The sequence below is a fragment of the Salvelinus sp. IW2-2015 genome, linkage group LG5, assembly GCF_002910315.2.
Source record: "Salvelinus sp. IW2-2015 linkage group LG5, ASM291031v2, whole genome shotgun sequence".
Lineage (NCBI taxonomy): Eukaryota > Metazoa > Chordata > Actinopteri > Salmoniformes > Salmonidae > Salvelinus > Salvelinus sp. IW2-2015.
The window spans coordinates 1,243,302-1,387,480 of NC_036844.1; the positions used below are offsets into that span (position 1 = coordinate 1,243,302).

Consider the following 144,179-nt stretch of genomic DNA (forward strand, 5'->3'; position numbering starts at 1 on the left):
GAAGTTCGCTTTGCACTGAACTCTGCCGTGCAGGAGACTTCTGGTGTCACTCCCGCTGAACTCCACTGGGAAGGACCACTAAAAGGTCCGATGGACAGAGTCTTGCAAAGTCTAAAGTTTCACCTGACTGCCCAGCGTTTGATGCCGTACAGCACACACCACACCTTGCCTAGCCAAGTGAGAGGCCAGCAAAACCAAAGCAAACAACGACAGCTAGAAAACTATGATAAACATAGACGAGACGTATGTTTCCCACCCCAGTCTCGTGTCTGAGTACGTTCCCATCATCTGCGAAGGCATTAAAGAGTTCACTGCCAAGCTAAGCTTTTCGAGATGAAAGGCCCATCCGTGTAGTGCAAGCATTGGGACCAGTGAACTACTTGTCTGTTTGGAGGACACTGGGAAGATGTCAGTACGGTGCATGTTGTTGACCTAAAGCTGCTACCCTACGGCAGAAGAGCTGGATCGCAGGCAAAAGCACACCGCAGAACTCTTCGTGGAGGACCTGATGAGAGGACTTCCCTGGTTTGGATAGCAGGAACATTAACACTTGTCAAAGGCCCGCATTCTCTCTGTTTCTACAGGCTTTGTTTTTTCATGGGGGGAAGGAGTGTGGCGAAATCTGCCACTAAGTGCGCTGCCACTTAAAGGCGCATGAGCAGTAGGAAGGAGGAGATAAAAGAGCTCGTTAAGCTCTATTGGGAAGGAGCTATTGATTGGTGCGACAGTTTTGGTGTTTGTGTTATGCTGCAGAGTTTGTTTGTTTATCTCAGCGTATTGGTTGTACAGTGTTTGGAACGGTGTGATCGCTCGACCGACGTTGGTTGTTCTATGTGGGACCGCGACGGTTATGGATCAAAGGGATTAGTAGCAACATTGTTGCGACCGTTCAACTACAACCCAACACTCCATTCAGACAGTCAGACCGACACCTGCAACCTCAAGACCACAGCTAAGACCTCTCTTGTTCCCTTCCTCTTTTCTTCCCGCTATGGTCCAGTGCACTTACACTGCAACCGACTCTATTTCATAAATGCATTGAAGTTTCATTGAGCTGGACTGTGTGTATATGAACACCACACATTCATACCCTCTGCAACTCCTTCCCTGGAAGAGAATACAAACTCTTGCAAATCCTCTGTGTGATGACTGGTTTCATTTGTTATTGTATGAAGTTGCTGTTTATTTGCTCTGCCATTATTGTTATATGAGGTATGCTTGGTGGGGTTACCAAGAATTGTGGAAGGACTGTGATGTGATGTGGGATCTATAGGGTGTGTATTCTTTTTTCTATCCGCTGGCTATCTGGTCAACAGGCTACACTCTAGGCAGTCTCTTCTGTTGATGTGTGTGGGTCTGGTAGTGGTACTCACTGTTCTACTATTTTCCTTTCGGCAGGGTTAATACCTGCCTGGCGCCCGAACAAAATCTTCTTTACCTTTCTCTAATTAATACCGCTACAATAGTATCAGGGAACATTAACTGTTTCCCTGTCACCCTATTGATTCATTAGTGCAACAGTTGCAAACGAGAGTTTCCATTGGTCAAATTCAGGTATGTTTATCACCGTTTCTCAGTGTTGTAAAATACTTTAAAGAACTACTGAAGTAGTTTTTGGGGGTATCTGTACTTTACTATTTATATTTTTGGACTACTTTTACTTTTACTTCACTACATTCCTAAAGAAAATTATGTATTTTTTTACTTTTTACTTTCCCTGACACCAAAAAGTACTAGTTACAATTTGAATGCTTAGCAGTACAGGAAGAAGGTTAAATTCACACAAATCTGGTCATCCCTACTGCCTCTGATCTGGTGGACTCACTAAACAGAAATGCTTCCTTTGTAAATTATGTCTGAGTGTTGGAGTGTTCCCCTTGCTGTCAAAAAAAGTAATAAAAAAGGAAATTGTTGCCGTCTGGTTTGTTAAATATAAGGAATTTGATATTTAGCATTTGCTTTTACTCAAGTATGACAATTGAGTACTTTTTACACCACTGTACTTAAGTACGTTTAAAACCAGATACTTTTACTCAAGTAGTATTTTACTGGGTTACTTTCACTTGAGTCATTTTATTTATGTTTTTATTTAACCTTTCAGATAAGAACAAATTCAATGATGATTTACAATGATGGCCTATCCCAGCCAAACCCTAACCTGGACGACTTTGGGCCAATTGTGTGCCGCCCTATGGGACTCCCAATCATAGCTGGTTGTGGCCTTAGACCACTGCACCACTCGGGAGCCCAAGTATCTTTACAAGTATGCCAATTGAGTACTTTTCCCAACTCTGCCGTTTCGTTGGCTTCCGTTTAAGGAAAGTTGTTCAACAGAATTGGCCGAATGAATACACCCCCTGACCACACTCAAACACAGAACTAGCAGCCACATATAAACCGCATGATCGCTTTTCTCGTTGTATATATCATTTGTGTTGGAAATTATATTCAAGTGAGAGAGAATTTGTCATTTCTTCRAACAATCATCTTTATTCAATATCGATTAATTATCGCAATAATGAAACCATCGACTCAACAGCCTTGACTGTTGAGCCGAGAGTCTAAAATTATACCACCCTGGGTTCATCCTGTCGTTTATCTGCACGGGGGGTGTTATTTTACTCCTCCATGCTAAGTTTCCCAGATGCAAGAATGAGAACAAAAACACTGAAATGTTAGTTCTATTCCTTCAGGCTATCTCATCTATAGAATGCAGGCCCAGTTAGACCGGAGACATTTGTTTCACATGCACCACTAATGATAGACTGGAATGTGGCTGTTTGAATTTTTTATCACCGAGACATCAATCAATTGTCAGCTTCAAGCTATCTCTAGTAAAACCTATGTCCTCGACACCCAGACTAGCTGCAGGAAGCTAGAGTGAGACCATAAAAAACACATTAATATTCAAGTATATATTGTTAACTATTAATCTCAAACAAATAAGGTGAATACATAATTTTTCCCTCACAAATTCCTTCTCGCATCTACGCTCTCTCCACTTCTCACCTTTTTTCTTCGCTTGTGGACTTCAGTGCACAATAAAACAGCTGTCAGTGACCATGCGAAAAAATCTTTCCAAGCCAAACTTTCAAACCAACCGCTACACACAGCCTACATCTTTGTCACCATATTAACTTTGTAGTCAACATGCAGTGAATTCAGGAAGTATTCAGACCCCTTGACTTTTCCCAAATTATGTTAAGATACAGCCTTTTTCTGAAATGGATTAAATCGTTTTTTCCCTCATCAATCTACAAACAATACCCCATAATGACAAAGCAAAAAAAGGTCCAAATAAAAAACTGAAATATCACATTTACATAAGTATTCAGACTCTTTACTCAGTACTTTGTTGAAGCACCTTTGGCAGCAAGTGCAGCCTCGAGTCTTCTTGGGTATGACGCTACAAGCTTGGCACACCTGTATTTGGGGAGTTCCTCTCATTCTTCTCTGCAGATCCTCTCAAGCTCTGTCAGTTTATATGGGGAGCGACACTGCACAGCTATTTTCAGGTCTCTCCAGAGATGTTTGATTGGTTTCAAGTCTGGGCTCTGTCTGGGCCACTCAAGGACATTCAGAGACTTGTCCCGAAGCCACTCCTGCATTGTCTAGGCTGTGTGCTTAAGGTCGTTGTCCTGTTGGAAAGCGAACCTTCGCCCCAGTCTGAGGTCCTGAGCGCTCTGGAGCAGGTTTCATGAAGGATCTCTCTGTACTTTGCTCTGATCATATTTCTCTCGATCCTGTCTACTCTCCCACTGAAAAACATACCCACAGCATGATGCTGCCATCACCATGCTTAACTGTAGGGATGATGCAATGTTTCCTCCAGAAGTGACACTGGAGGAAACCTGGCATTCAGGCGATAGAGTTCAATCTTGGTTTCATCAGACCAGAGAATCTTGTTTCTTATGGTCTGAGAGTCCTTCAGGTTCCATTTGGCAAACTCCAAGCGGGTTATCATGTGCCTTTTACTGAGGAGTGGCTTCCGTCTGGCCACTCTACCATGAAGGCCTGATTGGTGGAGCGCTGCAGAGATGTGTGTCCTTCTGGAAGGTTCTCCCATCTCCACAGAGGAACTCTGGAGCTCTGTCAGAGTGATCATTGGGTTCTTGGTCATCTCCCTGACCAAGGCCCTTCTCCCCCGATTGCTCAGTTTGGCCGGGCAGCCGCCTCTAGGAAGAGTCACAATCCTGTCTCTGAGCTCTACAGACAATTCCTTCAACCTCGTGGCTTGGTTTTTGCTCTGACATGCACTGTCAACTGTGGGACCTTATATAGACAGGTGTGTGCTTTTTCAAATCATGTCCAATCATTTGAATTTACCACAGGTGGACTCCAATCAAGTTGTAGAAACATCTCAAGGTTGAGCAAAGGAAACAGGATGCACCTGAGCTCAATTTCGAGTCTCATAGCAAAGGGTCTGAACTTATGTAAATAAAGGTATTTCTGTTTTTTATTTTTAATACATTTGCAAAAATGTCTAAAAACCTGTTTTCGCTTTGTCGTAATGGGGTATTGTGTGTAGATTGACACATTTTTTTATTTATCCATTTTAGAATAAGTTTGTAACGTAACAAAATTAGGAAAAAGGGAAGGGGTCTGAATACATTCCCGAATGCACCGTATCTACTAGAACTAACACGTTAGTAAACCCACTACAATCATGCAGTACCCAGGTAGCAATGAGGAACTGGCCCAAAAGCAGCCCTCTTCCGGGGGACTGGAACTGATTAAATCGGCCCGGAATCGGGTATCGGACTCGGCCCAGAATCAAAATKAATGACTGCCCAGAATTGGACCAAGTTCATCGGGCCATTTCCGTTACACCGGTGGGCCCCGTGCCAATAAATGTATAAAACCAAAAGCTTACCTTGACTTGGAAGACTTCCAATCAGAAATACAGTGTAGACATTCTTAATGTTGTAAATGACTATTGTAGCTGGAAACGGCAGATTTTTTATGGAATATCTACATAGGCATACAGAGGCCCATTATCAGCAACATTCACTCCTGTGTTCCAATGGCACATTGTGTTAGCTAATCCAAGTTTATCATTTTAAAAGGCTAATTGATCATTAGAAAACACTTTTGTAATTATGTTTGCACAGCTGAAAACTGTTGTTCTGCTCCGGAAGCAGCACTGCTCCAATGACATCTTTGGAGGCGTCCGTGGACACCTTAGTAGGCCTGTCAGGTTCGAAAAAAGTTAGCACTGGATCTTCAGCCAAAATGTTCTTTACATCGTTCCACTCTTTTTCATGTTCTCTGTTCCATGAGAACTCTGGCTTGTACTGAATAAGTGCCCTTAAGTTCACTGGGCTGATAGGCTTGGTACAAACTTCCCTAAATAATTGACCATGCCCAAAACACGCTGAATGCCTTTCCTATGTGTGGGATTAGCCATCTCCCTCACTGCTTTGACCTTGGCATGATCAGGCTGCACACCATCCGAGGACAGCTTATCCCCAAGAAATGTGATTTCCTTCACACAGAACTGTCATTTAACTCAATTTAGCTTTAAACCATGCTTCTGAACCCTCTGCAGATTCTTTTCCAGTCGCTCATTGTGTTCCTGAATGGTGGACCCCAGACCACGGACCATGGATGGCCTTGTGAAAGAGCTCAGGGTCAGAACTTATGCCAAAAGGTAGCGTCTTATAGGAATATCTTGACTGTGCACAGTATTCACAGTTTGGTGCTGGCTGCATCCAACTTCACCTGCCTGAATCCATTTAAAGCATCCAACTTGGAGAAATAGTGTGCGCCAGCCATTTCACCAACTATCTCCTCCCTCTTAGGAATCTGAAAATGCTCCCTTTTGATAAATGTATTAAGGCCCTTGGGGTCCATACAGACTCTCAGATCTCCATTTCTTTTCCGAACACACCCCATGGAATTGACCCAGTCTGTTGGCTCCTCTGTTTCACAAGCACATTGAGTTTTACCATTCTTCCCAACTCATTCTTTAGATCCTTCCGTAGTGGCACCGGAACTCTGCGTGGTGCATGAATCACTGGCTTGGTGTTCTCTGTGAGAGTAATAGAGTAAATGAGAGGCATTGCTCCAAATCCTGTGAACACATCAGAATATCTTTGAGCAAATCACCTCACCATTTTGATTACTTGTCACCCGTTGAACACTGTGCAGCCAGTCAAAGTCATTAATGGTGTACACTCGCTTAACCAGTCCCAACGACTCACATGCTTTATCCCCCAAAAGAGAATCATGACGCTCTGGTACAATCACAAATGTAAGTGTGTGGCTTCTTGTTTTCCCCTTTAGAGTTAGCCGACACAAACCTTTAGTCTCAATTGCTTGGCCATTGTACGCTTTCAGAGCCACATGCTTTTGCATGACGGCTGGTTAGTGCTTTAGTTCATGAAAATCCCTCTCATTGGCCACGAGTACTAAAACCCAGTAGTCACTAGCTACAGTATGGACCTGTGAGGGTTCTCGTCCGTCCTCCATGCAATCCACAGTGCCCACAAACAAATCACTTTGTTCATTCTCCTCCATTTCAATGGTGTGAACATTTTGTCTCCCATACTTGTCCTTTGCAAAACAAATTTTTCCAGAAAGATTTTTCCCCTTGCACTTGTTGCAACATTTTCCTACGGCTGGGCACTTCCTGGCCTGGTGCCACACCTATTACAGTCATATTGCTTGTGACTCCTTTGGTCAAAGTCATATTGCTTGTGGCTCCTTTGATCAAAGTCATACTGCGTGTGGCTCCTTTGGTCAAAGCGCCCCCTTGTGTCCTTGTCCACAAAATCCACTGCTGTGCTTTCCACCTCCACTGCAGTGTTTGCTGCTGTGGAGCTAAAGGTTTTAATATACAATTGTGCCAGCTCATTCGCCTGACATATTTTTACTGCAGTCCAAATGTAACTCACTTTCCCGCAGCAATCTTTCTCTAACTCTGGAGATATTTATCCCAAAGACAATCTGATCTCTAAGCATAGGTTAGGTCTACAAAATTACACGTCTGTGCTTTCAATTTCAAGTCCGTAAGAAAGACGTCAAACTTTTCACCTTGCTGTTGTACACGAAAGCGACACACATAACGTTCATATATCATGTTCATCTCAGGTGAACAATATGCATCAAACTGATTCAGTACCTCTGTAAACTCGTCTTTATCCTCCTCATTTGCAGACATGAAGGTATTGAATATATCGATTGTCTGTGGTCCCGCTATAGTAAGAAAGAGAGCAACTTTACGTTTATCCGGCTCCTTTGTAACTCCAATGGCAGACATACAGTGCCTTCGGAAAGTATTCAGACCCCTTAACCTTTTCCATGTTTTATTACGTTACAGCCTTATTATAAAATATATTATTTTTTTTATCCTCAGCAATCTACACACAATACCCCATAATGACAAAGCGAAAACAGGTTTTTAGAAATTCTTGCAAATGTATTCAAAATAAAAAACAGTAATACCTTATTTACGTAAGTATTCAGACCGAGCAAAAATCAAGCCATGAGGTCAAAGGAATTGTCCGTAGAGCATGACCGTAGAGCTCTGAGACAGGATTGTGTCGAGGCAGATATCTGAGGAAGTGTAGCAAAATATTTCTGCAGCATTGAAGGTCCAAGAACACAGTGGCCTCCATCATTCTTAAATGGAAGAAGTTTGCAACCACCAAGACCTTCTTTCTGAAGCTGGCCGCCCAGCCAAACTGAGCAATTGGGGGAGAAGGGCCTTGGTCAGGGAGATGACCAAGAACCCGATGGTCACTCTGACAGAGCTCTAGAGTTCCTCTGTGGAGATGGGAGTACCTTCCAGAATGACAACCATCTCTGCAGCACTCCCCCAATCAGGCCTTCATGGTAGAGTGGCCAGACGGAAGCCACTCCTCAGTAAAAGGCGCATGATAACCCGCTTGGAGTTTGCCAAAAGGCACCTAAATACTCTCAGACCATGAGAAACAAGATTCTCTGGTCTGATAAAACAAAGATTGAACTCTTTGGCCTGAATGCCAAGTGTCACGTCTGAAGGAAACCTGACACCATCCCTACAGTGAAGCATGGTGGTGGCAGAATCATGCTGTGGGGATGTTTTCAGCGGCAGGGACTGGGAGACTAGTCAGGAAAATATTAAATTCACTGAGGAAGATGGTCCTTCCCTTCCTCCTCTGAGGAGCCTCCACTGTTGGGGACTGGGCAGAGGCTAGGTGATCTATAAAGACTCAGGTGTTTGAACTATAAGGTGTGTGTAGATGGCGGGAGAGCTCACGGTTCTTATCGCAGTCAAACAAATGCAAGAAAACACCTAATCAAGATAGAAAGGATTAATACAGCCAACTCAACAGATCAACATTCATTCAAGTAACCACTTCTGCTAAGTTTGAGGTGCGTAATGAAAAAGTACTTGTGCTACCATCCACTCACCTGGCGACATTGGCTACTTAGAATTGTTACATTTTTTCTAAGCAAATTGTCAAAACAATATACATTCCGGCTGTACACAAGTACACTGATATTCTTCTACCTTCCCTTTTATTTTAATTTTTTTATTTAACCTTTATTTAACCAGGTAGGCTAGTTGAGAACAAGTTCTCATTTACAACTGCGACCTGGCCAAGATAAAGCAAAGCAGTTCGACACATACAACAACACAGAGTTACACATGGAATAAACAAACATACAGTTAATAAAACAGTAGAAAAAGTATATATACAGTGTGTGCAAATGAGGTAAGATAAGGGAGGTAAGGCAATAAATAGGCCATGGTGGCGAAGTAATTACAATATACCAATTAAACTTTGGAATGGTAGATGTGCAGAAGATGAATGTGCAAGTAGAGATATTGGGGTACAAAGGAGCAAGATAAATAAATAAATAAATACAGTATTGAGATGAGGTAGCTGGATGGGCTATTTATAGATGGGCTATGTACAGGTGCAGTGATCTGTGAGCTGCTCAGACAGCTGGTGCTTAAAGCTAGTGAGTCTCCAGCTTAAAGGATTTTTGCAGTTTGTTCCAGTCATTGGCACTGGAAGGAAGGAAAGGGGGCCAAAGTAGGAATTGGCTTTGGGGGTAACCATTGAGATATACGTGCTGGAGCGCGTGCTATGGGTGGATGCTGCTATGGTGACCAGTGATCTGAGATACGGCAGGGCTTTACCTAGCCAAGACTTGTAGATGACCTGGAGCCAGTGGGTTTGGCGACAAGTATGAAGCAAGGGCCAGCCAACGAGAGTGTACAGGTCACAGTGGTGGGTAGTATATGGGGCTTTGGTGACATTTACATTACATTTACATTTAAGTCATTTAGCAGACGCTCTTATCCAGAGCGACCTTACAAGTTGGTGCATTCACCTTATGATGTCCAGTGGAACAACCACTTTACAAGTGCATCTAACTCTAAGGGGGGGGGGGGGTCAGAAGGATTACTTTATCCTATCCTAGGTATTCCTTAAAGAGGTGGGGTTTCAGGTGTCTCCGCGGAAGGTGGTGATTGATTCCGCTGACCTGGCGGTCGTGGGGGAGTTTGTTCCACCATTGGGGTGCCAGAGCAGCGAACAGTTTTGACTGGGCTGAGCGGGAGCTGTACTTCCTCAGAGGTAGGGAGGCGAGCAGGCCAGAGGTGGATGAACGCAGTGCCCTTGTTTGGGTGTAGGGCCTGATCAGAGCCTGAAGGTACGGAGGTGCCGTTCCCCTCACAGCTCCGTAGGCAAGCACCATGGTCTTGTAGCGGATGCGAGCTTCAACTGGAAGCCAGTGGAGAGAGCGGAGGAGCGGGGTGACGTGAGAGAACTTGGGAAGGTTGAACACCAGACGGGCTGCGGCGTTTGGATGAGTTGTAGGGGTTTAATCGCACAGGCAGGGAGCCCAGCCAACAGCGAGTTGCAGTAATCCAGACGGGAGATGACAAGTGCCTGGATTAGGACCTGCGCCGCTTCCTGTGTGAGGCAGGGTCGTACTCTGCGAATGTTGTAGAGCATGAACCTACAGGAACGGGTCACCGCCTTGATGTTGGTTGAGAACGACAGGGTGTTGTCCAGGATCACGCCAAGGTTCTTAGCGCTCTGGGAGGAGGACACAATGGAGTTGTCAAGCGTGATGGCAAGATCAATGGAACGGGCAGTCCTTCCCCGGGAGGAAGAGCAGCTCCGTCTTGCCGAGGTTCAGCTTGAGGTGGTGATCCGTCATCCACACTGATATGTCTGCCAGACATGCAGAGATGCGATTCGCCACCTGGTTATCAGAAGGGGGAAAGGAGAAGATTAATTGTGTTCGTCTGCATAGCAATGATAGGAGAGACCATGTGAGGATATGACAGAGCCAAGTGACTTGGTGTATAGCGAGAATAGGAGAGGGCTAGAACAGAGCCCTGGGGCACCAGTGGTGAGAGCACGTGGTGCGGAGACAGATTCTCGCCACGCCACCTGGTAGGAGCGACACCTGTCAGGTAGGACGCAATCCAAGCGTGGGCCGCGCCGGAGATGCCCAACTCGGAGAGGGTGGAGAGGAGGATCTGATGGTTCACATTATCAAAGGCAGCCGATAGGTCTAGAAGGATGAGAGCAGAGAGGAGAGAGAGTTAGCTTTAGCAGTGCGGAGCGCCTCCGTGACACAGAGAAGAGCAGTCTCAGTTGAATGACTAGTCTTGAAACCTGACTGATTTGGATCAAGAAGGTCATTCTGAGAGAGATAGCAGGAGAGCTGGCCAAGGACGGCACGTTCAAGAGTTTTGGAGAGAAAGAAAGAAGGGATACTGGTCTGTAGTTGTTGACATCAGAGGGATCGAGTGTAGGTTTTTCAGAAGGGGTGCAACTCTCGCTCTCTGGAAGGCGGAAGGGACGTAGCCAGCGGTCAAGGATGAGTTGATGAGCGAGGTGAGAAGGTCTCCGGAAATGGTCTGGAGAAGAGAGGAGGGGATAGGGTCAAGCGGCAGGTTGTTGGGCGGCCGGCCGTCACAAGACGCGAGATTTCGTCTGGAGAGAGAGGGGAGAAAGAGGTCAAAGCACAGGGTAGGGCAGTGTGAGCAGAACCAGCGGTGTCGTTTGACTTAGCAAACGAGGATCGGATGTCGTCGACCTTCTTTTCAAAATGGTTGACGAAGTCATCCGCAGAAAGGGAGGAGGGGGGGGGGGGGGGGAGGATTCAGGAGGGAGGAGAAGGTGGCAAAGAGCTTCCTAGGGTTAGTGGCAGATGCTTGGAATTTAGAGTGGTAGAAAGTGGCTTTAGCAGCAGAGACAGAAGAGGAGAATGTAGAGAGGAGGGAGTGAAAGGATGCCAGGTCCGCAGGGAGGCGAGTTTTCTCCATTTCCGCTCGGCTGCCCGGAGCCCTGTTCTGTGAGCTCGCAATGAGTCGTCGAGCCACGGAGCAGGAGGGGAGGACCGAGCCGGCTGGAGGATAGGGGACATAGAGAGTCAAAGGATGCAGAAAGGGAGGAGAGGAGGGTTGAGGAGGCAGAATCAGAAGATAGGTTGGAGAAGGTTTGAGCAGAGGGAAGAGATGATAGGATGGAAGAGGGAGAGTAGCGGGGGAGAGAGAGCGAAGGTTGGGACGGCGCGATACCATCCGAGTAGGGCAGTGTGGGAAGTGTTAGATGAGGCGAGAGGGAAAAGGATACAAGTAGTGGTCAGAGACTTGGAGGGGAGTTGCAATGAGATTAGTGGAAGAACAGCATCTAGTAAAGATGAGGTCAAGCGTATTGCCTGCCTTGTGAGTAGGGGGGAAGGTGAGAGGTGAGGTCAAAAGAGGAGAGGAGTGGAAGAAGGAGGCAGTGAGGAATGAGTCAAAGGTAGACGTGGGGAGGTTAAAGTCACCCAGAACTGTGAGAGGTGAGCCATCCTCAGGAAAGGAGCTTATCAAGGCGTCAAGCTCATTGATGAACTCTCCAAGGGAACCTGGGGGGCGATAAATGATAAGGATGTTAAGCTTGAAAGGGCTGGTAACTGTGACAGCATGGAATTCAAAGGAGGCGATAGACAGATGGGTCAGGGGAGAAAGAGAGAATGTCCACTTGGGGAGATGAGGATCCCAGTGCCACCACCCCGCTGACCAGAAGCTCTCGGGTGTGCGAGAACACGTGGGCAGACGAGGAGAGAGCGGTAGGAGTAGCAGTGTTATCTGTGGTAATCCATGTTTCCGTCAGTGCCAAGAAGTCGAGGGACTGGAGGGAGCATAGGCTGAGATGAACTCTGCCTTGTTGGCCGCAGATCGGCAGTTCCAGAGGCTGCCGGAGACCTGGAACTCCACATGGGTCGTGCGCGCTGGACCACCAGGAAGCGGCCACGCGGTGTGAAGCGTTTGTGTGGTCTGTGCAGAGAGGAGAGAAGAGGGATAGACAGACACATAGTTGACAGGCTACAGAAGAGGCTAACCGCTAATGCAAAGGAGATTGGAATGGCAAGTGGACTACACGTCTCGAATGTTCAGAAAGTTAAACTTACGTTGCAAGAAATCTTATTGACTAAAATGATACAGTGCTGCTGAAGTAGGCTAGCTAGCAGTGGCTGCGTTGTTGACTTAGTTTTAAAGTGTAGCTGGCTAGGTAGCCTCGGTAACTGGCTAGGTAACCTAGACAATTACTCAAAACTACACAATTATCTTGACAGCAAAGACAACTATGTAGCTAGCTAACACTACACTAACCAAGTCGTTCCGTTGTAATGTAATGTAAATGTAATAGTCTCTACAGTGCTGCTATTCGGTAGACGGTAGACGTTGGCTAGCTGGCTAGCTGCTGGCTAGCTAGCAGTGTTTCCTACGTTAAGAGGGACGACAAATAGCTGGCTAGCTAACTTCGGTAAATTACGATAATTACTCTAAACTAAACTACACACTCTAAACTAGTCATAAATCTACTTGAAAATCTATGGCTGATTTAGATGCACTATTGTAAAGTGGCTGTTCCACTGGATGTCATAAGGTGAATGCACCAATTTGTAAGTCGCTCTGGATAAGAGCGTCTGCTAAATGACTTAAATGTAAATGTAAATGTATGGCAAGACCTGAGTTGATCAGCGATGATCAACATTTGACAAAGCTTGAAGAATTTTTAAAAGAATGGGAAAATGCACAATCCAGGTGTGAAAAGCTCTTAGAGACTTGTCCAGAAAGACACACAGCTGTAATCACTGCCAAAGCTGCTTCTACAAAGTATTGAGTCTGGGTGTGAATACTTATGTAAATTAGATATTTCTGTATTTCATTTTCAATAAATTAGCAAAGAAATGGTAACAAATGTTTTAACTTTGTCATTATGGGGTATTGTGTGTAGATTGGTGAGAACAAAAATATATTTAATCCATTTTACATTCAGGCTGTTAAAAAACAGAATGTGGAATAAGTCAAAGGGTATGAATACTTTCCGAAGGCACTGTACCTCATCTTTTATATGTCTGGGTGATACCTGTGGTGGGATGACACTCTGCCACATCCCAGATGCGCAGGCCCAGGTCGGATGTGTTGGTCAGGGCCATACCCTTCACCTTGGTCGTAACAGAGCTGAGAACTGCATCTGTGTCCTTGTAGCCTTTGTTCAGCACGCATACCTGCATAGGTGTGCAAGAGAGGGATGCAATGATGTGGTCAAGGTATTACGTGCTTACATTCATACCCAGGTTCATGGGCATTTGAAAGACAAATAATTGTATATTTTAAACACCAAAAATGTATGAAAATAGTTGCAGTAATCCCAAAGAATCTATATTGTGACAGCTGTGGCTATACTTGTGATGGAAATGCCAGTTTTGGTGACGGGGCACTGAGCAAACATTTAGTTTGATAAGTAAACAAAAGTCCATATGTTAAGTGGTATTTAAAGCTAGAGTCCTTAGTTGCTACATCCATTTTTGGACTTATATATTGATGATATATAACCCTTTATTCTGAAAGAATATATTTTGTAAATGTCTCATGGGCTTAGTTCAATGGTCGTACGCCATCAGAACCTGAAATGTAAGCTTGTTTTGCTCCAATGTTTGTAAACAAAGTAAATAAACAAACACTGTATAGCCTGAAAACATGGTTAAAACTATAATTTTGATATAATGGAATCGTCGGTCACTCCTTGCATTCATAGCTCTGTCTATGCATTTGAGTGATTACATTTCTCTAAGCCCATTCCTCAGCTTTTTACCAAAACAGAGGGGGTTGACAGCTTTATTTTTCAATTAAGGGTTCTAGCTTTAAGAAATTATTTTAAAATCTGGTATTATTAGTCCTTATGCGACACTTACCTGATCACATATGTAATCCCTAAAGCCTGTGTGATTCTGTTGAGGGTTCCAACCTTGAAGCTCCTTATGACAATAATTCTCAGCGTTATTTATAAAAAATAAAAAACATTGACAGAGGGACGCACAACATCCCCTATCTTCATCATGTTTGCTGCCTCATATGATTCAAAACGCTACTTTGTATTGTGGTAAACCGTGGGGTGTTGGGTTGAGCATGCAGAGATTGACACAGACAGGGAGGCTTTAGTCAGAAAAACAACTTTACTTAAGACAGAAAATAAATATTTCAAGGAAATAACTTAGGTTTTGCTCGGTCTTCCTTCTCTCTCTTAACTGGTGTCCGTCTCTCTCCCTTCTCTCCCGCGGTGTGCCATCGTGCTCCTTTTAAGTCTCATTTTTAGCCTCCACGGCTGGTTGGCCCTTTCCCCTAATTACCTCCACTTAGTTGTCCGTGTCGGGGTGCCCAGCTCCCGTATTCCCAGCAGAGGGAGCCAACGTCACCTCACGTACCTCCCCTCTATTACCATCCGCCAGGGTAGACCTCCTGGGATACCACAGTATCCTTAGACAGAACCAGATAGCCCGCCCATTTTTTGTATATCTTTCCTGCATGTCAGACATTTGGAACAAATTAACATTCAGCTGAACTTTCACTCCCACTGGAAGTACCCAATGCCTTTTGTCTTCCACATTCATTTGGATTGCAGCGGTTTAGTTTTATTTCCCAATAATGAAACTGGCTACTTTGAGCAGACACAATGTTTCATATGGCCTACCATCTAGCATGGCAAATGTCAAATGAGTTCACAGCGCTGTAAAAGTCTGACTCAAAGAATGATTTGGTATAGGCAAAAAACAATTTGCTTTGGACAAACTGTGGGTGGTGGTAGGTGAGTAGGCTGACTGCATACCAATCTGTTACATACAAATGACAATTTACTGAATTACATCTGTCTAGTTAGTAGACATACAATGTGCATGGTTGCTACATCCCATTACGCCAGGCTCTTAGAATCAAATAATATTGGTCTCTTGACGACCAAATCAGAATGGACACAAGGCGCTTTTCAGATATAAGGGTAAAGTGTACCACCTCTACCAAGATATCTGAACCTTATGGTACATGTGGTAGAGTGATGATCACCCATAATTGCAATTTGCAAGGTCAAGCCCCACTCAAGTTACTCCACCTCAACTGCAACACTGGTGGTAGTGGTGGGATAATCCCCCAGTTTCTAAGGCTGGCTTTTGCATGAGGAATTTATTGAGAGAAAGGGAATAGCTTTGGGTTCATGTCCCGGGTCAGAAGTATAGTGTCAGTGACAAAACTCATGTGCTATACCTCAACCAAGACATATTGATCTTTTTGGCACAGATAGGGCAATCCCCACTCTGGAATACTAAACAATCAGAAGCACATTTCACAACATAGCAAGGAAACAATAACACTGTTTAATTATTAAAGACCAACCACTGTGGCCTTCTGGTGTTAAAGTTAGTGGAGTGTCAACACACTGAACATTGTTTAGAAGACACATAAGACACACTATTTAACTCTTCCCCTAACACAAATGCATGTGCTATAGGGCTATGGGTACGACTTCATGAGGTCAGAAGTTAAATACCAGATGTGGATTCCTTCCCTCTCTCCCATGAGATAAGGAAGTATCCCTGCCAACATTTTACAGAACGGCCCACGCACCATAACTTGCAGGAATCCACTAACTGCGATTACATTCCACAAAGGGAGTGAGAGGAAAAGGTGTCTCATATTTCAGCTCCCCATCGGGGTGCATGATAGTTCTACGCAATAGCCAACGATGCACTATTGCGTGCCAGACTTCTCTAGTCTGTGGTCGATTGTTGTGAAAGAAGAGCCAGTAGGAGTAAGTCGCAGACAGATTCATAAGAATGTAGACAGCAAAAAAATGGACACCCACCCAGTCAACTTTGAAACAGATAATATATTGTTTGCAAACGTTAAACCTGGTTGTCTGAATTCGATACGGTATTCAGTCAATCAAAAACAGTGAAAGGTAAAAACAGCTTTTTAGAACATTAGTGACAATTACATACATTAATTTTTTTATTCTAACAGGAACTGTTTTCCATAGAGGAAATGTAGATGTTTTTGTTATTATGTTACACTGTTATGTTACATGCTGCATAGTGGCTAACTAACAGTTTGATTATTTCTCTGAGGACCAGCTTCATTTCAATTCCTCTGCACTGTCATTGGAGCATTCAGAGGAAGAATCTCAAGATCTTGGGTTTGAAGACCTGCATCTTGCTGCTGTCCATATTCTTGACCATTTCCTGGGACGCAAGAATCCCCCGGTGAGCCTCATCGAACAGCTCCTTCCCGATCTCCGCCTGAACCCTGTCTCGCCAGGCACTTAGCTTAAGTCTTCCCTCAAACACATCCAAGCCGGAACCGACAGGCTGTGGGATACCAAAACCCAGAAATAGACTCAGAAGGCCCACAATATAACAATATATTTCAACAAAATTGATTGTTGTTAGGTTTGTGATGATTCGTATATCAATAATTGTTTTAGTTAACACTTGTGGAAACAAGCAGCTCCAAACCAAAGACCTAAGACACAGGTTTAGTAATTGATTTGGACATTTCACTGCAGGTAGCTAAGGGGTTTTAAGAGAGTTTTTCCAGGAACCGAAAGGTCACTGGTTCGAATCCCCGAGACAACTAGGTGAAAAATCTGTCAATGTTCCCCTGAGCAAGGCACTAAACCCTAATTTCGCCTGTAAGTTGCTCTGGATAAGAGTGTCTGGTAAATGACAAAAAATGTCAATGTAAAACGATCTTGGTCTAATCTACTACAGTGAAGCAAGAAACTGAGAAAAGAGACAAGATCTGCAAAACATTCACCTGCATGATCTCAACAATGGCCACCAGGTCGGCCAAGGAGATCTGGTCTCCTGCGATAAAGGGCTTGTCCCCAATGAACTTTTCTTCAATGAGTTTCAGAGAGCCTTCCAGGTCCTCCAGGGCTCCATCCATCTTGTCCTTGGGGACCTCCACACCCATGATCTTTGGAATCAAGAGCTACAACACAGGCAGCCTTTTGATAATGTAAAACACAAACGTGTTGAATTCCCGAAACTTGATATTATGCCATGAAAAACGAGAAGGCATGAGATCAACCTCATCTCTCAAAATCTAACATAACAGGTATTTGGACACAGAGGTACAAAACAGCTCTGCATCAAATTCTTATAACAATGCTTGTAGTAGGATTTATTTTTTCCGCCAGTGAAACTCAAAGGGCCACAGTCACATGCTTTGGCAATGTGTACGCTGTAGTCTATTTCTTCACAAACTACTGCCCGCACACACACATCTAACATGGAAAACTGGAAACATTTACCAGTTTATAATACCATTATTATTACCTAAATCTTCTTGGTGTGTGACTTTATTTGACCACAGGAAAAAAGGATGTTAATATGCTACTGAGTAAACATTGCTATCTGGGTTGGACTGAACAAAGTCCAAAGAACAATTTGAAAACAATTCTAAATCCAAGCATGTAGTAGCATCACTTACCCTGAGCCAAAACATCTTTGAGCCATGCATACGTATGCCCATGTGCTGCCAGGACAGGTATTCATTGACACGGGCACGCTTTTGCAGATCGGCTGGATACCAGTGGTCTGAGGTCTGGTACTTCTCTGCCAGATACTTCATGATGGCAATGCTGCAGGGATGATTGGCCCGTTTAGTCATTGAAACGCTTTACCTCGCCACTGTATTAGAATCATTACTAAAATCAGAATGAGGATATGTTTAGCTACTCCAGGGATCACAAAGGATTTGTTAAGTAGTCGTATTACATTGCCTCATCAGATAAGGTAGAGATGGTTGATCTCAACTTAATGTTGTCATTCCAACCTTTCAGCCAAGCAGAAGTCTCCATCTCGGATTGCAGGAGCTTTCCTGATCATGTTGATCTTCCCAAACTCTTCTCCATACTGCTCTCCTGAAATGTAGTGAATGACAGAGATACATGACAGACTTACTCCTGTAATAAGCCACCTACACTGAATGTACTGTACATTAGGAACACCTTTCTAATATTAAGTGTCACCCCCTTTTACCCTCAGAACAGCCTCAATTTGTAGGGGCATGGACTCTACAAGGTGTCGAAAGCATTCCATTGGGATCCTGGCCCATGCTGACTCCAATGCTTCCAACAGTTGTGTCCAGTTGGCTGGATGTCCTTTGGGGGTTGGACCATTCATAATACACACGGGAAACTGTTGAGCATGAAAAACCTAGAAGCGTGTCACGTTGTTCGAAATAATGGTCGGACCAAGGCTCTGCGTACGTAGAGTTCCACATATTTTATTAGAAAGTGAAACTTAAAAAAACAAAAAAAATAAAGAATAAACTAACCGTGACGACAGTGCTAACAGGCAACTAAACATTAACAATATCCCATAACCCACAGGTGGAAAAAATGCTAGTTAAGTATGATCCCCAATTAGAGACAACGATAACCAGCTGCCTCTAATTGGGAATCATACAAATCACCAACATAGAAAATAAACCTAGAACCCCACATAGAAAATATAAACTAGAACAACCCCCTAGTCACGCCCTGACCTACTCTACCATAGAAAATAAAAGCTTTCTATGGTCAGGCAGTGACACAGCGTTGCAGTTCTTGACACAAACCGGTGCACCTGCCACCTACTGCCATACCATGTTCAAAGGCACTTCAATATTTTGTCTTGCCCATTCACCCTCTGAATGGTACACATACACAATCCATGTCTCAGTTGTCTCAAGGCTTAAAAATCCTTCTTTAACCTGTCTCCTCCCCTTAAACAAATCAAATCAAATTGTATTTCTCACATGCGCCAAATACAACAGGTGTAGGTAGACCTTACCGTGAAATGATTACTTACAAGCACTTAACCAACAACAAAGTTAAGAAAATATTGACTAAATAAACTAAAGTAAAAAAATAAAAAATACAATAAAATAACAATAACGAGGCTATATATAGGGGGTACCAGCTTTGCACACTGTTGGCATCCTCTCAACCAGCTTATTTCATGGATGCATTTCAATTAACAGGTGTACCTTGTTAAAAGTTAATTTGTGGAATTTCTTTCTTTCTTAATGTGATTGATCCAATCAGTTGTGTTGTGACAAGGTAGGGGTGCTATACAGAAGATAGCCCTATTTGGTAAAAGACCAAGTCCATATTATGGAAAGAACAGCTCAAATAAGCAAAGAGAAACAACAGTCCATCATTACTTTAAATTTCTTCAAGTGCAGTCGCAAAAACATCAAGCGCTATGATGAAACTGGCTCTCATGAGGACCACCACAGGAAAGGAAGACCCAGTTACCTCTGCTGCAGAGGATACGTTCCTTAGAGTTACTAAATGCTTCACAGAGTTCAAGTAACAGACACATCTCAACATCAACTGTTCAGAGGAGACTGCGTGAATGAGGCATTCATGGTCGAATTGCTGCAATGAAACCACTACTAAAGGACACCAATAAGAGGAGACTTGCTTGGTCCAAGAAACACGAACAATGGACATTAGACCGGTGGAAATCTGACCTTTGGTCTGATGAATTTGAGATTTCTGGTTCTAACCGCTGTATCTTAGTGAGACGCAGAGTAGATGAACGGATGATCTCTGCATGTGTGATTCCCATGGTGAAGCATGGAGGAGCAGGTGTGATGGTGCTTTGCTGGTGACACTGTCAGTGATTTATTTAGAATTCAAGGCACACTTAACCAGCATGGCTACAACAGCATTTTGCAGCGATACGCCATCTCATCTGTTTTGTGCTTAGTGGGACTATCATTTTTTTTCCAAAAGGACAATGACCTAAAACACCTCCTGGCTGTGTAAGGGTCATTTGACCAAGGAGAGTGATAGAATGCTGCATCAGGTGACCTGACCTCCACAATCAACCGACTTCAACCCAATTGAGATGGTTTGGGATGAGTTGGACCGCAGAGTGAAGGAAAAGCAGCCAACAAGTGCTCAAGCATATGTGGGAACTCCTTCAAGACTGTTGGAAAAGCATTCCTGGTGAAGCTGGTTGAGAGAATGCCAATAGTGTGCAAAGCTGTCATCAAGGCAAAGGATGGCTGCTTTGAAGAATCTCAAATATATTTTGATTTGTTTAACACTTTTTTGGTTACTACATGATCCCATATGTGTTATTTCATAGTGTTGATGTCTTCACTATTATTCTACAATGTAGGAAATAATAAAAAAAAATAAAGAAAAATCCTTGAAGGAGTAGGTGTGTCCAAACTTTTGACTGGTACTGTATAGGTAGGAGTAAAGTGACTATGCATAGATAATAAACAGCAAGTAGCAGCAGTGCAAAAACAAAAGGGGATAGGGGGGTCAATGTAAATAGTGCGGGTAGCCATTTGATTAATTGTTCAGCAGTCTTATGGCTTGGGAGTAGAAGCTGTATCTTGGAGTTGTGAAACCCAGGACAGGGTTAGGGTAGACTAGGCCTACAACACACCAGGCTACTTGCGTGCAAGTAAGAATAGATGCCTACCTGACTTAAACTTCCACCTTCAGAAAAATACCTTTTCAGGCTACTTCTGTAAATGACTTTTTACTGAACTTTAGACAACCTTCTATTAACAGTGAGAGACTGTGCTACTCTAAAAGCACAGTCTCTAAAATAAAAACAATAACCTACCTTCCAAAAGCGAAACCTTCATAAAATCAAAAGAAATGTTGTTTTTCTTGGCAAAGATATACACCGAGCGACATGGCTGTGAGAAAAGGTCTAAATACATTTCTAAAGCCATCTTTAATACGAATAAAATTTCAAAAATGGTCTTCACGGTCACGTTTTCTAAACCCCGACTGACTTCTAGAATTTCTGGAAGCGTTCTACTTCTCTTCAGGAACTATTTACCACACCCCTGGAGCGTGAGGACTCACTGGAACTCGCGTGCAAGCCCACTTTCCAGAACGCATAGAAAATGATAATGCGTGACTGAGTGGTTAAAAATGCACACGTAACACGAAACAAGATTTTTATCAATTGAAATGATTGCATAATTGTAATGTTGCGTGGACTTCCGTATAACTTAAGTAGGCTACATGCAGACAGTTAGCTCATGATCTATGTAACATTGATAAAATCAAACTTTATTTCTATAGAACATTTCAAGGTGATGTGTAATTTATTGTGACCTACTATGAATAACGTTACAAGAATTAAACTAAAATACAATTGTTCGGTTACCCTTTTTAGTTGGGGTTGCCCTAAAATAGTGTGGCTGCTTGTTGACTACATTTGCTTGCCAACTAGGGGAGCAACAGCCTGACTTCTCTGCAGGCTCTTCTCTGCACATCAGGCTATGTATGGTTGATTTCGCAAATACGGGCATTTTTGGATATTGAATGTCATAATAAATGCTATTTAAGCTATAAGATTTGTATCGGTTTCCACAAATACCCGAGGGGAAATGTCATTACCTCCAAGTCATAAAATGTGCTATTTTAGTTGAAAAGGAAATTACAGATTGTGTCTAAGGTATTTTATATAACATTTCACATTGTTTTTTAAAAATCAATAAAAAAAAATATATATTAAAACTATTTTGAAGTTTTCTTAATTATATGTATTTGTCCTGTCTAAATGTCCATATATGCCTCGGTGAGACTCAAACATTTCAATATGTTAAATTTTAGGAATTATCTTAATAACAAGCATATCAAAAGGTTCACATATGGGAAATCATCAATATAAAAACGATGTACCGTGATGGTAATGACTTAGCGTTGTGGTAACGACAGTGTGGTGGAAATATCATTCAATATTTTAATGTGACAGTTGTACATGTTTAATTTTATTGAAGTCATAGAACACACCATTCAAAACCTCAAAAAAACAAAGATACATGCCTCAATAACTTAAGTGTCTTTTAGAACAATTTTGGGCTTCAATTCATTAGGCAGAAATACAAGTACACGGTTGGAAATACTGGTTGACATTAAACAAATTATTGTTCACTGGCTGCAGTCTATTGAGTCAGACTCATGAGCGACTGGAACGAGCTGCAGCAAACACTCAAACTGGACAGTTTTATCTCAATCTCTTCATTCAAAGACTCAATCATGGACACTCTTACTGACCGTTGTGGCTGCTTTGCGTGATGTATTGTTGTCTCTACCTTCTTTCCCTCTGTGCTGTTGTCTGTGCCCAACAATGTTTGTACCATGTTTTGTGCTTCTAACATGTTGTGCTGCTGCCATGTTGTCATGTGTTGCTGCCATGCTATGTTGTCTTAGGTCTCTCTTTATGTAGTGTTGTCTCTTCTGTCATGATGTGTGTTTTGTCCTATATTTTTGGTATGCTGTCATTGTAAATAAGAATTTGTTCTTAATTGACTTGCCAAGTGAAATAGATAATAAAGGTTACATCAAATAAAATGTAATAAATGAGACGGGTGTGTGTGCTCACTCAAGATGAGGTTTTGCCCTTAATGCACTCTATTGCTTAACGAGAGCGTAAATTTCCACCCAGACTGCACCATCTAGCATCATATGCCATTTTGTCGCTGGATGAGGCTCAGGGACAAACCCAAGCACATTCTCTCATTGGCCAAAATAATCAGTTGGCTCCCACACAACTCATCGTCTTGACTAGAGCGCAGCTCTCTGCATCAACATCTTGTATAATACCAGGGTAAGGGTCTTCATTATATTACACAACACTTTCCAATCAGTCCCTCATGTCTACAATGGGCTGTATTGCGCTAGGAGATGGCTGTACAGGTGGAAGGTTGGGGTTTGTCTGCCTCTGAATTATCACGGTTTGTGCATGGGCCAAAACATTAACATAGATGTGGAGTCATGTGAGGGGCAGTTAGGTCATCATTCTGTAGCTGTAAGACTTTAGGTGAGTGTGGTGGTGTGTTCCTTTACAGGTATGACTCCATAACTACATATTTCTGGACAGCTGACCTGTTTTCTTTGGTTTATTTTCTATTGCCTCTTTTCATTTTTTTCTCACTGGGAAAGTTGTGAGATGGATTTCAGTTCACCACTGTATTTTCTCTTGTTAACTTTCTTTTTGTTTCTTAAGATACTCCTGGTATTTTATAGGATCTTGTTGGATTTTGTTGATATACACTACATGACCAAAAGTATGTGGACACCTTCCGTGGACACCAGAGGGCACCATTTTCTTGCTTTTTTTATTTACAGATAGCCAGGGGCACACTCCAACCTTCAGACAAAATGTACAAACAAAGCATTTGTGTTTAGTGAGTCCGCCAGATCAGATCAGAGGCAGTAGGGATGACCAGGGATGTTCTCTTGATAAGTGCGTGAATTTGACAATTTTCCTGTCCTGCTAAGCATTCAAAATGTAACAAGTACTTTTTGGGTGTCAGGGAAAATGTATGGAATAAAAAGCACATTTTCTTTAGGAATGTAAATGTATAAATAGTAAAATACAGATACCCCGAAAAACTACTTAAGTAAAAAATACTTTAAAGTACTTAACACCACTGAGGATGACACTAAAGGCCCATACTTATTTCTTCTCAGTCTTAAAATGTGCCAATTAAAATTGTTGATGTCGTAGCACATGATGAAATGCTACACGTTAGCTGTTTTCATTACATAACCTGGCACATTATGCCCTGTTAACCTGAGCAGGTGACAGGGATTATTTCCTGTAACAAATTCTGCATCAGCCTATCAAATATCTTAAACTTTAAAACCACCAATGAATGTAATTTCTTAAAATATGTAAACCTGGCCACCAGAAGGATATTTCAAACCTCCAAATTCAAGGTTTACTTTTGTTCCGCTTGGTCTGTCAAGTGTAGAGTTCCAATATTGCATCGTGCATCCTTGACTACGCTACTAGCTACTAACGTTAGACAAAGTTCAAAAAGGCAAGTTTTCGCATATATGATAAAATCCCACGTTTTTTGCTCATCCGTTTCTCACACATTCATGTACTTTTACCGAACAAAAGATAAAGGTCTATACAACATTTCAGTTTATTATACATCATACAAAAAAATTCTTGAAGAGGCTTTTGGACTTGTCAAATAGCTGTCATGTACCATCTTCATCATTGCTTTCAGCCACCTCGGTAGCTTGCTAGACAAGATAGACTTGCTAGATAAAATAGCTGAACCCATAATGCTCTTTAGACGCTTTAGTGTATATTAGCCACTGTGTTTTAAACCCTCGTCTGTCGTCTAGTTAGTTATACTATTTCATTTCATATTTACGGTGTTGTTGTTATTATTCAGCTGGCGGGCTGGTTAAGTTAGCATTAGCCTAGCTAGCTAACATCTCCGACCATGAGTTCACKAARYTACTCACCTCCTGCTAAAGAAGATGTCTGCTGGACGGAGAAAGAGGGTCTCATCAAAGAGGAGGAGGAAGAGAAGGATGTTACAATACAAAAACAAGTAGAGGGTGAGGCTGTTACAGGGAAAGAAGAAGAGGAAGACGTTACAGTGAAAGAAGAGGCGTTCAGAGTGAAAGAGGAGGAGGGTGTTACAGTAAAAGATGAGGATTCAGTTTTTGAAGTGAAAGCGGAGGAGGGGGAGATTACGGTCTCATCGGAAGAAGAGGAGGAGGAAACTGGATATCTGGGCCCGATTTCCCAAACGCAATTTAAGGCATCCAGTGGTTCTAAAGATGAACTTAGCCATAAGANTCCACTGGATATCATAAGGTGAATGCACCAACTTGTAAGTCGCTCTGGATAAGAGCATCTGCTAAATGACTTAAATGTTAAATTGCTTCTGGGTGGCACAATATCGGGGATGTAGGTCGGGGTGCCTTGTAAGGATCTGACAGCGAGTGGGTAATCTGCCTCTACCATCAGTCCTATTAGCCAACGTGCAATCATTGGATAACAAAAAATAGACGAGCTACAATCTCGAATATCCTACCAACGGGACGTTAAACTGTAATATCTTATGTTTCACCGAGTCGTGGCTGAACAACGACATGGATAAAATACAGCTGGCGTGGTTTACGCTTCAGCAGCAAGATAGAACAGCTGCCTCCAGTAAGGCAAGGGATGGCGGTCTGTATTTGTAAACAACAGCTGGTGTACGAAATCTAATTTTAAGGAAGTCTTGAGGTTTTGCGCATCTGAGGTAGAGTATCTCATGATAAGCTGTAGACCACACTATTTACCAAGAGAGTTTTATCTATATTTTTCGTAGCTGTTTAGTTAAAACCATAAACCGATGCTGACACTAAGTCTGCTGACACTAAGTCCGCACTCAATGAGCTGTATAAGGCCATAAACAAACAGGAAAACGCTCATCCAGAGGCACTCCTAGTGGCCGGGGACTTTAATGCAGTCAAACTTAAATCCGTTTTACCTCATTTCTACCAGCATGTTAAATGTGCAACCAGAGTGGGAAGAAAAAAAAAAACTCTAGACCACCTTTACTACACACACAGAGACACTTATAAAGCCCTCCCTCACCCTCCATTTGGCAAATCTGACCATAACTCTATCCTCCTGATTCCTGCTTACAAGCAAAAACCATAGCACGAAGCACAAGTGACTCGGTCAATAAAGATGTGGTCAAATGACGCAGATGCTAAGCTGCAGAAATGTTTTGCTAGCAGAGACTGGAATTTGTTCTGGGATTCTTCCAATGACATTAAGGAGTACACCACATCAGTCACTGGCTTCAGCAATAAGTGCATCGACAACATCGTCCCCACAGTGACCGTACGTACATAACCCAACCAGAAGCCATGGATTACAGACAAAATCAGTACTGAGCTAAAGGGTAGAGCTGCCGCTTTCAAGGAGTGGGACTCTAATCCGGACGCTTATAAGAAATCAGACGAACCATCAAACAGGCAAAGCATCAATACAGGACTAAGATTGAATCGTACTACACCGGCTCCGACGCTCGTCGGATTTGGCAGGGCTTGCAAACTATTACAGACTACAAAGGGAAGCACAGCCGCGAGCTGCCCAGTGTCTGCCCGAGCCTACCAGACGAGCTAAATTGTAAGCAACAGTGAAGCATGCATGAGCATCAGCTGTTCCGGACGACTGTATGATCACGCACTCCGTAGCCGATGTGAGTAAGGGCGCGGGGCCAGACAGATTACCAGGAAGTGTACAGATGATGCAATCCACACTGCCCTTTCCCACCTGGACAAAATGAAAACCTATGTGACAATGCTATTCATTGACTACAGCTCACCATTCAACACCATAGTGCCCTCACAGCTCATCACTAAGTTAAGGACCCAGGGACTAAACACTTCCCTCTGCAACTGGATCCGGAACTTCCTGACGGGCCCCCAGGTGGTAAGGGTAGGTAACAACATCTGCCACTCTGATCCTGAACACTGGGGCCCCTCAGCGGTGCGTGCTCAGTCCCCTTCTGTACTTTCTATTCACACATGACTGCATGGCCAGGCACGACTCCAACATCATCATTAAGTTTTCCGACGACACAACAGTGGTAGGCCTGATCACCAACAATGATGAGATTGCCTATAGGGAGGAGGTTAGAGACCTGGCCGTGTAATGCCAGGATAAAAACCTCTCCCTCAACGTGATCAAGACAAAGGAGATGATTGTGGACTACAGGAAAAGGAAGACTGAGTTCTCCCCCATTCTCATCAATGGGGCTGGAGCAGAGCAGGTTGAGAGCACCAAGTTCCTTGGTGTCCACATAACCAACAAACAATCATGGTCCAAACACACCAAGACAGTCGTGAAGCCTATTCCCCCTCAGGAGACTGAAAAGATTTGGCATGGGTCCTCAGACCCTCAAAAAGTTCTACAGCTGCACCATCGAGAACATTCTGACTGGCTGCATCACTGCCTGGTATGGCAACTGCTCGGCCATCGACCGCAAAGCACTACAGAGGGTAGTGCGTACCGCCCAGTACATCACTGGGGCTAAGATTCCTGCCATCCAGGAGCTCTATACCAGGCGGTGTCAGAGGAAGGCCCTAAAAATTGTCAAAGACTCCAGCCACCCTGGTGGTAGACTGTTCTCTCTACTACCGCATGGCAAGCGTTACCGGAGTGCAAAGTCTAGTCAAAAATAATTCTTAACAGCTTCTACCCCCAAGTTATAAGACTCCTGAATAGCTAATAAAATGGATACCCAGACTATTTTCATTGCCCCCCCCACCCCCTCTTTTACGCTGCTGCTACTCTCTGGTTATTATCTACGCATAATAGTCACTTTAACTCTACCTACATGTACATATTACCTCAATTACCTTGACTAACCTGTGCCCCTGCACATTGACTCTGTACCGGTACGCCCTGTGTATAGCCTCGCTACTGTTATTTTACTGCTGCTCTTTAACTATGTTATTTCTAACTTACCTATTTTTTACCTAACACTTATTTTTCTTAAAACTGAATTGTTGCTTAAGGGCTTGTAAGTAATCATTTCACCTGTTGTATTTGGCGCAAGTGACAAATAAAGTTTGATCTATGGATTATATTTCTATGGTCGGTTGCGGCTGCCACTTTGCCTTTTACAAATTTCAAAATACAATCATGAGAAAAACGTAGGCCTACCGTTTAGAAAGAGGAGGGGAAAGACCTTGGGTTGGTTGTAGATAGTTTAACAGGTGGCAGACAGTAATGAGAACTCGAACTGTATTGCCATTGTATCCGAGAGGAGGTTGGACATTAAAACCTATGACATCTTCTTTATTATATAACCTGATGTAAAATGTATTATGATCAGTACTCTCGAGAATAAACGCTATTGATTGATTTTAAGACTGGTTTCTGTCCATTTAATGCTGATAATTATCTTACAAATTCTTATTTATGGGCAGAGTGTTTTAATTGAATTGGTTGATAAACACAGGAATGAAATTCCTTTAACAATACAGTATATATATATATATATATATATATTATATATATATATATATATATATATATATATATATATATATATATATATATATATATATATATAGTTGAAGTCGGAAGTTTACATACACCTTAGCCAAATACATTTAAACTCAGTTTTTCACAATTCTTGACATTTAATCCTAGTAAAAATTCCCTGTCTTAGGTCAGTTAGAATCACAACATGCATTTAAAAATAACCTTACAAATAGCAGTGTTGGGCGATTTGGAAAGCCATAGTCAGGCAATAAATGATATAATAATACTCGTAGGAAAGGTTATCATCTTTAGGTCACAATCTGTGGATACTATACGATTAGAAAGGTAAAATTATATAAAACAACACAGCACAATTGAAAAATGTATGGCACATGGAAACAAAACGAGGGTGGTGTATGGTGATAGGTGGGACGGGCTGAGGGTTGGGATTAAAGAGCTGATGTTGGGTAATGTATTATTGTTATGTGACTGCTAAATATAAAAGTACCATGTATTTAAAATGTGTATGTAAAATGTACGTACAGTTGAAGTCGGAAGTTTACATACATCTTAGGCAAATACATTTAAACTCAGTTTTTCACAATTCCTGACATTTAATCCTAGTAAAATTACCTGTCCTAGGTCAGTTAGGGTCACCAATCTATTTTAAGAATGTGAAATGTCAGAATAATAGTAGAGAGAATGATTTATTTCAGCTTGTATTTCTTTCATCACATTCCCAGTCAGTCAGAAGTTTACATACACTCAATTAATATTTGGTAGCATTGCCTTTAAATTGTTTAACTTGGGTCAAACGTTTTGGGTAGCCTTCCACAAGCTTCCCACAATACGTTGGATGAATTTTGGTCCATTTCTCCTGACAGAGCTGGTGTAACTGAATCAGGTTTGTAGGCCTCCTTGATCGCACACGCTTTTTCAGTTCTGCCCACAAATGTTCTATAGTATTGAAGTCAGGGCTTTGTGATGGCCACTCCAATAGCTTGACTTTGTTGTCCTTAAGCGATTTTGCCACAACTTTGGGAGTACAGTCGTGGCCAAAAGTTTTGAGAATGACACAAATGTGAATTTTCACAAAGTCTGCTGCCTCAGTTTGTATGATGGCAATTTGCATATACTCCAGAATGTTATGAAGAGTGATCAGATGAATTGCAATTAATTGCAAAGTCGCTCTTTGCCATGCAAATGAACTGAATCCCCCAAAAACATTTCCACTGCATTTCAGCCCAGCCACAAAAGGACCAGTTGACATCATGTCAGTGATTCTCTCGTTAACACAGGTGTGAGTGTTGATGAGGACAAGGCTGGAGATCACTCTGTCATGCTGATTGAGTTCGAATAACAGACTGGAAGCTTCAAATGGAGGGTGGTGCTTGGAATCATTGTTCTTCCTCTGTCAATCATGGTTACCTGCAAGGAAACACGTGCCGTCATCATTGCTTTGCATAAAAAGGGCTTCAGCGGCAAGGATATTGCTGCCAGTAAGATTGCACCTAAATCAACCATTTATCGGATCATCAAGAACTTCAAGGAGAGTGGTTCAATTGTTGTGAAGAAGGCTTCAGGGTGCCCAAGAAAGTCCAGCAAGCGCCAGGACCGTCTCCTAAAGTTGAATTCAGCTGTGGGATCGGGGAACCAACCAGTACAGAGCTTGCTCAGGAATGACAGCGGGCAGGTGTGAGTGCATCTGCACGCACAGTGAGGCGAAGACTTTTGGAGGATGGCCTGGTGTCAAGAAGGGCAGCAAAGAAACCACTTCTCTACAGGAAAAACATCAGGGACAGACTGATATTCTGCAAAAGGTACAGGGATTGGACTGCTGAGCACTGGGTGAAAGTCATTTTCTCTGACGATCCCCTTTCCGATTGTTTGGGGCATAAGAAAAAGCTTGTACGGAAAACAAGTGAGAGCTACCATCAGTCCTGTGTCATGCCAACAGTAAAGAATCCTGAGACCATTCATGTGTGGGGTTGCTTCTCAGCCAAGGGAGTGGGCTCACTCACAATTTTTCCTAAGAACACAGTCATGAATAAAGAATGGTACCACACATCCTCCGAGAGCAACTTCTCCCAACCATCCAGGAACAGTTTGGTGAGAACAATGCCTTTTCCAGCATTATGGAGCACCTTGCCATAAGGCAAAAGTGATAACTAAGTGGCTCGGGGAACAAAACATCGATATTTTGGATCCATGGCCAGGAAACTCCCCAGACCTTAATCCCATTGAGAACTTGTGGTCAATCCTCAAGAGGCGGGTGGACAAACAAAACCCCACAAATTCTGACAAACTCCAGCATTGATTATGCAAGAATGGGCTGCCATCAGTCAGGATGTGGCCCAGAAGTTAATTGACAGCATGCCAGGGCGGATTGCAGAGGTCTTGAAAAAGAAGGGTCAACACTGCAAATATTGACTTTTTGCATCAACTTCATGTAATTGTCAATAAAATTATACTTCAGTATTCCATAGTAACATCTGACCAAAATATCTAAGACACTGAAGCAGCAAACTTTGTGGAAATTAATATTTGTGTCATTCTCAAAACATTTGGCCACGACTGTAGAGCGTTTGTAGACTTTAAGAAAAAAATATGAAGTGACAGTTTCATCAGTACGTGCTTAAAGAAAGTCATATCACAAAGATCACAGATGACAGTGCCCACCAAATCTATGACAATAGAGAACGAATTGTAAGCACCAAAGTGTGTTTGTCAAAATAATATCTGAAAATGTCAGTTGTTGAACCTAATACTTCTATTTGCAATAGCAATTATGATGTATGCAGTTGAGGAATATTCCATGTACCAGCACTACATGTAGGACAGACATAAGACATTCCCACATACAGTATTAAAAAAAAAAAAAAACTTTATTCAACCAGGTAAGCCAGTTGAGAACAAGTTCTCATTTACAACTGCGACATGGCCAAGATAAAGCAAAGCAGTGTGAACAAACAACACAACATTACACATGGAATAAACAAATGTACAGTCAATAACACAATACAAAAGTCTATATACAGTGTGTGCAAATTAAGTAAGATTAGGGAGGTAAGGCAATAAATAGGCCGTAGTGGCGAAATAATTACAATTTCGCAAATACTGGAGATGTGCAGAAGATGAATGTGCAAGTGGAGATACTGTGGTGCAAAGGGGGGAAAATATATACAGTGGGGAGAACAAGTATTTGATACACTGCCGATTTTGCAGGTTTTCCTACTTACAAAGCATGTAGAGGTCTGTAATTATTATCATAGGTACACTTCAACTGTGAGAGACGAATCTAAAACAAAAATACAGAAATCACATTGTATGATTTTTAAGTAATTCATTTGCATTTTATTGCATGACATAAGTATTTGATCACCTACCAACCAGTAAGAATTCCGGCTCTCACAGACCTGTTAGTTTTTCTTTAAGAAGCCCTCCTGTTCTCCACTCATTACCTGTATTAACTGCACCTGTTTGAACTCGTTACCTGTATAAAAGACACCTGTCCACACACTCAATCAAACAGACTCCAACCTCTCCACAATGGCCAAGACCAGAGAGCTGTGTAAGGACATCAGGGATAAAATTGTAGACCTGCACAAGGCTGGGATGGGCTACAGGACAATAGGCAAGCAGCTTGGTGAGAAGGCAACAACTGTTGGCGCAATTATTAGAAAATAGAAGAAAATAGAAGAAGTTCAAGATGATGGTCAATCACCCTCGGTCTGGGGCTCCATGCAAGATCTCACCTCGTGGGGCATCAATGATCATGAGGAAGGTGAGGGATCAGCCCAGAACTACACGGCAGGACCTGGTCAATGACCTGAAGAGAGCTGGGACCACAGTCTCAAAGAAAAACCATTAGTACACACTACGCCGCCATGGATTAAAATCCTGCAGCGCACACAAGGTCCCCCTGCTCGAGCAGGCGCATGTCCAGGCCCGTCAGAAGTTTGCCAATGACCATCTGGATGATCCAGAGGAGGAATGGGAGAAGGTCATGTGGTCTGATGATTCAAAAATAGAGCTTTTTGGTCTAAACTCCACTCGCCGTGTTTGGAGGAAGAAGAAGGATGAGTACAACCCCAAGAACACCATCCCAACTGTGAAGCATGGAGGTGGAAACATCATTCTTTGGGGATGCTTTTCTGCAAAGGGGACAGGACGACTGCACCGTATTGAGGGGAGGATGGATGGGGGCCATGTATTGCGAGATCTTAGCCAACAACCTCCTTCCCTCAGTAAGAGCATTGATGATGGGTCGTGGCTGGGTCTTCCAGCATGACAACGACCCGAAACACACAGCCAGGGCAACTAAGGAGTGGCTCCGTAAGAAGTATCTCAAGGTCCTGGAGTGGCCTAGCCAGTCTCCAGACCTGAACCCAATAGAAAATCTTTGGAGGGAGCTGAAAGTCCGTATTGCCCAGCGACAGCCCCGAAACCTGAAGGATCTGGAGAAGGTCTGTATGGAGGAGTGGGCCAAAATCCCTGCTGCAGTGTGTGCAAACCTGGTCAAGAACTACAGGAAACGTATGATCTCGTGTAATTGCAAACAAAGGATTCTGTACCAAATATTAAGTTCTGCTTTTCTGATGTATCAAATACTTATGTCATGCAATAAAATGCTAATTAATTACTTAAAAATCATACAATGTGATTTTGGGGATTTTTGTTTTAGATTCCGTCTCTCACAGTTGATGTGTACCTATGATAAAAATTACAGACCTCTACATGCTTTGTAAGTAGGAAAATCGGCAAAATCGGCAGTGTATCAAATACTTGTTCTCCCCACTGTATATATATATAAATAAAATAAATAACAATATGGGGATGAGGTAGTTGGATGTCCGATTTACAGATGGGCTACGTACATGTGCAATGATCTGTAAGCTGCTCTGACAGCTGATGCTTAAAGATAAGTGAGGGAAACATGAGTCTCTAGCTTCAGTGATTTTTGCAATTTGTTCCAGTCATTGGCAGCAGAGAACTGAAAGGAAAGGTGGCAAAAGGAGGAATTGGCTTTGGGGGTGACCAGTGAAATATACCCCTGCTGGAGCATGTGCTATGGGTGGGTGCTGCTATGGTGACCAGTGAGCTGAGATAAGGCGGGGCTTTACCTAGCAAGGACTTATAGATGACCTGGAGCCAGTGGGTTTGGCGACAAATATGAAGTGAAGGCCAGCCAACGAGAGCATACAGGTCGCAGTGGTGGGTAGTATATGGTGCTTTGTTGATGAAATGGATGGCACTGTGATAGAATGCATCCAATTTGCTGAGTAGAGTGTTGGAGGCTATATTGTAAATGACATCGCCAATGTCAAGGATCGTCAGTTTTACGAGGGTATGTTTGGCAGCATGACTGAAGGATGCCTTGTTGCGAAATTGGAATCCGATTCCAGATTTATTTTTGGATTGGAGATGCTTAATATGAGTCTGGAAGGAGAGTTTACAGTCTAATCAGACACTTAGAATATGTAGACAACTACAAATACCTAAGTCAGAACCGTCCAGATGTAACGGATGTGAAATGGCTAGCTAGTTAGTGGTGGTGCACGCTAATAGCGTTTCAATCGGTTACGTCACTCGCTTTGAGACCTTGAAGTAGTGGTTCCCCTTGCTCTGCAAGGGCCGCGGCTTTTGTGGAGCGATGGGTAACGATGCTTCGTGGGTGACTGTTGTTGATGTGTGCAGAAGATCCCTGGTTCGCGCCCGGGTCGGGCGAGGGGACGGACGTAAAGTTAAACTGTTACACAGAGTAGTGATGCTATGCGGGTGGGCAGATGCAGGCAGCGATCGGTTGAAGAGCATGTATTTAGTTTTACTTGCATTTAAGAGCAGTTGGAGACCACAGAAGGAGAGTTGTATGGCATTGAAGCTCATTTGGAGGTTAGTTAACACAGTGTCCAAAGAAGGGCCAGAAGTATACAGAATGGTATCGTTTGTGTAGAGGTGGATCAGAGAATCACCAGCCGCAAGAGCTACATCATTGATGTATACAGAGAAGAGAGTCGGCCCGAGCATTGAACCCTGTGGCATCCCCATAGACACTGGCAGAGGTACGGACAACAGGCCCTCCCATTTAACACACTGAACTCTATCTGAGAAGTAGTTCGTGAACCAGGCGAGACAGTCATTTGAGAAACCAAGGCTGTTCAGTCTGCCGATAAGAATGCCGTGATTGACAGAGTCGAACGCCTTGGCCAGGTCGATGGATACGGCTGCACAGTATTGTCTTTTGTCGATGGTGATTATGATATCGTTTAAGACCTTGAGTGTGGCTGAGGTGCACGCATGACCAGCTTTCCAATCTTTGAGGATCTCAGATGATACGAAAGATGTTGAACAGGCGAGTAATAGGGGTTGCAACAATTGTGGCGGATAATTTTAGAAAGAGAGGGTCAAGATTGTCTAGCCCAGCTGATTTGTAGGGGTCCAGTTCTTTCAGAACATCAGCTATCTGGATTTGGGTGAAGGAGAAATGGGGGAGGTTTGGGCAAGTTGCTGTGGGGGGTGCAGAGCTGTTGACCGGGGTAGGGGTAGCCAGGTGGAAACCAAGCCCAGCCTTAGAAAAATGCTTATTGAAATTCTCGATAATTGTAGATTTATCGATGGTGACAGTGTTTCCTAGCCTCAGTGCAGTGGGCAGCTGGGAGGAGGTGCTCTTATTCTCCATGGACTTTACAGTGTCCCAGAACTTTTTGGAGTTTGTACTACAGGATGTACATTTCTGTTTGAAAAAGCTAGCCTTAGCTTTCCTAACTGCCTGTGTATATTGGTTCCTAACTTCCCTAAAAAGTTGCATATCACAGGGGCTATTCGATGCTAATGCAGTATGTAACACAGGATGTTTTTGTGCTGGTCAAGGGCAGTCAGGTCTGGAGTGAACCAAGGGCTATATCTGTTCCTGGTTCTAAATTCTTTGAATGGGGCATGCTTATTTAAGATGGTGAGGAAAGCACTTTTAAAGAATAACCAGGCATCCTCTACTGACGGAATGAAGTCAATATCTTTCCAGGATACCCGGGCCAGGTCGATTAGAAAGGCCTGCTCGCTGAAGTGTTTTAGGGAGCGTTTGACAGTGATGAGGGGTGGTCATTTGACCGCAGACCTATTACGGACGCAGGCAATGAGGCAGTGATCGCTGAGATCCAGGTTGAAGACAGCAGAGGTGTATTTAGAGGGCAGGTTGGTCAGGATGATATCTATGAGGGTGCCAGTGTTTACGGGCATCTAGTTTAGATTGTAGGATGGCCGAGGTGTTAAGCATGTCCCAGTTTAGGTCACCTAACATTACAAACTCTGAAGATAAATGAGGGGCAATTAATTCACATATGGTGTCCAGGGCGCAGCTGGGGGCTGAGGGGGGTCTGTAACAAGCGGCAACAGTGAGAGACTTATTTCTGGAAAGGTGGATTTTTAAAAGTAGAAGCTCGAACTGTTTGGGCACAGACCTAGATAGCATGACAGAACTCTGCAGGCTGTCTCTGCAGTAGATTGCAACTCCACCCCCTTTGGCAGTTCTGTCTTGGCGGAAAATGTATACACATGCATAAAGGCATTTTTCAGCTATGATTTTGCCACTCAGAATCCAGAATGGATATGACAATGGGACCAGCACAGGATGTAATACACCCTTACAACAATCTACTTTTTGTTCTTCTTGTTATCTGGTAAACTGCTACTATGTGTCAAGAAAAGAGCCCCAATTAGGGGTTAGTGTACTCCAGTAAAAAAGGGCTGGTTTAGATTAAAAACTATTGCCCTGTGTCCCCGTTCATAGGGGCATGAGAGACTAGTCAGTGGTAGAATTGAGTTGGCACTTTATTGGCCCAAACACCCACAGACCCACAAGGTTGAGGTTACTCATGGACAGTAATTAGTAATACATTGTTTTTTGCATTGATGCATTGTCTTCTTTCTAACTGTCCAAGAATAGGATCCAAAGTGTTAGGAAATATTTGTTCCCATAAATACAAAGGAGGATGTCTCTCCTCATACCTCTGGCACTTTTGTCAGACTGCCAGACTGTGCACCACAGAGCCAATCAGGAGAGAATACATACAGGTCAACGGTGCCAATTGAAAGTCAAGGGGTGTATCTGTGCCTTTTGGATTACTCTCTCTTTACAGAGAACCCCTGTAGTTCAAGTCTGCTCTGCGTATGTCTGAAAGTGACAGAGCCAGCAGCCAAGAGAGTTTTTCACAGTATGTCATAAAAAAGTATTACACTTATGAATGTATGTAAAATGCTAATATGTATTAGATCCAGTACAATGGAATAACTAAGACCTGAACTTGAATGCAGCGTGTTCCGATTCCTCCTTCTCTTTCTGTTCAGCCGGGTCAACCAAAAACACTTGGCCTGATGGTTCATGCAGATACTGGGGAAGCAATATAGAAATGTATTGATCCCTTAAATGATTTTACTATTAAATGACCCATATCACAACCCTCATACCTCTTCACAAAAATGTACCTAAATCAATTTTGGAAAAATAATTTTACTCACAAAAGACGTAGGAATTTATTTTCCCAGTTAGAAATAGTAGGCCATGCATCAAATAACTATTTATCAGAAAAACGAACCCTCAAATGCACTATTGCATTTTGTAAGTTGTCTGCAGGTGGCTTGTTGTGAATGCACTCAAATATCAAGTCATTATCAGGTTATGTAAACTGCGTTCTAATACYCAACGTAGAAGGATTTGTCTTAATGTACAGTATATGAAAGTGATGCTATRAAAAKGATTMTTTCACGTTATCAAGCTCACTGTGACTGACAAATCACTGCCTATTACTGTGATTAAAAAGAGCATATGAAACAGTGTTTTTCATGAGGCCTACCTGTGCGCCTTCCTTTAAACACCTCTGTTTGAACACCTCTCCTGTCCTTCATCCATTCCACATACAGCCATTTGCGGATCTTTTTAGTGTCCATGTGAAAGATAGTTATTGCGAGGATGGAACATTTTTTATTTTTTTATTTTTTTATTTCACCTTTATTTAACCAGGTAGGCTAGTTGAGAACAAGTTCTCATTTGCAACTGCGACCTGGCCAAGATAAAGCATAGCAGTGTGAACAGACAACACAGAGTTACACATGGAGTAAACAATAAACAAGTCAATAACATGGTAGAAAAAAAAAGAGAATCTATATACAATGTGTGCAAAAGGCATGAGGTAGGCAATAAATCGAATAATTACAATTTAGCAGAATTAACACTGGAGTGATAAATCATCAGATGATCATAGTGCAGAGAAGAGATACTGGGTTCAAAAGAGCAGAAAAGTAAATAAATAAAAGCAGTATGGGGGGTGAGGTAGGTAAATTGGGTTGGGTAGTTTACAGATGGACTATGTACAGCTGCAGCGATCGGTTAGCTGCTCGGATAGCAGATTTTTAAAGTTGTTGAGGGAGATAAAAGTCTCCAATCAAAGATTTTTTGCAATTCGTTCCAGTCGCAGGCAGCAGAGAACTGGAAGGAAGGCGTCAAATGAGGTTTTGGCTTTAGGGATGATCAGTGAGATACACCTGCTGGAGCGCGTGTTGCGGGTGGGTGTAGCCATCGTGACCAGTGAACTGAGATAAGGCGGCACTTTACCTAGCATAGCCTTGTAGATGACCTGGAGCCAGTGGGTCTGACGACGAACATGTAGCGAGGGCCAGCCGACTAGGGCATACAGGTCGCAGTGGTGGGTCGTATAAGGTGCTTTAGTAACAAAACGAATGGCACTGTGATAAACTGCATCCAGTTTGCTGAGTAGAGTATTGGAAGCTATTTTGTAGATGACATCGCCGAAGTCGAGGATCGGTAGGATAGTCATTTTACTAGGGTAAGTTTGGCGGCGTGAGTGAAGGAGGCTTTGTTGCGGAATAGAAAGCCGATTCTGCTTGTTGATTTTGGATTGGAGATGTTTGATATGAGTCTGGAAGGAGAGTTTGCAGTCTAGCCAGACACCTAGGTATCTATAGATGTCCACTATTCTAGGTCGGAACCGTCCAGGGTGGTGATGCTAGTCGGGCGTGCGTGGTGCAGGCAGCGAACGGTTGAAAAGCATGCATTTGGTTTTACTAGCGTTTAAGAGCAGTTGGAGGCCACGGAAGGAGTGTTATGGCATTGAAGCTCGTTTGGAGGTTAGATAGTACAGTGTCCAAGGAAGGGCCGGAAGTATATAGAATGGTGTCGTCTGCGTAGAGGTGGATCAGGGAATCGCCCGCAGCAAGAGCAACATCATTGATGTATACAGAGAAAAGAGTCGGCCCGAGAATTGAACCCTGTGGTACCCCATAGAGACTGCCAGAGGACGGACAACATGCCCTCCGATTTGAACACTGAACTCTGTCGCAAAGTAGTTGGTGAACCAGGCAAGGCAGTCATTAGAAAAACCGAGGCTACTGAGTCTGCCGATAAGAATATGGTGATTGACAGAGTCGAAAGCCTTGGCCAGGTCGATGAAGACGGCTGCACAGTAATGTCTTTTATCGATGGCGGTTATGATATCGTTTAGTACCTTGAGCGTGGCTGAGGTGCACCCATGACCGGCTCGGAAACCGGATTGCACAGCGGAGAAGGTACGGTGGGATTCGAGATGGTCAGTGATCTGTTTGTTGACTTGGCTTTCGAAGACCTTAGATAGGCAGGGCAGGATGGATTATAGGTCTGTAACAGTTTGGGTCCAGGGTGTCTCCCCCTTTGAAGAGGGGGATGACCGCGGCAGCTTTCCAATCCTTGGGGATCTCAGATGATACGAAGGAGAGGTTGAACAGGCTGGTGATAGGGGGGTGCGACAATGGCGGCGGACAGTTTCAGAAATAGGGGGTCCAGATTGTCAAGCCCAGCTGATTTGTATGGGTCCAGGTTTCCCCAGCTCTTTCAGAACATCTGCTATCGGATTTGGGTAAAGGAGAAGCTGGGGAGGCTTGGGCGAGTAGCAGCGGAGGGGGCGGGGCTGTTGGCCAAGGTTGGAGCCCGGAGGAAGGCATGGCCAGCCATTGAGAATGCTTGTTGAAGTCTTCGATTATCACGGATTTATCGGTGGTGACCGTGTTACCTAGCCTCAGTGCAGTGGGCAGCTGGGAGGAGGTGCTCTTGTTCTCCATGGACTTTACAGTATCCCAGAACTTTTTGGAGTTAGAGCTACAGGATGCAAATTCTCTGCTTGAAAAAGCTGGCCTTTGCTTTCCTGACTGACTGCGTGTATTGGTTCCTGACTTCCCTGAACAGTTGCATATCGCGGGGGTCTTCGATGCTATTGCAGTTCGCCACAGGATGTTTTTGTGCTGGTCGAGGGCAGTCAGGTCTGGAGTGAACCAAGGGCTATATCTGTTCTTGGTTCTGCATTTTTTTGAACGGAGCATGCTTGTCTAATATGGTGAGGAAGTAACATTTAAAGAATGACCAGGCATCCTCAACTGACGGGATGAGGTCAATATCCTTCCAGGGTACCCGGCCAGGTCGATTAGAAAGGCCTGCTCGCAAGAAGTGTTTTAGGGAGCGTTTGACAGTGATGAGGGGTGGTCGTTTGACCGCGGACCCGTGGCGGATACAGGCAATGAGGCAGTGATCACTGAGATCTTGATTGAAGACAGCAGAGGTGTATTTGGAGGGCAGTTGGTCAGGATAATGTCTATTAGGGTGCCCATGTTTACGGATTTAGGTTGTACCTGGTGGGTTCCTTGATGATTTGTGTGAGATTGAGGGACACAAGCTTGGATTGTAGGACTGCCGGGTGTTAAGCATTATCCCAGTTTAGGTCACCTAACAGAACAAACTCTGAGCTAGATGGGGAGCGATCAATTCACAGATGGTGTCCAGGGCACAGCTGGGAGCTGAGGGGGTCGGTAGCAGGCGGCAACAGTGAGAGACTTATTTCTGGAGAGATTAATTTTTAAAATTAGAAGTTCGAACTGTTTGGGCATAGACCTGGAAAGTATGACAGAACTTTGCAGGCTATCTCTGCAGTAGATTGCAACTCCTCCCCCTTTGGCAGTTCTTATCTGACGGAAAGTGCTATAGTTGGGTATGGAAACTCAGAATTTTGGTGCCTTCCTAAGCCAGGATTCGGACACGGCAAGGACATCAGGGTTGGCAGAGTGTGCTAAAGCGGTGAGTAAGGCAAACTTAGGGAGGAGGCTTCTGATGTTGACATGCATGAGGCCAAGGCTTTTCGATCACAGAAGTCAACAATTGAGGTGACTGGGGACATGCAGGGCCTGGGTTTACCTCCAATCACCCGAGGAACAGAGGAGTAGTAGGATGAGGCTAAAGGCTATCAAAACTGGTCGCCTAGAGCGTTGGGACAAAGAATAAAAGGAGCAGATTTATGGGCGTGGTAAATAGATTCTGGGCATAATGTGCAGACAGGGTATGGTGGGGCGTGGGTAACGCGGAGGCAAGCCCAGGCACTGGGTGATGATAAGAGAGGTTGTATCTCTGGACATGCTGGTCTCAATGGGTGAGGTCACCGCATGTGTGGGGGGTGGAACAAAGAGGTATCGGAGGTACGGAGAGTGGAACTACGGGGTCATTGCAAACCAAAACAATGATAACTAGCCCTGAACAACAGTATGCAAGGCATATTGATATTTGAGGCAGACATACAATAAGGCATAAAGTGATTGCAGGTCTTGATTGGGAGAGCTAGCTAAAACAACAGGTGGATAACAGCAGCTAGTCAGTTAACACAGCAGCAGCAGGTAAAAATGGCGACGGCTAGGCAGAGAGGGTCGGATTAACTACACACAGATCGAGTTAAAGCACAGAGCCGACAGATAAAACACAAATAAACGGAATGAGTACCGTGAATTAATGGACAGTCAAGCAAGCATCAGCTATGTAGCCAAGTGATCATAGTGTCCAGGGGGCAGCCGTAGATGGAGCAGTGAGGCCTCCACTAAGCTAGCCCGCGGCGTAAGATTGTTCGATAGACCTGTTCAGATAGCAGCCGATATGCTCAAGACAGCTAACGATTAGCGGGCCCGCAGTATAGCATATGGCGTTCAGGTTACGTCGCGATGGAGGGGCCAGTTGAATAATCCCTCCGGGCAGTAAACGGCGTATCCCAGTCGTGAAGGCCCGTGGGGCTCCGCATCGGCAGTAAAAACGGGTCCGAATAGGTGATTGTAGCCCAGGAGTGGCTGATGGAACTCTTCAGCTGGCTAGCTCCGGGATAATTGGTGTTTGCTCCGGAATTGATGTTGCACAATAGTCACTCGTAGCAACTAGTTAGCTGCAAGATCCAGTGTGTAAATTTGTTGACTTAAAAGTTTTTTTTAAACACCCATGTAAAATGAAGGCCTGCAAAAGTTACAGATTTAAGTCTAATAGCATGAGATGAAAGTAGACAAACATCAGAGTGTGCAATATGAAGGTATAGTCAGTGGACATTCTGAACCGTGTTTGAGGTCAGTAGGTCACATGACCAAGGAGCTATTGAAATTCTACATTTTGAAAAATTCATGGAAAACCATGTGAGATGAAAATGGATAAACTAAAGGGTGCGCAATGTGTAGGCCCACTGAGTGGACATACTGGACCTTGTTTGCAGTCACTAGGTCACATGACCAAGGAGCTATTGAAATTCTACATTTTGAAAAATTCATGGAAAACCATGTGAGATGAAAATGGACAAACTAAAGGGCGTGGAATATAGAAGGGTAGTCAGTGGACATTCTGAACCTTGTTTGAAGTAAGTATGTCACATGACCAAGGAGCTATTGAAATTTGAATGTAAAAGAAGTTTGCACTTTGTTCACGCTCCCTAACTATTTCAACTAGGAATACAAGACGCTGCTCACATTTCCACATGTCTACGTGTCGTTCACGTGCCTTTCATTTAAGGTTACAAACGCTATCATCTAATTTCCCCATCAATCTCCCTATGCCTATCCACTATTTAAACTTACAGTCTGCAAGTCAATGAAGGACTTTCCGGTTTCTTCGAAGCTGGGTCAGAATGTCTTCCTGACAATCTTGTAGACTGGTGTTGGGAGGACCACTGGCAGATGTCTAAAAGTGTCACCTTGTGTATCTGGAGTGAAGAATGTTTAGTGAATAATTTGATTGTTTCCTGCTAAAAATGATGAATGAGTGATGAAGGAATTTGTTTCCTATATGTTCATTAACCAATTTAATTATACAAAGCAAACACTCTGTCCATTTCTAAGAATTTGTAAGATCCTTATTTGCATAGACATAGACCCGTGTCCAAATTAATCAATAGCGTTTATTCTCGAGAGATCTCTCCTTTAAAAACCATGTACCTCACATTATATAATACAAACAGCGTCATAGAGTCCCTCCCCCTCCGACGAGGACAAAGCTGATCAAAAGTTAATTCCAACACACTTACGCACATACCTTACACAACATATCTGGATTATCTCCTGAAATCTCTCCTCAGTTTATTACCACTTAGCTGACAGTTCCAGTCCCCCCTCCCCCCAGATATGGAAAACCTAGAGGGCTTGAGCTATTCTCCCTGATCTCCACAGAGTTATAGCTTAGTGGTTCAAACATAGGTTAATGATCCATTTAGTTTTCTTTAGGCACACACACAGACATTCCTTTCTACCCCCTACATGCTACCTAACAAATAATCCTAATGGTTACGTTTCTGGGTAGAATTATTTAATCATTTATCTTAAACCTTGATAAAATATTCTAACAATGAGACACCACCAGAAGGGTAATTTAAAACGATATCTGCACTTCAAAGACAAGATCTTGGCCCTGCTTCTCTTGGCTGGTGAAGCAATTTTTTTTGTCCTTGAAGACCACGATCCAGTTCTCAGTGGGTTTTCCTGAGTAGTCCAGGATTAAAATAGAAAAATCCTGAGTAATCTGTAGTAAAACAGACATTTACTTTTCCATTGCAGTTAATCATTAGTCTCGCCAACACCTAACTCTCAAAGTCCTCCTGACCTCAGTCTGGAATGGCTCTTTGATGTTGTCGGCACAATGAGTCGATAATGAAGGGGGCTCTGCTTTTACTGGTTTGCTCTCCTCTGTGTATTTCTCACTACAACACAGACACAGCCACACTCAGCCCCCGAGCGCTGGCCCCTTGTACTACAATGGTTGGATCTTGGTTTCATCAGACCAGAGAAACTTGTTTCTCATGGTCTGAGAGTCTTTAGGTGCCTTTTGGCAAACTCCAAGCATGCTCTCATGTACCTTTTACTGAGGAGTGGCTTCCGTCTGGCCACTCTACCATAAAAGGCCTGAGTGGTGGAGTGCTGCAGAGATGGTTGTCACCTTCCTGACCAATGCCCTTCTCCCCCGATTGGAGGCCACTGTCTTCCTAGGGACCTAGGGACCTTCAATGCGGCAGAAATGTTTTGGTACCTTTCCCCAGATCTGTGCCTCAACACAATCCTGTCGTCTCGGAGCTCTACAGACAATTCCTTCAACCTCATAGCTTGGTTTTTGCTCTGACATGCACTGTCAACTGTGAGATCTTATATAGACAGGTGTGTGCCTTTACAAATCATGTCCAATCAATTGAATTTATCACAGGTGGACTCCAAGATGTAGAAACATCTTAAGGATGATCAATGGAAACAGGATGCACCTGAGGTCAATGTCGAATCTCATAGCAAAGGGTCGGAATACTTAAATGTTTTGTTTAATTTTGACATTTGCTAAAATATCGAAAAACCTGTTCTTGCTTTGTCATTATGGGGTATTGTGTTTAGATTGATGAGGAAAAAAATATTTTAATCCATTTTAGAATAAGGCTGTAATGTAACAAACTGTGGAAAAAGTCAAGGGGTCTGAATACTTTCCGAAAGCACTGTATGTATTCATGTGTGTCACGAGGACCTCCCCTCGTGTATAAAAAAAAGGTAGAGGTAAACAGAATACTCACTATGTAAGTCTTATGTTCTTTAACTTCAGGCTATGGTCGAGTCGTCCAAAAGCAACAGCGTTCCTGGTCTATATCCTCTGCTGCAAAAGAAAAGGGGGTACCTAGTCAGATGCACAACCAAAATATGTCTTCCGCATTTAACCTAACCCCTCTGAATCAGCCTGGTTGTTGTTGTCGGGGGTTAACTGCCTTGTTCAAGGGCAGACTGGCAGATTTGAGGAAAGGGATAAATTAATAGGGGCCGCAGTAGCTTTGAGGTTAGAAAGGCAGGCCAATAACTGGCGGGTTATCGGTTCGAACCCCTAGCTGCCTGTGGGGAAATCTGCAGGGAATGATCCGGCAGCCAGAGGGTTACCACCTACAATAGTTCTGTATACTACCTACTGCTGTTGTGCTCTTGAGCAAGGCACTTTACCCCTAAGTGCCCATGAGCTGCTCACAGCCTGTGATGTGTATGTTGTGTGTCTGGTTGGTCGCTGTGACAGAATATCTGTGCTAATAAAGCAGGTATGGTAAAATGAAGGCCAGACGATCTATGGTAGCTGTGCATGTAATGCATCTAGTCCCAAAGTGTCTGCAGGGTTCTAAGAGGCTCTGGTGAAGTTACATTTTCAAGTTTCCATTCAGGTTGGACAATTGTAATGGCTTAGCAGAAAATAAGAAAATAAGAACAATATTTACCTGGCTCAAAGAGAAGGAATATAATATATATTGTTTACAGGAAACTCATTCAACAATTTCAGATGAAGTTGTGTGGAAGAAGGACTGGGGGGTGAAATATACTTCTCCCACGGGCAAAGACACTCAAAAGGGGGGATGATATTAATTAACCGTAATTTTGATCCGAAAGTGCAAATTGTCCAAACAGATCCGCAAGGTAGATGGATGATTTTAAACATGTTATTGGACCATAAACAGATATGGCTCATTAACCTTTACGGACCAAATAACGATGATCCACGCTTCTTTGAAAATATACACTACCGTTCAAAGATTTGGGGTCACTTAGACATGTCCTTGTTTTCCATGAAAACATACATGTAATGAGATGCAAAATGAATAGGAATTATAGTCAAGATGTTGACAAGGTTATAAATAATGATTTTTAATTAAAATAATAATTGTGTCTTTCAAACTTTGCAATCGTCAAAGAATCTTCCATTTGCAGCAATTACAGCCTTGCAGACCTTTGGCATTCTAGTTGTCAATTTGTTGAGGTAATCTGAAGAGATTTCACCCCATGCTTCCTGAATCAGCTCCCACAAGTTGGAGGCTTGATGGGCATTTCTTACGGACCATATGGTCAAGCTGCTTCCACAACAGCTCAATAGGGTGGAGATCCGGTGACTCTGCTGGCCACTCCATTATAGACAGAATACCAGCTGACTGCTTCTTCCCTAAATAGTTATTGCATTGTCCTGTTGTAGGAGGAAATTGGCTCCATTTAAGCGCCGTCCACAGGGTATGGTGTTGCAAAATGGAGTGATAGCATTCCTTCTTCAAGATCCTATTTACCCTGTACAAATCTCCCACTTTACCACCACCAAAGCACCCCCAGAACATCACATTGCCTCCACCATGCTTGATAGATAGTGTCAAGCATTCCTCCAGCATCTTTTCATTTTTTCTGCGCCTCACGATTGTTCTTCTTTGTGATCCGAACACCTCAAACTTAGATTTGTCTGTCCATAACACTTTTTTCCCAATCTTCCTCTGTCCAGTGTCTGTGTTATTTTGCCCATTTTAATCTTTTCTTTTTATTGGCCAGTCTGAGATATGGCTTTTTCTTTGCAAGTTTGAGAAGAAAGATCTTTGTTTCTGGCCATTTTGAGCCTGTGATCGAACCCATAAATGCTGGTGCTCCAGATACTCAACTAGTCTAAAGAAGGCAAGTACATTAGTGTCTAGTTTGAGAAACAGATGCATCACAAGTCCTCAACTGGCAGCTTCATTAAAAGTACCCACAAAACACCGGTCTCAACGTCAACAGTGAACAGGCGACTCCGGGATGCTGTGCTTCTAGGCAAAGTTCCTCTGTCCAGTGTCTGTGTTCTTTTGCCCATCTTTTATTTTTATTGGCCAGTCTGAGATATGGCTTTTTCTTTGCAACTCTGCTTAGAAGGCCAGCATGCCGTTTCCAGCTACAATAGTAATTTACAACATTAACAATGGGTTAATGTCTGGGTGAATGGAACAGGAATGACAGCCATCCAATATGCTGTAATAGAAATAAGGACATGCTCATTAAAAATGAGTCGCCCTCCCACATCTTAAATGGCACCGACCGCCACTGATGTCACATCATTCATTGTGCAATCTCTCATTCATTGTGGGACATCCATTATTTTATGGCTACAGTATGTGTCTCTCTCTGTAACAGTCATCAGCATTTCCCTGGATGTGCACAAAACAACTTGCTGCTACTCTTTTTAAATTATGTCTCATGTTTTAATGCAACGGTTTAGAAATAAAGATACATGGGGACAACCACTGTGCGCACCCTCATATTTATGCACAGCACCCCAATAGGGCATCCCCTCAAACTTGGGCTCTGATCTGACATTTGCCAACGACTTGAAGTTTACTGTATATATCAGTACAAGACCTGTTCAAACTGCAGCAAAATGTGAGCATTCCTCGACTATTATGGTTTGCCATATAAGGTTGTGGAAGTCAACCCTATCATGCGCACTGAACAACTCCTCTTTCATCATCAGTGCAAAGACATGCATGGTTGACTAGTAGGCTAAATATATGTAATTTAATCAGACGAGGGTACAAAACATTAACACCGACCTAATATCAGTATGAAAAAGGACAAAAATGTATGCAGTCACTACTGTAAATCGCTCTGGATAAGAGCGTCTGCTAAATGACAAAAATGTAAATGTTAATAAATTAGCAAACATTTCTAAAAACCTGTTTTTGCTTTGTCATTATGGGGAATTGTGTGTAGATTGTTGAGGGAAAAAATTATTGAATACATTTTTGAATAAGGCTGCAACTTAACAAAATGTGGAAAAAGTCAAGGGGTCTGAATACTTCCCGAAGGCACTGTATGTGAACCCTGAAGCACTGAGTGGTGCGGTGCAGAGCTATTTATTGGATGCATTTGACAGCTCCCAGAAGCGCGAGAAGTATGAATGCCATGACTTCTGTGGAGGCCGCATTGCAGTCATCGGCTTGACCATGCAGAGCCTTTTACCCAGAAAGACTCACAGCTGTAATCGCTGCCAAAGGTGATTCTAACATGTATTGACTCTGGGGGTTGAACACTTATCTAACCAATTTTCCATAATTATTTATTTTATTGAATTTCTTTTCACTTTGCTTGGACATTCGTATTTTGTGTAGATCGTTGACAAAAAACATTACAATTAAATCCATTTTAATCCCACTTTGAAACAACAAAATGTGGAAAAAGTCAAGGGGTGTGAAAACTTTCTGAAGGCACTGAACATAATATAGCCCTAATTTCAAAATTTTTCTGAATACATAGCTCTTATGAAGACTTAGAGTGATGTCAAATAAGGGTTACCTACATTTTCCTCATATGCCTCACATTTACAACTGAATTGTCTCCTTTTTATTAACTTACTGTACAGTATGTGATATGTTCATTAAGTGCTAAAGAGCCTGAAAGACCTACACAAATCAACCAAGACCCATCCTCCCTTTGGTGCTATGTAACTCTACCCATTTATTGAATATTAGAGAATCCAACATCAGCAAAATTCTTATGAAGTGAGGTTCTAACAACAATAATATGTTTTCCATTTCTACAGGCCTTGCCCAATTCAGCCTCCCATTTGGAAATAACCTCCCGCCATAATTGTAAAATAACAATATAAATATGGTTGAACGAGGCATACAGTGCATTCGGAAAGTATTCAGACCCCAATACCCCCCCCCCAAAAAAAAAAATCTTTACAGCCTTATTCAAAAATGGATTCAATTGTTCTTTTCCACCTCATCAAACTACACACAATACCTTATATAGACAGGTGTGTGCCTTTCCAAATCGCATCCAATCAATTGAATTTACCACAGGTGGACTCAATCAAGTTGTAGAAACATCTCAAGGATGATAATTGGAAACAGGATGCACCTGAGCTCAATTTTGAGTCTCATAGCAAAGGGGCCGAATACTTATGTAAATAAGGTATTTTATTTTTGATGTTAAATAAATTTGCAACAATTTCTAAAAACCTGTTTTTGCTTTGTCATTATGGGGTAGTGTGTGTCGATTGATGAGAGGAAAAAAGTATTTTATCAATTTTAGAATAAGGCTGTAACGTAACAAAATGTGGAAAAATTCAAGGGGTATGAATACTTTCCTAATGCACTATACAAACATACAAAATCACATGAAAAAGTATTAAGACAATGTACATGGAAAAGCAAAGATTAATGAATTCTATATCTAGTGGACCAGAGGGGATTTCTGTTCAAGAAGCGAAGGAAAAATCCATGTTTGAATGTGTTGGGACTTCATGTGAAATATCAAAATAATAATCCAACTAATGATCAATCTATGAAGAGTAAGTGTAGTGTGGAACATATTCCTTCTAATGATAAGCTATTTATCTCTACTGACATCAAGGTCTGTATGGGGAAATTAGCGATTAGTTCTGAACAAAGACCCATGGATGTCATCCATTTTAAGATGGCCGCAAGTGGAACTTCCAGCAAGACATCAAAATCCACAAAGAAATTGTTAATTGCCCTCAAAATCAACATTTTGGAATAGCTACCTCAGTCTCTGGACTTGAAACCCATTGAAAACCTGTGGTTTGCATTGAAGAGGGCAGTCCATCAGCGCAGACGAAGGATATCCAGGATCTGGAAGGATTCTGTATTTAGGATGGGGATAAGATCCCTCCCATTGTGTTCTCTAACTCATAAAACATTTTTGAAAAAGTCTCTGTGCCGTTATCCTCGCAAGGTATTGAAAACAGGGGTGTTAATCTTGACCCCTACCTTTGAGAAAAAAAAGTATTACTTGTTTTAAACAATATCTATTTCTCTGAGTAATTGTATTGGTATAAAATATAATTTCCCTTTTTTTAGCATAAAATATAGCTCAGTATTTTTATTATTTATTTTACAGTCATTTTTGCTCATCTTTATCAAGGGTGTCAATAATTTCCGACCCCACTGAATGTTACAATACAGCATGAATTCTTGAATTAATGTTGCGTAAAAATCTGAGGTCAGCATTTTATGAACTAATCTTCACATTTGTTGTTGGCTTTTGGAGACCAAGTATACCACTGCATCACTCGACTACCTTACCAAATCATGTGCAAATGTTAGGCTAAAGATTTCTTACATGGCAACTAAATGTTCAGAAATGAGATACAGGCTTTCCTAAATGTGTCAAATCTAAATATATGACGCTAAGACTTTATGGTTGAAGGCATTGTATCCACATACATGAAAGACACAAAGTTAAAATCATCCACCTTCAGATTTTCCTTAACATTTAAGAACATGGGCATTTTTTTGTTGAGATTCCAAAAGCCCTAACAGTATAGTCCTTCCTGATTTGTTTCTCATCATTCAGCTTCTTTGTGGGTTATATATGTAAGGAATGGGGAACAAAGCCTAGATTTACAGATTAAATCATAGGAATGTTTATAATCATATAACAAAAAAACTGACAAACAATGATGGGACAGATGGTAACTCCAAATACGTACAACGAAAAACAAAAAGTCCTTCCCCATGCCACAGGATCTAGGAAGACTTCTACTGGGTGTCATTGTCACGGCTACACACCTCCACGGTTACGCTCTCGATCAGTGTGGGATAGAGATGCATCCACAGACATGGCAACTTCACTGCTCAATAACAACTGTCCACAGATCAGTGCTGTTTGGGATAAAACTAATCGACCGTCCACACCTCATGGCGTCATCCATTTGAAATTTCTGCATCAGAAATGGCTGTGGACTGAGAATTCTGAGAAGGAGCATGATGGGTGTTGACGGCACTGTGTTGGAAATTAAGCTTATACATCACACTGCCTCTCACGAGACCCAATATAACAGACTAAGGTGGGAAAAATACCATAACAACCTCCATTTTTGTTTCCTATTTTTCAGAGGCAAACATCTCCCTGGTGTTTTGATCCTTATTATAACACACATACGTCCTTCCACACACACACACACACACACACACACTCTTATTACACACACTCATTACACACGCAAACACACTCACACCCAAACGAGGACAAGCGCGCACACCAAAAAGCAAAACAAATCAATAAATGAACACAAATACATCATACAAATTATGCTTATCATGTGCAACACAAATAACACACACACACACGCAAACACACACACAGACACACAAACTCGGTGCACCACATCTCAACTTCCTAATAGTGTCGCATAACAAGGTTCTGTCCAGAAAGCCTGGCTGAGAGGCAAAGAACAGTTGCTCTGCTCTACAGTAAATTGATGCACACAATTGACACTTGTGGTGAGAAGATAGTGAAGGGTTCCTATGAAGTTTTGCCTTTTTTGTTCGTCTAGCGGTACTGCTCCCCTGACGTCGTCGTCTGTTGGCCGTTGTCCTCTGTTGGCCGTTGTCTACCTCGTCGTTTCCATGGGGCCTTCTTTGAAGTTCTCACACTGCTCCATCACCTTCCTGAAACAGAGAGAGGGAGGCTTCAGCATTTTCATTAGGGGGGATAATGGAAGTCCTCAATGTATGAACAAAATGTCAACTCATTGCTTGAAATGAAAGTAAATGCAATGTAATAGAGCCCAAATTGATCAACAACCCCTCCATAAATAGCGCAATGGTTATAACATTTGGATGGGTTAATAGGTGAGTTCATACCGCGCCATGTCCTTGGTCTCTTCATGTGATGTCTGGAGCTCGAGCACCTTCTCCAGGAGAACAATCCCTCCTTCTTTTATCAGCAGAGGGCAGTACTTACTCGCTGAGGGAAGAGAGGAAGAAAATAAGGGAGAAAAACATTTCTCGAAAGCAGACAGATTTCCCTGATGAGTGACAAAGTGTGGGAACTGGGCTGTATTCTCTTAAAATAAATACTCCAAAAGTCAATCCACACTTATTTGATTAATAATATAACAATATAAAGAAATAACTGACCCCAGGCCAGAGGTCTGTCAAATTGATACAGTGAGGCAAAGACGGATCCCACCACTGACACCAATAAGCAAGTTTACCCAGCAACTTGCTTACTGGTGTCAGAAGTGGGATCAGTCTTTGTATCAATACTCACGGTAGACCGACACCAGGTTGAAGAGTGCCCACGTGGCCCAGTGCTGACTGACTGGGGCGACGCTCTGGGGCAGCAGGCGCAAGATGGGTTCAAAGGATCTGAACAGAAAAAAGGGAGGGAGAAAGCCAGGTAAGTGTTAATTCAGAAAAATAATTCAGAATTGATTTTTTGTTGTTGTTTTTTTTACACCTTTATTTAACTAGGCAAGTCAGTTAAGAACACATTCTTATTTTCAATGACGGCCTAGGAACAGTGGGTTAACTGCCTTGTTCAGGGGCAGAACGACAGATTTTTACCTTGTCAGCTCAGGGATTTGTTTTTGCAACCTTCCGGTTACTAGTCCAACGCTCTAACCACCTGCCTTACATTGCACTCCACGAGGAGCCTGCGTGGCAGGCTGACTACCTGTTACACGAGGGCAGCAAGAAGCCAAGGTAAGTTGTTAGCTAGAATTAAACTTATAAAAAACAATCAATCTTCACATAATCACTAGTTAACTACACATGGTTGATGATATTACTAGTTTATCTAGCGGTTCCTGCGTTGCATATAATCGATGCGGTGCCTGTTAATTTCTCATCGAATCACAGCGTACTTCGCCAAACGGGTGATGATTTAGCACTGTTGTTGCACCAAACCTAACCATAAACATCAATGCCTTTCTTTAAAATCAATACACAAGTATATATTTTTAAACCTGCATATTTAGTTAATATTGCCTGCTAACATGAATTTCTTATAATTAGGGAAATGGTGTCACTTCTCTTGCGTTCCGTGCATTCAGTCAGGGTATATGCAGCAGCTTGGGCCGCCTGGCTCGTTGCGAACTGTGTGAAGTCCATTTATTCCTAACAAAGACCGTAATTAATTTGCCAGATTTGTACATAATTATGACAACATTGAAGGTTGTACAATGTAACAGCAATATTCAGACTTAGGGATGCCACCCGTTAGATAAAATACGGAACGGTTCCATATTTCACTGAAAGAATAAACGTTTCTTTTCAAAATTATAGTTTCCGGATTCGACCATATTAATGACCAAAGGCCCCAGGTAGGGGCGAGGAGAGGGACGGAAGCTATACTGTTACACTGGCAATACTAAAGTGCCTATAAGAACATCCAATAGTCAAAGGTATATGAAATACAAATGGTATAGAGAGAAATAGTCCTATAATTCCTATAATAACTACAACCTATAACTTCTTATCTGGGAATATTGAATGTTAAAAGGAACCACCAGCTTTCATATGTTCTCATGTTCTGAGCAAGGAACTTAAACGTTAGCTTTTTTACATGGCACATATTGCACTTTTACTTTCTTCTCCAACACTTTGTTTTTGCATTATTTAAACCAAATTGAACATGTTTCATTATTTATTTGAGGCTAAATTGATTTTATTGATGCATTATATTAAGTTAAAATAAGTGATCATTCAGTATTGTTTTAATTGTCATTATTACAAATATATTAAAAAATATATATATATATTAAATCAGCCGATTAATCGGTATCGGCTTTTTTTGGTCCTCCAATAATCGTTATCGGTATCAGCGTTGAAAAATCATAATTGGTCGACCTCTAGTTGTAACACAATAAAATGTGGAAAAAGTCAATGGGTGTGAATACTTTCAGAAGGCACTGTATATATTATATAATTGATGGATTGTTTTAAATGTGGTAAATGTGTACATTATCCTTTTTCAAAAATATTAAAGATTCCCTGGTCTGATGAAACCAAGATCGAACTCTTTGGCCTGAATGCCAAGCGACATGTCTGGAGGAAACCTGGCACCATCCCTACGGTGACGCATGGTGGTGGCAGCATCATCATGCTTCGGGGATGTGTTTCACCAGCAAGGACTGCCAGACTTGTCAGGATCGAGGGAAAGATGAACCGAGAAAAGTAGAGCGAGATCCTCAATGGAAAGCTGCTCCAGAGTGCTCAGGCTCTGGGTCTAAGGTTCAACTTCCAACAGGACAACGACCCTAAGACCACAGCAAAGAGAATGCAGGAGTGGCTTCGGGACACGTCTCTAAATGTCCTTGAGTGGCCCAGCCAGAGTCCAGGCCTGAAACCGATTGAAAAGAATGACCTGAAAATGGCTGTGCACCGACGCTCCCCACCCAACCTGACAGAGCTTGAGAAGATCTTCAGAGAATAATGGGAGAAACTCCCCAAATAAAGGTGTGACAAGCTTGTAGCGTCATACCCAAGGCTGAAGAAATTTGGCTTGGCCCCTAAGACCCTCACAAACTTTTACAGACGCACAATTGAGCGCATCCTGTTGGGCTGTATCACCGCCTGATACAGCAACTGCACTGCCCACAACCGCAGGGCTCTCCAGAGTGTAGTGCGGTCTGCCCAACGCTTCACCAGGGGCACACTGCCTGCCGTCCAGGTCACCTACAGCAGCCGTTGACACAGGAAGGCCAAAAAGATCATCAAGGACATCAACCACCCGAGCCACTGCCTGTTCACCCGTTACCATCCAGAAGGCGAGTACAGGTGCATCAAAGCTGGGACAGACTGAAAAACAGCTTCTATCTCAAGGCCTTCAGACTGTTAAATAGCCATCACTAGCTGGCTACCACCCAGTTACTCAACCATGCACCGTCGAGGCTGCTGCTCTATATAGACATTGAATCACTGGTAACTTTAAAAATGTTTACATACTGCTTTTCTCATTTCATATGTACAGTTGAAGTCGGAAGTTTACATACACCTTAGCCAAATACAATTCCTGACATCAGGTCAGTTAGGATCACCACTTTATTTTAAGAATGTGAAATGTCAGAATAATAGTTGAGAGAATGATTTATTTCAGCTTTTATTTATTTCATCACATTCCCAGTGGGTCAGAAGTTTACATACACTCAATTAGTATTTGGTAGCATTGCCTTTAAATTGTTTAACTGGGTCAAACGTTTTGGGTAGCCTTCCACAAGCTTCCCACAATATGTTGGGTGAATTTTGGCCCATTCCTCCTGACAGAGCTGGTGTAACTGAGTCAGGTTTGTAGGCCTCCTTGATCACACATGCTTTTTCAGTTCTGCCCACACATTTCCTATAGGATTGAGGTCAGGGCTTTGTGATGGCCACTTCAATACCTTGACTTTGTTGTCCTTAAGCCATTTTGCCACAACTTTGGAAGTGTGCTTGGGGTCATTGTCCATTTGGAAGACCCATTTGCGACAAAGCTATAACTTACTGACTGATGTCTTGAGATGTTGCTTCAATATATCCACATAATTTTCTTTCCTCATGATGTCATCTATTTTGTGAAGTGCACCAGTCCCTCCTGCAGCAAAGCACTCCCACAACATGATGCTGCCACCCCCATGCTTCACAGTTGGGATGGTGTTCTTTGGCTTGCAAGCCTCCCCCTTTTTCCTCCAAACATAACAATGGTCATTATGGCCAAACAGTTCTATTTTTGTTTCATCAGACCAGAGGACATTTCTCCAAAAGGTACGATCTTTGTCCCCATGTGCTGTTGCAAACCTTAGTCTGGCTTTTTTATGGAGGTTTTGGAGCAGTGGCTTCTTCCTTGCTGAGCGGCCTTTCAGGTTACGTCGATATAGGACTCAATTTACTGAGGATATAGATACTTTTGTACCTGTTTTCTGGAATTTTCCAAGCTGTTTAAAGGCACAGTCATCTTAGTGTATGTAAACTTCTGACACACTGGAATTGTGATACAGTGAATTATAAGTGAAATAATCTGTTAGTAAACAACTGTTGGAAAAATTACTTGTGTCAAGCACAAAGTAGATGTCCTAACCAACTTGCCAAAACCATAGTTTGGTAACAAGAAATTTGTGGAGTGGTTGAAAAACGAGTTTTAATGACTCCAACCTAAGTGTATGTAAACTGTATATACTCTATTTTAGTCAATGCCACTCTGACATGGCTTGTCCTAATATTTATATATTTCTTAACTCCATTCTTTTACTTTATATTTTTGTGTATTGTTCGATATTACTGCACTGTTGGAATTAGGAACACAAGCTTTTCCCTTCACCCACAATAACATCTGCTAAATATGTGTATGTGACCAATAACATTTGATTTGAAGACTCAAGGCTGCAATCGCTGCTAAAGGTGTTTCAACAAATTACTGAGTAAAGGGTGTGAATACTTATGAATACATTTGCTAAAATTACGAAAAAGCAGTTTTTGCTTTGTCATTAAGGGGTATTGTGTGTAGATTGCTATGGGGAAAAACAATGTAATTCATTTTAGAATATGACTGTAACGTAACAAAATGTGGAAAAAGTCAAGGGGTCTGAATACTTTTCTACATAAGGGACTCAAGTGGCATTTCCCGTATTGTTGATGAGGATCTCCATATTGCAAATGTACGGTCCCTTCACTAGACGTCCGCGGGTGTTATTAAAATAGGCAGACGGCCTCAGGTCGTCCCCCAGGGCCCGGTCTTCCGGGAAGTCATCAAATAAAGTATCTCGGACATTTGGTTTCCACTTTACACATTTTTTACTTTTTGGACAATTTTTAGCTGCACTGGAAAATTCCACCAGATGGAGACTGGCTGCTTATTGCAAATGGACAAAACATCCCCAAATGGACATGGCCGTTTCTCGTAAATGGAAAAGACTTCGAAGACGAAACTCGGTGAGCACAGGTTTGGCCAAATGTACTTTTAGCCCAAAAACAAGATGGCGTCGAGGCCTCAACGCTCTTTGAGTTAATGCCCATTTTCTGGGATTAAAGGTCGAAAGCGGTAATATAGCGCTAATTTGACCTCTTCACGTCAAAGTACATAATCCTATGGTGTAAGGAAAAATAGAACCAGATTAAACAAATGTGTTTTTCCCCCAAAAAAGTTATAGATCCAGTTGCGGCGTGTTTAGGCGAATCCATTAAGGCTGGTTTCGGAGCTCTACGTTATTTCTGTGATTTTCTGTACTCACACACACACTCAATGTGGTCGGTAGTGCACGGTGAGTTATGTGGCTCTAGAAGGTTCTCAGGCCGAGAAAAAGCCTTGTCCATTTGCAATAACTTCACTTAATTTTGAACGTCGTGAAAATAACGACATTTAGAAAAGTCCCAGAATCACACAACTAGGTGCATTGAAACTGCCTCAGCCCATAGAGACGGACCCTAACGTTTGTCCGAAAGCTCTTTCAGGAACCCCGTAGCAATGGCCGGAAAAAGTTAATTTTCAGCACTAATTAAGGTCGCTGCTCGAGCTCCGAATGACCTATCGAGCCGAAACTCGGGATTCGTGGTCGCCTAAGCTAGGCCTACACATAATGTAAGAACTGGACCCGCAGCTAGAACGTAACTACGTGTTGAATTTGTTTTAATGGTTTTAACAGAAGGCGCTGTGAATTTTGATAGTTGGCTTCTAAAAGAGTTGGACAACGTGGGTTTGGTGTCAGTATGTATCAGTTTGGTGTCAGAATGATATCTTATTGACTGATGGACGCTGACTAGATGGCTGACTTTTGTCCATTTCCAATAAGTTTAAACAGTGATACACCAAATGGACAGGCTGAAATCCACACAGAGGGTTGGCAAATGGCATCACCGTAGTCTCTAGGCCGTGCCGAGTTCAACGAGGTGCCCCACTTGACCGTAGCTCGCTCGGTCTGACCGCAGCGACCGTGCAAATAGTATTTCATATCGAACCTTCATAAGGTTCGAGACCCAATCCTTTTGTTCCTCAGTCTTCCCGCTATTTCATTCAAACCCAACCCCCTTTCTTTGTGTAACCAGCTGTCATATCGGTTTCGTCCACTAGGGACGTTTTCTTCTATGACATGATTAGTAATCAATGTATGATCCATCCTGTGTATATGTAATTCTGTGTGATTATTTAGGTATTTAGTAAATAAATAATTAAACAAACTGTTGTGTTGCTGATTCAACTTGTTAGCCAGGGTTTGTGAAGATAACCAAGAATTTTACGACGTTCAGATGAGACTCAATAAGGTGACGATTAATAATTGACTGCTATTGATATAAAAGATTACCAGGTCTTTAAGAGTTTATTCAGAAGACAACAGCTCTATAAACATTATTCCGTGGTGCCCCGACTTCCTAGTTAATTACATTTACATGATTAGTTCAATCAGGTAATATTAATTACAGAGAATTGATTTGATAAAATAGCATGTCATATAATTTAATCCAGAGTAAAGACACAACACGAGTTTCTCCCTAAAGATAGCATGGGTTTACAGGTTATTTATGCTCTAACTCTACTTCAGTGCAAGTCATTTTCAAAATTCCTTTTGCCACATGTTCAGGGTAACCTGTACCTCTACAGATATCAACACGAAAATATTGAATGGTCCCCATCATATCCTAAAGGGGAAATGTGAACTTTACCATCAAATAGGGCTGAAATCCCAAAATGGGGAGGCTTAAATCATCAAAGAAAGAGAAAAAAACGGCATCACCATAGTCTCTAGGCCGTGCCGAGTTCAACGAGATGCCCCACTTGACCGTAGCTCGCTTGGTCTGACCGCAGAAACCGTTCAAAAAAGTAGGCCCAAAATGAAGCCTGACCTAAATTTGAGGTGCTTTTGGGTGACAGCGGCAGAACCGTTGAGGCTAGAAACACAATCCAACCACAGGAACGTTCCTAAGGTCCTCCCGATCTGTGCAAGCCTAACCTTGACCGTGTGGAATTAACCCTTAACAGTGAAAACAGGGTGTTTCCTTCTAACAGGGTGAGTTATGTGGCTCTAGAAGGTTCTCAGGCCGAGAAACAGCCTTGTCCATTTGCAATAACTTCAATTCATTTTGAACGTCGCGAAAATGACAACATTTAGAAAAGTCCCAGAATCACAAGATTAGGTGCATTGAAACCGCCTCGGCCCATAGAGACAGTCCCTAAAGTTTCTGTCTGATAGCGCTTTCAGGGACCCTGTAGCAACACCTGGAAAAAGTACATTTTCAGCACTAATTAAGGTCACTGCTCGGTCTCCGAATGACCTATCGACTAAGGATTCGGGGTCGCCTCAGCTAGGTCTACACATAATGTCAGAACTGGACCCGCATCTCGAATGTAACTATGTTTAAAAAAAAAATGGTTTTAACAGAAGGCGCTATGAATTGTGGGCCGGCCCTGAAATATGTGATAGTTGGCTTCTAAAAGAGTTGGACAAAGTGAGTTTGGTGTCAGTATGATATCTTATTGAATGATGGTTGACTTGATGGCAGTATAATATATTGGCATTGTACATTTTATATTGCAAATGGACAGTGTACATTTCCAATGTATTTAATGATGGATTTTCCATCAGCAAATGGACAGGCTGAAATCAACACCAACGAGCGATGGAGAGGAACCACTATCACTGCTCGGCCATCCCGAGTTCAAAGAGCCAGTCTATTGGGCATTTCTGCAATATTTTAGAGCATGTCCAATTTGTGATCCAATTTGTGATGGTAAGCCATTGCAAATGGACAGTTTACATTTGTCCATTTCCAATGTATTTAATGAGGGATTTTCCATCACCAAATTGACATGCTGAAATCAACACCGACGAGCGATGGACAGGAACCATTATCACTGCTCGGCCACCCCGAGTTCAACGAGCCAGTCAATTGGGCATTTCTGCAGTATATTAGAGCATGTCCAATTCGTGATGGTAAATGCCCATTGTAAGACATTGCAAATGGACAGTGTATAATTGTACATTTCCAATGTATTTAATGAGGGATTTAACATCACAAAATGGGCAGTGTCCATTACACATATGCTATATTGTCAGTGTGAACATGCTCTTCTGCAAGTTGACAGTGTCCATTGCCAATGTATATTCATAAAGAAATCTTAAATTTCGAAAAATGGTGCAAAAAACATTTTTTATGAGGTTGAACATTTTTGAAAAATGAGATTGAGATTTTGAAAATTTCACCCTTGGGACCTGACTTTGTGACCATTTCCCATTTGAAAATCTACGGTGGAACACGCTCGCCATCTTTGGGATTTTTGGAGTATGACACTTGGCATTTGCCATGTTCCGCTTGCAATATGGTTTTGATGAACTGCCGTCCATTTGAGTGGTATTTGCAATTGTGTATATGGTTCCCCCAATGCCAATAAGATGCCATTCATTTTTGTACATTTCATGGGGTCTTCCCTTACCGAATGTACTGTATAGACTGGTGTGTGCCTTTCCAAATCATGTCCAATCAATTTAATTTACCACAGGTGGACTCCAATCAAGTTGTAGAAACATCTCAAGGATGATCAATGGAAACAGGATGTACCTGAGCTCAATTTCGATTCCCAAAGCAACGGGTGGAAAAAATGAAGGGGTCTTAATACTTTCCCAATGCACTGTACTACTCTGCCCCTCAGTGACAGCTAGCTCCGCCTCCGTGGGCACATAGGTCATGCGAACATTGCTTCCATTGTTTTGCCAGCTATTTGCTATGAGGGGGAACTGCCCCAATGAAATCGCAGGATATCATAGCATAAATTATAACAGCACAAAGTAAATGGACCGTCCGGGGGTGCTCAAATGTGCGTCCGTTCAGTCAGAACTTCTGGGTCTGGCCTAGTCTCTTCCTCCCAATGAGTCTCTCGCGCCAGACGACTTACTTCTGCACGTGAGACTAAATCTGCTTTATCAGGTGCAGATGGCCCTAAAGCAAAAAGATAATTGTAAGTAACTTGTAAATAAATAATCATAACAGTCATGAGAGCTTGGGACCTGATAAACGGATCAACTATATCCAACAGGAGTCCAAGGACAGAGGGATACACTAGCTAGAACCTTCTCATCGTGGATCTGGTAGAAGAAAAAGCATGGCCAATTTTATTGTTTCCCCCTGATGTTGTTTATAAGGTTTTACTGTAGGTGACAGGGCGACATGTTGTGTGGACTAAAACAACATAAACCAGGTGTATCACAAAGCATTACCAAATTAATTAGCCAGCTACAGAACATTTTTGAAATAATTTGGTTGATTTATTGGTCAAATTAACCAGTTAGCTATCTACTTTTGATAAGCAGCTAGCTAGCTAGCTCCTAGCTAGTTAGCTCTCATGTCAAACTCAAGTCTTTCAAAAAGAATATCTGACTAACTCGGAAATTATAAGTTATTTCAGAATGAAAGTTAACTGGCTAGCACATTATGCTTTGTGACATTATGTTAGCTAGCTATCCTGGTGCATTCGTTCTTTCGTGAGCTGGCTGCTCTTTCTAAATAGCATAATCTAATCTGTTCGAAACAGTGGCAGCAGGTGCAGCAGTGGTTTTTAACATGCAACGGTGAAATAGGTGTATTTATGCTGTTATTCAAATGCAAAGATTGCTTTATATATCTTCTCAAAGAAACTATCGGTAGCTCGAAAACTTGGCATCATATTTCTGTCATGCTGCTTTGTTGACAACTCCAGCCAATTCAGCCAATCAGCGGCCACCGCTGTGTCTCAAGAGGCCCGTCTCGATTGAGCTCTCTGTTTACCTGTAGTTGATATTCCGGCGGGAGGTGACGTCCCAGCTCTGGATAGCGTCCATCATCTTGTCCATGACCGTGTCCCTCAGTGGCTCTTCCATGGCCCACGCCTCTGGCCCATCAAACACGATGTGGGACAGCACCCCGCACGCATTATAGGACACCTCAATCCCATCTGCCTTGCTGTCCAGCAGGTTACTGTCACCAGAGAACAGTCACAGTAGCAAAGCAGAATCCAGCTTTATTTATCCAGGTTAGTGTCAATAGTATTGCAATCTCTATTGCAAGACGAATCTGGGTCCGTATGCATCAAGCGACTCATAGTAGAAGTGCTAACCTAGGATCAGGTCCCCCCCTATCCATGTAATCTTATTCACTGTGATCCAAAAGGCAAAACTGATCCTAAATCAGCACCCCTACTCTGAGATGCTTGATACATACGGGTCCAAGATAGCAGGTGGATCAGACAAGACTGCATTTAACCATTTAATATAGACAAAGGACCTTCTCTTACCTGAAGACAGAGATGAACTGTGGGGTAAGGAGTTGTGGTCGCAGAGTCCTCACTTCTGCCACATTACCCAGCAGCCCCAGCATGTTACGGTGGAGCTCCTGCTTGTCTGGAAACTCCTGAGAGCCAGGGGAGGACAAAGAGGACATACAAAAGCAACACACAGGATGATGAGACCGAGAATCTTCAGTGGAAAAGACTGTTTGAGGGGCAAAACCTAGCATTCCCTGACAGAACAGAACCCTTCAGGTGAAGAAAAAAGAGAGATGAGAGATTGAGTTTATGTTGTAGATTCAAACAAATCCCTGAGGTGTGCTAACCTTCAGGCAGTCCAGGAAGAGGCTCATGCCCTTGCAGTTAAGGAACATCTGACAGTTGTCTGGCGTCTCGTCAGTGATGTTCCACAGGGCACTCCAGGAGAACTCCATCACCTGGTCACACTGTAAAAAGAGCAAAAAAATGTGGTTGGTATTTGGTTTTTATCCAAAGTGAACTCTAGGTAGCCTGCCAGGCAACGCCATTCCAGACAATACACTTGAATTGGCTTAACACACAATGTTTCCTTAAGGATTGCATGTAAAAATACTATTAGGTCTGGAATGAGCTAAGACTCATCACAATCCAAATGTGATGTGGTTCAATCCAGTTTTACAGGTTCTGCCAGGTCATTTCAGACTTGTAGAATGGTAGGGATGTACAAAATATGGATTTTTGATTCACAAGAAAGAATCCAAATGAGACTCACCATCCTGTCCTGTAGCTTTTTCTGGATGAGATTCAACATTGTCTGAGAAAAAAAAAGTGAGCAGGAAAATCATAGCATCAATGACCTACTGCGGGCTGTGTTTGAGAGATCTATGAATCTGTGTATAAGTATATGGATACATCAGTCTTCCCTACCTTGACAAAGCCCATCTTGCCCACAGCCTCCTTGTGGTGGTTGTCCACCTGGCAGACCAGGGCGTTGCAGAGGTGCACGGCGATGCGCTGGATGGACTCATCCAGCCGGGCCGGCTCCAGGATCTTCAGCAGCAGCAGGTTGACCCGGCCGTACTGGAACTCCAGCTCCTCAGGGATGCTGAAGTTACACAGCGTCAGGCAGCAGTTCCTCTGGACCTGGGTAGGAGATTGGTGAGGAGGGGGGAAAGGGGGAGCTGAGTTGAGGGATATGGTGGAAACTCCTTCAGCCTTAGTTTATACCAATCCATTCCTTTAAAATTTGTGAAGGGAATAAACTTTGCTTTAACTTGAGAAGGGAAGAGACTACTAGGGTGACATGCTGGTTGGCGTGATGGGTCAGTTGACCCCTCCAGACCGGGGTTCAGATACTTTAAAAAGTATCTAAATTTCACGTAGATTCTAAGTAAGTATTCAGATATCTTTTATTTGAAAAGACAAGCAGTTGAATGTTTGGTCCCGCTTTAAATGACGTTCACCTTATAAAGGCTTCATAAAGCCTTTATAATCCCTTCATAAGCACTACATAAATGTGTTAAAAAGCATATATAAGTGTATGTCATGCTTCATAAATGTGGCATAACTGTGACAATCTCCAATGTCAAATGTGACATAACCCACTATGTTGAATATGATATAAACATGTGCTTTATAAAAGGGTGACATGTTGTGCTAAAGGATGGGAAATGCTCTAAAGTGATGTCATGTTAGTCACATTACACCTAATCCCGTTCCCAGACACTTCCGCCCTAATGCGTGGAAGGTCTGGTGGACCAACACATCAAACTTGGTCTTCATTAGTTAGTGTTAGGTTTAAAATCACATTTTAAGAAGATACATTGTGGAAATGGGTAGGGTTTAGCCATAACTATGACTTTTTGACCTTGTTAAGTAGTGACGATGACAAATAATTTACTCAGTAAGGTCACTCTGATATCCCAGGCTTATATGTGCGGTCTTCGACACAATCACCCACTCCCCCACTGAAAGATCAGCCACAAAATGTTGGCACCATTGTAACAGGTTGTAATCAAGCCCTGGTCGCCAGCATGGGAACAGAAGAGGAACAGAAGAGGAATGAATACCTGGTGCGGTAATCTCAGGTTGGACTACTCCAAATCATCTTGGTTTTGGCGCGCACGCACACGCTTTGCAGGTCCATCAACCCATTTAAATACCTCTCACATCCTACAGTAACCTGTGGATCATGAGAGAACCTTCATAAATCAGCAGAACGTTAATAACCTATTTATTGACACTACGTAGTGTCATGTACTCCTTAGTTTGAAGTGAGACACCATTCATTCATAACGCATCCACAAAGACTAAGGCATGACACTGTACTTCATTTGAAGTCAGACCCCTTTGATCATTTATAACACATACCTAAATGCCTTGTATCATAAGACGCTGTACTACTATAAAGTCAGACACCTTTGGTAATTCATAATACATACATAAAGGCTTAATGATGTAAACATATGTATTAACATTTAGGGAATTATCACTAACAGCTAAAACAAATAAACATTAAATACATGTTTAAACCATATATTTCCTTTAATTTTCACAATTTTGAAACAATACAAATACATTAATTTTTTTAAAGTCCAGCAATGCAATTAATTACATTGAACATTAGACAGGGCTGTGGATAGTGTCGCTTGTCTCTGAGCTGGCGTACAAACGGTTCTTGCCTCTCTTCCTGCTGGAGGTGCTGCATGTTGGTTCCAACCTTAAAGTAACAACAAAGAAAGTTAGGTCTGTTAGGAAATGCCTTTGTCACAACATCCGGATAAGGGCAACAGAAACTCCAAACGGGAATATGGGAAACTGCATTCCATTCGTATTATTCCATTCCTCTTTCATTTAAAAATCTCATGACATGACTATGAGACATGGCTGTATCTAGGGGGATTTGTATTTAGCTGATCATACTAGCTAACTAAATTTCAGCTAGCTAGCAATTGCTGTAAAGTCACCGAAATTATTGAAATAAACGATTGAGGTAGCTACAGTATGTAATCTAACTAATACAAACAAACTTAAATTGCAATAAATAAAAGTTCACTTACTTGTTTTTCGCTGTCCAGTGGCAGCACAAGTGGGGCATTTGATTTGCGAACTCGTCACATGATCAGTGTCTCGTCAGCAACACAAAAAAATTACTTCCGGGTCATGGACATGGATATGGACATTTTCCAAATAAAAGTTACCCAAGTAATAGTAGAAAAGTGTCAACCATTCATGATTAGAAAAATAATTGTCAAAAAATTAACAATGATTCATATTTGTGACATTTTAATTAAATTGAGGTTTTAAAACATGTTCCAATGCCAAATAAATGCCCCAAAGGTAAATCATTGTATATGGAATACATATTGGCTTAGAGCAAGAACTATTCTGGGTGCAGAAATAAAATACTTGTAGGGAATACTCAGTAGGGTCTGTAGAATGTATACAGTGCCTTCGGAGAGTATTCAGACCCCTTGACTTTTTCCAAATTTTTATTACGTTACAGCCTTATTCTAAAATGGATTAAAATTGTTTTTTTCCACTCATCAATCTACAAACAATACCAAATAATGACAAAGCAGAAACTGTTTAGACATTTTTAGCTAATGTAGTTAATATAAACAGAAATACTTTATTTACATAAGTATTCAGCCCATTTCAAATCAAATCAAATGTATTTATATAGCCCTTCATACATCAGCTGATATCTCAAAGTGCTGTACAGAAACCCAGCCTAAAACCCCAAACAGCAAGCAATGTAGGTGTAGAAGCTTTGCTTCGCTATGAGACATGAAAAATTGAGCTCAGGTGTATCCTGTTTCCGTTGATCATGCTTGAGATGTTTCTACTACTTGTTTGGAGTCTACCTGTGATAAATTCAATTGATTGGACATGATTTGGAAAGGCACACCTGTCTATATAAGGTCCCACAGTTGACAGTGAATGTCAGAGCAAAAACAAAGCCATGAGGTCGAAGGAATTGTCTGTAGAGCTCCGAGACAGGATTGTGTCGAGGCACAGATCTGGGGAAGGGTACCAAAAAATGTCTGCAGCATTGAAGATCCCCAAGAACACAGTGGCTTCCATTATTATTTGATCCACCAAGACTCTTCCTAGAGCTGGCCACCCAGCCAAACTGAGCAGTCGGGAGAGAAGGGCCTTGGTCAGGAGGGTGACCAAGAATCCGATGGTCACTCTGACAGAGCTCCAGAGTTCCTTTGTGGAGATGGGAGAACCTTCCAGAAGGATAACCATCTCTGCAGCACTCCACCAAATCAGGCCTTTATGGTAGAGTGGCCAGACGGAAGCCACTCCTCAGTAAAAGGCACATGACAGCCCGCTTGGAGTTTGTCAAAAGGCGCCTAAAGATTCTCAGACAATGAGAAACAAGAATCTCTGGTCTGATGAAACCAACATTGAACTCTTTGGCATCAATGCCAAGCGTCACGTCTGGAGGAAACCTGGCACCATCCCTACGGTGAAGCATGGTGATGGCAGCATCATGCTGTGGGGATGTTTTTCAGTGGCAGGGACCGTGAGACTAGTCAGGATTGAGGCAAAGATGAACGGAGCAAAATACAAAGAGATCCTTGTTGAAGTCCTGAGCTCGCTGGAGCAGGTTCTCAGACTGGGGCAAAAGTTCACCTTCCAACAGAACAACGACCCAAAGCACACAGCCAAGACAACAAAGGAGTGGCTTCGCGACAAGTCACAATATCCTTAGACGGCCCAGCCAAAGCCCGGACTTGAACCTGATCGAACATCTCTGGAGAGACCTGGAAATAGCTGTGCAGCGACACTCCCCATCCAACCTGATAAGAGCTTGAGAGGATCTGCAGGGAATAGGAAAAACTCCCCAAATACAGGTGTGCCAATCTTGTAGCGTCATACCCAAGAAGAGTTGACGCTGTAATTGGTGCCAAAGGTGCTTCAACAAAGTACTAAGTAAAGGGTCTGAATACTTATGTAAATGTGATATTTCATTTTTTCAATTGTATTTTTTGCAAAACAAAATTGCTTTTTCATTATGGGGTATTGTGTGTCGATGAGTACTTAAAAAAAAAAAAAAATATTGAATGAGGCTGTAACGTAACAAAATGTGGAAAAAGTGAAGGGGTCTGAATTCTTTCCAAATGCACTGTACTTTTGGCCCTATGGTTCATAAGTTAAGAGATATACCAGAGGCACATTACATTTGTTCAGCATGATGAGACGCCTACATACAAAGTTTGAAGTGTCTCAGTCAAACAGGTGATGGATGAGGGTTTAAGTGAGACTGCTTATAACAGCGCCACCTATAGGCCAATCAGTGCCATTATTTTGACCAAGTTACTCATGGCCTGTAGTTTCTTTGCCAATTAATATTTTTCTTCAAACTCTGCTTGAGTTATAACAAAGGTTTTGTGAAATACAATTTGGCAGATTATTATTATTATTATTATTTTTTTTTACAAATAACCATTCAAATACCCAAATAAATGTACTTGTTTTGAGCTGTGTATATATATTTTTTTTAAACTCCAATACACAGAAATAGCATTTTAAATACCAGATTCTCAAATACACATGTATTTGAACCCTAGTCTGGACCCTTCCCTGTGACCTTACCGTGACCTCCTGGTACTGCTCCATGCCGTTGAGCACCACCTGGATGACCTGCCGGCGCAACTGCACACTCTGGTCACTGCGGTACTCTGTGTTGGTCAAGTAGAAGAGGGCCGCGCTGCCCGTCACCTGGATGCTCTTGTCGTACTTGTGGCACTTCAGTGCAGCGATCACCAGCTGGTTGATCACGAAAAGACAGAAGGGTTATAGCACAAGGGGGCTATAGGAATAAAGAACACAAACCCTTGAGGTGCTGAATAAGGAATACGGGTAACTTAGAAAGATAAAAACTCCATTCTTCTTTGAAGTTCACTGCAAAATTATAAAGGAGTGTGCAATTTTCATTTATAAAGCAGAAAACCACAGAGGTGTGATAAGTAAACAAATGTCCGGGCTCTTACGCTATCTAAAGCATTAAAGAAGCATTTCTTTGAAGAGAAATGCTGACACACCCTACTTTAATTTAAACCAAAAAAGTCCCTAACCTGCAGTGCCCGCAGTAGCTGGCTGCAGTGCTGTATCCTGGCGATATCAAACAGCTGGTTGATGGCTCGGTGGGCCAGCTCCGGGCGGAACTCTGTGTAGACCTCGATGGCATTCAGGACCTGGTCTTCATTCTTAGAGCCTGTGACCTGAACACAGGCATGATAGACAGATTATGTATTTACGGGGCAATCAGCAACTGCTACATATATTTTTTTGACTTATGATATATACCCATTGATTCTTGAAGAAGATAACTTATGCATGCCTCATGAGCTAAGTTCAACTTTCCTACCTGTTGAAGGAAATAGTTTCCTATATGTTCATTAACCAATTTAATTATAACATTCTTCGTTTCTAAGAATTTGTAAGATTCTTATTTGTATAAAATAGACAAAGACCAGTGTCCAAATTAATCAATAGCTTTATTCTCGAGAGAGCTCTACTCAAAAAACCATGTACATTAGTTTATATATCACACACAGCGTCATAGCTTTCTAAATGTCCCTCCTCTTCTCCGACAAGGACAAAGCTGACCAAAAGTCCATTCCAACACACTAACGCACATACATTACACACAATATCTGGATTATCTCCAAAAGTCTCACCACAGTTTATTACCACTTAGCTGACAGTTCCAGTGTCCCCCCCCCCAGATAGGGAAAACCTAGAGGGGCTCTTGCTGTCTTCTCTTATCTCTACAGAGTTATAGCTTGGTCGGTTCAAACATAGGTTAATGATCCACTTAGTTTTCTTTAGGCACACACAGACATTCCTTTCTTCCCCCGTACATGCTACATAACCTCTTTCTTATGAACCAACATTATTTATCAATATAGAAAAACAGGGTAGAATTCAATTAGTTATAGTTATAGTTAAATGTATACATCGTTTAGTCATTTATTCATAAAATTCATAACACTACCCCATCAGAACCCAAAATATGAGCATGGTTAAAACTAGAAGTACATTTCCTGAATAAAATCTGGTGTGCATTCTAGCTTGTGAGGGATCGATTGATTGATAGGATTGCCTGAACATGTGAAACTTCGTTTGGTGCCATAGCTTGAACGGTTCCAGACAATGTTGGTGGGTTATTTTATGCATGTATACAAAATGTATATCGTTATAAGTTGATACAAGTTCTAGAATTTGAAGTTAGGATAGCCTGAACATGACAAAGTTGGTTTGGTGTCTCTAGCTTGAACGGTTCAAGAGTTACTGTTGATTTTGCTACACCCGCAATAACATCTGCTAAATAAACCACATGACCAAATGTATGTGGACATCTGTTCGTCAAACATCTCACACCAAAATCATGGGTTAATATGAAGTTGGTCCTCCATTTGCTGCTATAACAGTCTCCACACTTCTGGGAAGGCTGTCCACTAGATGTTGGAACATTGTTGTGGGGACTTGCTTCCATTCAGTCACAAAAGCATTATTGAGGTCGGGCACTGATGTTGAGCGATTAGGCCTGGCTCGCAGTGGGCGTTCCAATTCATCCCAAAGGTGTTTGATGGGGTTGAGGTCAGGGACTGGTGCAGGCCAGTCAAGTTCATCCACACCGATCTCGACAAACCATTTCTGTATGGACCCTGCATTTGCATTGCGCATGGTGATCTTAGGCTTGTGTGCGGTTGCTCGGCCATGCAAACCCATTTCATGAAGCTCCTAACAAACCATTACGTGCTGACGTTGCTTCCAGAGGCAGTTTGGAACTCGATAGTGAGTGTTGCAACCGAGGACAGACGATTTTTATGTGCTACACGTTTCAGCGCTCGCCGGTTCCGTTCTGTGTGCTTGTGCGGCCTACCACTTTGGGGCTGAGCTGTTGTTGCTCCTAGATGTTCCACTTCACAATAGCAGCACTTACAGTTGACCGGGGCAGCTCTAGTAGGGCAGACATTTGACGAACTGACTTCTTGGAAAGGTGGCATCCTATGACGGTGCCAGGTGAAAGTCTCTGAGCTCTTCAGTACGGGCCATTCTACTGCCAATGTTTGTCTATGGCGATTGCATGGCTGTGTGCTCGATTTTATACACCTGTCAGCAACGGGTGTGGCTGAAATTGCCGAATCCACTCATTTGAAGGGATGTCCACATACTTTTGTATATATTGTCTATATGAAAACACTCTGAAATATTGCGTACATTACACAGTCATGGTGTTTTGAGACTTTCTAGTTTGACAGTGTAGCTGCCTGCTCCAGAGACCTATATACTATACCTATTTTAGAAACACTTAAAATAAGGGCTGTGTTTTGTGTAGTCGTACCCTGGCATGACATTTTGATATCCATGTAAATCTCTCTCGGACAAGGTGACTATTATCAATATATTCGCTCTATTTACTCTCAGATTTCAAAATGATAATTAGCATCAAAGTAGACATCATGCAAAACTAGAAATCCCTGCAAGCTCCTGCACATCATCTATTCCTGATACTTTTGTGTCAATTTAAAACTTGCACAAGACAGCTCACAGAATTGTCCATTTTAAGAAATGTAGCCAGTTTATTATTTACTACATTTAGCTAACAGATAGTTAATCCAGAGGTTCTTACCTTTGCCTTGATTGAGCAGTCTCGTCCATATCATCATGGCATTTGTAGTTCTTTATGATAGCCACATTAGCAGCTAATTAGCATTTCATTTTTGGGGGGTAAATACAAGTAAATATATTGCTAAAAGTCACTTTGTCCAAGAGAGATTTACAGTTACCAAAACGTCACACCTACACGAAACAGAGCCCATTTTTGAAGTGTTTTTACAATCCCCTATTGGAAAAATGAATGGTGGAAAAACAAATTGGAACCTTTTCTCTGTTTGACCACTAGGTTTTATGGGTATTATGACTCATTCTGTGGTACACTATAGGCTCAAATACATACGGAGGCGAGTGTACGTACATACATACATACATACATACATGGTTTCCATGTTTTACCATTCCATTTCAGCCATTATTATGAGCCGTTCTCCCCTCACCAGCCTCCTCTGATCATACAAATACACCAGGGTGGTGTATTTGTATAATACACCATTAGCGCACACTATGGCACAACGTTTTGCAATGGAAAGCGAAAACAAATGTTTCTTATTGGGCAATCTCAGGTAGTTGTTTCCTGTTTCAGTCAGTTGTCTTCTGTTTGATGATGAATGAATACCACCCTGGTGTAGCCAACCCTCTTAGAGACTGACTGGATGTGTAGGTTTTTGGTTCAACCCTCCTCTAGCATTTGTTCCAGCTCTGTAGTAACACAGCTAATTTGGCTAATCATGGACCTGAACGAAGACCTTGATAAGAAAATATTTGAATTAGGGGTGTTAGTGATGAGCTGGAGCAAAAGCCTACGCACCACACCCAGTAGTTCTAAAGGACCGGAGTTGGTCAATCTTTACCTTGTAAGCAGGGATGTGTGTCACATTACAAAGGGTGGTGTTGTAGAGCCCCAGAAACTGCAGAGGCCTCTTTAGCTCCTGGAAAGGGTAGATGCTGCTCTTGCAGGGCTCGATACTAAAAAAGAAAAAGAGGACATGAGTCCGTCATACTTACATAACATGGAAAACGTACAGAGAATACATCAACCAGTCCTACTATTTACATGACAAAGTCATTAAAACTTGTTTTTCAACCACTCCACAATTTTCTTGTTAACAAACTATAGTTTTGGCAAGTCGGTTCCAGAAGATGATGTCATGGCTTTAGAAGCTTCTGATAGGCTAATTGACATGATTTGAGACAATTGGAGGTGTACCTGTGGATGTATTTCAAGGCCTACCTTCAAAATTTGCTTGATATCATGGGAAAATCTAAATAAATCAGCCAGGACCTCCAATTGAACCAAGTCTGGTTCATCCTTGGGAGCAATTTCCAAACGCCTGAAGGTACCACATTCATCTGTACAAACAATAGTACGCAAGTATAAACACCATGGGTCCACGCAGCCGTCATACCGCTCAGGAAGGAGACGTGTTCTGTCTCCTAGAGATGAACGTACTTATGTGCAAAAAGTGCAAATCAATCCCAGAACAACAGCAAAGGACCTTGTGAAGATGCTGGAGGAAACAGGTACAAAAGTATCTATATCCACAGTAAAATGAGTCCTATATCGACATAACCTGAAAGGCCTCTCAGCAAGGAAGGAGCAACTGCTCCAAAACCGCCATTAAAAAGCCAGACTACGGTTTGCAACTTGTCATGACGTTGCCCTCTTTGGGTACAGCAAGCCCCATCCCCCTCTCCTTACCTCCTACAACTAGACTGCTGTGGTCAGAGAGGTCGTAAATTCCTGGAGGAGATGATCTCCTCATGGCCACAGTATAGAGACAGATTTTCATAGTGAACAAAGGAATTTCTTCCACCTCACAGAACTTGAGGTCCGAACAACATTTATGTTCCAGAGAAGGTATAAAAGATCGGTGAAGAATCCAGCTACGAACTGGTCCGTTTGTTACAACTTGGTGAAACTCATGGGAGACAATAGGACCACATTACCATAACGCTGTTTATATAATAACCTCAGATATGAGGTTTACATCTAATTGTTGTATAAGATGAATGAGTGAGGATGATACTGTTTGTAAAATTGTGTAATGTGATTTTGGACTGTTTAATGAAGGAAACTCCAATTCCCTTTTGAGTTTAACTAAATCAGAGGACCGCGCATGAGCACAGTTATGGTCGGGCATCCTGAGAAAGGCCCTTTCTGACTTTCCGAATAAAACCCCCACTCGGGTTTTCTATCACCAGACCATGTTTCTCTCAATCACGAGAGGACAAAGGTTGCAGACCAGCTTACCTCGATAACGAGAGGGCCAAGGTTTGAGACCAGACTGCTGAATCTTTTAACCATCCCACGTGGTTAAACTCTTAGACTATCGATACCGACAGAATAAGAACAAGTCTTTGATATTAATTACTAGTCTGCAGCTAGGAATTCGGTATCATTGAACGCGAAGAACGACAACCGCCGAAACACCTATCCATAACGACATGAATGAATGTCACTCTGAACAATCCACTCTATCCACGACAGAGAGAGAGAGAGAGAGAGAGAGAGGACGGAAACTCTCCAACAGAAACTAACTTTTCAGCAGAGATCCCGACGACACACTGAGCGTATATATATATATATTGATTGCAATTGTTCCCGAATGAGTGAGCGTTCATGTGCAAAGGATTAGCATTTCAATTGTTATAATTATCAACTCTGTAGTGACTTCTCATCTGACCCCCACTCCCCTTTTGTCTAACAAGCCGCCATGCCGGTTTAGCCCACTAGGGCACATTCCCTCCTCACCAAAAAAGCTGACTAGCATAGCCTAGCCTAGCGCCACAGGGATATCATATAATATAATTTCATGAAATCACAAGTCCAATACAGCAAATGAAAGATAAACATCTTGTGAATCCAGCCATCATTTCCGATTTTTAAAATGTTTTACAGCGAAAACACAATATGTATTTATATTAGCTAACCACAATAGCCAAACACACAACGGCATGTTTTCACCATGTTTCCACCGCATAGGTAGCTTTCACAAAACCCACAAATAGAGATAAAATGAATCACTAACCTTGAACAACTTCATCAGATGACAGTCTTATAACATCATGTTATACAATACATTTATGTTTTGTTCGAAAATGTGCATATTTATAGCTACAAATCCTGGTTTTACATTGCAGCCACCATCACAAATAGCACCAAAGCAGCCAGAATAATTACAGAGAGCAACGTGAAATACATAAATACTCATCATAAAACATTTATGAAAAATACATGGTGTACAGCAAATGAAAGATAAACATCTTGTGAATCCAGCCAATATTTCCGATTTTTTAAGTGTTTTACAGCGAAAACACAATATATATTTCTATTAGCTCACTACAATAGCCAAACACACAAAAACATTTATTCACCGCCAACATAGCTTTCGCAAAAACCAGCAATAGATATAAAATTAATCACTAACCTTTGGACAACTTCATCAGATGACAGTCTTATAACATCATGTTATACAATACATTTATGTTTTGTTCAAAAATGTGCATATTTAGAGCTGCAAATCGTGGTTATACATTGTGAATACGTAGCAACAATTCACCAGAATGTCCGGAGATATTTTGGACACTCACCTAATCTAACCAAAGAACTAATCATAAACTTTACATAAAAATACTTGTATGGCAAATGAAAGATACACTGGTTCTTAATGCAACCGCTGTGTTAGTTTTTAAAAAATAACTTTACTACAGCATACAGTATTATTGTGAGACAGCGCTCACCTATTCTCCGCCGTGTTGGAGTCAACATATTACACAGAAATACGAAATAACATCATAAATGTTGTCTTACTTTTGCTGATCTTCCATCAGAATGTTGTGCAAGGAGTCCTAGGTCCAGAATAAATCATTGTTTGGTTTTTAGAATGTCCATTTCTTCTGTCGAATTAGCAACTTTGGCTAGCATTGTGGAGCGCACGTGTCCTTCATCTCTTGGCGCATGGAACGAAAAATTCCAAAATTCCCAATAAACTTCGAATAAACTGGTCAAACTCGGTTGAAAATCCATCTTTATGATGTTATTATCATATGTATCAAATAAAATGAGAGCCGGAGCAATTCGTAGTGTATACCGAACGCTTTTCAGAAGACAATGTGAGGTTCCCCTGCGCGCCGTCGAAAACTGACAAAAGACCGGACCTGCCACTCCAAAAGCTCTTATTCGGCCTCACATCAAGCTAGACACCCCATTCAACCTTCTACTGCCTGTTGACATCTAGTGGAAGGCGTATGAAGTGCATACAGATCGATAAAAAAAAGCCAGTTGAATAGGCAGGCCCTGACACAGAGCCTCGTTTTCAGATTTTTCATTTCCTGTTATTAAGTTTGCTGCCAAATGAGTTCTGTTTTACTCACAGATTTAATTCAAACAGTTTTAGAAACTGCCAAGTGTTTTCTATCCAATAGTAATAATAATATAATATGCATATTGTATGATCTAGAACAGAGTACGAGGCCGTTTAATTCGGGCACGATTTTTTCCAAAGTGAAAACAGCGCCCCCCTATTCACAAGAAGTTAATAAATAAATGATTTAAGACAATTGATGTATGGATGACTCATAGTGAAGACTGGGTTCTTGCAGATAACCAACAATTTACGACGTTTGGAATGAGACTAACGTGAGGTAAAGTAAATAATTCATTAATTAAGAAGACTAATTGATCAGATATGAAAATATCTGAAAAGATATATTAGGAAAATTATAACTTTAATCTGAATATTTTCCTTGGTGCCCCGACTTCCTAGTTAATTACAGTTACATGATTAATCAGTTTAATCGCGTAATAATAATTACAGAGAATCTTTGATAAAACTAAGTCTTCAGTTAATGATAGTAAAGACAAGACAAACTGCACATTTTGACACCCCATTTGACACCCAGACAAACTGCACAAACTGACACTAGCAGCTTACAGACGGTAGGCAATTAATGTGTCAGTTATGAAAACTTAGGACACTAAAGAGGCCTTTCTACTGACTCTGAAAAACACCAAAAGAAAGATGCCCAGGGTCCCTGCTCATCTGTGTGAACGTGCTTTAGGCATGCTGCAAGGAGACATGAGTACTGTAGATGTGGCCAAGGCAATAAATTGCAATGTCCGTACTGTGAGACGCCTAAGACAGCGCTACAGGGAGACAGGACGGACAACTGCTCGTCCTTGCAGTGGCAGACCAGGTGTAACAACACCTGCACAGGATCGGTACATCCTAACACCACACCTGCAGAACAGGTACAGGATGGCAACAACAACTGCCCTAGTTGCACCAGGAACGCACAATCCCTCCATCAGTGCTTAGACTGTCCGCAATAGGCTGAGAGAGGCTGGACTGAGGGCTTGTAGGCCTGTTATAAGGCAGGTCCTCACCAGACATCACCAGCAACAACATTGCCTATGGGCACAAACCCACCATCGCTGGACCAGACAGGACTGGCAAAAAGTGCTCTTTACTGACGAGTCGCGGTTTTGTCTCAGCAGGGGTGATGGTCGGATTCGCGTTTATCGTCGAAGGAATGAGCGTTATACCGAGGGTCTGTCATGGTCTGGGGCAATGTGTCACAGCATCCTCAGACTGAGCTTGTTGTCATTGCAGGCAATCTCAAAGCTGTGCATTACAGGGAAGACATCCTCCCCCCTCATGTGGTACCCTTCCTGCAGGCTCATCCTGACATGACCCTCCAGCATGACAATGCCACCAGCCATACTGCTCGTTCTGTGTTTGATTTCCTGCAAGACAGGAATGTCAGTGTTCTGCCATGGCCAGCGAAGAGCCCGGATCTAAATCCCATTGAGCACGTCTGGGACCTGTTGGATCGGAGGGGGAGGGCTAGGGCCATTCCCCCCAGAAATGTCCGGGAACGTGCAGGTGCCTTGGTGGAAGAGTGGGGTAACATCTCACAACAAGAACTGGCAAATCTGGTGCAGTCCATGAGGAGGAGATGTACTGCAGTACTTAATGCAGCTGGCGGCCACACCAGATACTGACTGTTACTTTTGATTTTGACACCCCCCATTTGTTCAAGGACACATTATTCCATTTCTGTTAGTCACATGTCTGTGGAACTTGTTCAGTTTATGTCTCAGTTGTTGAATCTTGTTATGTTCATACAAATATTTACACATGTTAAGTTTGCTGAAAATAAACGCAGTTGACAGTGAGAGGACGTTTCTTTTTTTGTTGAGTTTACAAGCTAGTGTCATAGAAGCAGCTCACCTTGGACGTCCCATGGCCTCCTCGAAGTGTGGGACTGTGCAGTTGTCCAGCATGATATGACCTGAGATGTCCAGTGACACCAGGTTGACTAGGCCCTGCACAATGGCCGTCAGGATCTTACGGGTCATCTTGCACTTGGAGGTGCGCTCTCTGGAGATATCCAGGTGCCTAGGGAACATAGAAAGAAGGGTACAAAAAAATGTAACAAGTGTACTGCACAACGAGTGATGTTTGCTTGATTTAGATAATTCAATTTGAGAAGCTGAGAGTTCAAGATAATAAATTCATCATCATGATGAACAGTTCTTGTTGATTAATTATTGCTCAAAACCCTACATCTATAATCATCACCTAGCCATGGTCTAGGATTTAAAACAAACAATGACACACACAGTATCCTGCAGCATATCTTGAACTCTCAACTTGAACTCTCTAAATCAAGCAAATTCTGATGGATATTCCAGAACCAAGGTGCCCAAAAAAGAAACAATTTTGAGGCAGTTATCAAGATTAAACCCTTTACCTCACCCTTCCCAGCTCACCTGAGGTGTCCCAGCTCCACCACCGTGTTGATTAGCTCCTCGGAGAGGTCCACATTGTAGAGCACTAGCGAGGCCAGCCTCTCCTTCCAGTGGGCCAGGAAGGCAGCCTTGGGTAGCGGCACCCCGGACAGGTCTAGAGAGGTGAGGGCCGGCAGGGGCTTGAGCAGAGCCTCAGCGTCCACCTCCTCAGGCAGACCCCCGAGGTTGAGCAGCCGCAGCCGGTTGAAGCCCTGGAAGCTGAAGTCTGTGTCCAGTGCCTGTCTGGAGGCCGGCCTATCTTCCTCCTCTTCCTCGTCGCATGCCAGTGGGGCACCACCCTTGCGATAGAAGATGCGGCTGCAGCCGAACAGGCTGAGGGAGACCAGGGTCTGGCGGAATCTAGTTAAAGTCCTGAGGCTGTGAGCTGATAGGTTGTTGCAGTAGGTGAGGTGGAGCTCTATCAAGTCCTGGTTGGGGCGAAGAGTGGCTGTGTTAGTTCAAAACAAACGTTGAATGTCACTGTTTCATTGCTTAGCCTATGTTTCCTGAATTGGTCATGTAGAAAGGCAACATTGACCTGTTTTGGTAACACTTTACCTAAAGCCTGCAGGTATAATTCTTTATACAGTGCCTTCGGAAAGTATTCAGACCACTTTACTTTCCCCACATTGTTATGTTACAGCTTTATTCTAAAATGGATTAAATAAAAAAAATGTGTCATCAATTTACACACAATATCCCATAATGACAAAGTGAAAACAGGTTTAGACATTTTTTGCAAATGTATTAAAAATAAAAACAGAAATACCTTATTTACATAAGTATTCAGACCCTTAGCTATGAGACTCGAAATTGAGCTCAGGTGCATCCAATTTCCATTGATCATCCTTGAGATGTTTCTACAAATTGATTGGAGTCCAAATGTGGTAAATTCAAATGATTGGACCATGATTTGGAAAGGCACACACCTGTCTATATAAGGTCCCACAGTTGGCAGCGCATGTCAGAGCAAAAACCAAGCCATGAGATCAAAGGAATTGTGAGTAGAGCTCTGAGACAGGATTGTGTCGAGGCACAGATCTGAGGAATGGTACCAATAATGTCTGCAGCACTGAAGGTCCCCAAGAACACAGTGGCCTCCATCATTCTTAAATGGAAGAAGTTTGGAACCACCAAGACTCTTCCTGGCACTGGCCACCCGGCCAAACTGAGCAATCGGGGGAGAAGGACCTTGGTCAGGGAGGTGACCAAGAACCCAATGGTCACTAACAGAGCTCCAGAGTTCCTCTGTGGAGATGCGAAAACCTTCCGGAAGGACAACCATCTCTGCAGCCCTCCACCAATCAGGTCTTTATGGTAGAGTGGCCAGGTGGAAGCCACTCCTCAGTAAAAGGTACTGTACATGACAGCCTGTTTGGAGTTTGCCAAAGGCACCTAAAGAATCTCAGACAACGAGAAACAAGATTCTCTGGTCTGATGAAACCAAGATTGAAGTCTTTGGCCTGAATGCCATGCGCCACGTCTGGAGGAAACCTGGCCCCATCCCTACGGTAAAGCATGATGGTGGCAGACTAGTCAGGATCGAGGCAAAGATGAACGGAGCAAAGTACAAAGAGATCCTTGATTAAAACCTGCTCCAGAGCGCTCAGGACCTCAGACTTGGGCAAAGGTTCGCCTTCCAAAAGGAGAACGACCATAACCACACAGCCAAGACAATGCAGGTGTGGCTTCGGGACAAGTCTCTGAATATCCTTGAGAAGGCCAGCCAGAGCCCGGACTTGAAGCCGATCGAACATCTCTGGAGAGACCTGAAAATAGCTGTGCAGTGTCGCTCCCCATCTAAACTGACAGAGCTTGAGAGGATCTGCAGAGAAGAATGAGAGGAACTCCCCAAATACAGGTGCTTGTAGCGTCATACCAAAGAAGACTCAAGGCTGTAATCGCTGCCAATGGTGCTTTAACAAAGTAGTGAGTAAAGGCTCTGAATACTTATGTAAATATGGCATTTCAGGATCATAAATATAAGTTAACAATAAGATGATAAGGGAGGTCATGCATGCTCATGACAAGTCTTATAATACATTATAACTGCATCATACCATACACTGGTGAAGGGCCAATTGACCTTTTATGAGTACCTGTGATTGTGTGCGTGAGCGAGTGACACACACAGCTTATAACCCAGGCAGTGTGTGTGTACCTTTTAAAATGGTTGTGAGTGTATATAAATGGCCTAACCCCACTTGATCCCTCACGAAGATCTGAAAGGCCCAGAATGGTTGAATTATATGGCCGCAATTTGATTGGTTTAACTATATAGGGGCAATTTGAAAATGGGCTTACATATGACCTTTTTGAGTTGCTTTATGTTATGAATTTCCCTTCTGCTGGTGGGGTGTACTGTACAAGACAAAACCCTTTGGTATCAATTATCAAGTCTAGCCTCACAGTACCAGGTGAACTAACGCTGTCGGACATTACGGGGTTTGTGAACCGAGACCTTTCCAGCCTTGACCCTGCTCATCCCCTAATAGTTGTGCTACTGTCAATGTAAGCAGTGGAAACACTACTCCATTAGCCTGTTAACACCTGTAGCTGAAATAAAGACAACAGTGGAAAAAGAGACAGGATTCACCTAACCGAAGGGGTTCCAGCATTAATTCCAGCAACATTGCAAACTGTTTTAGAGACTGATGGTCCGGGTCTGTTAGTGCTCCAGTCCTCCATATCATAATTAGCACAGCAGACATGAAAAGCATGTTATGTCCCGCAGAAGTGCAGCAAAGTACCCTCATTTATGTTTCTGTAACTCCCCTGAATGTCTGTCAATCCAGGAATACCTCTGTCAATCCAGCAGCTAGTGGTTCTCTCAACAAGTGCTTTTAGTTCTATTGTGAATTTCACAAATATGGAGACTAGCTAGGTTTTCAAATCACGTAGAGGGCTTGGGCTGTTGAACGTAAACGTGCAACGCTTGATGTCAAAGATGGACCTCCTTGATGTCTGGATGCATGATGTGGCATCATGATCTATAAGTGTCACTATCCCCAAAAAGTGTTTGGTTATACGCATGTGTTTGTAGCGGGGATTTCCCACCTCCCTGCTGCAATAACAGATGCTGTTGATAATATTTCTGAATATTTCAAACCTTTCTGTCATCTGAATTAATTATTTTAGGAGATTTTAACCTGGATTTTTTTACCCCGGCCTCTGATCATTTGAAGAATATTTGTTCGTCTTGGCTTTAACCTGATTTAGATGAATGTAAGAAACCCATCAAAACTCCTCACTAATTTTGACAAACAAGTACTTATTTGCCTCCACAAGTACTTATTGAGTGGTGTCTTTGCTAATGACATCAGTGATCACTGTCCTATTGTATGTATTCAAGATACCAAACAGAAAAACATTGTTCCTCACATAATGTTTTTATTTTTTATTGCTCTGAGCTTTCCTTTATCAGCTGCATGCCGGACCCTGAATTGGCTCTAGAACTTAATCTATTTTGATCTCTGACAGACAAACACACCCCCTTTAAACACCTTCGAGTTAAAAATAGAACAATTCATTGGTTCTCTATAGAACTTTCAGATCTCATTAGGATGCTAAAAATCAGGCCTGGGCCAAGGCTAGAAAAACTGACTCGATAGCTGATTGGCAGTGTTAAAGGCAATTGAGAAATGGATGTACTTCCTCATTTAAGAAAAGTGATCCGTCTAAATTTGGGAAAACAGTTAACGCATGTGGCGTGGAAATGCCTTTCCTGACTAAGCAAGTTGTGTCAGACTCTCGCATCATTACTGAGAAAAATTAGATGTGATGCTTTTAGTCAACAGCCAGAAGATGACTGGCCACCCCTCATAGCCTGGTTCCTCTCTCGGTTTCTTCCTAGGTTTTGGCCTTTCTAGGGAGTTTTTCCTAGCCACCATGCTTCTACACCTGCATTGCTTGCTGTTTGGGGTTTTAGGCTGGGTTTCTGTACAGCACTTTGAGATATCAGCTGATGTAAGAAGGGCTATATAAATACATTTGATTTGATTTATCTCTGCAGGCTTTTTATTTGATCCTTTCATGCTGCAGCTTTCTGCTCCCCTGATTGTAGAGTCATTGACATTTTTTTTATCTAAACAATAATCTCGGGGACTTTCCCCATGGTTTGAAAGGCAGACCATGTCCTCCCTCTCCACAAAGGTGGTGACCCCGCCGACCTAAATAATTATCGCCCTACCTCAAAATTATCTTGGCTAGCAATGTTTTTAAATCATGAATCAACTGTCAGCTGAGATCCTTCCTAGCCACGAGATGTATTCTAAGTGTTATTAAACCAGTCTGGTTTCAGGCCAGGTCATAGCACCATCTATGTTACAACCTTGGGTGTTAAATTATGTGGTAAAGGGTATGGATCGGAGGAAGCAATGTGCTGCTCTGTTTATTGACTTATTGAAAGCTTTTGATATTGTTGACCACTATATTGATTCAAAGATTGTCTGCAATCAGTATGGATCAGAAAATGACTTGACAGGCAGGACACAATGTGTTTTTGTGGTGGTGTTAAGTCAGGTTTTGACATTACAAAAGGTGTCCCACAGGGATCGATTTTAGGTCCTGTACTTTTTTCGGTTTATATAAACACACCATTTGATTTGTTTTTTACATACACCTGTATGCAGATGACACTGCTGTGCATGCTATTGCCGCCATGGTTGACCAGGCTCTTTTGGAGATTTAATCTGCCTTCATTGTTTTGCAGAAAGCCTTTGTTGAACTAAAATTGGTACTTAATGCAAGTAAAACCCAGTATATGTAACGTTGTGCGCTGAGAGTCAGGAAACAAGTTCAGGGAGAGTGTTTTAATAAAATAAATGGAACATAATACAAAACAAGAAACACTAAGAGCACACAGACATGAAACTGAAACAGAAGCAATGGCGCCTGGGTAAGGAACCATAGGGAGTGACATATATAGGGAAGGTAATCAGGGAAGTGACGGAGTCCAGGTGAATCTGATGATGCGCAGGTGCGCGTAACGATGGTGACAGGTGTGCGCCATAACGAGCAGCCTAGAGGCCATAAAAATGTATTTGATGATTTATGCCCTCATTGATCGTGTCCCCGCTTATTAATATCTAGACATCTGGATTAACAAAAACGTATCTTAAAAAAATGTATGTTGATGAGTTAGTCAAGAAATTAAGAATTGAAATGGGCTTATTTTATAGGAATAGGCCATGTCTTTCATTAAATAGCAGGAAACAAAATCATGCTGTTGACATTCATAGCGGTTATAGACTATGGGGATATTGTCTATAGGAATGCAGCTGCCACTGTACTGAAGCCATTGGACGCAGTTTATAACAGCACTCTACGCTTTATTATGGCCGATAGGTTCAGTACACATCACCGCATTCAGAAAGTAGGCTGGCCCTCTTAGAAGTGTTGTAGATGGATGTATTGCGCTCATTTTGTTTTGTATAAAGCCCTCCTGCATAAACTTCCACCTTACTTCATTATTAATTTATAGACTTATGACATACCCGACCCGGTCTCAGGGATGGCTAACTGGAGATCCCTTCTATCCCCACCGAGTTGGGTAGATCTGCTTAAAAAGAAGTTGCACCTTACACGCCGAATGATCCCCAAAGCACTTTAGAATTGGAGGAATTGGTGCCTCTAGGGCATTTCAGATAGCTGGGATCTTTTTTACTGAAGAATGTGTCCTTTTTATGATTGTGTTTTGCTTTTCATGCATTGTTGTTTATATAGATGTGCATTTTAATGTGTATATACATATATGGATGTGTTGTTTAATGTGTATAATTTATTTTATGGCATCAAATCAGCCTCGAAAGTCCACCGAAGCGAGATGGCGCTGTCGAGCAAGATGAAGCATCATTGAGCAAGCAAACACTGTTGAGAAAGCGCAGCGGATGGGTACCGCAAGCAGAGGATGAGTGCAACGAGCGCACAGACCAGGCAAATATAAACATTTTAAAACATTACAATACATTCATGACATAATTCACGACACACTAAATGTGTGCCCTCAGACACATACTCCACTACCGTATATCTACAACACAAAATCCTTGTGTACGTGTGTATAGTGCGTATATTGTGTGTGTAAGCATGTGTCTGTGCCTATGTTTGTGTTGCTTCACAGTCCCCGCTGTTCCATAAGGTGTATTTGTATCTGTTTTTTTAAATCTGATTCTGCTGCTTGCATCAGTTACCTGATGTGGAATAGAGTTCCATGTAGTCATGGCTCTATGTAGTACTGTGCGCCTCCCATAGTCTGTTCTGGACTTGGGGACTGTGAAGAGACCACTGGTGGCATGTCTTGTGGGGTATGCATGGAAGTTTAAAACAGACAGCTCGGTGCATTCAGCATGTCAATACCTCTCACAAATACAAGTAGTGATGAAGTCAATCTCTCCTCCACTTTGAACCAGGAGAGATTGACATGCATATTATTCACTTTTGCACTCTGTGTTCATCCAAGGGGCAGCCGTGCCGCACTGTTCTGAGCCAATTGCAATTTTTGTAAGTCCCTCTTTTTGGCACCTGACCACACGACTGATAGTCCAGGTGCGACAAATAGTCCAGGTGTGACAAAACTAGAGACTGTAGGACCTGCCTTGGTGATAGTGTTGTTAAGAAGGTAGAGCAGCGCTTTATTATGGACAGACTTCTCCCCATCTTAGCTACTGTTGTATCAATATGTTTTGACTGTGACAGTTTAAAAACCAGGGTTATACCAAGCAGTTTAGTCACCTCAACGTGCTCGATTTACACATAATTTATTACAAAATGTAGTTGGGGTTTAGAGAATGATTTGTCCAAAAATACAATTCTCTTTTTTAAGTGTTGCAGTCATTTCAGTTGCTGTAGTAGCTGAAGTGTAAATCAAATCAAATTGTATTTGTCACATGCGCCGAATACAACAGGTGTAGTGAAATGTGAAATGTTTACTTACAAGCCCTTAACCAACAACGCAGTTTTAAGAAAATACCAACAAAAATAAGTAAGAGATAAGAATAACAAATAATTAAAGAGCAGCAGTAAACAACAATAGCAGGGCTATATACAGGGGGTACCGGTACAGAGTCAATGTGGAGGCTATATACAGGGGGTACCGGTACAGGGAGTAATGTGGAGGCTATATACAGGGGGTATGGTCAAGAGTCAATGTGGAGGCTATATACAGGGGGTCCGGTACAGAGTCAATGTGGAGGCTATATACAGGGGATACCAGTACAGAGTCAATGTGGAGGCTATATACAGGGGGTACCGGTACAGAGTCAATGTGGAGGATATATACAGGGGGTACCGGTACAGAGTCAATGTGGAGGCTATATACAGGGGGTAACAGTACAGAGTCAATGTGCGGGAGCACTGGTGTCAAAGTAATTAGGGTAATATGTACATGTAGGTAGAGTTTTAAAGTGACTATGTATAGATAATAACAGAGAGTAGCAGCAGTGTAGAAGGCGGGGGGGGGCAATGCAAATAGCTGTTCAGGAGTCTTATGGCTTGGGGGTAGAAGCTGTTTAGAAGCGTCTTGGACCGAGACTTGGTGCTCCGGTACTGTGAACAGGTTTTTTTCTTCTAATTAGGCTGTATTGATCTTTGGCTCCCTCTTTAGTAATTTGTGTCTTCATTTTTAAATCGCAGTGCTTAACAAAAAAAATAAATCTGACAAGCTCAGTAGCCTACATATAGTTGATTTTATTAAAACATAGGATGTATCTATATATGAAAAGAAATTGACCAATCCATTTTTGTTTTTTTGTCGGGGACAACCCTAATCACCACACCGGCTGCCAATCATGTCACCCGGAGGGCCTCCCGGGTGGAGCAGTGGTCTAGGGCACTGCATCGCAGCGCTAGCTGTGCCACCAGAGTCTCTGGGTTCGCGCCCAGGCTCTGTCGCAGCCGGCCGCGACCGGGAGGTCCGTGGGGCGACGCACAATTGGCCTAGCGTCGTCCGGGTTAGGGAGGGTTTGGCCGGTAGGGATATCCTTGTCTCATCGCGCTCCAGCGACTCCTGTGGCGGGCCGGGCGCAGTGCGCGCTAACCAAGGGGGCCAGGTGCACAGTGTTTCCTCCGACACATTGGTGCGGCTGGCTTCCGGGTTGGAGGCGCGCTGTGTTAAGAAGCAGTGCGGCTTGGTTGGGTTGTGCTTCGGAGGACACATGGCTTTCGACCTTCGTCTCTCCCGAGCCCGTACGAGCCCATACGAGCCCGTACGGGAGTTGTAGCGATGAGACAAGATAGTAATTACTAGCGATTGGATACCACAAAAAATTGGGGAGAAAAGGGGGTAAAAAAAATTATAAATCATGTCACCCGACACTCACTTGAAGCCATTCAGTGTTGTTGTTTATGAATGTAGCTAGTTGGCTAAGGTGTAGCATTAGCAAGGTCTTTCAAAAGGAGACAACTCATAAATGCGGCAATTAGGGAGATTCTGACAGTGAAGAGTTGCCCCCCAAGCTTGTGGCCATTGAGCATCCTGAATCTGAGGACCCATAGCCCACTGACAAAGTCCCAGGTCCCTCTGAAGATGCTGGTGGTGATGTAGGCAGATCAACAGTCGGTAAAGTACAGTAGGTTGGCGGTAGCTGGAAGACCTCTAGCCATTTCATCCCTCCTGGCCCTGCTGTTGGCTTTGATGAGTCCCAGTCTGGAGTTCAAAGCCCCCTTTTTTGTAATTGGACAGACAGTTCACATAAATTAAATACAGTTCCATTATGCAATTATATTGACAATATTTTATCCACTTCCCCACTCCCTAATCATCCCCTCCACTCCCTACTCCCTCTCCAAACAGTATGTTGCTAGCATACAAAAGCTGTCTTCGATCTTCGGGCACAAAATATGTCCAGTTCCACTTATGATGTTGGCAAGTTATGTTCAATACTGTATGTGTGTGTGGTTTCTGAAAGTACAGAATCAAAGAGGACTTATTAGCAATTAGAATACAATATCAGGATATAGCAATAAAACAATACTACAACTAACATAATAACTGAAGAGCTCCACAAGGGGGCAGGGCAGAGCTATGTAGGCCAAATACAGGACAATGCAATGGTCATGATAAGGCCAGCCTGGGCAGCTTCAGGATACAACACAAGCTAATACTTATTTGATGCTATTAGCATTAACATTGTTTTACAGAACTAATAGAAAAACGTAACTACATAAGCGCAATTGAGTATAACACCATAGAGGTTATGAAATCAGTACCTTGTGTGGCTGCGGTTATAAAGGAACACACAGAATACACTATGTTCCACACATAAATACAGTGTGCTACAGTAGAAATTACATAACACGATATACAGAAATTGGATAACAAGGTAATAATGCACTTACTTTGACACGAACGCACACAGGAATTATTAGTAAGGAAACCAACAATGAGGCAATGCGGGCACCAGGGGGAAAACGTTTGGCCAGGTACTGTTCTGACTGGAGATGTGCAAATGTCTGCATACAGTCAATTAATTCTAACATCACACACATTAGAATCCTCACTCAGGGGGGACCGTTAGAGACATTTGGAAAAGAGAACGACCGATAAATTGGCCAAGCCAATATATTAGGCCGATATCGGCCCTTCTTTATCAGCTTAGCCGATAGCAGCTTCTTTGCTCTGTAGAGGGACTATGACAGCCGCCACTCAACCCCTGAGCCACAAGCACTGTACAAGATCTTCATCAGCAGAGGCAAGCTAGCTCATTCACCAACAGAAAGGAGCAGTATTGAGAAATGGATGAATTGACAGTGACCTAAATCAAACTCCTGTTGAAAATATTAGTTTAGTTTTTCACTAATAATAAGGCTCGTGTCGACATCCCGGGACATTCATGCAATAAGCAAGCTAGCTAAGCAGATAGCTATGTGACCAGTTAGTAAAGATTACAATAACTAACCCTTTAATCTGTTGTGTTAGCTAGCTAGCTGGCTAGATAAACATGGTGCTAAGATATTAGATAGGAGCTAATTGCCAACTTTTGGTTCTACCAGATGTACGATGATAAGGTTCTAGCTAGTGTATCCCTCTGTCCATGGACTCTTGTTGGATGTAGTTGATCCGTTTATCAGGTCCCAAGCTCTCATGACTGTTATGATTATTTATTTACAAGTTACTTACAATTATCTTTTTGCTTTAGGGCCATCTGTACCTGATAAAGCAGATCTAGTCTCACGTGCAGAAGTAAGTCGTCTGGCGCGAGAGACTCATTGGGAGGAAGAGACTAAGGCGCCAACATAGTTAGCTAACTAGCTAGCTAGCTGATTATCATTTTGAACACTGTCTGTGTGGGTGGACCATTTCAGTTTGTCCGTGCTTTATACACCGAGGAACTTAAAACTTTCCACCTTCTCCATTACTGTCCCGTCAATGTGGATGGGGTGCTCCCTCTGCTGTTTCCTGAAGTCCACGATCACCTCCTTTGTCTTGTTGACGTTGAGTGAGAGGTTATTTTTCGGGCCCTTGGAGTGTGGTGTCAGGACAATAGCCTCTCACTCAAAGTCAACAAAACAAAGGAGATGATCGTGGACCTCAGGAAATAGCAGAGGGAGCACCCCCCTATCCACATCGACAAACTGAAATGGTCCACCCACACAGACAGCGTGGTGAAGAAGGCGCAACAGCGCCTCTTCAACCTCAGGAGGCTGAACAAATTTGCCTTGTCACCAAAACACTCACAAACTTTTACTGATCACAATCGAGAGCATCCTGTCGGGCTGTATCACCGCCTGGTACGGCAACTGCACCGCCCTCAACCGCAAGGCTCTCCAGAGGGTAGTGAGGTCTGCACAACGCATCACCGGGGACAAACTACCTGCCCTCCAGGACACCTACAGCACCCGATGTCACAGGAAGGCCAAAAAGATCATCAAGGACAACAACCACCCGAGCCACTGCCTGTTCACCCCGCTACCATTCAGAAGGCCAGGTCAGTACAGGTGCATCAAAGCTGGGACCGAGAGACTGAAAAACAGCTTCTATCTCAAGGCCATCAGACTGTTAAACAGCCATCACTAACATAGAGAGGCTGCTGCCTACAAACAGACTTGAAATCATTGGCCACTTTAATAAATGGATCACTAGTCACTTTAATAATGTTTACATATCTTGCATTACTCATCTCATATGTACATATCGTATTTTCTACCATCTATTGCATCTTGCCTATGCTGCTCTGTCATTGCTCATCCATATATTTATATATTATTTTTCCATTCCTTTACTTAGATTTGTCTGTATTAGGTAGTTGTTGTGGTATTGTTAGATTACATGTTAGATATTGCTGCACTGTCGGAACTAGAAGCACAAGCATTTCGCTACACTCACAATAACATATGCTAACCATGTGTATGTGACCAATAAAATTTGATTTGGGATTTGATTTAAATGTACATGGAGAGCTAACAATATGCATGTTAATCTCTCCTGGCTCAAAGTAGTAGAGAGATTGACTTAATCACTAATTCCGGACTTGTCTCCGTTCTGTCTGTTGTTACTTGGCTATCTGCCAAGCTTTTCGTTTTTGACTTTTAATACATTTACCTACATCTCTGTTTTTCATCGCTAAACTTTTTTCATTCAACTTTCTCACCCCGGACGCTTTATCTGGGCTCCCAAGTGGTGCAGCGGTCTAAGGCACTGCATCTCTGCTAGAGGCGTCACTACAGACCCTGGTTCGATTCCAGGCTGTATCACAACTCGCCATTATTGGGAGTCCCATAGGGCGGCACACAATTGGCCCAGCGTCGTCCGGGTTAGGGTTTGGCCGGGGTAGGCCGTCATTGTAAATAAGAATGTGTTCTTAAACTGACTTTCCTAGTTAAATAAAGGTTAAATAAATACATCTGGACATGGTTCGACAGGACCTCCACCACCCAAAAAAGCTAAGTAGTAACATTAACACTTCGCCATCAAATAATAGCAGTCGCTGTACTCATAATATACAGGAGAACTATGGTCTTATGGTGAGGATAGCCGTGTTGCAATCGTTAGGCAAGGGCAATTTAACTGTAGGAAAGGATGAAACAGCGTCTGTGCCACCAGTAAGTACAGATAGTAGTATAAACCCGTGACTGTGCCTCGATCTAGGTTGAGCAAAACAAAACATGGCGGTGTTCGCCTTAGAAATCTCACTGGAATAAAGACCTCCTCCATTTCTGTCATTATTGAAAGAGATTGTGATATCTCACATCTCAAAATAGGGGTACTTAATGTTACATCCCTCACTTCCAAGGCAGTTATAGTCAATGAACTAATCACTGATCATAATCTTGATGTGATTGGCCTGACTGAAACATGGCTCAAGCTTGATACATTTATTGTGTTAAATAAGGCCTCTCCTCCTGGTTACACTAGTGACATATCCCCTGCGCATCCCTCAAAGGCGGAGGTATTGCTAACATTTATGACAGCAAAAACAATTTTACACACACAAAAAAAAATACTGTTTTCATCTTTCGAGCTTCTAGTCATGAAATCTATGCAGCCTACTCAATCACTTTTTATAGCTACTGTTTACAAGCCTCCTGGGCCATATACAGCGTTCCTCACTGAGTCCCCTGAATTCCTATCGGACCTTGTAGTCATGGCAAATAATATTCCCATTTTTGGTGACTTTAATATTAACATGGAAAAGTCCACAGACCCACTCCAAAATGCTTTCGGAGCAATCATCGACTCAGTGGGTTTTGTCCAACAATGTCTCCGGACCTACTCACTGGCACAGTCATACCTTGCATCTAGTTTTGTCCCGTGGAATAAAATATTGTGGATCTAAATGTTTTTCCTCATAATCCCGGACTATTGGACCACCATTTTACTACATCTGCAATCGCAACAAATAATCTGCTCAGACCCCAACCAAGGATCATTGAAAGCTGTGCTATCAAACCACCCAAAGATTCCTAGAGGCCCTTCCAGACTCCCTCCACCTACCCAAGGACCTCAGAAGACAAAAATCGGTTAACCACAAACTGAGGATCAAAATGTAACCTTGCGTAATACCGTAGATGCAGACGCACCCCTAAAAACAAAAAACATTTGTCACATGAAATTTGTTCCTTGGTATACAGAAAATACCTGACCCCTGAAGCAAGCCTCCAGAAAATTGGAACGGAAATGGCGCTCCACCAAACTGGAAGTCTTCCGACTAGCTTGGAAAGACAGTACCACGCAATATCAAAGAGCCCTCACTGCTGCTCGATCATCCTATTTTTCCAACCTAATTGAGGAAAATAAGAACAATCCTAAAATTATTTTTAATACAGTCGCAAAGCTAACTAAAAACAGCATTCAACAAGAGAGGATAGCTTTCACTTCAGCAGTGCTAAATTCATGAACTTCTTCGATTTAAAAGATCATGATCATTAGAAAGCAAATTACAGACTCCACTTTGAATCTGCATATTTCTCCAAAGCTAAGGTTTCCTGAGTAAAACAGAACTGCCAGGACCTAGGATCAATGGAGACACTCAAGTTTTTTTAATCCTGTATCTCTTGACATTCATCGTAATAGTCATGGCCTCTAAACCGGCAAGCTGCATACTGGACCCTATTCCAACTAGAATCTCCCATTCCTCTCAAAACATTTTTTAAAAAGCTGTTGGGTAACAGCTCACTGCCTTCCTGAAGACAATGTATATGAAACGCTTGTCTGGTTTTAGTCCCCATCATAGCACTGAGACTGCACTCGTGAAGGTGGTAAATCACATTTTAATGGCGTCAGACCAAGGCTCTGCATCTGTCCTCATGCTCCTAGACCTTAGCGCTGCTTTTGAAACCATCAATCACCACATACTTTTGGAGATATTGGAAAACCTAATTGGTCTACACGGACAAGTTCTCGCCTGGTTTAGATCTTATCTGTCGGAAAGATATCAGTTTGTCTCTGTGGATGGTTTGTCCTCTGACAAATCAATTGTAAATGTCGGCATTCATCAAGGTTCCGTTTTAGGACCTCTATTGTTTTCACTATATATTTTACCTCTTGGTGATGTCATTCGGAAACAAAATGTCAACTTTCACTGCTATGCGGACGACACACAGCTGTACATTTCGATGAAACATGGTGAAGCCCCAAAATTGCCCTCCCTGGAAGCCTGTGTTTCAGACATAAGGAACTGGATGGTGGATTTTTTTTACTTTTAAACTTGGACAAAACAGAGATGCTAGTTCTAGGACCCAAGAAACAAAGGGATTTACTGTTGGATCTGACAATCTTGATGGTTGTACAGTCTCAAATAAAACTGAAGGATGTTGGCGTTACTCTGGACCCTGATCTCGCTTTTGACGAACATTTCAAGAATATTTCAAGGATCGATTTTTTTTCCATCTTCGTAACATTGCAAAAATCAGAAACGTTTGCCCCAAAATAATGCAGAAAAGCTAATCAATGCTTTTATCACTTATAGATTTGACAACTGCAATGCTCTACTCTCTGGCTACCCGGATAAAGCACTAAATAAAACTTCAATTAGTGCTAAACACGGCTGCTAGAATCACCGTGAGCTACAGTCAGCCTTGTCTCAGGGTAGTAAATTGGTAGTCTGTTGATATCCCTCGAGTGGTGTGGGGGCTGTGCTTTGGCAGAGTGGATGGGATTAAATCCTGCCTAGTTGGCCCTGTCCGGGGGTATCGTCGGGCAGGGCCACAGTGTCCCCCGACACACCCCTTTCTCAGTCTCCAGTATCTATGCTTTAATAGTCTATGTGCCAGGGAGGCTAGGGTCAGTCTGTTATATCTGGTGTAATTTTCCTGTCTTATATGATGTCCTGTGTGAATTTAAATATGATCCCTCTAATTCTCTTTCCCTCCCATCCCGGAGGACCTGAGCCCATGCCTCAGGACTACCTGGCCTGAAGATCCTGGCTGTCCCCAGTCCACCTGGTCGTGCTGCTGCTCCAGTTTCAACCGTTTTGCCTGTTGCTAGGGAACCCTGACCTGTTCACCGGACGTGCTACCTTGTCCGGGACCTGCTGTTTTCAACTCTCTCTCTCTCCACCGCACCTGCTGTCTCGACCTCTGAATGTTCTGCTAAGAAAAGCCAACTGATATTTACTCTTGAGGTACTGACCTGTGCACGCTCTACAACCACTGATTATTATTTGACTGTGGTGGTCAACTATGAACATTTCAAGAACAATCTGACCTTAAATGGCCATGTACTCTTATAATCTCCACCGGCACAGCCAGAAGAGGACTGGCCACCCCTCAGAGTCTGGTTCCTCTATGTTTCTTCCTCGGCCCCTGCCTTTCTAGGGAGTTTTTCCCTAGCCACCATGCTTCTACATCTGCATTGCTTGCTGTTTTAGCACTTTGTGACATCTACTGACGTAAAAAGGGCTATATAAATACATTTGATTGATTGATTGAAAGCACCGAGCTGTCTGTTTAAACGACTAGCACAGAGCTTGCACACCCATGAATACCCCACAAGACATGCGACTAGAGGTCTCTTCACAGTCCAAGTCCGAAACAAATTATGGGAGGCAGACAGTACTACATTGAGCCATGACTACATTGCTCGTCCATATATTTATATATTCTTAAATCCATTCCTTTACTTAGATGTATGTCTATTGGGTATATGTTGTGAAAAATATTCATGCAAGCAGTACAATCAGATTTAGAAAACTGATAAAAATACAACTTATGGAACAGCGGGGACCGTGACGAGACAAACACAGGCACATGCACACACACACGATAACATTCGCACTATACACACATGTACACATGGATTTTGTGTTGTAGATATGTGGTAGTAGAGTAGTGGCCTGAGAGCACACACTTATTGTGTTATGAAATCTGTTTTGAAATGTATTTTAATGTTTTAAAAATGGTATAACAGGCTTAATTTTATTGGACCCCAGGAAGAGTAGCTGCTTCCTTGGCAGCAGCTAATGGGGATCCATAACAAATAAATACATGCTGGAGTAATGACTCTATGCAAATGTTGTTGATCAGTAGGCTAATAAGTCCCAAATGGAAGGCAAACAGGTTGTTTGTCATCCGAAGCACCATAGACTACACTGATCAGCCAGAACAAGCTCATTAACTCACTCCTATTGAATATGCATTCACCTGAATTGTGAGTAGGCCTACACCATCGTATTTGAATCATTATGCTATGTAGTTTGGTTAAAACAATCTAAGTCACATTTTAAAATGTGTTAATGCATACATGGCTGCTTCTGGGAAATGTCATCCAAATTTAATGATATTGAATATCATCCTCCTTTTTTGTAATACACCCCCCACCCCCAGGGCAACAACAGAGGGTTGAGCCTTGCCCCACCATATAGCTCATGACCCTCTTCAACAGCTAGAAGAGGGGCTTACAGGAGCAGGCATAACACCACAACCTCTCCTGTTGTAATTCCCTTCTGCCAGTGAAAAGTCAGAGGGTGAGTTACAGGGTCAAGTTGCTGGTTCAAGATCTGGAGTCAGAAAAGGAGTTGCAGGTTCTAGATCAGGATGGATCACAAGATCAGTCACCATCACCACTGTCTCACTTCACCATAACCACTGTCTCACTTCACCATCACCTTATCGGACTCTTCCTACACTATGACCGAAACCACCTCCACAGACCAGTGGCGTCCAAACTCAAACCGCAACTAGAGTGCATTCGGAAAGTTCAGACCCCTTTCCTTTTTCTACACTTTGTTAGGTTATAGCCTTTACACCGAACCCAAACCGGCTGCGCGCGTGCGCCATAATGCGCTATCGTGCATACATTTATTTTGTCCCCCTACACCAAACGCGATCACGACACGCAGGTTAAAATATCAAAACAAACTGAACCAATGACATTAATTTGGAGACAGGTCGAAAAGCATTAAACATGTATGGCTAGTTAGCTTGCACTTGCTAGCTAATTTGTCCTATTTAGCTAGCTTGCTGTTGCTAGCTAATTTGTCCTGGGATATAAACATTGAGTTGTTATTTTACCTGAACTGCACAAGGTCCTCTACTCCGAAAAATTAATCCACACATAAAACGGCCAACCGAATCGTTTCTAGTCATCTCTCCTCCTTCCAGGCTTTTTCATCTTTGAACTCATATGGTGATTGGCATCTACACTTTTACCACAACGACCGGCAACACAGTTCGTCTTTCAATCACCCACGTGGGTATAACCAATGAGGAGATGGCACGTGGGTACCTGCTTCTATAAACCAATGAGGAGATGGGAGAGGCAGGACTTTCAGCGAGTTCTATTTTAGCCCTTGGCATAGCAGACGCTCGTTGGCCGCGAGAGCAGTGTGGAGGCAATAATTGAATAACATAGATTTCTAAAATTATTTTGCAACGCTCACGTGTCCAGTCTGGTCAGCATGTCATTATAAAATATATATATTTTTAAACATCATTCTACACACAACACCCAATAATAACAAAGCGAAAAACTGTTGTCATTTCTGCAAATGTATAAAAATAAAACAGAAATACCTTATTTACTTATGTATTCAGACCCTTTGCTATGAGACTCAAAATTGAGCTCAGGTTCATTCTGTTTCCATTGATCATCTGTGAGATGTTTCTACAACTTGATTGTAATCCACCTGTGGTAAAATTCAATTGATTGGACATGATTTGGGAGCATTAAACCAGGCCGCTTTGAGTCTTTGAGGAGTAAGAGCAAAACCAGCAAAGACAGTTTTTTTTGGAGGCGGCTGTAGAAAAGGCTCTAATTTTTCTTATACTTTTTAGGGAACTGTCACTTTAATTAGACTTTTTGGTTAACTTTACCTTTAAATGCAGGCACCTCTGAGCCATAGAGATGTATAGAGATCGCATGGTATCAACGCTGCCCATGTTAAGATATGCTTTTGGGCACTAGAGACCTCTATACATATCCTTGCTCTAAACGCACCTGTAGCCAATTCCCTTAATAAATACCAAAGTTCTTTGTCTTTTAGTTCAGTGTCAAACAAGCCATGCCTTGGAAGAACTCTCCAGCATTTACCCCTTTATCTGTGTGTCCAATATCCAACCACAAACATATGGAAATGCAATGGATCATTGTTTGGGACAAATAAATGGGAGCTAAATCTCTCTAAACTGGAACATAAAAGTCTCTCTCCCTATCCTTGTTCTCTTATTGAAAGGGACACCTGCAACCTGTATCAGCTCCTACGTCACTCAGTGCAATCTTAAATAAGCAACCTGCCTTAACACACAGTGACGTCTGCCATTCCATATTGAGGCAAACATGCAACAGCACTGTGCCATTTTATCTTTCCTCGATTCCTTGCCTTTTTTTGTGCCTCCTCGGAGAGGACCCAAGGTTCCTCCCCTCAGACCTCCAATGGGTTTTGAGAAGGAGGCGAGTAGCAAGGAAGTTCATGTCATTTTAGGTGGAATCTTATGTGAATGATACATTTGTATATTTTTTTTTGCACGTATACACTACATATACACAGCACAAAAGTATGTGGACACTTGGCTATTTTAGCCAAACCCGTTGCTGACAGGTGTATAAAATTGAGCACACAGCCATGCAACCTCCATAAAGAAAAATTGGCATTAGAATGGCCTTACTGAAGAGCTTAGTGACTTTCAACGTGGCAGTGTCATAGGATGCCACCTTTCCAACAAATCAGTTTGTCATATTTCTGCCCTGCTAGAGCTGCCACGGTCAATTGTAAGTGCTGTTATGGTGAAATGGAAATGTCTAGGAGCAACAACGGCTCAGTCGCAAAGTGGTAGGCCATACAAGCTCACTGAATGGGACCACCGAGTGTTGAAGCGCGTAGTGCGTAAAATCATCTGTCCTCGGTTGTAACACTATCAAGTTCCAAACTGCCTCTGGAAGCAACGTCAGCACAAGAACTCATGAAATGGGTTTCCATGGCCGAGCGGCCACATACAAGCATAAGACCACCATGCGTAATGCAAAGCGTCGGCTGGAGTGGTGTAAAGCTCGCCGTTATTGGACTCTGGAGCAGTGGAAATCGCGTTCTCCGGAGTGATGAATCATGCTTTACCAGTCCGACGGATGAATCTGGGTTTGGTGGATGCCAGGAGAACGCTACCTGCCCGAATGCAGTGACAACTGTAAAGTTTGGTGGATAAGGAATAATGGTCTGGGGCTCTTTTTCATGGCCCCTTAGAAATCTTAACTCTAGACAATATTGTGCTTCCAACTTTGTGGCAACAGTTTGCGGAATGCCCTTTCCTGTTTTAGCAACCCCGTGCACAAAGCGAAGTCCATACGGAAATGGTTTGTCGAGATTGGTGTAGAAGAACTTGACTGGCCTGCACAGAGCCCTGACCTCAACCCCATCGAACACCTTTGGGAAGAATTGGAATGCTGACTGCGAGCCAGGCCTAATCACCCAACATCAGTGCCCGACCTCACCAATGCTCTTGTGGCTGAATGGAAGCAAGTCCCAGCAACAATGTTCCATCATCTTGTGGAAAGCCTTCCCAGAAGAGTGGAGGCTGTTATAGCAGCAAAGGGGGGACCAACTCCATATTAATGCCAATGATTTTGGAATTAGATATTTGACAAGGAGGTGTCCACTTACACTGCATGACCAAAAGTATCTTAAACCAGCCCCCCCAAAAAATCTGCCAATTTCTAAAATGTACATTTCTGTGAAACTGTGTACGTTTTACTTGTGGATTTTGAAAATAAAAAATGAACTCAAGCTGTGTCAATGTGTTTGTCTACATGCTGCCATTTTAAAAACAATGCAGATATTGGAGTAAACCTATTATGGGTTAAGACAAGTAACTATGATTAAGGGCAAACATAAGCTTGAAAGCTGAGTTTGAATAAGACATCCGATTAAAACATTGTATTTATAACAGCTGGTTTTACTATATCTAATAAATAACCGAATCATTGCTGTAGTAATAGATACAATAAATGCATGTCTTTAGTCTGCCCCTGCAAACCGGTCAGCATATGTGTCATGACACTCCCTCATCTGATTGGTCGAGTAGGCGGGCCTTCTGACTTTGTGGCTCTGGTAACTTTTGATGACCCACTGGATAGGTCAAGGGCAAGCATTTGTTAGTTCGTCCATCACTCCAGTGTAAGTGACCATTCTAGACACCCACCGCCTCTAAGCCCGTCCCCCACCAGCCTGAAATCCAATCAGAAAAAAAGACCCAAAGATACCAAGACTTGAGAGAGCAACTTAAGAAATTGAGAGTGAAAACTTGACAAAGACGTGATTATTGTTCAACAATTTTATGCTTTCAAATAAAAGAAATGTGCATGTTTCTTTGCTTGCAGTTTTATATTTTGGGATTCAGGCATTTTTCTTTTTGATCTGCGGCAATGATGTTCTGCTCGCCCAGAGTCACACTTGCAAGCTCAAGTTTGGCATGTCCGCTCGCAGACCAAATTTCTGCGCTCTCCCTCTGCGCTCTCGACTCAGCGTTTGCTTGCTCAACGTTGTTTCATCTTGCTCGACAGCGCCATCTCGCGTACAATGAACTTTAGAGGCCGATTTGACGCCATAGTATTTTGATATGTATTGTTGTGATATACAGAGCTCATCTGGAAAAGAGACCTTGGTCTCAACATTTCCTCCCTGTCAAAATAAAGGTTAAATACATTTTACAAAATGGTGCATGAATGTCAAAGAATTAAGGATATTAACCTACTACAGTGACACCGTAAAGGCAGCATAGCATAATCGCTCCAGTAAATTCTGTAAAATATTAGTAATATTGTGTTGTTTTTGATTGCATTTTTTAAATTCGTATTATTAACAGTGTATTTCATTATAAAACTGTCAAGTAAGATCAGAAGGATGGTTGGTTTGACAAGCTAGCTAACTGGCTAGCATGTTATGTTTTTTGAGCAGAGAAGCCCTAAGCAAGAGGAAAGCAGAGATGTGGACAAATGCTCGGGAAGACTACAGGCTGCTTTAGAATACCCCTGAGGTGCGGTGAGCCTTCCGGCGGCCCCATCGGCTGCTGGGGCATCACCCAAGTGGGTGCTGCGTGATCAGTGGTGGTCAAGGAGTAGCTTTCTAGCTACAGAGACCAGACTGCTCTGTTTAATGGTTCTGGACCACAGTCTTCATTGCTCCAAGACCAGACTGACCCTGATTGAGGCTCCCGGGGCTTACCCCTGGCTATGACCGTGATGCTCTCTCCCAAGAACATTTAGCACTTGATTTGTTTATTTAATTATTTGTTTATTTATTTAGGCATGGACTGTACACTGCAATTCAGTTTTTAGCTGCCAATGTTGTACACCATGACAAACTAAACTCGGAATACTGGGTGATTAGTGAAAACAGGACACCACTTGGTCCCTGTCCTCCAAATGGGAGGGTTGGATGACACAAGGTGACAGGTGTCCTTTACCACGGTCTCCCCCACCACGGTTTCCCCCAACCATTATATATGATGTATAGGCATTCATGTCAAGGTCTATTACTATATAAACTGTGTCAACACTGGACAGTTGGTTTGAATCTTTGCGTACAACAGTTATTATACAGTGAGTCGTTTTGCACTACATTTTGTTATGAAATAATGCATTTTTGCTAATGAATTATCCTTATTAAGATGACAGTTGAATTATTAGCATTATGCTCACTATGCACAATGTACAAAACATTAGGAACGCCTTCCTAATAATTGCACCCTTTTGTCCTCTGAACAGCATGGACTCTACAAGTGTTCCACAGGGATGCTGGCCCATGTTGACTCCAATGCTTCTCACAGTTGTGTCAAGCTGGCTGGATGTCCTTTGGAACAGCACTGCATTTCTTGACACACTCAAACCAGTGCGCCTTGCACCTACTACAGTGGTTCCTCCTTTAAAAGTTGCGAGCTTGCACCGCGGGACTGAGAGGTACCCAGCGTCACAGCTTCATTGCTCCAGAACACCACAAGGGGGAGTTAGAGCACTCATTATGCATTTGGTTCCCAAGGTTTTTATATGACCAATCATATCGAGTGGTTCCAAAGATGAAATTGACGCGAGCCACCCGTCCCTGGGTGAAGATGGCTGACAAAACATTACGGTGGAACCAAATGTAAAGTGGTTATAACGCCATAATGAGTCAAGCAAAAAATTTACAATTGAGAGGAATAGGTTAGTTAATGTAGAGACAAACATTTGTGCATTTTTTTTGTCATAAAGTTAATTTACGGAAATTGCTATTTAGCAAGTTAGCTGACTAGCTAACATTAGCCAGCTAGCTAGCTAGTGTTATGACAGGAGAATTAATTTATAATTTGTGTTGTTTAATGTTTTAGGGACTCTTGAGAAAACCAGCAAACCAGGCTGTCGTCACGTGAAACAGTGGATGTAAAGAATCTAGCTAGCTAAAGCATTTACTGCAAAATGAATGTACAATTGTGTAAGCTTGCCTTGCAATGCAGCTGAAGTAACATATCTAGCTAACTATTTACTTGTTATTATGTAGTGGAGGGAAAAAAAGAACTGTATACCTATGGATGTGTAGCTAGCTACAGTATGTAGCCGATCTGTGTATGGACCCTAAAACGTTTGCTATGAATATTAATTCAGAACTTATGAACCTCAGCTATCATAGTTGTTGTATCAAGTCCGAATGGCATTAATGAAGCCTATGGATAGAGTATAATAACTTTATTGTGCCAAGGATGCAAGTCCTATATACATGTACTGTAGTTATTACCGCGCATGAGATTCCCACATTGTTGCCTGTACATTGAATATATTCACTGATAATGTACTCTTCCTTGGCAAATAAAGGTGCAGTTCAGGTATGAATCTCTGAGATATTATTTTTCAGTCATTTCAAACTCCATTATTTGAATTAATGGAATGTCTGCATGTATGTATTACAATTATACACTTCAACAGTGTTTACCACTCCTGCTTCTGGGACATCAATGATTACACACTGTAACTATGCAATAGACTAGAAACATGATTTAAGTAAAGGCTGATTTGTAATTCATATATACAGAAAAAAAACGATGCATATCTAACTCCCTTCATCTGCAATACAGAGGACACATGATAGTATTTCAATGACATACTTAATTTCAACCAGTGGAGAATGTGAAACGCTTTATTGAAAGAAGATCATTATCCAGGTGTTATAAATACATAATACATGCATTATAATTGTAATATTATATTATAAATACAAGTTCAATCTGTACTTCAATGCACATATGGTGTGCATTATAAAACGAGGAAGAGAGAGGTGTAGAAGACAGAAAGGGAAATAGGTAAGAACAGCGGCAGGCAGCATATGATTAATGAATTACAGTGCTACCCTAATATTCTCTCAGTTCATAACCAGCCTTTGGCCCCCAGTCAGCCTGAAGGTTATCTTAAGAGCGGGTGAGGTGGCAATGACGGGACTGGCTTCCTCTCTCACATCAAAACATACCTGCAGACGAGAGACAGGTGGATAGAGAGAGAGCATGATTAAGCCTTGTTTTTTTTTATTCTAACACGGTCAGTGATCATAATCGTCAGGAGGTGAAATGCAAAACTGACCTTGGATCATTAACTCTGGCACTACTACATCTCTGTCTGTATTTCAATGTAAAGCATATCCTTAATAATACTTCCTGTTGACCCGACCAAGTGACCTCTCACCTATGATCATGCTGTGCCCTCTGTGTCAGCCAGTTCAGATGCGGGAGGGGTTCACCAAAACAGCTGATATAACCTAGAGGATTTAGGGAGAAGGGGGAAAGGGATGAAGTGAATTAGAGAGATGTTATTGTGTGTGTGTGGGGTCCCACCTGGTGTCCACACTAAGTGGCTACAGAGCACTTTATGCTGAAAAACAGACACATGAGGACAAACAATAGAAGATAATGTCAATAGAAGATACTGTATGTGACGCAGACACCTATCGGAGTGTACCTGAAACATTTAAATATAGAGGGCTATGTGTCTCACCACTTGGTTATTGCAAGGTTAACCCCCAGGGAAATCATGACATGGCAGCAACAGATAGTCCAGTGAAAATTGCTGTGTGTTTATGTGGTGTAAATCTGAAAATTAGCAGCTGACATCTTCAGGGTTTTTTAATTAATACATGTGAGACAGGTTCCATGTACAAAAAGACAGGCAGAGATGGAGAGAGAAAAAGAACACAGAACAGTTTAACTACCTCTGGTTGCACTTTTGCCAGCAATAAAGCTTCCACGGCCTGTTCCTCGGACAGTGAACAACTGGAAAAATCTACATTTTCGACCCCTTGATCAGCTCGTACTCTGAAAGTAAAGAAAATAGTTATTGTTTTCATATCTACAAAAAATAAGCTGAGTTATGACCGTTAAATATAAAGCAGCAGATGTCATTTTCAGGATACATCAATACAGCACAGAAAGCCTAACACCAGACTGGTATTGTGGTTGTTCATTAGGTGATGGGAAATATGCAATGATACCTGCACCATCTACACGCTGCAAAAACTCTTCGTGACAGACATAGTGTTCTTTCATCCATCTGTAAAAAAAAAAAGCTAACCGTTACACTGTCATGAAATATGTTTATATATCAACTATGAAACAAATATGACATGGCCTGCTTATGAGTTGCCATGAAAGAAAGTTAAAATAATTCAACTGAAAATGGCGAGAACAAAAGCATTTAGCTACGAACGCCTGATTAGCTTGAGAATAATAATTGCATGATTTATCATTCTACGGTATTCATGTACAGTGGGGAGAACAAGTATTTGATACACTGCCGATTTTGCAGGTTTTCCTACTTACAAAGCATGTAGAGGTCTGTCATTTTTATCATAGGTACACTTCAACTGTGAGAGACGGAATTTAAAACAAAAATCCAGAAAATCACATTGTATGATTTTTAAGTAATTAATTCGCATTTTATTGCATGACATAAGTATTTGATCACCTACCAACCAGTAAGAATTCCGGCTCTCACAGACCCTGTTGTTTTCTTCTTTAAGAAGCCCTCCTGTTCTCCACTCATTACCTGTATTAACTGCACCTGTTTGAACTCGTTACCTGTATAAAAGACACCTGTCCACCCACTCAATCAAACAGACTCCAACCTCTCCACAATGGCCAAGACCAGAGAGCTGTGTAAGGACATCAGGATAAAATTGTAGACCTGCACAAGGCTGGGATGGGCTACAGGACAATAGGTAAGCAGCTTGGTGAGAAGGCAACAACTGTTGGCGCAATTATTAGAAAATGGAAGAAGTTCAAGATGACGGTCAATCACCCTCGGTCTGGGGCTCCATGCAAGATCTTCACCTCGTGGGGCATCAATGATCATGAGGAAGGTGAGGATCAGCCCAGAACTACACGGCAGGACCTGGTTAATGACCTAAGAGAGCTGGACCACAGTCTCAAAGAAAACCATTAGTAACACACTACGCCGTCATGGATTAAAATCCTGCAGCGCACGCAAGGTCCCCTGCTCAAGCCAGCGCATGTCCAGGCCCGTCTGAAGTTTGCCAATGACATCTGGATGATCCAGAGGAGGAATTGGAGAAGGTCATGTGGTCTGATGAGAACAAAAATAGAGCTTTTTGTTCTAAACTCCACTCGCCGTGTTTGGAGGAAGAAGAAGGATTAGTACAACCCCAAGAACACCATCCTAACCGTGAAGCTTGGAGGTGGAAACATCATTCTTTGGGGATGCTTTCTCGCAAAGGGGACAGGATGACTGCACCGTATTGAGGGGGGATGGATGGGGCCATGCATCGCGAGATCTTGGCAACAACCTCCTTCCCTCAGTAAGAGCATTGAAGATAGGTCGTGGCTGGGTCTTCCAGCATGACAACGACACCGAAACACACAGCCAGGGCAACTAAGGAGTGGCTCCGTAAGAAGCATCTCAAGGTCCTGGAGTGGCCTAGCCAGTCTCCAGACCTGAACCCAATAGAAAATCTTTGAGGGAGCTGAAAGTCCGTATTGCCCAGCGACAGCCCGAAACCTGAAGGATCTGGAGAAGGTCTGTATGGAGGAGTGGCCAAAATCCCTGCTGCAGTGTGTGCAAACCTGGTCAAGAACTACAGGAAACGTATGATCTCTGTAATTGCAAACAAAGGTTTCTGTACCAAATATTAAGTTCTGCTTTTCTGCTGTATCAAATACTTATTATACTTGTAATGCAATAAAATGCAAATGAATTACTTAAAAATCATACAATGTGATTTTCTGGATTTTTGTTTTAGATTCCGTCTCTCACATGTGAAGTGTACCTGTGATAAAAATTACAGACCTCTACATGCTTTGTAAGTAGGAAAACCTGCAAAATCGGCAGTGTATCAAATACTTGTTCTCCACTGTATGTAATATAGTAGAATGTTATGAACATACACTGAATCGTAGGAGCTAACTGCTAGCTGTGTGAAAGTTGGACTAAGAACGCCCAGTGCTGCTTACCTGAGATGCCATCATCACACAGTCCTTCTTCGTAGGTGTCCGCTATGACTTCCTTTGTGTCGGAAAAAAGTTGCTTTCAGAACAATTATTTTTGATTGAAAATAAAGTTTTGCTCTCGACAAAAAGACACAACTGTACCTCAATAGCATATAACAATTTGCCTGTGAATAACCACACCTTCATACAAACGTGCTACTGTATGCAGAATTCTTGACGCACAAAGTGCGTCAGAGGGAAAGGAACGAGATGGGAACAACAACAATTTGTTGCAAGTTGGGCTAATAGCTGAACAATAGACTATGCAACCATTACTAAAGAATAGTCTAATAGCCGAGGTAGGTGTGAAAAAAAAACTCCTATCGCAGACCAGATTTGCCCTAATGACCAAGGGATAGCTTGCTACTCAATGTAATAAAGTAATGACTTTTCAAATAAGTTACCTTACACGTTATGTTGGCTGACAATTTGTTAGCTACGCTGTCCTTACGAACCACATAGCATATCATTACAGCAGTATGTACCGGTATGTTAGCTAGCTACCTAACGTTAGCAGATATACATCAAACTTGACAGAATATTAACTAAAGGCTATCTAACTACCCAATGTTTATTGAATTGATTATGCCCGTCATTCTTAGCGTAGCTAAATGGTATAGTCGTTGTGCGTTCTCAATGGACATTTGGGTGCTTTTGTAAATTCGCTCTGGCTATCTACACCGATTTAAGAGCACTCTCGTCTGAGTGTACCAGAGCACAGAATAATGACCTTACTCAACACCGGTTGAATATGGCCGGTGTCAGTAAAGTCGGCAAAAAAGCGTAATTAAATTGTTTCCAGCAGCACAGTCACTAACGCTCCGGTTAACACAAAAACTGCCTGACTAGTTCTGCTAGGGCAAGTAAATTTGTGTCTGGAAGTAGCAAGCCAACATTAGCTTGGGTGCTTGACTGCCGTTGTAAGGCCAGAATGCTCAAATCAACCCTACTCATCGGCCTTAACGTCCAGTTCACGCACCGAGAGCTCAACAGTCTGAATTTACAAACTGACAACGCTCAGAATTTATGAGCGTCACGTTGTACAGCGCCATATTTTCTGTTCCATCCTAACGGAAGCCCAGAGGGTTTTTCATTTTTCATAGAATAGAATCACCGTAATATTAATCAAATTAATTAAGCAAGTACCAGTCAAAAGTTTGGACACGCCTACTCCTTCCAGTATTTTTATTTGTACTATTTTCTACATTGTAGAATAATAGTGAAGACATCACAACTATGAAATAACACCGGTCTCCCGCGTGCCCTGCATTCTGTAGTACAGACATGGCCTGCTCTCCCTTATGTAAGGAATTAGGCACTTTCCCATGTTTACTACAGTATGCATTGTAGACTGCAGAGTAGCCTAATAAACAAATAAACACATTTCATTAAAAAATACTCTTTCAAATTGCAGATGTTGATTTAGTTATGGATCCATAACGAATTACTATGGGAATAAATATCACTGATTTACAGAAATATTGGAACAAAGTTGTCTCTTGAAGGTAAACAATTTAGAATCCTCCAATCCTGTAGCCTACTCCCTACCGTCACGTTGTACAGCGGGATATTTTGCATTCCATCCTAATGGAAACCCTGCGGGTTTCGTTTTTCTCTGAATAGAAACACCATAATATTAATCAAATTAATTAAGCCAAATTTCTTAAAATCAATCCCATATACTATGTTATTACAAAAATGGTTTTAAATTCTCTGGTAATGCCAATACGGATTAGTATCAAATGCTTCTCAAAGATGCCCTCTGGTGGTCAAACTAGAAATAACTTGCAGCAACAAAAAATGGCTGACAATTTACAGAATTCTGAATTCACAGAATTCTGCGGCAGCACGCAAGGTGTGGCGCAGTATGACGCAAGTTTTAAAGGAGGAACCACTGTATCATACCCCATTCAAAGGCACTTAAATATTTTGCCCATCCACCCTCTGAATGGATGAATACACAAACCATTTCTTTAACCTGTCTCCCCCCTTCATCTACACTGATGAAAGTGGATTTAACAGGCGACATCAATAAGGGATCATAGCTTTCACCTGGATTCACCTGGTGAGTCTATGTCATAGAAAGAGCAGGTGTTCTTAATGCTTTGTTCACTCATAGTATGTGCTTTTTTTCAATGAGTAAAATTTTGCCATTGGACATAATTATACTTTTATTTGCATCAGTGCGTCTGGCTGTTGTTTTGGTCCTGATTAGAAAGAAGGTATTGTCATGGCTTATTTGTTTAGAAAGAAGGTATTGTCATGGCTTATTTGTTTAGAGGTTAGCTTAGGCCTAAGGTACTTGGAGAAACCATTCCAATGCCCTCCAGAAGGAAACACTGCCACCCCACCCGTTTCATGTATGAAAAACGCAGCAGGGGCACTTGTGGGATTTCAATGTATTTTTTTTATTCACCATCACTCGAAAACCCATTAGTGCCCCTGCTGCCTTTACAGGAAATACAAAAGCAGCATGACATTTTAGGGCACTCTAGTCTACCTATAGCCTGCTCTCAGATCTGTTTGTACTGTATAGCCAACCCCTATGGTCCACAGGGGCTATACAGCACAAACAGAACTGGGACCAGACTAATCTACCTCCACAATGTCCCACCTGTTTCCCAATGGCCTCCAGGTCCCTGTCACGCACAAAGTCCTCCCTCAGCTGTACCCGGGTGAGCCTGGTGCTGTGCGGGTCCGAGAACAGCTGGAAGAAGCCGTCCTGCGGCTCAAAGTTACTGTCCATATGGACCAGCTCCATGTATCTGTGAAGATAGATACATAAAACAGCAGAAAAATAATTGTTCAAGACATAAGATCAAATTGATATATAGTATCAAACTATGGTTGGCATTTGACAATTCATTTACATACATTATACATTGAGATTTGAAGCAAGTCATAAATCAATGCTCAGGAGCTGCTGCTAATAAAGTGATTGATCATGAAAGCATCCTTGACACCCCATAAGACCATAGCAACATAATGTGAAAAATTAGACAAACCAACAAGCAAAACCAGTCTGACATTGCTTAATTGAACATTAGGAGTAGCAATTATACGTACGTGTTGACCAGCTTGTCACAGATCTCGCTGGGCAGGAAGATGTCTGAGCGCAGGCAGAGCTTGTTCCTCTCTCCCAGGTAGCACATGGTCCTCCTCAGGTTCCTCAGGCAGAAGGCTGTGGTCAGTGCCATGAGGCTGTCGGGGTTGTCCCCTGCCTTGGCTGCCATGTCGGCTGCTGCTTCTCACTTCCCCTCTGTTTGACAACAGGGCAAAGCAGGTGGCCTCAGGAGGTAGGTGCCAGGCAGCTCTCAAAGGGTAGGCATCGGGATAGATGAGGTGGTCACAGAAGAGGCAGTGTGTGCTCAAGACCTCCCTAACTCAGGGGTTAGGTCTACAAGAAGCTGCTGGGGACAAAGACAAGTTGTTGTCATTAGGATACTTGACATTGCTTTGATAGAAATATCAAAAAGTATATACTTCATGTTTATGGAAATGGCAATTACAGTCTAATGATGCAAGTTATTATCATAAACTCATTGTTAACACTGTAAATCGTGTCATAAAAAAGTAGGATTAAGACTGTAAACAAAGTATTTGGCTAGCTAGTTCGCTAAATAAAGAAAGCGTTTCCATTTGAGCAACACCTAAACAAGTGGGACTTGGCAGGTGAAATTCGTACCAGTTTGTCTGCTACATGGCCAAACTAAATGGAAAATCCAATTGAATCTCAGCTTACATAGTAACTTACTTTCAAGCCGTTATGTCTCCATTTGAGCAAAACCGATTACGAAAAAGTCGGTGCTTGTATTCGATAACATATTTTATTAGAAGTATGAATTTCAGCAACCCGCGAAACAGCCTCAGTTGTACACGACCAAAATAAGTACATGTAAAAAATTACAATTCTGAAAAAGCTTACAAGTATCGACTAAGGGACTCAATGTTGTTGCTAGCAAATCGCGCAACGGAGTTGAGAGTTCGGTCCTGACCTCAGCTAGATGAGCGTACAGTGCGCCATGGCTGGCTAACTAACTACTGTAACGTTAGCTGTATCAAAAGTGTCAAGTACGAATGTATATTTATGTAGTGTAACCTGCAACCATGACATATAGCTATTTTGCTAAATAACGTTAGTTAGTTACATCAAATCCATTGCTGGCTAGCTCAGCTACTGTAACTCGCGTTAATTAGATTCATTAGCTAGCTAGTGAATCAATGTTTGGCGATCTAGCTACTTTATACAGGATTTGTCCACATTGCTCATTTGCAGTTTATCGGACACTGTCATACCTTAGCTTTCTTTGGTTGATTCAATTCATTTATTGTTTTATCATTTATATTCTTTCGTGTTCGTCTGATGTCAACAAAACAAGCTCCTTTTCCGGTTCATCTGTGTTGTTAGGAATTGCTTCCTGCTTCAGGGGAAGGTTCTGTTAATTATTTCCCATTGAATTTTAAGAAAGCATATTGTTGCATGTTCACTGTTAGTTAAATCCTCTCCACATTTTGGAAGGTAGCAGACTATTTGCATTGACACCCTTATTTTATTATTATTTTTTGCACTGGCTCGATGTACAGTCACTTGACTCTAACCACACACACTGTCCATTGGACGCTGCTGAGAGGAGGACGGCTCATAGTAATGGCTGGAATGGAGTCAATGGAGTGGTATCAACCACATGGAAACCACATCTTTGATGTGTTTGATACCCTTCCTCCCCTCAGCAGCCTCCACGGAAACACAGACACACGCACTCTCTGTTTATTATCTATGCATAGTCAATTTACCCCTAACTACATGTACAATTACCTCAACTACCCTGTACTCCTGTACAGGAACTCGGTACAGGAACCACTTCTATATAGCCTCGTTATTGTTATTTCAAATCAAATCAAAGTTTCTTTGTTATTTACAAGCACTAACCAACAGTGCAATTTTTAAGTACAAAAATAGGTATTAGGTAAACAATAGATGAGTAAAGAAATATAAAATAAAAAACTAAAATGACAGTGAAAATAACAGTAGCATGGTGGTACCGGTACAGAGTCAATGTGCGGGGGCACCGGTTAGTCGGACTAATTGAGGTAATATGTACATGTAGATATAGTTAAAATGACTATGCATAGATGGTAAACAGAGAGTAGCAGCAGCGTAAAAGAGTGAGTTGGCGGGTGGGGGGACACAATGCAAATAGTCCGGGTAGCCAATGTGCGGGGGACACTGGTTAGTCAGGCTAATTGAAGTACTATCTACGTGAATGTATTTTTATTGTGTTACTAGTTTTCCTTTAGTTTATTTAGCAAATTTGTCTTACTTACTTTAAAAAAAACTCTGCATTGTTGGTTAAGAGCTCCTAAGTAAGCATTTCACGGTAATACAATTTGTTTAATGTTTTTTTATTAGCTATCTCAAACTGATGAGTTTTAATGAACTTGTAGCCAGGTCTGGCATAGCACACACTACCCAAAATATGTGCATAGTTACTGCAATAAGCTAATCTAATTATTATTTACATAAAATTATGCAAAGTAGAAGATTAACGATTGATTATGGTGACATGGAATAACAAAAAAATTAGCAGTGGTAATCCTAGCCCTAATTCATAAGTCAAATTCCATTAGGCCATTGGTACACTTTTCTTTTATATATATATTTTCTTCACCTTTATTTAACCAGGTAGGATAGTTGAGAACAAGTTATCATTTACAACTGAGACCTGGACGAGATAAAGCAAAGCAGTGCGACAAAAACAACAACATAGAGTTACACATGGGATAAACAAACGTACAGTCAATAACACAATAGAAAATCTGTATACAGTGTGTGCAAATTAAGTAAGGAGGTAAGGCCATAGGCCATAGTGACGAAGTAATTACAATTTAGCAATTAACACTGGAGTGATAGATGTAGATGACGATGTGCAAGTAGAAATACTGGTGTGCAAAAGAGCAGAAAAAAACAAATAAACAAATATGGGGATGAGGTAGGTAGTTGGCTGGATGGCCTATTTATAGATGGGCTGTGTACAGCTGCAGCGATCGGTAAGCTGCTCTGACAGCTGATGCTTGAAGTTAGTGAGGGAGATATAAGACTCCAACTTCAGTGATTTTTGCAATTCGTTCCAGTCATTGGCAGCAAAGAACTGGAAGGAAAGGCGGCCAAAGCAGGTGTTGGCTTTGGGGATGACCAGTGAAATATACCTGCTGGAGCGCGTGCTACGGGTGGGTGTTGCTATGGTGACCAGTGAGCTGAGATGAGGCGGAGATTTACCTAGCAAAGACTTATAGATGACCTGGAGCCAGTGGGTTTGGCGACGAATATGTATCGAGGACCAGCCAACGAGAGCATACAGGTCACAATGGTGGGTATAACTATCAACACATGAAAGGTCCTTACCAGGCTTTACAAAAAGGTAATATTACTGCACGTTTCCAACCAGAAGTTATAACCCCCTCACTCCAACTCGTATTAAATAATCCCAGGAGAACATGTATGACCTCATCAGGTAGATGCTTAAACATTACATAGCACAACTGATCATGACCTTGGGCTGTATACCCACAGCCTATTAAGGCTGAACGCATCTCATGTATGGTAAAGACAGTGTAACAATATTACTTTAGTCCGTCCCCTCGCCCCGGGCGCGAACCAGGGACTCTCTGCACACATCAACAACAGTCACCCACGAAGCATCGTTACCCATCGCTCCACAAAAGCCGCGGCCCTTGCAGAGCAAGGGGAACCACTACTTCAAGGTCTCAGAGCAAGTGACGTCACCGATTGTAAGGCTATTAGCGCGCACCACCGCTAACTAGCTAGCCATTTCACATCCGTTACAACAGCATCTAAAGAAGAGTCAACAGTGTCCCGTTTCTTATACACATTAACGTGAGCATTTCAAATCTCACACCTGCGTTGCTTATATACTTCATCCAAAGTAACCCCACTATGTACCCTAGCAAATGTCTTCCCCAACAAGTCATATTTTTCTTTATCAGTTACGGCCATTTTTTGATCCACAACCAAAACTGGAATTCAAGTGAACTTGCTTCTTCCAGTCATCTTCTTCAACATAAACCATACATCCCCCAGCTCAGTACCCCTGCCTATTGTAGAGCAGAACTGTCTCTATGCATTTCTCTTTACAGACTTAATGACCCTACGTACTAAAGCTCTCTTCCTTTGGAAATCAAGTAGATTCTCAGGAGTCATATTTCTATGCAACACTCTGTAAGCCCTATTTCGTTATTGAATAGCTGCAGGGCACTCTTCAGTCCACCATGGAACCACCTTCCTTTTCTCACCCACTTCATTCATTGGTAAGATCATCCCTCGCTGCCAAATGCTGATGTGCTGGTGAAGTTTACAGTGAGAGTCAGAAATAGTGGTTTTCAAATATTAATGTTCATATTTTCAGTCAAACTTTTATAAGTTTGATTGCAAGAGCAATACACTTGATTTTTTTCTAATGAAATTGGCAGGTGAGATCTGAAAACAAACAGCAAAGTAATCTTTCCCAAGTGTCGTTGCGGATGTTTCACCATCGGAGTATTTTTCTTGTGGCACACAGGTCTTGGTTTTGGATTCATCCAACATGTCTAGCTCTTACAGAATCAGGTAAGATGTAGATTTGATGTATAAATGGAAAGTAGGCCATAACAACACCTTCGATTAAATGTGATATAGCTATGTTTGTCAATCGTAAATGTCATGTGATGCGTTCACTGTAATTGATCGTGGATTATGACGTGGTGGACTCTGAAAGCCCCGTAGGCTAACGTTAACTAGCTAGCTCTGCCCGTTGCGTTGTCTCGAGGAAATGGGAAATCATCTGCTAGCAACATCGAGGAAAATGTTAGCTTCATTGTACTGTACTACACTGCAGACAATGTTTTTAAATTCCAATCCGCTTGAATGGATTTGTTTTTCTCCTAGCTATCTGCTCTAGCTAGCTGGCTCATTCATAGGCTCAAGCAGTCCACCCCCTAAAGGAGCATTTAATTCGAGATTTTAATGAACGATGTAGTGGCAAACACGAGGAAGGAATAACAGAAAATGCAGAACTGGTGCTAGCTACCTAATTCCTCAAATACAATTATGCAACTAAGCAAGGTTGCTAACATCATGCACACATTCTTCACTGATCAAAACAAACTTGAGACCCTTTTAAACGAGACAGTCAAACCTGTGCGTTGTATTTGACTTCATGTTAATTATAAGCCCCAAATACAGGGAGAAGTACAAACGAGTCTACTCAAGATGCAATGTTGCTATATAGCCTATTGCATAACATTTGGCCTATGCAATGGACATACTAACAGGACATCCTTTTAAATTCTTGCGAGACAAGGGCAGTTCAAAGCAGGACGCACTAATTCACTTGTATTAAATATATTTACACTCCCGCTATTTGGCAGTATCAAACAGTAGCCAAGAAAATGCAGACTCTTTGTAAATAAAACGGTTCAAATGCCTACTACAGTAACCTATTTTCTTTGATGGCTGAAATTTTGCTGCAAGGCTTAGTTGCAAGAAGCTGAAGGTTACTCATTATAAAGCTTCCCTGGCGTTTAGGCTACTATTCACTCATGCTTGTGGACTTTCTTGTTCCAGGAAAAGACTGGATCCAATGTTATGAAGGGCAATCAAAGTTATGGTTTAACTGTGACAGCAAAGCACTTTTGCCTGGTGTTCGTTAATGATCTGAGGTCAGGGCTGGTGTCTCGTGAGCACTGGTGTTTGATGAAAAAAACAGATGAACTGTTTTCCCTTTGAATAGCCCCAAGCCGAGTAACTTTGCTGATCATCTGCAGTTTTCCAGAGAGCCATGACAAACAGGATGTAGCTGCCGGTGAAGTTAAGGAAAGAGAAATTGCTATTACAGGAGAAAGGCATACTAGATTGAAATCAAATAACTTTTTATTTGGTTCTGTTCAGTAGGTTAGAACAAAATCTGAATATCACAGATATGGTGTATGAAGAATGGACACAACTCTCTGACGTTGAATCGCTGAATAGCCAATCCTGTCAGTTCTACACACACTTCTTTCTATAAGACCTGCTGTAGCCTATAACCTACGGTCTGCTGTATAGACTAGGCCTCTGAGTTTTTTTGGCTAAATCGTTCACAATCAGTCCGTCCGATCTATTTTGAGTTCCTCTGGGAGAGTCAATACTGCTTTTCCTGGTAGTGGTAATGTAGCCTAACCACCACATCAATGGGTCCTGTTATTTGGCTGGAGAGTCAGCTGATCAGAACAGCAGGACAGCCCGCATTGATCATAGGGAGCACATAGGTGTCACTGTCTCCATGCAGTCCAGCTGTAAGAAGGGTGTTTCAGTGAATAGGCTAGTGGCAGTACTTCCGTTTTGAATGAGTCATTTAGCAGTGTTACAAAACAATAAAGGGCCACTTTGACCAAGTCTCTCCATTGAATATGTTATGTTGTACCATAAGAAGAGTTGGAGCAGGTTGTGTTGGTAAAATCAGAACGTCAAAGACCGTAGACTTAGCAGTTGTCTAGGGTGGAAGTTGAACTACTTGACGATGTTGCTATGGCTATAGGTACCAAGTTAGGGGGAGGGTATTTTGATCAACCCCCTCCTTTTCTGGGCACATGATTTGACCCCCCCCCCGCAGTCAATGCACAAGGTAAACAAATGAAACTGTGCAGCCCTTTGTAGATTGTGACACAAAATAATGTGTTTTGCATTCTTTTGGATCCTTTCCTCCTTTATTTGTGGTTGTCACAGTAAACATATTAGTCTACCCACTCAGAACACCCAGTCCTATATTGTTTATGTCTGTCTGCTGCATGTGTAATGATCTGAATGAGGCATTATAGGAATGTTACCTTCCTCTTTCTTGATGGGAGGCATTATTTTATGATCTACGATGAATGCAAACAAACAATATGCCTCTTACAACACAACCTACTCTGAGATGTTATTTTTCCCTTTCTTGTGCAAATGAAGGATCCAGGATTTCAAGGTGGCCTTGAGTGAAGAGAAGCTTGACTTAAAGGTGCTTCGGGAACTTTGCTTTAGCGGTAAGCAAGAACTTTGCTTTCACCATAAAAAAAGACATTTATTTTTCCATATTTTATGAACACATTTTCATGTTTCCTATCTCTCTCCAGGTATCCCGTTTGAAGGAGGCATCCGTGCACTTTGCTGGAAAGTGAGTTGCTCCAGCCCTTTAATAGACAGAGTGCATTCGGAAAGTATTCAGACCCCTTGACTTTTTTTCACATTTTGTTACGCTACAGCCTTATTCTAAAATTGATGATGAAAAATTATTTCAATCTACACACATAATGACAAAGCAAAAAAATCTGATATCAAATTTGCATAAGTATTCAGACCCTTTACTCTGTACTTTATTGAAGCACCTTTGGAAGTGATTACAGCCTTGAGTCTAGTTGGGTAAGATGCTACAAGCTTGACTCACCTGAATTTGGGGAGTTTCTCCTGGCTCTAGCTGGGCCACTCAAAGACATTCAGACACTTGTCCCGAAGCCACTTGTTTGTTGTCTTGGCTGTGTGCTTAGGGTCGTTGTCCTGTTGGAAGGTGAACCTTCGCCCCAATCTGAGATCCTGAGCGCTCTGGAGCAAGTTTTCATCAAGGATCTCTCTCTGTACTCTGCAGTCCCTGCCGCTGAAAAACATCCCCACAGCAGGATCCTGCCACCACCATGCTTCACCGTAGGGATGGCGCCAGGTTTCTTCGACGTGACGCTTGGCATTCAGCCCAAAAAGTTCAATCTTGGTTTCATCAGACCAAAGAATCTTGTTTCTCATGGTCTGAGAGTCCTTTAGGTGCCTTTTGGCAAACTCCAAGCAGGCTGTCATGTGCCTTTCACTGAGGAGTGGCTTTTGTCTGGCCACTCTACCATAAAGGCCTGATTAGTGGAGTACTGCGGAGAAGGTTGTCCTTTTGGAAGGTTCTCCCATCTCCACAGAGGAACTTTGGATCTCTGTCAGAGTGACCATTGGGTACTTGGTCACCTCCCTGACCAAGGCCATTCTCCCCGGGCGGCCAGCTCTAGGAAGAGTCTTGGTGATTCCAAACTTCTTCCATTTAAGAATGATGGAGGCCACTGTCTTTTGGGGACCTTCAATGCTGCAGAAAAATGTTGGTACCCTTCCCCAGATCTGTGCCTCGATACAATCCTGTCTAGGAGCTCTACGGACAATTCCTTCGACCTCATGGCTTGGTTTTTACTCTGACATGCACTGTAAACTGTGGGGCTTTATATAGACAGGTGTGTGCCTTTCCAAGTCATGTCCAATCAATTGGATTTACCACAGGACTCCAAGTTGTAGAAACATGCTTTTTTTCACGAATGCACTTTTGTTAAATCATCACTCGTTTGGCTAAGTAGGCTGATTCGATGATAAATTAACAGGCACCGCATTCATTATATGCAACGCAGGACAAGCTAGTTAAAATAGTAATATCATCAACCATGTGTAGGTAACTTGTGATTATGTTAAGATTGATTGTTTATGATAAGATAAGTTTAATGCTAGCTAGCAACTTACCTTGGCTCCTTACTGCACTCCTGTAACAGATGGTCAGCCTGCCACGCATGGATTGCAATGTAATCGGCATCCAAAAATGCAGATTTACCGATTTGTTATGAAAACTTGAAATCGGCTCTAATTAATCAGCCATGCCGATTAACGCAGATGCTACGCTACAGGACTGTTTTGTTAGAACAGACTGGAATATGTTCCGGGATTCATCCAATGGCATTAAGGAGTATACCACCTCAGTCGCCAGCTTCATCAATAAGTGCATCGACAATGTCGTCCTCACAGTGACCGTACGTACATTTCCCAACCAGAAGCCATGGATTACAGGCAACATCCATAGCTAAAGGGTAGAGCTTCTGCTTTAGGAGCGGGACACTAATCCGGGCGCTTATAAGAAATCCGGCTATGCCCTCAAACAAACCATCAAACAGGCAAAGCGTCAATACAGGACTAAGATTGAATCCTGCTACAGCGGCTCTGACAGTCGTCGGACGTGGCAGGGCTTAAACTATTACGGACTACAAAGGGAAACCCAGCTGCGAGCTGCCCAGTGACAGCCCATCAGACGAGCTAAATGTCTTTCATGCTCGCTTTGAGGCAAGCAACACTGAAGCATGCATGAGAGCATCAGCTGTTCCGGACGACTGTGTGATCACGCTCTCCGTAGCCAATGTGAGCAAGACCTTTAAACAGGTCAACATTCACAAAGCTCGCGGGGCCAGACGGATTACCAGGACGTGTACTCAAAGCATGCGCGGACCAACTGGCAAGTGTCTTCACTGACATTTTCAACCTCTCCCTGGCTGGGTCTGTAATACCTACGTTTCAAACAGACCACCATAGTCCCAGGTGCCCAAAATAGCGACTGTAACCTGCTTAAATGATTACCGCCCCGTAGCACTCACCTCGGTAGCCATGAATTGGTTTGAAAGGCTTGTCATGGCCCATATCAACACCATCATGCCAGAAACCCTAGACCCACTCCAATTCGCATACCACCCCAACAGATCCACAGATGTCTCAAATGCACTCCACAAAGCCCTTTCCCACCTGGACAAAAGGAACACCTATGTGAGAATGCTGTTCGTTGACTACAGCTCAGCGTTCAACACCATAGTGCCCAAAAAGCTCATCACTATGCTAAGGACCCTGGGACTAAACACCTCCCTCTGCAACTGGATCCTGGACTTGCCAACGGGCCGCCCCCAGGTGGTAAGGGTAGGCAATAACACATCTGCCACGCTGATCCTCAACACTGGGGCCCCTCGGGTGCGTGCTTAGTCCCCACCTGTACTCCCTGTTCACCCACGACTGCGTGGCCAAATTCGAATCATTAAGTTTGCTGACGACACAGCAGTCATAGGCCAGATCACCGACAACGATGAGACAGCCTACAGGGAGGAGGTCTGAGACCTGGCAGTGTGGTGCCAGGACAACAACCGCTCTCTCATTGTGAGCAAGTCAAAGAGCTGATTGTGGACTATAAGAAAAGGAGGGCCGTACAGGCCGCCATTAACATCGACAGGACTCAAGTGGAATGGGTCGAGAGTTTCAAGTTCTTTGGATTCCACGTCACCAACAAACTATCATGGTCCAAACACACCAAGACAGTTGTGAAGAGGGCACGACAACACCTTTTCCCCCTCAGGAGACTGAAAATATTTGGCAATGGTCCCCAGATCCTTAAAGTTCTATCGAAAGCATCCTGCTCCATCGAAAGCATCCTGACCGGTTGTATTACCGCCTGGTATGGCAACTGATCAGCATCTGACCGGAAGGTGGTACAGAGGGTTGTGTCTACGGCCCAGTACATCACTGGGGCCAAGCTTCCTGCCATCCAGGGACTCTATACCAGGCGGTGTCAGTGAAAGGCTCATAAAATTGTCAAGGGCTCCAGTCAACCAAGTCATAGACTGTTCTCTCTGCTTCCGCACGGCAAGCAGTACCGGCGCGCCAAGTCTAGGACCAAAAGGCTCCTTAACAGCTTCAACCCCCAAGCCATACGGCTGCTGAACAATTAATCAGATGGCCACCCAGACTACACCCTCCCCCCCCCCTTTTTTTTATTACACTGCTGCTACTCGCTGTTTATTATCTATGCATAGTCACTTCACCCCTACCGACATGTACAAATTACCTTAACTAACCTTTACCCCCGCACATTGACTTCTTGTAATTGAGTCTAGGCTACTGTTCAAATGTGGCTGTAATAGGCCTACATGTTTCTCCTTGCATGGTGTTGTGTTGCAAGTTTAGTTTTCTGGAAAGTCATTGTCAAGCTTTAAAAACCGAAGCCAGACTGCAACATTTTAGTAGCCTAGGACTGTGGCATGTGTCTGTACAATTTATGTACACTTTCCCTCCGCTGCCCGCTGTAAACGGGACACACAAAAGTAGCTCAATTGACATTGAATTCACAGATGCGAGTGCATCAGGCTGTAATTTCCTAAACTAGTTGACTCAACTGTTGACTAATTTACACACGTGTGTGTTTAGTAGTAAGGTGTACCCCACGTGTGAATGCTTTATTTTAGAACTTTTTTTGGTCAGTGTTATGAGTGATGATATGATGCAGCGCACTGGCTTGTGTGTGGATCTGGGAGGAGGAGTGTGTCTGTGGCAATGCACTGCCTTTTGGCGTGCAGCACGTTTGCAATGCAGTGCATCGGGGGTGGTATGGAGGCGGGCGAAAATGAATTGACAACCCAAATAATTGCGCGGGCTGGATGGAAACGTGTCACGGGCCGGATTCAGCCTGCAGGCCTTTTGTTTGACACGTGATCTACAGTATGTAGCATTAGCCTTAGTTTTAGTGCTAGTTTAAGCCTGTTCTAATGAATGGTTGCGATTCAAATTTCTGATAACTTGCTTCAATGTTTCCAGGTCCTGCTCAATTACCTGCCTTTGGACCAGATGATATGGGACTCCTTCCTCAAAAAGCAGAGGTAAACATGTCTCCAACAGTGCTGGTGGACATCAATTCTTTATTAACAGGAGGAGATTAATGGACATGTTTTGTACTCTGTGTATAAAGTGCATGAAAACATCTACTGCTCAAGTCTTAGTCACTGAGTGTGTCCTTCCATCTATGCCTGAATTATACCTCGGTAACTAACCGGTTCTTAGTCAAGTATATCCCTCCTGTCCCACTGGAGTTTACTTTTGAATCCTTCAGATTTTACCAAGTGTTTCTAGACAAACAGCTGAGTCATAACCTGACCTATTAAAATCTCACACTAAAACACAACACCCAGCACCGGACAGCTATATCAGGTCTGCTCGGCCCGGGAAACAGTGATGGTGATGATGAGTCATGCTTGTCTGCTGCTTCTATTGGCTCTCTCCTCACATTATTCAAATACTTCAAATACTTCAAGTGTTTTTGGTTGATCCTGCCTGAATTGCCTGTACTGGCCCTGTCAAGAAACAATGCCTAGCCCCTAGTCAATTCATGTAAACCAGAGAGAATTGGGTCAGTACATGAAATATGTTGGTATCTCCATGATATCATGGCTGTATCTTTGAGGACTTTTCCCCCCAAGTCAAAATCAAGTCAAATTGAACTCCTTAAAGGAGACTACTAGGTGTTTCAGACCTCCGATGGTCCCTGTCTCTTGCGGTTACCCACAGGCATAGAGATGATTGTATTTATTTGTGGCCCACAGGGAGGTGTATTCCCAGTTCCTAAAGGAGATGATCATCCAGCCAGGCATCGCTAAGGCCAACCTGGGCCTCTCCAGAGAGGACGTGACTATGGAGGACCACGTGAGTTTCCCCTCTCCCTCATTTTTTTTGCCCTCAAAAATGAACATTTCTTACTCTGATACACACTGCTGGACTGTCTGAGCTAATGTGTATATATGATTTTTCACAGATTTCGCAGATCAGTCTCCCATACATTCATTTTCATGCCCTCTTTCTATCTTTCTCGCTCTCGCAGCCTCTCAACCCCAACCCAGACAGCAAGTGGAACAACTACTTCAGAGATAACGAGGTGCTGCTACAGATTGATAAAGATGTCCGGTAGGTCTGACTGCCTGGGCAACAAGCTAGGTACTTCTTTGGCTGACTGACGTGCATCTCCTTGTAATTTAAGTCACTCATCCTTCAGAGCAGGGGCGAGCAACTTGACTGGTGATTTAAAGTCTTAATGTATTCCAGTACCCAGTCATGTAATACCATCTCCAAAAAGGCAGAAGATTGGAAGCAGTGGCTCTCTCGTGGAAGCCTTATGTTCCACATAGGAATACACTAACTAGTGTATTTCATGACGGCAGGCGCTTGTACCCCGACATGGCGTTCTTCCAGCGGCCCACAGACTACCCCTGCCAGCTGATCCTGGATCCCCAGAACGACTACGAGACACTCAGGCGCCGTGTGGAACAGACTACCCTCAAGGCCCAAACTGTGGACCGCAACCGCAGCGGGGTCACCAATGTGAGTGAGAGGGGGAGAGTCGTGTGTGTTTTTGTTTCTTATGTGTATGAACAGACATATTGGTCTGTCAATGTTAATGCCTCCACTTCCGGAGGCAGCAGGGTGACCTTGTTTCGGTAATGCTAGGGGAAACACTATTCAGATGGGCTGATTCTACCACCCTGTGTTATGTTCAATCCCCCTTCTCCTGCTTTAAGCAATGCAGTCATGATGTGCACGCAGTGGTGCGTGTGTACTGCAAGGTCCAGGTGAGTGTATTGGCTTGACGATGATGGGTCGATAACCTTTATTTTACTTATGGGTGTTTTCAGTTTGTGTCCATTTCCATCCCATAACAATTGACTGGATGCCCCTCCAATGGTCTTCTATGGCCGAGAGCTGTAATGCTTCAACTGTTTAAAGAACTCTCACGAGTGGCTTAAATCTGTTTTGTCACCCTAAGCAATAATGGTAGTAGATCCACGTTGCCCTCTGATTAGCCTCTGCTGAGTACCCAACAACCGGATATTCCGGTTTTCAGGGAAAGAGCCTGTGACGTGACATCCGCTTTTGGACGAAAGCAACACTCCCTCTTAACTCCTACATTTACTGGATTGGTTGAACAGTGCAGAAGAGAACCTTCCCCAACAGTTTTTTTTTCTCGTCAAGACCAGTATGTAGGGGATCTAGTTTCAGGCATTTATTTTACTCCTGCTACGTTTGGTTACCCTCTGATAAGCGTGGTAGAAAGTTGGCCATATTGTGTATACCTAATCCAATCCTTTCAGAACTAGGACTTGTTTCTCATCCGGTCCTAATTCTTTCCTCTGTTTTCCCCTCCCCATCTCCAGGTGAGCTCCCCGGGCAAGGCCCTTAACCTGTACCCGTCCAACGAGTACGAGGTGCTGCCCAGCGGCTGCGAGGCACACTGGGAGGTGGTGGAGCGAATCCTGTTCATCTACGCCAAGCTCAACCCGGGCATCGCCTACGTGCAGGGCATGAACGAGGTGGTGGGCCCTATCTACTACACCTTTGCCACCGACCCCAACAACGAGTGGAAAGGTGGGTGCAGGAGGGATGTGTGTGTGCGTGTGTATTTTGGGAGCAGAGCAGAAGGCACATTTTCGTCTAGTGCAGATGGACAAATAAATTCCTATTGTATTAAATGCAAACATCAGCCCAATCTGCTGCTGCCTGCTGCTACTTTCCTATTTTAGCCCCATTCCACTGGTTTCTGCATCCGAATGCTAATGTTCTGTGATGGAATGGATCAAGCTGAGTCAGCACTGCCACCTACAGGACAAATGAGGGATGGCCAACATTTCATATGTTATATCTACAGATATTTATTGTGCCACCTCTAAAGAAGTATTTTACTAGCTAGATTTCAGTCCAATTTGCGACAGATTTTCATGCAAATATTATTAAAAAGGCTATGCGTGATGACGTAATGCACATAAAAACCACTTTTGCTCTAAAGTTCTCATGCAACGAATAAAAATTAAAGTAAGTTCAGTGTTTCCATTGCATTTTCCACTCTATCTATGGTTTTATCACAAACTGTTGGCAAATAAATGGCAAACTTGCCGAGTCTTCTCTCTAGACAACAGTTCACTGACAAAGTGGACAGGTTAGGTTGTATAATGAGATGGATAAGATCAAGATCATTCTTATTTGTTAATTGGATGCTAATCACCGATCATCATGTCACTAACATACAAATTAAGACCCAGGATATTTATTGGAAATGAGCATCAAGCTCATCACTGTGTACTTTCGCCATCCTATGAAGTTCATCATAACTTATTTCATCTGTAGCCTAATAAACGGCATGCTTTTTCAAGTCGTAGTCGGACCACCACACAACGTAGCATCGCGTGACTGCAAATCTACCTCGACACGATAGTTATTCTATCAACAATTGCGCAAGAAATTGTTTTCACCCCAATTTGTTGCATAATTAATTTTACAGTCACAAAAAGATCCCACAATGTCGAACGAACAAATTTTGACCCCCTTTTTCTCCCCAATTTCGTGGTATCCAATTGGTAGTTACAGTCTTGTCCCATCGCTACAACTCCCATACGGACTCGGGAGAGGCGAAGGTTGAGAGCCGTGCTTCCTCCGAAACCCAGCCAAGCCGCACTGCTTCTTGACACAACGCCCGCCCGCTTAACCCGGAAGCCAGCCGCACCAATGTGTCGTAAGAAACACCGTACACCTGGCGACCGTGTCAGTGTGCATTGAGCCCGGCCCGCCACAGGAGTCGCTAGTGCATGATGGAACAAAAACATCCCTGCCTGCCAAACCCTCCCTTTCCCGGACGACACTGGGCCAATTGTGCACCGCCCCATGGGTGTCCTGGTCGCGGCCCGGCTGTGACAGAGCCTGGACTCGAACCAGGATCTCTAGTGGCACAGCTAGCACTGCGATGCAGTGCCTTAGACCACTACGCCACTCAGGAGGCCTGACATTTTTTAAATTGTACCGACACTTCCTATTTCCATCACAGCTGTCTTGATTTGTTTTGATATGGTATGACTTTAGTTGCATAAAAACTGTTGTTGGAAACATGGTTACTGTCTATAATATATTTGATTGACTGGCAGTCGTTTAACAGACAGACACAATTGACACTAGGTAGGGCATGATTGATCGACTGATTGATTTGCCTGTCCAACCAATCAGAGCACGCCGAGGCAGACACCTTCTTCTGCTTCACCAACCTGATGTCAGAGAACCGGGACATGTTCATCAAGAGCCTGGACGACTCGCAGTGCGGCATCACCTACAAGATGGAGAGTGTCTACTCCATGCTCAAAGAGAAGGACATGGACCTCTATATGAAACTGGTGAGCAAAGGCCTCCTGGGCCCAGTCCCAAAACCATCCTTAGGCCCTTTCCCTAGGCCCTTGTTGACTCCCCTTCATGGCTCTGAAAGGATACAAGTTCGTATGGACAGGGGAGAGGGGTAGATTTTGCAAAAGGTGACAGGTGCATACATTTATTTATTTTCATGTAATTACAAAAAGTGTGTTGGATTTAGTTAAATGACTTAATTTAGTGGGCTAATGTTTTGTTTGTAGTAATGATGGGGGTTAGTTAAATTGTTCAACCTCTTTCCCTCCCTCCCGCCCTTCTCTCTAACAGCAGGAGCAGAACATCAAGCCGCAGTACTTCACCTTCCGCTGGCTGACCCTGCTGCTGTCCCAGGAATTCCTCCTGCCCGACGTCATCCGCATCTGGGACACGCTCTTCTCCGACCAGGACCGCTTCGACTTCCTCATCCTGGTCTGCTGCGCCATGCTCGTGTGAGTTCCCCCTTCTGTCCTGCCCAGCAATGAACCACTACCCCCTGGACAAACCCGCGTCCATAACCCCAGATTGACCCCATACCCAATTCCCCAAGTCTGTTGATTTTTTTTAAAGGAATGCAATGCAATTCCTGAATTGACTTGAATTTGGATGGATTTGGATAGGAATTTGATCTTACCGTATAATGTGTTATGTTTGTTATTTCTGTCCTGATTGGCATGCTTGTCCTGTGTGGTTTCAGACTGATTCGAGATCAGTTGCTGGCAGGAGACTTCACGGTCAACATGAGACTGCTGCAGGTAAGATCATCTAAAAGGGTCTATCCAAATAGTGGGGCCAATATAGGTCATGCTTGGGCAACTAAGGAGGTTTTATTTGACATTTGACTGATTGTCCATGTTCTTCTTCAGGACTACCCCATCTCAGATGTCCACACCATCCTGGCCAAGGCCAAGGAGCTTCAGGGTGGCTCATAGCCACCCCTCCCCCTATCTCCCTCTCCTGGATTTGGGGGATGCACCATTGAAACTGGTAACCCTAGGTGACAACAAGGCCCCATTGCACCCTGGGAGGGAGAGGAAGCCACCTGGTGCCGGGGTGGTGCACGGTTGGTCAAAGCAACCAAACTCGATACTTAGACTTCTTGTCTCACTCTCACAGCCCGACAGTATTTCCACTCTCTCAGAGAGGGTGTGTGGGCTCAAGCTATTTATTTTTGCACTGAACACTTGAAAAAAATGACAATCTACATATATGAAGCAGAGAAACCAGTTACCCATACAACAGCGTCATTATAAAGTTTGTCAGTGCTATTATAACACTCCTAGGTTATTTTAAAACTAAGGTTTTTTTTTTTTCAGTTTGTTTATTTTTTACATGTGAACATGGTTCTTTTTTATTGTGTCGCTCGTACGAAAGACGAAATATAATACTACCGTGTAAAGTCTAACCACAACAAAAAATAAGTATAGATTGTTACTAGGATCGTATGCCTTTGGTAATGGGCAATTGAAACGTGAAGGTCCTCTCTGTTTGTTTTCAGTTAAACTCAGTCTGGCCAGTTTAACGCCAGCCAGTTGTGTCCTCTCCCTTGAATTTCCAATATTAATGTATGTTTGAAAATGTTGGTATCAAATGAATGGGGTGTGAAACCTGTACCTTACTCACTAACCCAAAGTGCATGCTTATACGTTAGCCCAAAAGCTAATGAAGCAACAGGCAGGAAGGAAACGCTAAATTAACCCTTTCATTGTCTTAAATCTAGCCTTAGGGGGAAATTGATATGATGATGATGATGGTCTATTTTATTGTAAGGGCATTACTTTGCAAACAAAACAGTCAGATTAAATTGGGCATTCAAGTTTTTAATATATTTTGAGTAATTTCTTAATATATTTTTAGTCATTTCTGGTCGCATTAAAAAAGTGGTTCACATGTAAAGCATAATAAATGGAACATTAATGACATGTTAAGTGAGGAATAACACATTTTGCTCTGCATACTGTTGGATAATTAGAGAGAACAAATTATTTGATAATAATAATTAAATATGTATAATTAATGACATTAAAATGCTATGATAACATTTCTGTATTCAGGTAATGGAATTGACAGATAACAGAGTTGACAACTGAAAATCACTAACATTTAATGTGTTACTGTTTTTTTTAATCTCAAAACGCTAACAGTTACCACAAAGTTAATGCACCATTGAAATGTACCTTTTCAAACTGTAGGACCTACATAATAATGTGATACTTCGTTAAGTACACAGAGAATGGCTTGCTTTGTAATGACAATTTAATCATTATTGTGACAATGATACAGCTCACGAAACAGTTACCTTTTTACTGTTTGCGTTTCAGTTTTATTGGCACTCCCTAGTATCGCCATCCATTTCGGTCTACAGTACATTCGGAAAGTATTCAGACCCCTTAACTTTTTCCACATTTTGTTACATTCCAGCCTTATTCTAAAATTGATTAAATGTTTTTTTCCCTCAATCTACACACAATACCCCATAATGACAAAGCAAAAACAGGTTTTTAGAAATGTTTGCAAAATACATGTATTTAATCACATTTACATAACTATTCAGATCCTTTTCTCAGTACTTTGTTGAAGCACCTTTGGCAGTGATTACAGCCTTGTCTTCTTGGGTATGATGCTACAAGCTTGGCACACATGTATTTGGGGAGTTTCTCACATTCTTCTCTGCAGATCCTCTCAGGCTCTGTCAGGTTGGATGGGGAGCGTTGCTGCATAGCTATTTTCAGGTCTCTCCAGAGATGTTAGATCGGGTTCAAGTCCGGCCTCTGGCTGGGCTACTCAAGGACATTCAGAGACTTGTCCCTAAGCCACTCCTGCCTCGTCTTGGCTGTGTGATTAGGGTCATTGTCCTGATGGAAGGTGAACGTTCAGCCCAGTCTGAGGTGCTGAGCGCTCTGGAGCAGGTTTTCATCAAGGATCTCTCTGTACTTTGCACCGTTCATCTTTGCCTCGATCCTGACTAGTCAGTCCCTGCTGCTGAAAAACATCCCCACCGCATGATGCTGCCACTACCATGCTTCACCGTAGGGATGATGCCAGGTTTCCTCCAGATGTGACGCTTGGCATTCAGGCCAAAGAGTTCAGTCTTGGTTTCATCAGACCAGAGAATCTTGTTTCTGAGAGTCTTTAGGTGCCTTTTGGTAAACTCCAAGCAGGCTGTTGTGCCTTTTACTAAGTGGCTTCCCTCTGGCCGCTCTATCAAATAAAATAAAATGTATTTATATAGCCCTTCTTACATCAGCTGATATCTCAAATTGCTGTACAGAAACCCAGCGTAAAACCCCAAACAGCAAGTAATGCAGGTGTAGAAGCACGGTGGCTAGGAAAAACTCCCTAGAAAGGCCAAAACCTAGGAAGAAACCTAGAGAGGAACCAGGCTATGAGGGGTGGCCAGTCCTCTTCTGGCTGTGCCGGGTGGAGATTATAACAGAACATGGCCAAGATGTTCAAATGTTCATAAATGACCAGCATGGTCAAATAATAATATTCACAGTAGTTGTCGAGGGTGCAACAAGTCAGAACCTCAGGAGTAAATGTCAGTTGGCTTTTCATAGCCGATCATTGAGAGTATCTCTACCGCTCCTGCTGTCTCTAGAGAGTTGAAAACAGCAGGTCTGGGACAGGTAGCACCTCCGGTGAACAGGTCAGGGTTCCATAGCCGCAGGGAGAACAGTTAAAACTGGAGCAGCAGCACGGCCAGGTGTACTGGGGACAGCAAGGAGTCATCATGCCAGGTAGTCCTGAGGCATGGTCTGAGGGCTCAGGTCCTCCGAGAGAGCGAAAGAGAGAGAGAATTAGAGAGAACATACTTAAATTCACACAGGACACCGGATAAGACAGGAGAAGTACTCCAGATATAACAGACTGACCCTAGCCCCCCGACACACAAACTACTGCAGCATAAATACTGGAGGCTGAGACAGGAGGGGTCAGGAGATACTGTGGCCCCATCTGATGATACCCCCGGACAGGGCCAAACAGGCAGGATATAACCCCACCCACTTTGCCAAAGCACAGCCCCCACACCACTAGAGGGATATCTTCAACCACCAACTTACCATTCTGAGACAAGGCCGAGTATAGCCCACAAAGCTCTACCATAAAGGCCTGATTGGTGGAGTGCTGCAGAGATGGTTGTCCTGGAAGGTTATCCCATCTCCAGAGAGGAACTCTAGAGCTCTGTCAGAGTGACCATCGGGTTCTTGGTTATCTCCCTGTCCAAGTCCCTTCTCCCCCGATTGCTCAGTTTGGCCGGGCGGACAGCTCTAGGAAGAGTCTTGGTGGTCAAACTTCTTCCGTTTTAAGAATGATGGAAGTCACTGTGTTCTTGGGGACCTTCAATAGTGCAGACATTTTTTTGGTACCCTTCCCTAGATCAGTGCCTCGACACAATCCTGTCTCAGAGCTCTGTGGACAATTCCTTCGACCTCATGGCTTGGCTTTTGCTCTGACATTCACTGTCAACTGTGGGACCACAGGTGTGTGCCTTTTCAAATCATATCCAATCAATTGAATTTACCACAGGTGGACTCCAATCAAGTTGTAGAAACATCTCAAGGATGATCAATAGAAACACGATTTCAAGTCTCATAGCAAAGTGGCTGAATTATTAAGTAAATAATGTATTTGTTTTTTTATTTGTAATAAATTTGCAAAAAATTCTAAACCTGTTTTAGACTTTGTCATGATGGGGTATTGTGTGTAGATTGCTGAGGATTTATTTTTATTTAATCCATTTTTAGAATAAGGCTGTAACGTCACAAGATGTGGAAAAAGTCAAGGGATCTGAATACTTTCCGATGGCACTATACATTCTAACACTATTTCATTGGCAAGATGGTATCCTCCAACTGACAAATCCCCTAGGCAGGAATTGGTACAAATTAACAGTCTGTGACTAACTATAATTCAATGTAGCATTATTGTACTAAAGTGAGGTACTAAGGGATACTACACTACATGACCAAAAGTATGTGGACACCTGGTCGTCGAACATCTCATTCCAAAATCATGGTTATTAATATGGAGTTGGCTTCCCCTTTGCTGAGAGTGGCTTTCAGTGTTGTGTTGGGTTTTTCCCCAAACATTACTCTTTGTATTCAGAACAAAAAGTTAATTTCTTTACCATATTTATTGCAGCATTACTTAAGTGCCTTGTTGCAAACAAGATACATGTTTTGGGATATTTTTATTCTGTACAGGCTTCCTTATTTTCACTCTGTCATTTTGGTTAGTATTGTGGAGTAACTACAATGTTCTTGATCCATCCTCTGTTTTCTCCTATCACACCCATTACATTCTGTAACTGTTTTAAAATCCCCATTGGCCTCATGGTGAAATCCCTGAGCGGTTTCCTTCCTCTCCGGCAACTGAGCTAGGAAGGACGCCTGTATCTTTGTATTGACTGGGTGTATTGATACACCATCCAAAGCTTAATAACTTCACCATGCTTAAAGGGAAATTCAGCATCTGGTTATTTATTTAGATTTTTTATGTCAATTGGAGCCCATTTTTGCGAGGCACTGAAAAACCTCCCCGGTCTTTGTGGTTGAGTGTGTGCTTGAAATGAACTACTCGGTTTGAGGGGCCTTACAATTACATTTACATTTAAGTCATTTAGCAGACGCTCTTATCCAGAGCGACTTACAAATTGGTGCATTCACCTTATGATATCCAGTGGAACAACCACTTTACAATAGTGCATCTAACTCTTTAATTAATTGTATGCGGGGTACAGAAATTAGGTTGTCACTCAAAAAATGATGTTAACCACTATAATTGCACACCGTGAGTCCATGCTACTTATTATGTGATTTGTTAAGCACACATTTACTCCTGACTTATTTAGGCTTGCTGTAACAAAGGGGTTGAATACTTATTGACTCAAGACATTTCAGCTTTTCATTTTGTGTAGATCAGTGACACAAAATCTAAATTTAATCTGTTTTAAATTCAGGCTGTCAAGCAAAACAAGGTTGAAAAAGTAAAGGGCTGTGCATACTTTCTGAATGTGTTGTGTATATAAACAGTGATACATTCCCCCTTGGAGATTCACCAATGACAAAGAAGGATAGTCTCATCTTCCTGTAATTCACAAACGTCTGTTGTCAACGATTAATGATTTATCGTTCTCCATCTTTTTCTCATTCTTATCTTGCTCAATTGTGATTTATTTGTTTTCCTTTTTTTTCACCATTCTTTCATCATTCCCTTGGCTCTCGCCTTTCTGGACTTCAAACAAAATCTGTTTTACAACAATATGGAGACTGTTTCAGAAGGCAGCTCGCGGCTTCTGGTCTCTCATCTCTGCCAACCATTTGATGGGAGCCAGTATAGCCTATATGTGGCAAAAAGCTCCTATAATTGTGGAATAACAGGGCTAGAGAGGGGGAGTATGCATAGTCGATACAAAGTATAAGAATAGCAGACAAGTGGGTTAGGAAAAGCAGAACACTAGTAGTTCAACCATTTTCAAAGTTGGTTTTGGTTTTTGGGAGTAATTTGCTTTCACAATAAAAATTATTTTTAAAAAGCCATGGGAACTTTGTCCATCTGGTTCTTGGTAATGGGCATCATGACATTATGGCCCATTTTCAGACAACTGACCAGTCAGAAAGTTCAGCTGCTCTCCTGCTAACTTTAAAATCCTTTACAGAAGAGAAGCGCTACCAGTCAAAAGGGTGTCCAGTGAAAAACCGTAGCAACCTTTTATTTTTGTTTACAGTCATGATCATTCTGATTGGTTGACTGACTGGGTGATGCAGACAAAATGGCCACTCCTCTCACCCAACAACAAGATTTATCAGAGTGCATTGTGGTTAGTTGGTGACCATGGTGGATAGCAGCATGGCATTGTGGCATGTGTCTACTTGCCTGGCACAACCAATGTTTCTGTACTAATGTTTCTTAAACGAACGCCTTCCTCCCATCCCTTCCGTTTAATAGCTAGTGAAATTGGAGAGACTGGCGAAGAGAGGGACGTCATGTTTAGATTGATCATTTGTGCTTGAAGTGCTCTTAGCTAAGGGAGACTTAATCCCAGCTGCATTTTCTCTGGCGAACTGGGGGGATTGGCTGAGTTGAATCCCTTCCTTGCCATGTAATGTCTTCTTTCCTTATGCTGATCGGTGAACAGACCGGATAGGTTTCCACAGTATTGTTTCTTCTGAGAAGTTCTCAGATCAGCGTACATGAAAGAAATGAGATAAAGGAAGCAACTGAACAAAGGAAGTGGTTTAAGACCCTCAAATTGTTGTAGAGGAATTTATTGAAGGGAAAAGCAAGTCAACAGTCATTATGTTAGGTTCAGCATTATTAATTTTATGTCCTTATCTCCTACCTCGTCTGTGTTCACAGAGCTGAAAGGACGAAACCATGAATTTCAATTCACTCAATTCAAAAACGCATGCAGGCTCTTGTAAACTTGTAGCAGTACTTTTTTGTTGCTTCTTTTTTGTTGTTGTTGCTCATCTCACATGTGCCTGAACAAAACGTGCAAGAGAATGATTTTAGTCTTCTTTTTTTCCCTTTTCTTTTATGAGGCGGGTGGGATGAGTGAGAAAGTGAGTCGGAATGAATGTCTAGCATATAAATACATTTTCTTCTTGATTGTCTAACTTGTTTTGTATTTGTGTGGTGGAAAACACCAGCGTCTCTGGTTACTTAACACCAAGCTTTACTCTGTCTCTTTCTAATAATTATTTTTATTGCTGCCATGTTATAAATATGAGCCTTGGACATCATTGGATGAAGGGATGTCGTAAACTGAAGTAGCTTTTTCAAGCAGGGATCAGAAGCTTCCACCCCTGATAACAAGTGTTTGTTCTTTTTCGTGTGTGTGTGTGTGTGTGTGTGTGTGTGTGTGTGTGTGTGTGTGTGTGTGTGTGTATGCTTGTGTGTCTAAGACATTTCTCCCAAAAATTTCTTGCATGATTATACATTTTTGTATGGGTGTGGAAATTCTATACATGTTTTTACAATGTTTGCAAATGCACAATAAATATTTAATTTACGGTTAAAAAAAATATTTGTGAGGTGTACCTGACATTTTCACTGTGACATACATACGTACATACATACATACATACATACATACATACATACAGTTGAAGTCGGAAAAGTAGCTGCTGCTTTTGCAACAGCTAATGGGGATCCTAATAAAATACCAAACCTCACCGCCACTATGGGGCACTCTGTTCACGACTTTGACATCAGCAAACCGCTCGCCCACATGACGCCATGCACGTGGTCTGCTGTTTTGAGGCTGGTCGGACGTACTGTCAAATTCTCTAAAACGAAGCTGGAGGCGGCTTATGGTAGAGAAATTAACATTTCATTCTCTGGCAACAGCTCTGGTGGACATTCCTGCAGTCAGCATGCCAATTGCACTTTCACTCAACTTGAGACATCTGTGGCATTGTGTTGTGTGACAAAACTGCACATTTTAGAGGGGCCTTTTATTGTCCCCAGCACAAGGTGCATCTGTGAAATGATCATGCTGTTTAATCAGCTTCTTGATATGCTACACCTGTCAGATGGATGGATTATATTGGCACTAACAGGTATGTAAAACGATTTGTGCACAAAATTTGAGAGAAATCAGCTTTTTATCCGTATGGAACATTTCTGGGATTTTTTTGATTCAGCTCATGAAACATGGGACCAACACTTTACATGTTGAGTTTGTCTTCACACACACTGAACAAAAATATAATGTGTCTTGAGTAGAATTTAAAATGTTGCATCGAGAAGGAGAGGGGGGGTGTAGCGAAGGTATGGTGTGTCCATTTGTCAATGTCTGATTTCTTGATTGTCTTAACTCACCACGTACACCACTCAGTTTTTTTATTTGTCTCACACAAGTCAATAAATTGTTTTACTAAGTCTGTTTTTTTAACATCCACTGCGAATGATAGTTCCTCAGCATTAGAATTTTTTTTCCAACACTCCCGACCTCAATAATCACAAAGCCTCAGGGTGAAAGAGTAATATATATGATCTGATGATCCCATAGGGCCTATTGCTGGATTTAAAATGACTGGGAACTTGGGAAAAGTCTCAGGTCAAATCATGACATCAGTCATTTTCAGGTCGGGAAGTTGGACCTCTAGGAAGAGGCCTGAGTTACCGAGTTGGAATTCGGAGTTGATGACCTTTCAAATCGATTTTTCCCAGTTGGAGCTTTTTTAGTTTTTTTCCGAGTTCCCAGTTGTTTTGAACGCACTCTAGTCAGAAGTATGAGATGTCCAAGATCCCAGTTGTTTTGATTTCCATAGAGGGGCACGTTTTTTCACGGGACCTCCTGTGTGCATGTGCTAGCCCAGTTTGCAATATTTTGAATGGCTGTAATAATAGCGTAAAGACCATAGGCAGCTCGTGAATTTAAGGAAACTTACAATTTATCCTACCATTTCTACCATCTGCGTGCCAGTTATTGTTTTTATATGCGCATTTTCGTGGAAAAGTTTAATTTCAATAATAACGTTTATGTTTCTCAAAATCATTGTCACGTGGTTAATCATAAAATCTGAAGTAAAATTATATAAAAATCCTAAAAGTTAAAATTCAACTTTGGCGAGAGCACTAGCCTCTGCCATATGGACAAATTAATCCACTGTGATCCATTGGCAGCTAGAGAAATATGAGCATAGAACACATCAGTGGGCATATAACTTCTATTGTCAACTATGTAAAATGCATAGGCCTAAAGACAACAAATAAAAACAGAAAATATCTTTCAATCACATGCATCTCTCTATTCCGCCTGTCTGCCTCCCTTTCTATCTGTCTCGACTTGAGCTATTGCGAGGGAAGTGCAACATTCTATCAAATCATAACTCCAGCAGGTGTTTGTATTGAGGTCAATTAGAGTCGAATTTGGTTATCATGTAATGGCATATTTTCTACGTGTGGCTTATTTAATCAAATGTAAGTTTCGCAATGATTAGGTTGTTAGGAGTGTACTAATATAGGTATGATGTGACATCCCTGTAACTTTGAGAAAAAAAGTCATAAAGCCACAAATTCATAAACCCTGCCTATTTATACAGTTTATCTTATTACAATTTGATTTAAAACCCAACATTGACCCTAATTTTAAAACACATAACATTTTTGTTTTCGTGAATTGTTTTACTGTATAGCCAATGTTGACTTTGTGGCTGTGATAACTAGCCCTCTCATTGGCTAGAATGGTCCCACCTGATCTTGTCTCGTCCAGGCTGCCAGTGACTTCCATTTTTGAAGCCGCTAGTATCTGGTCAATATAATGGATAATCTGTTACTTTATGCCGTGTTTAAAACAACTGGGAAATGTCAATGATCTTCAGGTCGGAAAGTCTGAGCTCTAGAAAGAGGCCTCAATTCCCGAGTTGGAATTCCGAGTTGGATGACAGTTCATAACTATTTTTCATAGTCGGAGCTTGTTTTTTTAAATTCCGATTTCCCAGTTGTTCTTGAACGCTCGGACGTCGGAGATTTACAAATTGTGAATTCCGAGCTCCCAGTTGTTTTGAAAGCGCAATAGGACGTCTTGGTGTCATGATTATTGTTCCTCTGTAGGCGATGATAGATTATCGTCATGGTTGTCATCATCTTTAACCAGTGGTGTAAAAATACTTTCAAGTACTACTTAAGTCGTTTTTTGGGGTATCTTTACTATTTATATTTTTGACAACTTTTTCTTTTACCCCACTACATTCCTAARGAAAATAATGTACTTTTTACTTCTTACATTTTCCCTGACACCCATAAAAGTACTCGTTACATTTTGAATGCTTAGCAGGACAGGAAAAATTGTCTAATTCACGCACTTATCAAGAGAGCATCCCTGATCATCCCTACTGCCTCTGATCTGGTAGACTCACTAAACACAAATGCTTCGTTTGTAAATTATGTCTGTGTTGAACTGTGCCCCTAGCTATCCGTAAATTTAAAAAACAAGAAAATCGTGCGTAATATAAGACATTTTAAATGAGTTATACTTTTACTTTTGATATGTAAGTACATTTAAAACCAAATACTTTTAGACCTTTACTCAAGTAATAGGTGACTAGGTGACTTTTACTTGAGTCATTTTCTTTTAAGGTATCTTTACTTTCATTCAAGTGTGAAACTTGGGTACTTTTTCCGCCACTGTCCGTCCTTCACATCATCCTTGTAGCGCCTAATGCTGCGTTCAAAACAACTGGGAACTCAGAAATCTCTGACATCTGACTTTAGTGCATTCAAGACAACTGGGAGCTCGGAAGAAAATGAGTTCAGACTGGGACAAATCGTTTTGAACCGTCATCCAACTCGGAATTCCAAGTTTGAAACTCTGGTATCTTTCTAGAGATTCGACTTTCCTAAAATCACTGACATCATGATTGAATAGTTTTTTTCAGAGTTCCCAATTATCTTGAGAGCACCATAAGTGCTGCTCCTGGGCTGCGTTCAGTACATTTTTATGCCCTGGTAGGTTCATTTGAACGGAAACGACGAATGACCAGTTGAAAAACGGGGAGGGGCTGGGTTGTGGAACAATGTCAGCATGGCCACTGCCCATTAAATATGTCACTTGCTGCTTCAAGCCACACTTCGCCATACCCACCAACGTACCTAAAAGTGTGTTCAAGGACGTACAAGAACGTTTTGGGGAAACGTGTTGTTCAGTGGACTACAAACTGTTCCACAATGTAGCAAACGTTCAAGTGAACTGAGCGCACCTCAGGAGTAGGCCCATGTTGACTTTGATATTTTTGTAAAATTGGCGATCTTATGTTTTGACTTGGGCAAGCAGAAGTCGTAGTGTGTTACGAGAAATCGTGTGACCTCTGCCCAAGCATCTGCCAGAGCAGGTGTCACGGGAACTGCATCTTACAACATCTTACCAATGCTACACCTGGCTATCAGCGGAGCCTTGTCTGGCAGCAAAATAGTTAATTCAGCCTCATTTACTGCCTTTAAAAAAAACATAGCTGATATGGCTAACTTGCTTAAACAAATATGGTTTCTAATGACAATTGAAATGTACCAACTATGGCATAAGGGGAGGACAAGTGGATGAGGCAATCCGTAATTTTGATTAAGACATTAATGAGCGAGCTACGACGGACGTAGTCAATATAACTTTTTGTTTCGCACTTTTGAAATGTACAGTGACAAAATTCAGAACATGGGCCGTTCTTACAGTGTTCTCCCTGTACACCAAGTCAGAACCGTAGGATAAATAAAGGGGGCATATAATCAGATAATGAAAGCTCTTACAATATTTGATGATTATATTTCTCTAAAACAGGTTATAGGCTATATGTGCACCACCAAGTCAGAACAGTAGGTGAAATTAAGAGGGGTAAATAGAACAAATTATTAGGGTGAGGCACATGGGCTACTAACATCTTACTACACAACATACACTTACTATTACTTTCTTATCTACTGTATACATATTTCCTGGCATATTACATAATTTATTCAGCAGAATACAATACATTTTTGGACTCACCTTGTTGTGCTGTGCTCACTTGAACAGGAAGGTGGCGCAGCAGTCCTTCGTGGGCAAATTTTGTCATCCAAGTCTGGCATTCTCTGAATTTATGGTGCTTTCAAAACAACTGGTGAATCGGGGAAAAAGAAAGGTCGAATCATGATGACATCATTGATCTTCAGGTTGTAACTCTATAATGAGGCTGGATTTACAATTCCGAGTTGGATGACCATTCAAAATGTTTTTTCCCAGTCGGAGCTCGTTTAATCCCAGATTTGGGACAGCACAGCCACTGTCACTGATTCCTTCCACACCACTCATTGTTGAATTTACGATTTTCAACTTGTTGTGTAATGTTTATGTACAATGGCCGATGAGCACCAATATATTTTATCTATAATTTCTCTTCATTATTTCTCATCATATGACAAGGATTAAAAAGGATTTGACACCATTTTATCTGTGGCCAATGACCTTCAGCCTTCTTGGATGGGCACTTATAATGTAACTCTATGGCAGCACCCATGGTGCTAGAATTTTCAACATCTACCCTTAGACTTGGTGGTGAGGTAGTGTCCCCATGAGTGACAGAATACTGAGCCAATCACGGCGCAACGCTCTGTATTTTCTGCTGGCTTGCCCCACCACCACAGGAAGCACTGAGCTAGGCTGAAACAACCTGCATTTTGGAGCTGCCTTACTCAAGAAAACAAAAAAGAGGCCATGTTTGTATGCAGCTTTATTAACTCAATTATATATATTTTTTTGCATTGTTTGCAAACTGATATGCGACAGGTATTAGTGCCTAAATAACATGCAAAACAGTCAAGGTCAAAAATACGGGGCTCAAAACAGGTGCCCTGAATGACGGGTGCCACTGATCTAGTTTAATAAAGAACCTCTGAGGACGTGTCAATGGTAGTAATGCCGTGTGAGCTGAAAGTTAATTTAGGCTAGTCTTTCGACCTTTGCTACACTGCCCAGCGTGCCCATGCCAGAGCCCACCCGTCTCATGCACGAGCTAACAGCTCTAGAGAGAGGAATACCAAAATGTCTAATTTCCCTCAAATTAATTAGTTATTTTGACTATGGTTCAATGTGTGGCTCAGTATGGTATTTTACTAAATAGGCTACATTTGATGACAATACAATTCCCAGTCTAGCCTATCAAGGCCTTATAATCACCAGGCTATGTGATCCCATTTGTTTTTAATACCGCCTTTGAGTTTTTGGTGACAGCTACAGTAGACTAAACCAGGTACCCAATATAGACTATATTCATGTCTGTAATGTAGCGATTTCTGATTGAGTTTAACTCTGCCCTGGCTGGCTGCGCACGCAGAATTCAACCAGAGCGCGTCGTGTGGTCTGGCAGTAATCCCTCTGTTCTTCATCTCCTCCGTAACCCGCTGGTGAGAGCCACTGACTATGGTTTCTGCCCCGACCGGGAATACACCAAGGAACAACACATCTTTGAGAATGAATGGATTATATGGCTTCGGGGTCAGAAATGACCATCCGCTCGCGGCGGTGCGCGCTGTAGGTTCAGGTTCAGGGTAGGCTGCGAAATTGATGTAGGCTAAAGCTTAAACCATTGGCATCCCGTCAATAACAGCTCGTGGGTACCGAACCCTTCCAATTTCATTTTCTACCATAGTGCATTGAGGATATCAGTTATTTGTGTCGTTTATTTTGACATTTCCCCCCTTCTCGTTGCGCATTTTAATGTGTCGGCTGAGACAGGATTCGCGTCATGCTCAGCGTCATGCTATTTATGGGATTTGTATTTTCTTCTCCGCTTAAAGACCAACAGATCAGAGGCATATGAAAGAGATGTGACACGGATTCCACACATCGAAGGAGGGGCTGCTCAGAGAAGAATATGAAAAAGCAAGACATTGGAGAGACCATCCATTTTGTGTCTGGAGAAGATTTTGAGGAAGGGGACACTGGGATAGGCATAAATATAGAAACAGGAGGAGCAGCCAGCTGTGAACATACATGTTGGGCCTATTAATTGTATGATTACAATAACTAGGCCTATATGATAATGGCTGGATCATATTCAATAAAACATCATTACATTTGATTCCATCTTGTCGGGAAAAATACAATAGGAAAAGATGACCCAGCAATCGTGATGACCCTGTCATCCCCCAGTGCCTTCAGCATCACGTTATAATGTGGAGTGGCTGCGGGAGAATATAAACTGAATTGTACATAAATATCGCCGATTTGTAGGCCTATGGGATTTTTTCATAGACTAGGCCTACTTCATAATGTAACAACCCCCCTTTTACATATTTATTTCAAGGCAAACGTTGAATTAGTGTCTGTTGGGGGCGTACCCATTCCAAGTGTCAAATGAAATGAATATCGACATTGGAATTTGACATTTAAAGGGAGCAACCTCGATATAATTGAGACTAATGTTTCAATCCAAAGGAACATCCCATGGCACACATGCTCAAGTGAATGATGGTCTTTATTCTCAATGTTATTTGTCCACCCTCCACTAATTCCTGGATTCAAAATGTATTACCCCGAATGGAAACCATATGTGGCCCACTTGATTTGTTTTTTCCCTCCCCCCATTGCTGAACACGTTTTTCAAACGCAGACAATAGTCTTACTGTCAAGTGCGATACGCTTTTTTGATGCTTATAGTCAGATTTTTTGTGAGTGACATTAACAGAGGAGGAATTGATGACACATACCTGGACACCGCTGTTGTACTCCGAGGATATTGCACGGTACAAGCCAGGAGCACCACCAGAGTCACTGGAAATTCGACACAATTCAAGTGCAAGTTCAAGTTTTTGGTTGTTTCGCTCAAAATGTGGAGAGCTGTGTTGTAGGAGTGCCTCACGACAGAAAAAGAACAAGAAAGGGATATGAATCCGAGAAGGTGATGATGATGCTGGATACACAGGTAACAAAATAATTATAGTTTGCATTAAGTTATTGATGACAAAGGGGATTGTGTTTTCATCTGTAGATCTAGGCTACCTGGGCAGACATTAAAGAGAAAATAACATTTGTCACCAGAACACATAAATGTATGGTCCGATTTGCTATTTAATCACTATTCATTTACTTTATCACGGTGAATGCGAAAACAGCATTCAGAGTACAAACGAATATAAACAACCTGGATGTAGTTGCTAGAATGTTTTGGAATAGATTATCATAATAATTCACTATTCAAGTAACTGGCCCAGGCAGGGGGATGATCTTTGTATGGTCTTTACAAAAGAGATTAGGGCCTGTAACAAGGCAGATTATGGCCAGTCATGGCCAGTATGGGGGATATCACAAAACTATGATTACTAAAAAGATGTGTCCAGAGATTTGGTAAACTCCGGCAGGGTCAGCTATACCATAAGGACCATCTGTTCATGTCCTTATTGCATGTAGTGCAACAAGACCAGGGGTTGGAACCAAAATATCATTTTCACTGGAAAGCAACTTTCACTGGAGACGGGGGACACATGTCCCCCCTCCCCCCACAAGTTTTATCATTGCAACATGATACAAAGAGCGGGTGTAGACCTCACAGTGAAATGCTTGCTTACAAGCCCTTAACCAACAATGGTTTTAAGAAGTTATAAGTTAAAACATTTAAAATAAAAGTAACAAATAATTCAACGGCAGCAGTAAAATAACAATAGCGAGGCTACATGCAGGTGGTGCCAGTACAGAGTCAATGTGCGGTAATTGAGGTAATATGTACATGTAGGTAGAGTTAAAGTGACTATGCATAGATAATAAACAGAGAGTAGCAGCAGCAAAAAAAAGAGGGGTCTGGGTAGGCCTTTGATTAGCTCTTCAGGAGTCTTATGGCTTGGGGGTAGAAGCTGTTAAGAAGCATTTTGGACCTAGACTTGACGCTCCGGTACCGCTTGCCGTGCGGTAGCAGAGAGAACATTCTAGGGTGGCTGGAGTCTTTGACAATTTTCAGGGCCTTCCTCTGACACCGCCTGGTATAGAGGTCCTGGATGGCAGGAAGCTTGGCCCCAGTGATGTACTGGGCCGTACGCAGCTACCCTCTGTAGCGCCTTCCGGTCAGTTGCCATACCAGGCAGTGATGCAACCAGTCAGGATGCTCTCGATGTGGCAGCTGTAGAACTTTTGAGGATCTGAGACCATGCCAAATTTTTTCAGTCTCCTGAGGGGAATAGGTTTTGTCGTGCCTCTTCACGACTGTCTTGGTGGTGTTTGGACCCATGTTAGTTTGTTGGTGATTTACATTTACATTTAAGTCATTTAGCAGACCGCTCTATCAGAGCGACTTACAAATTGGTGGCATTCACCTTATGATATCCAGTGGAACAACACCTGTTACAATAAGTGCATCTAACTCTTTTAAGGGGGGGGGGGTTAGAAGGATTCTTTATCCTTCCTAGGTATTCCTTAAAGAGGTGGGGTTTTCAGGTGTCTCCGGAAGGTGGTGATTGACTCCGCTGACCTGGCGTCGTGAGGGAGTTTGTTCCCCATTGGGGCTGCCAGAGCGCGAACAGTTTTTGACTGGGGCTGAGCGGGAACTGTACTTCCTCAGAGGTAGGGGAGGCGAGCAGGCCAGAGGGTGGATGAACGCAGTGCCTTGTTTGGGTGTGGCGCTGATCAGAGCCTGAAGGTACGGAGGTGCCGTTCCCCTCACAGCTCCGTAGGCAAGCACCATGGTCCTTGTAACGGATGCGAGCTTCACAACTGGAAGCCAGTGGAGAGAACGGAGGAGCGGGTGAACGTGAGAGAACTTGGAACTTGGTGATGTGGGCACCAAGGAACTTGAAGCTCTCAACCTGCTCCACTACATCCCTGTCGATAAGAATGGGGGCGTGCTCGGTCCTCCTTTTCCTGTAGTCCACAACATCTCCCTTGTCTTGATCACGGTGAGGTAGAGGTTGTTGTCCTGGCACCACACGGCAAGGTCTCTGACCTCCTCTCTATATGCTGTCTTCATGTTGTCGGTGATCAGGCCTACCATTGTTGTGTCATCAGCAAACTTGATGATGGTGTTGGAGTCGTGCCTGGCCATGCAGTCATGAGTGAACAGGGAGTTCAGGAGGGGACTGAGCACGCACCCCTGAGGGGCCCCCATGTTGAGGATCAGTTTGGTGGATGTGTTGTTACCTACCCTTACCATCTGGGGGCGGCCCGTCAGGAGTCCAGGATCCAGTTGCAGAGGGAGGTGTTTAGTCCCAGGGTCCTTAGCTTAGTGATTAGCTTTGAGGGCACTATGGTGTTGAATGCTGAGCTGTAGTCAATGAATTGCATTCTCACGTAGGTGTTCCTTTTGTCCAGGTGGGAAAGGGCAGTGTGGAGTGAGTGTGGAGCTGCATCATCTGTGGATCTGTTTGGGCGGTATGCAAATTGGAGTGGGTCTAGGGTTTCTTGGATAATGGTGTTGATGTGAGCCATGACCAGCCTTTCAAAGCACCTCATGGCTACAGACGTGAGTGCTACGGGTCAGTAGTCATTTACCTTAGTGTTCTTGGGCACAGGGACTATGGTGGTCTGCTTGAAACATGTTGGTATTAGTAAGTTAATACAAGTATTATAAGTTAACTGCCACTTGATTCTCCACCCATGTATGCAGCCTACTCTATTTCAATAAGACCACACATGCTAGGCAAGCCTGAACCCTCATGCCCAACTAGGAGAGGTAGGCTACTGAAGTTGAAGCAGCAAAGTGTGTGAATAATGATAGAAATAAGTGCTTTTAATACAATAGGTAGGTTTACCCATACAAAGCAGAAAGAGGACCATTTCCAAATAGTCTGTGGGACAACAAAAATATTTAAATCCCAAAGTTGTCGGTCTGACCGTCCGCAGCATGAAAAATGCCAACCGAGCCGCAATGATCTCTGTCGGGACCCGCAGGTGTTGCAGGTGTCCCGAAGGAATGCAGCCCTCTAGTGCAGTCAGTACACAACACTACGCTCATCATGTCTTAGCAAGATAAGATGGTGACAGGGGTCCCAGCAGGGTCAGACAGCCAGGGAAGACCAGTCTACAGAGCTCAGGTGAATTTTGCTGTATTTTAACAATACCAGTGAATGATACAACATTCCATCTTGACTTGATGGGTAGACCTACAGAAGCTACAGGACAGCAGTTTAAAGCTACAGTCTAGGATCTGGGAATAATGGTCATTTCAATTATTCAACCACTGATTATATTTTGGGATAATATAATGTATTAATGTACACCAAGGTAATTCTTTGTCATGACTCATTTCAGGAGGATTAGGAGCTGTAAAACACAAAAGGAGACATATTTGCATATGTTATTGTCTTGTGAAGGCTGGCTGAATTCTGGTGAAGAGTATGTTCTTTTATCTCAGCATGTCTACAGATTCTCCCTGTTTTTGTTTGCTTGGAAATGTTGATACTGGAGACTGTTATCTGAAGAAACTGTGTAACCAAGCATTTATAGCGGCTAAGAAATGCATTGCCATTCATTGGAAGGTTGGTTATCCTCCCACAATGTCAAGTTATGTATCACTAGATTTGATTCATTACGAGGTTAAGGGTATACAGGGCGACTTTCATAAGGTCTGGATGCCTTACATGGAATACAGTACGACTAAAGGAGTCTGTATTGAAAACATGCCCACGTCAGGGGAGATACCTATTTAGGCTATCTCTAGCTGCTGGGCTGCTCAGTCCTGGCCCTGGGGGTCTGTCATCCTGTGGGTTGTCTCTCTGGCCTTGGCCTAACACATTGAAAACCAATAATGAATGTTTCACTAAGATCCTAAAGCTGAGTGGGATGTGTTGGGTTGGGGCGCTGCAGGGTGGTGGACCACTAGGGACAGGACGGGGCAACCCAGCTATATTGGGTCGCCCTGATTTGCTGTTTCTGTGTATTAATGTATATTTGAGGTGTATGTCTTTCTTGTTGTTGTTTCCATACCTTTCCCTTGGAAAAAAATAATAATTAAAAGTGTGAACTGGGAAGGAAATTGTGTTGGGAGAGAGTTTAGTTATTGACTAGACTGGTGTGCGTCGGGCGTGCAGGCAGCTCGAGCTGACTGGTCGGCCTGGCTGAAATTTTTGATAGATGATGTCTTAATAAAGACAATCAAAAGTCTGTTTTCTTCTAAGAGTTGTTCATTTCTTAGGCTATTGATTAAAGGTGCAACTCAAATTGTATTATTTAAATCCCTTTATCTAGTTCAGTCTTATTAATCAAATCAAGTCAAATGTATTTATAAAGCCCTTCTTACATCAGCTGATATCTCAAAGTGCTGTACAGAAACCCAGCCTAAAACCCCAAACAGCAAGCAATGCAGGTGTAGAAGCACGGTGGCTAGGGTCTGCCGCTGCACTGCCATATTAGTGCTTTCAGGTCGGAGAAGAAACCTGAATTGAGAGCAAAAACCCCCCAACTGCGTAGGTGGCAGGTAGCCTCAAAAGGCTGTGCAGAGTTGCTGGATATTGCGCGAACTGGAACACGCTGTCGTACACAATGATCCAGTGGATCCAAAACATGCTCAATGGGTGGCGTGTCTGTGACTATTGCAGGCCTTGGATAAACTGGGATATTTTAGCTTCCAGATTTGTGTAACAATCCTTGTGACACGGGGCTGTGCATTATCATGCTGAAACATGAGGTGATGCGGTGATGAATGGCACGACAACGGCCTCAGGATCTCTCACATTATCTCTGTGCATTCAAATGCCATCGATAAAAATACAATTGTGTTAGTTGTCCGTAGCTTATGCCTGCCCATACCATAACCCACCGCCACCATGGCACTCTTTCACAACATTGACATCAGCAAACTGGTCGCCCACACGACCCACCATACACTTGGTATGGGTTGTGAGGCCGGTTAAAGCTACTGCCAAATATCTCTAAAACAATGTTGGAGCGCTTTATGTAGAACATTAACATTAAATTATCTGGCAACAGCTCTGGTGGACATTCCTGCCAGTCAGCATGCCGAGTCAGCAATCTCTCAACTTGAGCCATCTGTGCATTGTGTGTATGACAAAACTGCACTGTTAGAGTGGCCTTTTATTGTCCCAGCACAGTCACCCTATTTAATGAGCATGCTGTTTGACATCAGGTTGCTTGATATGCACACCTGCACGGGATGGATATCTGGCAAGGTGAAATTCTCACTAACAGGTTAAACAATTTGTGAACAAAGAGAAAGAAGCTTTTTGTGCTTATGGAACATTTCTGTGATCTTTATTTCGCTCCATAAACATGGAACCAACACTTTACGCTTATATTTTTGTTCAGTATAACAATTTAGTTTTATTAATAGCATCTTATGCAATTCTTAGGTTTCACAGATGTCCGTTTTTAGTTTATAGTTTATAGATAGGTCCTAAGCATATTCTAGGAGTAACCATCTCATCTTTCTATTGTGTTGTATACATGAGAAAGTAATGCTTCAGGTTTTGTGTGTGAGTTGCGACAATGCATTGGAAACCAGCTGTGATAGAAGCGTGTTACCCAACGTAGTAACCAGGTCTCTGTCACTCCTGTAGATTGTTGCCTGCCAGCTGTTCACATTGCAAGCTGTCTTTCCCAGAGTTTTGCTCTGCGCCGTGGCCTTGTATTCAGGGATTCTTTGAACGCACAAAGAAAGTTACAGATTATGATCTTATTTGACTCACCCTGTTTGCAGGAAACTTTCGTCAATGTAGGAACATTTCAAACTTGGGTGTATTTGAGGGTTAACAAAAGGGAATTCTGGGTTTGTAATTTCCATTTAGAAAATTTCAGACTTGATTATCATTACGAAAGATATATCAACCCCCTACAAAATATCCATTATTATAATCCAACATAATATTTCCACATTTCCTTTTCGCGGGTAATTTTCCTGCCTATGTACCTGACATCAAGATATACAGTCCCACATCTGTACAGTAAAGGCTGAAAAAAAGTGAATCTGTTTTTGTGCAAGCCATGTGTCACAGCCATGACACCTTGTTGAAATAAAAGCAGAAATACAGACTAATGGTCAAAGATAATCATTGGAATATGATTGAACGAACATCCGTGCTTTCCTGTATTGTGGATTTGTAAAACATGTTATAGTGATTCTTAATAATTTGCTAACATTTTTGTAACTTTTTGGCATTCCCTTCAATGGCCACAGAAGAACACACCACATTTTCCAATTCTACGCATAGAAAGCAGCTATTTAGCAATGTGCACCCAATTGTGATGAGCATCAATTAACCAAAACAGTCCAAAGTGATCCAAATGAACACAATAGGCCCCGAACCACAGCCCACAAATCACATGACATGGATTTGAAATTGGAATATCCTAGTCTTTACCGTATGTAATTCTATATCGTCAGCTCCACTGAATAGTGCCTACAATCAGCTGTGCTTTATGGAAATCACTGACACACTGCCTCATCAATCATATCAGTCAACTCCCCCAACAACCATACAGGGATGAGTGTCACAAAGAGAGCCAGTCACCACCTTCCCATAATTCCCCTCGTCTCTCTCTCATAATAATGAGCAAGCAATGTGAACATATGATCTAACTTTACCACCACATGTACCTGATGAGCAACCACAAACCGCACAGCAAAACACTTGCAGTTCAATGGCAATGGCCTCCCACAATGTTTCATCCGTCCGTATCACAATCGCTGTAAAAATGTTGCTTCTCGTAGCCACTCATGGTCAACTTGTTAGACCACCTTTTCCTCATGTTTTTCTTCCACCCATTTACGTCATCGGCAAACAAGGAGTGTAATCACATAAGAATGCGAGCGGCAGTAAACGGCCACTTCTGTCGGTAATGGGGACAATCGAGGTTGAATGGAGTCTCATCTCTCTCAGTTGATGGCCTGTCACCAGCCTAAGTGTCACTCTGTTCATAATTGAGGGCACACTAGGCTT

General features: G+C 42.5%; 4 protein-coding genes and 2 long non-coding RNA genes across 9 annotated transcripts in view; 3 read left to right on the forward strand and 3 right to left on the reverse strand.

The window, feature by feature from the left end:
* Positions 1-16,146: 16,146 nt before the first annotated feature.
* On the reverse strand, positions 16,147-21,254 carry LOC111963770 (glutathione S-transferase theta-3). Its single transcript, XM_023987263.3, has 5 exons — positions 20,917-21,254; positions 18,116-18,203; positions 17,771-17,921; positions 17,093-17,269; positions 16,147-16,644 (listed from the first exon to the last, which is right to left on the reverse strand). Exons 1-5 carry the CDS (start codon positions 21,026-21,028, stop codon positions 16,447-16,449), a joined length of 726 nt encoding a protein of 241 aa, XP_023843031.1. The 5' UTR covers positions 21,029-21,254; the 3' UTR covers positions 16,147-16,446.
* A 27,814-nt stretch (positions 21,255-49,068) lies between these two features.
* On the reverse strand, positions 49,069-107,593 carry LOC111963771 (protein zer-1 homolog). Of its 4 annotated transcripts, none has more exons than XM_023987265.3 (16): positions 107,297-107,593; positions 106,067-106,407; positions 105,615-105,765; positions 76,598-77,043; positions 76,056-76,223; positions 70,674-70,788; positions 67,272-67,418; positions 66,790-66,963; positions 62,110-62,325; positions 61,955-61,996; positions 61,530-61,649; positions 61,213-61,328; positions 60,708-60,896; positions 51,250-51,347; positions 50,841-50,943; positions 49,069-50,645 (listed from the first exon to the last, which is right to left on the reverse strand). In XM_023987265.3, exons 2-16 carry the CDS (start codon positions 106,231-106,233, stop codon positions 50,588-50,590), a joined length of 2,310 nt encoding a protein of 769 aa, XP_023843033.1. In that variant the 5' UTR covers positions 106,234-106,407; positions 107,297-107,593; the 3' UTR covers positions 49,069-50,587. The 4 variants fall into 4 exon arrangements, with proteins under 4 accessions (XP_023843033.1, XP_023843032.1, XP_023843035.1 ...); XM_023987264.3 differs by having other exon boundaries at positions 106,067-106,410; XM_023987267.3 differs by lacking the exon at positions 107,297-107,593 and adding an exon at positions 106,755-107,281 and having other exon boundaries at positions 106,067-106,410.
* On the forward strand, positions 98,424-99,344 carry LOC139027697 (uncharacterized). The gene is made up of 2 exons (XR_011479821.1): positions 98,424-98,681; positions 98,846-99,344. It is a non-coding gene; the product is annotated as an uncharacterized lncRNA (long non-coding RNA).
* LOC139027728 (uncharacterized) lies at positions 99,641-101,341 on the reverse strand. The gene is made up of 3 exons (XR_011479841.1): positions 100,990-101,341; positions 100,711-100,813; positions 99,641-100,260 (listed from the first exon to the last, which is right to left on the reverse strand). It is a non-coding gene; the product is annotated as an uncharacterized lncRNA (long non-coding RNA).
* Positions 107,594-110,507: 2,914 nt separating the features above from the next.
* Positions 110,508-128,362, forward strand: LOC111963772 (TBC1 domain family member 13). Its single transcript, XM_023987268.3, has 12 exons — positions 110,508-110,624; positions 112,983-113,056; positions 113,147-113,187; positions 117,429-117,490; positions 118,211-118,310; positions 118,486-118,568; positions 118,823-118,982; positions 119,813-120,023; positions 121,650-121,813; positions 122,112-122,272; positions 122,518-122,575; positions 122,687-128,362. Exons 1-12 carry the CDS (start codon positions 110,602-110,604, stop codon positions 122,750-122,752), a joined length of 1,203 nt encoding a protein of 400 aa, XP_023843036.1. The 5' UTR covers positions 110,508-110,601; the 3' UTR covers positions 122,753-128,362.
* A 7,284-nt stretch (positions 128,363-135,646) lies between these two features.
* The window catches only part of LOC111963773 (ral guanine nucleotide dissociation stimulator), a 104,342-nt gene continuing 95,809 nt past the window's right edge, over positions 135,647-144,179 (forward strand). The window contains exon 1 of the mRNA XM_023987274.3: positions 135,647-137,224. Within this exon, the coding sequence (XP_023843042.1) occupies positions 137,204-137,224 (21 nt within the window). The 5' untranslated portion in view covers positions 135,647-137,203. The remainder of the gene's footprint in view (positions 137,225-144,179) is intronic.

Excerpts from the sequence above, each read along its gene's own strand:
- LOC111963771 (XM_023987265.3), bottom strand. The coding sequence starts at position 106,233 with ATGGCAGCCAAGGCAGGGGACAACCCCGACAGCCTCATGGCACTGACC. Across the intron at positions 61,329-61,529 it reads TCTTCCTGGACTGCCTGAAG|GAGTTTCCAGACAAGCAGGA; the intron begins GTTAGCACACCT and ends CCTGGCTCTCAG. Across the intron at positions 50,646-50,840 it reads GAGACCAAGGACATGGCGCG|GAAGGTGATGGAGCAGTGTG; the intron begins GTATGAACTCAC and ends TCTCTGTTTCAG.
- LOC111963770 (XM_023987263.3), bottom strand. The coding sequence starts at position 21,028 with ATGGCTTTAGAAATGTATTTAGACCTTTTCTCACAGCCATGTCGCTCG. Across the intron at positions 18,204-20,916 it reads GAAGGTTTCGCTTTTGGAAG|GAGAGCAGTATGGAGAAGAG; the intron begins GTAGGTTATTGT and ends ACTACATTTCAG. Across the intron at positions 17,922-18,115 it reads GACTTCTGCTTGGCTGAAAG|CATTGCCATCATGAAGTATC; the intron begins GTTGGAATGACA and ends TCATCCCTGCAG.
- LOC111963772 (XM_023987268.3), top strand. The coding sequence starts at position 110,602 with ATGTCTAGCTCTTACAGAATCAG. Across the intron at positions 113,188-117,428 it reads TCCGTGCACTTTGCTGGAAA|GTCCTGCTCAATTACCTGCC; the intron begins GTGAGTTGCTCC and ends CAATGTTTCCAG. Across the intron at positions 120,024-121,649 it reads CCCCAACAACGAGTGGAAAG|AGCACGCCGAGGCAGACACC; the intron begins GTGGGTGCAGGA and ends CCAACCAATCAG.